The sequence below is a fragment of the Oncorhynchus clarkii genome, chromosome 4, assembly GCF_045791955.1.
Source record: "Oncorhynchus clarkii lewisi isolate Uvic-CL-2024 chromosome 4, UVic_Ocla_1.0, whole genome shotgun sequence".
NCBI classification, from domain to species: Eukaryota; Metazoa; Chordata; class Actinopteri; order Salmoniformes; family Salmonidae; genus Oncorhynchus; species Oncorhynchus clarkii.
In genome coordinates, this window is record NC_092150.1 from 77,559,725 (window position 1) to 77,703,903 (window position 144,179).

Consider the following 144,179-nt stretch of genomic DNA (forward strand, 5'->3'; position numbering starts at 1 on the left):
GACCCAAGACAGGTAAGAGGATTTTAGAGGATTTCATTCACTTGTTCATTCACACACATACACTTACAGAGTGAAGCGCGCACGCACACACACACGCACACACACTCTTCCTTTTCAGACTCAGCGGGTGGCAAGTAAAAGTCATATTTGCAGCTCCCTCTCTTCCTGCCCCTCTCCCCTTCTCCCTCCTTCCCCCGCTCCCTCCTTGCATCCCTCCCTCCACTCCAGCCTCTATCACATCGGCCAGGGTCTACTTAGAGCAGTGCGCCACCACAGAGAATAGGTAGAGAATGGGTATTATGACAGTGGGTAGAGAAAGAGAGGGAGAGACAGAGAAAGAGAAAAGAAAGGCAGACAGGGTATTATGAGAGAGAGGGATGAGAGCAGTGAAGGCATTTGGAGTCTTTATTCTCGGTTCTAAGCTGCAGGTTCTGCTCTGCAATCCAATTGGTCGATACAGCCAGGCATGTAAATGAAATGCAAAGCAGAGTGAGGCTGACTTTTCCTTCGCCAATTTGTGGCCCCCTTCTTCTTTCTCTCTTAAAGAGAAAAGGGGAGAGTTTAAATATGTGTATCACTCTCTTTCTTTCCATTTCTGTGTATCACTCTCTTTCTCTCTGTTTCTCTCTCTGTCTCCCCCTCCGCTGTTCTATTTGTCGTTGTTCTCCCCCTCCGTATCCTTCTGTCTCCCTCAACATCTGTCGCTCTCTCCCTCCTTTACTTGCTCTCTCCCTCCTTTACTTGCTCTCTAACGCTCTCTCTAGCTCTTTCTCTCTCTCTCTGAGGAAATATAATCATTTGCCTTTTCAGTGGGAGCTGAACTGTGCACTTCTCTAATGTTCTGCTCTGAGGGTTTTAATCCACAGAGGCTTTTTGAGTTCCTGGGAGACTCCAGTGGTGATTAAGCACATGCACTAGATTTCTCTCACTCTCCCTCTCTCTCTCCCCCTCTTTCTCTCTCTCTCTCTTTTTGTGTGTGTGTGCTTGTAAGTGTGTAAATATGAGCCCTTTGTTTCGACTGTACTTTTACTGCTGTGTATGTGACAGTGAAGTCAAGCTGCTCTGCCAGGCCAGTGTTTGTTCAACTCTCTGTCTGCATGATTTTCTGTCCAAGCATTCCAATGTGGCCAACTGTATTTGGCTATCACCATCCAGAAACAGAAAGGTAGATATGATGCAGTGTGCCACATCACGTGGCTGGCCTAGGGTTTTGGCTATACCCTAAGAGGGTACTGTGCGCTCCGAACACTCACCAGGGGGTAGAGTGGTGTTAATGGGGTGTCTGGCTGACCATAAAGCCCCCAGTTTAAAAAAAAAGCCTGATCAGCCCTAGCAGTGTTTAGTGCACTAACAGGACTAGGCTGGGGCAAGGCACACACACACACAACAGACACACACACCACACACACACAGGGGGTAGTCAGTGGGACTGTTTTTAAGTGCAGATACACACAGACAAGGACAGTCTGTGACAGATTAAATACTAGCACCACTGTAATCCCTGGCCTGTCCCTCAGCCAAAATATAAGCTTTCCTTTACCCCTCGGAGAGAAAGAGAGAGAGAAGGGAGAGAGAGAGAGTCAGAGAGAGAGGAAAATCAAAGACACAGACATGCAGATATATAGACAAAAATAAAGAGGGGTAGAGGGGGATTAGTCAGAAAGAGAGAGAGAGAGAGAGAGAGAGAGAGAGAGAGAGAGAGAGAGAGAGAAAGAGAGACGAGATGTGTTCTCAACTCAACTCAAATGCCTCTGTTACTTTTCATTTAATTCCCATGTTCATTCTCAACTAACCCATCAACCCCTCCAGGACATATTCACCCCCACATGCATGCACCCCAAACTGTAATCCCTGTGTGGTAGTGTGGTTGTCTTGGTTCAGTGGGGTCCTCTGGTTGCAGTGGAGAGTTCTCCAAGCAGATACTGCCCTCTGCAGGACACTGGTATATGGCCTATAGGGTTGGTCCAAGTTGACCTCAAGAGTATATAATCCTAACAACACTAAAGTATGATCCTGTTTCCTTATTTAGTCTTTTCATGTCACACACAGGGTGAGTTTCCCAAAGCCTTTGTTGTTTGTTTTGCGTGGCTGCGTGCAGTGTGTTTGAATGTTGTGACTGTCTATGCTGTGTGTGCCAGAGAACTCTCTCTCTCTCTATTGTGTGATGAAGCTTAGAGAGCTCTCTGCAGACTATCAGTTCACTGACAGACATGGAGGAGAGGAGAGAAGGCCTGCTCTATTCTATTCACACTCTGGGCCAAAACAACACTTGTGCCAGCTCCCTCATGACCCCACAATATACTCCTCTCTTCAACCCCTCTCCATCTCCTCCTCAGCCACCATCTCCTCCCCCATCTCCTGAATTTCACTCCTCCTGCTCTTCACCTTCCCTTTCTTTCAGTCTCCTATTCTTCCTCTCCCTCCTGTCATCTTCTTCTTACTTCAACCCCTCTCCCTCTCCTCCTCAGTCCTCATCTCCTCCCCCCATCTCCTAGCTTTCTTTCCTTCTCCCTTTCCTAGCCCCCCACAGCCCACCAAGCTGACAGCTCCAAGCTCCGTGGCAAATGAGTCTCGCTCGCATTACAATCGCCCGGGACAGATTCCATTAGCGCTATCTGAAATTGAGTGTGAGGAGCAGGCAGGCGGCAGCGCAAGAGGCCGGTTATCAGAGAGGGAAAGAGAGCGCTGGAGTTGTAACCGACGACCTCATTAATCTGGCGGGTGGGATGGAAGAACGCACACAACGAAATCGAACAACCTCGCGTTTCCCGCTCTTGTTGCGACAAAAGGAGCCGTGTTGAGACTGAGACATTAAGGGAGAGAAAATGTTGAGAACAAATGCCATATGAAGGAAATTGTGATGAAACTGAGTAAAATATCAACTCTTTCTCTCTTTTACACACACACTCCATTTGTCTCTTATTTCTTACAACCCTCTTGTCAGGGGATTTGTAATGTGTTAGTCAAGAGGTTGGGAGTCTCCCTCTCCCTCTCTTTCACACACACCACTTGAACCCTCCCTCCTCCCCAATATACTCATCCTTATAGTTATTAACCCTTGACACGTAATCCAAGGGTATGCGGTATGCGATATTAGGTATGGGGGTGGGGTCATCTTTTATGTAGAGAGCTCTTTCACACAAGATCACTCAATTTAAATAGACCACCACTTTGATGTCTCTCCTCCCTTCTGTCTCTTGAACACACTCTCATTTCCATCTTGTAGCCCTCCAGTGCTGCTACGATAAGGAGTAATGAGAAATGTTTTCAAATTACTCATAGGCATAGGATGCCGACCTGTCTAATAGGCTAATTAAACCTGTAACTGATGCCCAACCTCACTGCTGGCTACTTCATATCAAGAGTGCCAATGTCTACTCTGGGGACTCCACTATATTACACCCTATTCTGGAGCCAGGATCAACAAGGAAGGAGAGTTAAAGAGAAGAGTTGAAATATTCAACACAAGTGGAGAAAATCTTGGCCTGTGGGCAAGTAAAGTAGCCTAAATTGTGGTGGATGAGGCGTACACACACACACTGTAATAAGGAAATAAAACATGTTCATTAGGCATCATTTACAGTGTATTATGGTGTGGTCCCTGAGGGCTGTATCGTTCCCACTGTACCACGCTGACAGTTGAGACGTTGGGGAAGAAAAGATGGCTGTTCTTATGCTTGTATCCACCATCTTCATTTGTCCTCTATTTTGAGTATAATCTCACATAGTCTTATAATTGTTACCAAGCTTGAGAGAGCGGTGTTCAAGTGGTTATGTCGATACTCAATTCTGTATTATTGAAAGTAATATGTGGACAACTGTTTAGTCCTACTGTAGTCATGGTATGAAAATAAAATAAAACAGACCTGTGCCCAGTTAGACATGAACAGTCTGGTCTGAACAGTCAGTTAGGTCTACAAAGGATAGGACACAGATATTTTCTTAAAGGCCAAGTGCAGTCAAAAATCATGATTTCCCTATGTTTTATACATATATTTCCACACTCTAAGGTTGGAATAATACTGTGAAATTGTGAAAAGATGTCCTTTTAGTGTAAGAACTGTTTGAAAATACCACCTTAAATTTCAGCCTGTTTAGGTGGGATGGAGTGACATCACCAGGTGGCAAATTAGTTAACGGGCCAATAAGAAAGAGAGTTCCAAACCTCTTTGCCAATAGCTGCTAGTTTTCAGTTTTTCCTTCCCCACTCAGACCACTCCCATACCGTCCTGGCAAAATTCTTGCTTGAGAAATTGCTCTTTGCTAAGAAGGTATGTGTTTCTTTTTGACTATTTTAATGGAAAAATATCACAATAAGGTATTTGATAATGATATTGAGATAAAAACGGCTGCATTGGACCTGTAAAAGGAAAAGCACACAGACACCGGCAACAGGCTGGGTTTTTAAAGAGACCACTCAGAGCGATGGGAGACACTCAGGATTACCACAACACCACCTCCCTAATAGGATAACACAGCATAATAAACTCCTTTCAATAACCAAACTTATAACTGCTAACCCTATTTAATACATTATTCTCCGGCTTACACATACACACACTGGTTGTTCTACCCACATAAGAGGATATTATTATAGCGAAGACTATGCACGGGACAGCTTGTGAAGCCTTACTATTGACTTTAATTGGATTTGTAAATTGTGTGGCTAAATTAGTGCATTCTGTAGCATCCCTGACTTAGCAAACGAAGTGTACAGGAAAGAAAAGAGGAAGTCAAGTCTTAAAGTGAATTAATTGCGGCAGGCCCCAAGCTTAATTCAAGTTGTAGTGTGTTAATGAGTGAATTGATTGAACAATAGAGAAGATGGCCTCTGCTGCTCTGATCATCGCTCCATAGGGACACACAGAGGAAGAGATGATTATAGAACCCAGTGATTACCACTGAGACACACACAAGACGAACGAACACACACAAACAAGTCCCCTTCAAACTTCCCTGTCACAAATACCCAGTTGTGCCATTGAGGGCTCCAAGTTAATTAGCCAAGATCAAAACCTAGAAATCCCTCCTCATAGAATTGAAACTGTTTGACTAAACCCTGCCTCCATCTCCATCACGCCTGATTTTCTGACACACACACACCCACACACACACCCACGAGTTACTGACATGAACACACATACCCAGTCACACACACACAGTCTGGCCATCAGTATTGCACATGAAAATAAAGGTAATTACTGTTCAATTATATATGTTACTGTTATACAATAAAATAATTGAGTTCAGCTTGTATCTGCACTGTATTATAGAACAGTATTAAGGTTTCTGCTCTCTCAGATCAGTTCTAATGAAAACAGTTTGCTGACACAGTGACAAGAGAAGAGGGTCCCCTCCTGAAGAATTTTGGCAAACCAGTTCATATTTGGAATATACACTGAGTGTATAAAACATTTAGAACACCTTCCTAATAATGAATATTAATGTGTACTCATAGTCAATATGAATGTGTACTCAAGCTGCTTCCCAGGAAATGACCCACCAACAAACTCTGAACAGCTAGCTCTTTGGATCTCACAGAAACTATCTTTCTCTCTCCTCTCCCTCCTCTTTCTCTCTCTCTATGGAGGATGAGGTGAAATACTCTGTGTCACTAAGATACCCATGAAATAGGCTTCATAATCTTTTTAAGGGGGGAAAAAACAGTCTCCTCTTCAGTTGAAAAGTGAAATAATTTCTGAACAAACTTTTACGTAACAGTCAGCAGGTTCTTTCTGAGTTTTCGGGCATCCAAAGAACAAACTGTCTCATCTCTTCCTAAACCTTTATCTTCATATCGAGGTAGTTCTATTATTACGAGTAAAGTAGCATAGCGTCTTATCTGGGTTAGGGTTGTATACTTAAGGCAGTCAGAATGACTCATTCTAATCAGTGAGATGAGTTGAAGAGGTGATGCAACACAAGAGCAACCCTTATATGATGGAGATTGTGGATGCATTCCTCTACCCAAGCGTTGCTGACGCCTGTCAGATCTTACAATGCCTGGATAGGTATTTTACATATCAGCTAACCACATCATATGTTATGGCAATTTGTCAGTCAATGACACGGCATGCAGCCATTGGTTGATGCATACGCCGCTAAGCAGATGAACCCAACCGATGAGCTGATGGCCTCAGTCGGAGTTAACAGAGGCTGCCCCCTGGTGGTCTGGGTGGAAAACACATATAGGGTCACCATTTGATGTCTCAGGCACAAACTTCAGTCAAGTCATCCTCAAATATTTTCTTAATAGTCAACTCATACAGGTATATTCTCTAGATATCCCATTTCCACTATTAATATAATTAGTGCAGACAAAGACAGTCACACTCACCAGAATCTGGGAGCTCCAGCCCATGTGATAGAAGGGTAAAATAATGATATTCAAATGAAAATGTTTATTTAAAAACATTTTTTATTTCACCTTTATTTAACCAGGTAGGCTAGTTGAGAACAAGTTCTCATTTACAACTGCGACCTGGCCAAGATAAAGCAAAGCAGTGTGACACAGACAACAAGAGTTACACATGGAATGACATGGAATAAGCAATAAACAAGCCAATAATACAGTAAACAAGTCAATGACACAGTAGAAAAAAAGAAAGTCTATATACAGTGTGTGCAAAAGGCATGAGGTAGGCAATAAATAGGCCATAGTAGCGAAGAATTACAATTTAGCAGATGAACACTGGAGTGATAAATGAGCAGATGATGATGTACAAGTAGAGATACTGGTGTGCAAAAGAGCAGAAAAGTAAATAAAAACAGTATGGGGATGGGGTAGGTAGATTGGCTGGGCTATTTACAGATGGACTGTGTACAGCTGCGGCGATCGGTTAGCTGCTCAGATAGCTGATGTTTAAAGTTGGTGAAGGAAATATAATTCTCCAGCTTCAGCGATTTTTGCAATTCGTTCCAGTCACTGGCAGCAGAGAACTGGAAGGAAAGGCGGCCAAATGGGGTGTTGGCTTTGGGGATGATCAATGAGATATACCTGCTGGAACATGTGCTACGGGTGGGTGTTGTTATCGTGACCAGTGAGCTGAGATAAGGCAGAGCTTTACCTAGCATAGACCTATAGATGACCCAAGCCAGTGGGTCTGGCGACGAATATGTAGCGAGGGCCAGCTGACTAGAGCATACAGGTCGCAGTGGTGGGTGGTATAAGGTGATTTGGTAACAAAACGGATGGCACTGTGATAGACTGCATCCAGTTTGCTGAGTAGAGTATTGGAAGCTATTTTGAAGATGAAATCACTGAAGTCGAGAATCGGTAGGATAGTCGGTTTTACTAGGGTAAGTTTGGTGGCATGAGTGAAGGAGGCTTTGATTTTGGATCGGAGATGTTTAATATGAGTCTGGAAGGAAAGCTTACAGTCTAGCCAGACAACCTAGGTATTTATAGCTGTCCACATATTCTAGGTCGAACCGCCCAGGGTGGTGATGCTAGTCGGGCGGGCGGGTGCGGGCAGCGAATGGTTGAAAAGCATGCATTTGGTTTTACTAGTGTTTAAGAGCCGTTAGAGGCCACGAAAGGAGTGTTGTATGGCATTGAAGTTCGTTTGGAGGTTAGTTAGCACTGTGTCTAAGGAAGGGCCAGAAGTAGACAGAATGGTGTTGTCTGCGTAGAGGTGGATCAGGGAATCACCCGCAGCAAGAGCGACATCATTGATATATACAGAGAAAAGAGTCGGCCCGAGAATTTAACCCTGTGGTATCCCCATAGAGACTGCCAGAGGTCTGGACAACTGCCCTCCAATTTGACACACTGAACTCTGCCTGCAAAGTAGTTGGTGAACCAGGCGAGGCAGTCATTAGACAAACCAAGGCTGTTTAGTCTGCCGATAAGAATACGGTGATTGACAGAGTCGAAAGCCTTGGCCAGGTCGATGAAGACGGCTGCACAGTACTGTCTCTTATCGATGGCGGTTATGATATCGTTTAGGACCTTGAGCGTGGCTGAGGTGCACCCGTGACCGGCTCGGAAACTGGATTGCACAGCGGAGAAGGTACGGTGGGATTCGAAATGGTCTGTGATCTGTTTATTAACTTGGCTTTCGAAGACTTTAGAGAGGCAGGGTAGGATAGATATACATATATAGCAGTTTGGGTCTAGAGCGTCACCCTCTTTGAAGAGGGGGATAACCGCAGCAGCTTTCCAATCTTAAGAGATCTTGGACGATACGAAAGAGAGGTTGAACAGGCTGGTAAAAGGGGTTGCAACAATGGAGGTGGATAGTTTTAGAAATAGAGGATCCAGATTGTCTAGCCCAGCTGATTTGTACAGGTTCAGATTTTAAAGCTATTTCAGAACATCTGCTATCTGGATTTGAGTGAAGGGGAATCTGGGGAGGCTCGGGCGAGTAGCTGCGGGAGGGGGGGGGGGGGGGGTGGAGCTGTTACTCGCGGTTGGCGTAGCCAGGAGGAAGGCATGGCCAGCCGTAGAGAACTGCTTATTGAAATGTTTGATTATCATGGATTTATCGGTGGTGACCGTGTTACCTAACCTCAGTGCAGTGGGCAGCTGGGAGGAGGTGCTCTTGTTCTCCATGGACTTTACAGTGTCCCAAAACTTTTTGGAGGTAGAGCTACAGGATGCAAATTTCTGCTTGAAAAAGCTAGCCTTTGCTTTCCTGACTGACTGCGTGTATTGGTCCCTGACGTCCCTGAACAGTTGCATATCGCGGGGACTATTCGATGCTATTGCAGTCCGCCACATGATGTTTTTGTGCTGGTCAAGGGCAGTCAGGTCTGGAGTGAACCAATGGCTATATCTGTTCTTAGTTCTGCATTTTTTTGAAAGGGGCATGCTTATCTAAGATGAGGAAATTACTTTTAAACAACGACTAGGCATCCTCGACTGACGGGATGAGGTCAATATCCTTCCAGGATACCCAGGCCAGGTCGATAAGAAAGGCCTGTTCGCAGAAGTGTTCTAGGGAGCGTTTGACAGTGATGAGGGGTGGTCGTTTGACTGCGGACCCATAGAGGATACAGGCAGTGATCCCTGAGATCCTGATTGAAAACAGCAGAGGTGTATATGGATGGCAAGGTGGTCAGGATAATGTCATGAGGGTGCCCATGTTTACGGATTTAGGGTTGTACCTGGTGGGTTCCTTGATGATTTGTGTGAGATTGAGGGCATCTAGCTTAGATTGTAGGACTGCCGGGGTGTTAAGCATATCCCAGTTTAGGTCACCTAACAGAACAAACTCTGAAGCTAGATTGGGGGCGATCAATTCACATATGGTGTCCAGGGCACAACTGGGAACAGAGGGTGGGGGGTCGATAACAGGCAGCAACAGTGAGAGACTTATTTCTGGAGAGATTCATTTTTTAAATTAGAAGTTCGAACTGTTTGGGCATAGACCTAAAAAGAATGACAGAACTTTGCAGGCTATCTCTGCGGTAGATTGAAACTCCTCCCCCTTTGGCAGTTCTATGTTGACAGAAAATGTTGTAGTTGGGTATGGAAATCTCAGAATTTTTGGTGGCCTTCCTAAGCCAGGATTCAGACACGACAAGGACATCAGGGTTGGCGGAGTGTGCTAAAGCAGTGAGTAAAACAAACTTACGGAGGAGGCTTCTGATGTTAAGGGGAGAACAGCTATTCCTTTTGACATTCATGACCCCCAAACCTTAATCTCATCCCCTTCCAGTCAGTAAACAGACAGACAGTCTAGTTTTAAAACAGGTTTATTGACGTGTGTACAGTGATTGTCTGTGCACCCCAGGATTACAGTGAAGTAAGAGGCAAAGCACTTCATAAGCATTTAGAGTTTTGGTCGCTCCAGAGTAATAGTTGTGAGGTTAACAGGACCTTACAAATCAAAGGTAATCTGCGAGGTGGGGATAAACAGATAGAAAAATGGTTTAATGTTGGTTTAATAAATTCCTCTTAACAGATCTAGGATCAGATTATGCTCACCCCAATTCCAGAATGAAGCATTAGAGGGACTGAAACGATATCTGACCATGGACCCGTCGTTAGGAGTGACTTATACAGACTCTGGGGCGCAATGGGAGAATAAATCAGAAGAGAAAAAACAAATGGATAAAATAACCCAGAACAAAAAGGATATAAAACAATAAAATATGACAAAAGTCTGGGCAAACATTATTTCATTCACCTGCTATATCATAATAATAGGCCTACATTTAAGAATTGGCACGTTCAATAGCAGAATATCCCGTGGACTGGGGCAAATGGAGATTTTGGCTATTTTAACGGGGTAGGTAACAGAAATGTAACTGACTTTAAAAAAAATCCTGACTTAAAAAAAAATCCTTGTTCCACCACAACCCCTGAGGGACTGGGTAACTGTATTATTACCCGGATATGGAAGTCATCAGACTGATCTCAGACCAGGTCTGAGATCACCCACCCCTGTACTAAGGTCTTGAGAAATATTGAAAGGTGCAGTAAATGGGGCCTATTAAAAGAGGTAATAATGTTTTACCGAATGTTGCAAACAGAAATGGACTTTACCGAATGACATGACTCACCATTCATGTATTTCTAAACAATGTATTCTTATCGGAATGTTCTCTAACGTTGCAACTCTTTCAATGTGGCCATGAAATAAATGACCATCCAAAATCTTGTCTACTACTAGCTTACTGTAGCAGAGTGTCCTGTGCTGCCCCGTGGGCAAACTCTGGGTATTCTAAACCTGAGCTAATAGACAATCGGTTTGGTGAAAACACTGGCACTGAGGAAGAGAAGGTTGTTCTTTTAACAACTGAACTCGGAAGACGTCCTGATTGGTTGTAACATCCTGAAGTGCTTCTATCTTTACCCATTGGTAATATTACCCAATACACACTACACTACCAAAAGTATGTGGACACCTGCTCATCGAACAACTCATTCCAAAAACATGGGCATTAATATGGAGTTGGTCCCTCCTTTGTGGCTATAACAGCCTCCACTCTTCTGGGAAGGCATTCCACAAGATGTTGGAACATTGCTGCAGGGACTTCCATTCAGCCACAAGAGCATTAGTGAGGTCAGGCACTAATGTTAGGCGATTAGGCCAGGCTCGCAGTCGGCGTTCCAATTCATCACAAAGGTGTTCGATGGGGTTGAGGTCAGGGCTCTGTGCAGGCCAGTCAAGTTCTTCCACACCTATCTCAACAAACCATTTCTGCATGGACCTCTCTTTTTCATGCTAAAACAGGAAAGGGCCTTCCCAAACTATTGCAGCAAGGTTGGAAGCACATATTCATCTAGAATGTCATTGTATGCGGTAGCGTTCAAATTCCCCTTCACTGGAACTAAGGGGCATAGCCCAAACCATGAAAAACAGCCCCAGACTATTATTACTCCTCCACCAAACTTTACAGTTGGCATGATGCATTCGGGCAGGTAGCGTTTTCCTGGCATCCGCCAAACGCAGATTCATCCATCAGACTGCCAGATGCTCCAGAGAATGCGTTTCCACTGCTCCAGAGTCCAATGGTGGCAAGCTTTACACCACTCCAGCCAACGCTTGGCATTGCGCATGGTGATCTTAGGCTTGTGTGCGGCTGCTTGGCCATGGAAACCTATTTCATGAAGCTCCCGACGAAGACAGTTCTTGTGCTGACATTGCTTCCAGAGGCAGTTTGGCAATCGGTAGTGAGTGTTGCAACCGAGGACAGTTGATTTTTACGCACTTCAGCGGCCCCCAAATCCACTAATTTCAAGGTGTGTCCACATATTTTTGTATATACAGTGTATATCAAATACAGCATGGTAGTGTGCGGAGGACTGACGGCTGTAAACCTGAAAAAGTTAATACATCATAGAAAGGTAATATAGAGCTGACACGATTATCTCTATTCTAGATAACTACATCATGTCGGTTCTGCTGCATGTTCTCTGTCCCTGAATAGCAGCTGAGTAGGCGTGTACATTTCTTATATGGGAAAGAACATGTTTAAATTATAGATTCCTGTTGGACTGCTCACTTCGCCAGCATTTCTTTTCACTTGAGGCATTTAGTACCGTGTATAATTAACATGTAACACTGTGTACAATTTAGCATAAATGCAAGGTTTGGCAATCCACAGTGCAAGATGTGTGTGTGTGTGTGTTCATGCAAGATAAACGAGAAGTAGTGTAGGTATGTTATTTAACGGGTTCATCTTCTTGAAGCAATTTGAAATGTTCCAGCTATATCACAATGTTTAGATAAAAAAATAGTAGCATAATATAGAACCATTCAATACGAGCACATTGGAAGGCTAAGCTAGTATAGCCTGAGTATTTGGCTACATTCATTGTCTGGGCAATTTTTTATGGTTGTGTGACACAGTGTTGGCAATTTTCTCACACTCACAAGCTCTCCCAGTTTCATCGAACACACATAATAATAATCATCATACACATATAGAAAACACTTACATTGACAAATCACATTTAACTAAAAACAATACTCAAGATAAAAAAATAGTTGTATCTTAACATCTAAATAAAATCCTAACCCATCCCAAACATCCCCAATTGTAATAAAATAGTTACATTTTAATTGAAAAACTGTTGTCTTATGAGGTTACCTTCGGTCACAGCCTTTGATCTTTCTGCTATATTGTCACATGGCAAAGACCTTGTCTGTCTGACTGGTTCCCAACCTGAGGTGTGGTCAAACTGCAGAATGTTCACAAACATCACTTATCTTTGCTACTATAGAGTAAGTTATTGGTAATTGCGAGGTGAACCGCTTCACAATATTACAATGTTTTGTTTTCAGAAAGATTCAAATTTTGTCAAATGGAATATTCAATCAAAAACTTTGAAAGCATCATTACATTGTTGGTTCAAAATTAGGCTGAGAGGGAAACCATTAACCATTATTTTCAGGAAACCATTAAATATGAACATCCAGTGACTTCAACATACCCCAGGTTTAGCCCTTGAGCTGCAGACAACATTCAGCCATGTCTGAAGAGACAACTGGAAACATGGATGACTAACGGAACAACTAGCTTATCTATGAGTGTAATGCTTTGCTATAGTGGAGTTCTTATTGCTTTTGAAGTGAGGTTCTGTTATGGACAAAATCTTACCTTGAGAGAAACGTGAGTCTAACTTAAACTTCCACACAGATCCTAAACTGACATCAACGCATGATTTACAAAGATGTTTAAGTTACACGCACTTGTCTAAAATCATACATCAAGGATGCAGTGTAAATGGAAGAAATATTCACGTTAGTTCTGCACTATTATCTCAAGTTAGGATTGGGCCCTTGGCTTAGTGACATGGTTGGTTCCACGTTTGCGTAGTAGTTGTGGTCTCCATTCCCGGGGGCCCGAGCTAGTCGATAGGGCCCTGGAAGATGAGGCGTGTCCAGCCCTGTGGGGTGCTGCTGAGAGGAGCAGAACAGAAGGGACAGGTGGGCCGGAAGGCGTGTGTCCCATGAGGCAGTGGGGTATCCGCCCAATACTTGGCTGTCCTCTCCGAACAAACGTGGCCGCAGGGTACAAACGCATATGTGGGAGCTCCAGCATCCACGTACACGGCGGGCTCACACCCCAGCCACAGGGGCACGTAGGGCCCTACGCTCCTGCATAGAGGGCACTCCCGGCGGACCGTTGTGATCCCTTCCTCCCCCTCTTCTCCTCCCTCCTCCCGGCGCTCCGGACGCTGGCCCCAGTCATGGTGGCCATGCACATGTCCACAGGTGAGGTAGACCCAGGGCTGGCGCTCCTCCAGACTGGGGGGAAATGACAACAACTTGGTTTTAGCTTTTATCAAACTCAAAGCATCATTTTTATTTGTTTTTGGTAGTAGTTATATTATATTGCAAAATAGCTATAAATAGATTACATGGGATAAAATCAGATTTGGAATTGGGTCATGTTGTGTCATGCTCAAGGTTGAATTTGCACCTGATCACTGTAACAGTAGATAGGGGCAACTTATGAATAGGTATAGCTCCTAGTGTACCACTGTTTAGTAGCTACCCATCTGTGGCTGCTTACTGAGGCCTACGGGCCAGGAAGTGTTGAGCTACTAGTGTAGCAGTGTGTAGTAATAATAATAGTAATTGTGGGTGCTTATATTTGTCCTATTTCACACAAGTACAAGGGTTTCTTAATACGCATTTGTGACTTAGATATATATTTTTGCATATCCCCTTGGAGTGGGGTATCTGCCATTATTAACGGAGACCAAGGCGCAATTAGGGTTAAGTGCCTTGCTCAAGGGCACATACACAGATTGTTCACCTTGTCGGCTCAGGGATTCAAACCTTTCGGTTACAGGCCCAACACTTTGACCGATAGGCTATAACCCCTGTGTGTTTGTGTGTGGGTGTTGTAATGTAGTGGTAAAAAAAAAAAAAAGTAGGTGGGTTAACTCTGATCACCGTACAGAGTGAATCAACTAACACTCCCTATACTTGGTGATGATATTTATTAACAATAATTTTGATCCAATTGAGCAAACTGTACAAAACAGATCCGAAAGGTAGAAGGATTCTTTTAAATATGTTATTGGACCATAAACAGATTTGGCTCATTAATCTATACAGTCCAAATAATGATGATCGAAGCTTCTTAAAAATTAATTTATCAAGCCTACATGCAATGCCTGTTATTATGGTGGGAGACTATAATACGGTTTTAAATACTTTAATGGGCTGTAAAGGAAATCACACTACAAACGATTACCCTCATGTACTTAAGGAAATCACAAAATACCATGGATATATAGGAACTAGTGGATATATGGAGGCTTTAATATCCTGACCTACACTACCAGTCAAAAGTTGACACACTTACTCATTCAAGGATTTTCTTTATTTTTTACTATTTTCTACACTGTAGAATAATAGCGAAGACATCAAAAGTATGAAATAACACATGTAGTAACCAAAAGTGTTAAACAAATCTAAATAGATTTTATATTTGAGATTTTATTTGTCTTGTAGGAGTTCCCACATATGCTGAGCACTTGTTGGCTGCTTTTCCTTCATTCTGCAATCCAACTCATCGCAGACCATCTCAATTGGGTTGAGGTCAGGTGATTGTGGAGGCCAGGTCATCTGATGCACCACTCAATTACTCTCCTTCTTAGTCAAATAGGCCTTACACAGCCTGGAGGTGTGTTTTGGGTCATTGTCCTGTTTTTAAAAAAATGACAGCCCCACTAAGATGGGATGGCGTATCGCTGCAAAATGCTGCGGTATCCATGCTGGTTAAGTGAATTCTAAATATATCACTGACAGTGTCACCATCACACCTCTTCCTCCATGCTCCACGGTGGGAACCACACATGCAGAGATCATCCGTTCACCTACTCTGCGTCTCACAAAGACACGGCGGTTGGAACCAAAAATATCAAATTTGGACTCATCAGACCAAAGGACAGATTTCCTCCACCGGTCTAATGTCCATTGCTCGTGTTTTTTGGCCCAAGAAAGTCTCTTCTTCTTATTGGTGTTATTTAGTAGTGGTTTCTTTGCAGCAATTGGACCATGATGGCCTGATTCACGCATTCTCCTCTGAACAGTTGATGTTGATGTGTCTGTTATTTGAACTCTGTGAAGCTTTTATTTGACTGACCTTCATGTTTTAAAGCAATGATGGACTGTTGTTTCTCTTTGCTTGTTTGAGCTGTTCTTGCCATATTATGGACTTGGTATTTAACCAAATAGGGCTATCTTCTGTACACCACCTTGTGGATAACTTATTTGTATTGCTTTTAATCTTTTTAAATGAATATCTTTTTAACACTTTGTTCTGGCTAGCTATTTGTGTAGGTAGCTATCAAGTAAACCCAATGATAGCACAACTGATTGGCTCAAACGCATTAAGGAAAAAAATTCCACAAATTAACTTTTAAATAGGCACACGTATTAATTTAAATGCATTCCAGGTGACTTACCTCATGAAGCTGGCTGAGAAAATGCCAAGAGTATACAAAGCTGTCATCTAGGCAAAGGGTGGCTACTTTGAATAATCTAAAATATATTTTAATTTGTTTAACACTTTCTTGGTTACTACATGATTCCATATGTGTTATTTCAAAGTTTTGATGTCTTCACTATTATTCTACAATGTAGAAAATAGTAAAAAGAAAGAAAAACCCTTGAACGAGTGAGTAGGTGTGACCAAACTTTTTACTGGAACTCTATATACAAAATAAAATATTTGGGGGAATTGGAAATGATGCAGGCAATTACATTGATAGAAGCCACAATCTATCTGCAATATTAAAGATAATCTACCCACTAAATTGAAATAAATAAACACTCCCTATACTTTCAATGTATTTTTCCACAAATGGTGGGTAAACCCCTGCGCCAAAAAAAGGTGTGTGAACTCCATTTACCCTCCACTACATCACTGTGCATATTACTAACCTATGGCTGCGTGGCAAGCTGGGGAAGGCCAGGGTACTGAGGCCTACAGGACACTGTGGCCGGGCAGCGTTGAGCTCCTGTCGCAGTGCCTCCAGGTGGCGGAGGGTGGGAGCGCGGAGCAGGCCCTCTCCAGTACGCCACAGCAGAGTGGCTCCACACAGGTCCACCAGAGAACCATCACGAAGGGCACTGCTTTCTCCCTCCGCCTGAGGGAAAATACCTGTTATTTAGCTAGGCAAGTCAGTTAAGAACACATTCTTATTTTCAATGACTGCCTAGGAACTGTGGGTTAACTGCCTTGTTCAGGGGCAGAATGACAAATTTTCACCTTGTCAGCCCAGGGGTCCAATCTTGCAAACGCACAGTTAACTAGTCCAACGCTCTAACCATTGCACTCCACAGGTAGCCTGCCTGTTACGCAAATGCAGTAGAAGCCAAGGTAAATTGCTAGCTAGCATTAAACTTATCTTATAAAAAACAAGCCATCATAATCACTAGTTATAACTACTGATCCAGTTTAGTAGGCAATATTAACCAGGTGAAATTGTGTCACTTCTCTTGCGTTCATTGCACGCAGAGTCAGGGTATTTGCAACAGTTTGGGCTGCCTGGCTCATTGCGAACTAATTTGCCAGAATTATACATAATTATGACATACATTGAAGGTTGTGCAATGTAACAAGAATATTTATATAGGGATGCCTTCCGTTAGATAAAATACCGAACGGTTCCGTATTTCACTGAAATAATAGACGTTTTGTTTTCGAAATGATAGTTTCCGGATTCGATCATATTAATGACCAAAGGCTTGTATTTCTGTGTGTTATTATGTTATAATTAAGTCTGATTTGATAGAGCAGTCTGACTGAGCAGCAGCAGGCCCGTAATCATTCATTCAAACAGCACTTTCGTGCGTTTTGCCAGCAGCTCTTCGCAAGCACAGCGCTGTTTATGACTTCAAGCCTATCAGCCTAATGGCTGGTGTAACCAATGTGAAATGGCTAGCTAGTTAGCTGGGTGTGCGCTAATACTGTTTCAAACGTCACTCGCTTTTAGATTTGGAGTAGTTATTCCCCTTGCGCTGCAAGGGCCGCGGCTTTTGTGGAGCGATAGGTAACGATACTTCGAGTGTGGCTGTTGTCTATGTGCCCAGGTAGGGGTGGGGGGAAGCGGAAGCTATACTGTTACACTGGCAATACTATAGTGCCTATAAGAACATCCAATAGTCAAAGGTATATGAAATACAAATAGTATAGAGAGAAATAGTCCTATAAATACTATATTAACTACAACCTAAAACCTCTTACCTTGGAATATTGAAGTCTCATGTTAAAAGGAACCACCAACTTTCATATGTTCTCATGTTCTGAGCAAGGAACTTAAACGTTAGCTTTTTTACATGGCACATATTGCACTTTTACTTTCTTCTCCAACACTTTGTTTTTGCATTATTTAAACCAAATTGAACATGTTTCATTATTTATTTGAGGCTAAATTGATTTTATTGATGTTTTATATTAAGTTAAAATAAGTGTTAATTCAGTATTGTTGTAATTGTCATTATTACAAATATATATATATTTTTTGTGGAAATCGGCCAATTAATCGGTATCGTTTCTTTTGGTCCTCCAATAAATCGGTATCGGCTTTGAAAAATCATAATCGGTCGACCTCTAGTTCAGAGCTTGCGGTAGTCACCTCATACAAGTACTCGGGAGTATGGCTAGATAGTACACTGTCCTTCTCTCAGCACATATCAAAGCTGTAGGTTTAAGTTAATTCGAGACTTGGTTTCCTCTATCGTAATCGCTCCTCTTTCACCCCAGATGCCAAACTAACCCTGATTCAGATGACCATTCTACCTATGCTAGATTACGGATACATAATTTATAGATTGGAAGGTAAGGGTGCTCTCGAGCGGCTAGATGTTCTAAACCATTCGGCCATCAGATTTACCACCAATGCTCCTTATAGGACACATCACTGCACTCTATACTCTTCTGTAAACTGGTAATCTCTGTATACCCGTCGCAAGACCTACTGGTTGATGCCTATTTCTAAAACCCTCTTAGGCCTCACTACCCACATCTGAAATTTCTACTGCAGCCCTCATCCTCCACATAGAACACCTGTTCTGCCAGTCACATTCTGTTAAAGGTCTCCAAAGCACACATCCCTGGGTCGCTCCTCTTTTCAGTTCGCTGCAGCTAGCAACTGTAACGAGCTGCAACAAACACTCAAACTGGACAGTATTGTCTCAATCTCTTCATTCAAAGAATCAATCATGGACACCCTTACTGACAGTTCTATTGTTGTCTCTACCTTCTGCCCTTTGTGCTATTGTCTGTGCCCAATAATGTTTGTACCATGTTTTATGCTGCTACCATGTTGTGTTGCTACCATGTTGTTGTTATGTTGTGTTGCTACCTTGCTATGTTGTCGTCTTAGGTCTCTCTTTATGTAGTGTTGTCTCTCTTGTCGTAATGTGTGTTTTGTCCTATATTTATATTGTATTTTTTATTATCCCAGGCCCCCGTCCACACAGGAGGCCTTTTGCCTTTTGCTAGGCCATCATTGTAAATAAGAATTTGTTCTTAACTGACTTGCCTAGTTAAATAAAGGTTAAATATTTTTTTTTTAAAGAGTCTACCTTTTCAGATATTTCAACTTTCAAATTTTGTCAGAAAGTCGAACCTGGTAGGTTAGCTACCTGCAGATTCATGCAGGGTAGTAATGTCACGAGTTGGGATTATGGTCCATTGTTTAGCTATCTAGCTACATGTCTAAAAACTCCACTTTGCAAGTAACTATTTTCCATAGAATGTTTATGATGTCACTGAGACAATTGTCGATAGACGTAGCTGGTAAATTTGTTCTGGCCATCTACTCCGATTTCAGAACACTCTCGTCTGAGTGTGCCAGAGTGCAGAATAACTGCTGAATTTACGAATGCCCAACACCCGTTGAATATGGCCGGTGTCAGTAAACGTTGGCAAAAAAAAAAGCGTAAGTAAATTGTTGCCAGCAGCACAGTTGCAGTCACCAACACTCTGGATAAGATAAAAACAGCCTAACCAGCTCTGCTAGTGCAAGTAAAATGGTCAGAGATGGGTGTGGCTAAAGCTTAAGAGTGTGTTAACGATGCTAAATGGGTGTAGACAAAGAAGAGCTCGCCAGTAGGTACCAAAACAATCAAGGGCCATTTTCTCAAAAGTGAGGTTACAAGTTTATCAACTTTCAAAGCAGAATTACTTTCCCATTGTTTCTCAACTGTAGTGTATGATATACCATTTTGTAGCTCTAAATCTCTATTTTTATCCAATGTAAAAAACACAATTTCAAATTTCGCTACATGAGACCGAATCGAGCCGGTGGGTCACATATATGGAATAGGGTGCCATTTAGGGCAGAGTTCTGGTTGTGCCTCTTGTAGCTTAAGTACTGACCAGTTTTCCTCGGCTGGGTCCGGAGCGTGTCTCTCGGAGGGCGTAGACGTCCCCACATACAGAGATCTCCCTCCATAGACCCTGTCTGCTGTCCTCAGGGAAGCCCTCAGGGTGCATCACCAGCACCCCGTTGGTAGTCAAACCATCCATGTGGCCATCCGGGTTCTTCCACTTAGTGGCTTTCTCCTGAAGGAGGAGGAGATGATGAATAAGAAGAAGAAAAGGAAGAAAATCGAGAGAGAACAGAAGCTTGGTTATTTGAATCTATTGCATTCAGTAGGCACCCAGAGGGAGAAAACGTAGGTAGGTACTGCCGGCACCTGTCCACTAGGAACACACTCGTTTGTGCCTATTGAATTTGGCCATAACGAAGTGTGATTCTTCTCCAACTTATTTTCAACTGACATCCAACTGTCTGGTCCAGCGATGGTGGGTTTGTGCCCATACATCTCTCCATTTGGTCTCTCTACCGAGCCTGTGCTACACACTAACCCCTAGGAAGATGTTTTTGGAGGAGTCGAAGCCAGCGGCATAGATGCGTGCGGTGTAGGGGGGGTTGCGTTCACACACCACCCTGCAGGCGAAGCGGGAGATGGTGCTGGGGGCCACCGAGGGGTCCTCACCCTCCTTCCCCTCTCCTGAAGTGTCCGTCACAACAAAGTCTATTGGACTTTCTGTGGAGCGCCCAATCTGCAGGGAAACGAGTGAGACGGAGAGAAACATTACATGGGATCTTTATTGTGTTCAGAACAGGGTTCGATTGGAAAGCAATTTTAAGGCCCTTTGCTCTACTAGTAGCTAAAAGTAATATTTTATGTGAAGACATGATTTTCGTTTTATTGAAGATTTGAGCTTTTCTTTAGCTTGTTAATTAGGACTTAAAGGATCCTGTTGTGCGTATGACTTACCAATACTTTATCTTTCACAGAAAAATAGCAGTAACATCCAGCAACATTTATTTTCAAGCTGTGTGTAGTTACTCATATTAAATTAACCACCTGTGATAAAACACTTAAGATACAAGTACATGTATTTATAGTTCTACACCCCTCTCCATGCTTTGAATGTATCTGGGTCCCTGTTCTCAGCTGGTCACCAACAGACATCTTTTCAGAACTGAATCTTCATCACGTTCCCCTGCGGTTGTAATGTGTGATGTGGTTCTTTCAGTACAGTAAGGGGTTTGGTGTGGGATTTCCAAGCCCATTGATGGTTCAGAGTATACCCAGCTTCCGAGTCCAAATTAAGCATCCAATAAAAACTCTGGAGGACGTGGTATACACATAGCAGAAGCAATAAATAATAACCAAGTCATTCAATTATCTATTCAAAAAGGGAAAGTGGTAGCAACACCTCTTTCTGTTCTTCCTGGTTATGGAAGACAAATAACTCAGTGTTCTCTAGATAAGCTGGCATCATTCTGGTATTTAGCCTAAATAAAACCCTTGTTGTGGTGTTTACCTGGAACATGTCAGTGTCGTTGTCGTGGCAGTACTCCACCACCACTGTCTGGTTGCGGGACAGAGTGAAGGAAATGCTGTGCTGCCCTCTGCTGTGGACTGCCTGCAATCACACACGGACACAGACACAGCAACAATCCTTTTACCCTTTCCACTCTTACTGTAGGTTACCATGAGGACAGAATTTCCCACCTTAGGAAGACTATGGTAACATCACACACACACCTTGCTGTCATGTGTTGTGTTGAGGATGTGAACAGTGCTGGGTTTGACTCCGTTGGCCTTGGTCCTCCGGTACAGAGCGAAGCGGCTCTTCCTCCTCCCCCTGTCCCCACTGGGCAGAGAACCATTGTACCTACAGAGAACACAAAAACAAGTACACAGAGAGGCTACATAATTAGCGAAAGGGAATACCGCATGTATCCCATTCACCTCATGTGATCATTGAAGACAGTTGATATCGCAAATCAATACTGATCATTAGGCTCTTTTGTTTTGGCAGTTGGATGCCTGTAGGCATACTTTGCCACATAATTAAACATCCCTTTTATTATGCTAGCCTATCACACCCACCACTCATTCCTCACAGACAACTAATGTATTGTACAACTGCCTGCTCATCCATTGGTAAGTACAACATGAGCCCAATTCACTGACAGGCCGCTTAGAATAGTGCGGTTACTGTGTGAACCCTCTTTACACAGAAATATCAATTAAACTGTATTCAGTGTGTGTGTGTGTGTGTGTGTGTGTGTGTGTGTAAGCAAGCAAGAGATGGAAAGAGAAAGAGTGGATGAGTAAGCGTTAGCCTAAGTGGAACAGTGCTGTCATCTCTGCTGATTGTTCAAACCTAAACTCTTTGTGTATCGTCTCTAGCTTCCTGGGCAACAGAGTGGAGCTGCGCTGTCATGCTAGGAGTTCACAGACAGGGCCGCATGCTGGTTTTAGCTTTCAGCTAATCAGCGGTATTGTACCTATTAAAGACTATTCGGATGATGCCCAGTGGGCACAAAGCCCTTTGTGAGGGGACATCAACTCTGCTTCCAAATCAACTCTCCCGCTCTCTCTCCCTCCATCCCTAAGCTGTAGCTACTCTTCCTGGACGATTAGAATAATTTAAGTTCTAAACCAGACCTGACTAGAAAAGCCAAGATCGTTCCCTTTCCCAGTGTTAGACCAGACCAGACAAACCAATATCTTTCCATTTCCCAGTGTTAGAATAGGGCGGCCCTGTCATGAGATCTGAAGAGAGGAAAGCTGAAGGGAACACACTGCTACCTGTACAATTACCCTGTGTCACATTAGGACAGAGCTGAGGGAGAAGGGAGAGGAGGAAGAAGGCAGGGAGAGGGCAGAAAGAGGATAAATATACCAGAATGAGAGAGCAGGAAGAGAGGGCAGAGAAATACAGGGAGAGAGGGCAGAGAGAAAGGGGGTGGACATGAGGGAGAGAGGGGGGCGGCAGAAGGAGAACAGGGCAAAGGTCATGAAGAGGGATACAGAAAGACTGCGGTCCAAACACTTAAAAAGACACACCCTCGTCCACTTACCCTTGCCTTATGCCCTTGGGGGAATCCCCGTCACCATCTTGGAGGGCGGTCCAAATGACTAGCCAAGCAAGGGATGTTTTCAACGTAAGCCCATCAGTCCTCGTTTTTAGTCGGCTTTGCGAGTGCACAATAATGTTCACTCCGGGGCCTGAAACTCCCCATAATTCAATTTGCGACGATTGTACATCTGCTAAGAAAAGTCAGTGAAAACTTAAAAACAACATGAATGGAGAAGTCAACATACTAGTGTCATGACGTTGGTCTGTGGGTAAGGTTTATGACCCCCCTCCATAAATACCTTTCTCCCTTCCCTCTCTCTGACTCTACTGAGGGACTCTTGAATAGCCTTTGTTAAACATAGAGAGTCTGGGAACATCAAACAAGTGGAAGGAAAGGAACCATATTTCGGTAATAGAACCAGTTGAAAATATGCGTTGGTACTTAATAAATATGATGTCAGTTCGGTTGTCATCTGAGACATTATGACTGATGACAGGATGACAAACTGTATCTGGGAAAGTCTACACATTATAGTTATCAGATTCACATGGAATTGTTGTGCAATTTAAATGCAATTTAAATAAAACTATTTGTGAAAAGATTAAATGTAATTTTAGCTTCCAAATGAGAGAATTGGGTTTTCATAAGATTAGAGCTCTGCTCAATCAGTGGCCCGCCCCTGTGAAGAGACATGGGTTATAAACTATGAAACGCACCCTTCTCTCCCTCCACTATATAAGCCCTTGATGAAAATGTAACCTTCAGTTCCGGGTACATTAGGACGACGGTCCGATGTCAGAAGGATTCAGATAATAACTACAGAACAAAGCAAACCTCAGCGTGAGCTTTGGTTGCGAATGGTATGAACTTTGAACTCTTATTCGCTTCAGAAGTGATACCTCCTAGCCGTTGAGTTCGCAGCGGCCGCTGTAAACGTGGGCTAGGAAAGGACGGACAGAGTATTCCATCTACCACACAACGACGACACTACAACGTATCCCGTTCACCACCAGAGACACTCTTCAAAGGACAAAGGACTCTGTTGGGCAACACGGCCTTCCATCTACCACCAACCTATTGAAGCGCAGCTCAGAGTAAATATTTATCGCATTTTCCTTTTCCAAATGGGCGGTGATTTAGAATGCATAAGATTTTGTATTTACGATAGAGTAGCTACCTATGGCCCGATAGAGACATAGCTTCTCCCTTTGTTCCTCAAGTCTACCCGCTCTTTCACTCAAACCTAATCCCCTTTTCTTTGTGTAACCAGCGGTCATATCTGTTCCGTCCGCTAGGGACGTTTTCCTTCATGACATAATTTGTAATCAAGGTATGATTCATTCTGTGCGATTAGTTAGGTATTTAGTAAATAAATAATTAAACCCAATTTTGTATTGCTGATTCAACTTGTTAGCCAGGGTTCGTGAAGATAACCAAGAATTTACAACTCTCAGATCAGACTGAAATAAGGTGACGATTAATATTGACTGCTATTGGTGTAAAATATTACTAGATCTTTAAGAGTTTCTTCGGAAGATAAATATTATTTTGTGGTACCCTGACTTTCTAGTTAATTACATTTACATGATTAGCTCAATCAGGTAATATTAATTACAGAGAAAGGATTTTATAGAATAGCATGTCATATCACTTAATCCGGCATAGCCAAAGACACAACACTAGTGTAATGTAAAAACGAACGTAAATAAGATAGATATGGTGCTACTAAATGCACATGACGGCACAAACATGTCTCGGAAAAGGTAAATATGTTTTTGTTTGGAAAATGTGGAAATAAAACATTTTCCTTCTTTTCCAGCTAGGCAGGCTAACGTTAGTTAGCTAATTAACTTGATAGCTATCGTACAGTAGGCGTATATTAATAATTACATATTTAATACAAGTAGACATGCACTCATAATTGACTGTTGTGCATATAAAGCACCCACAAGCTACCGGTGGCTGAAAACACAATCATCGCAGGATGAACCAGTGACGAATTTCCGACTAAGGGTGGTCAATATAAAAATCATTCCTTCCTCCCTCGCCCCTTGCCCTGCAAGTGTAAACTCGTCAAATGTAATGATACATCATCATCATTAAGTGTCCACTTAATTTGAGGCTGAAGGGATAGGGTGGCTTTTAAGTGTTTGGACCGCAGCCAAAAAGATGAGAGGGTTGAGATGCGATGAGATACATTTGACCTGGCCAGTTGTGGTCCGACCGCGTCACGCATATGCACCTCGGCAGCACATTGTACACAATATGAAATATTCACTCCCTCTGCTGAGAGAAAGGCAAGCGATAGCAGCAAAGTCTTGTATGGTAATACTTAGAGAAGTTAAATGAGAAGAAAATGCTAACTTAACGAGATGAGATTGAGGTACAGTAATGGTAGTACAGGTGCAATGCTTAACCATCCAGAAGGGACGCCAGTGAGACTCAAACCTTTAAGTGTGAGAGAGAAAGAGAAGACACAGGCTAGCACACAGAGCCCACTCAGCCCAGTGTAACTAAGGTAATGAAGGAGAGATAGCAGACAGACAGGGACTCACTGCAGAACAGACATCACATCACCTCACATGTCCTGCACTGAGATATGCTCTGCAGTCTCTGCCTGTCTGTGATCCTTAAGGTGTACCTGGCAAATCATGCCATCGCAGCAGGATATAATCAAATCAATATTTATTTATACAGCACATTTCAAAACATGGAATGCAACGCAATGTGCTTTACAGGAAAACAAAAACAAAAAAACGAAAAGAAAAGCTGAAATATTTACTACAGAGAAAACATAATATAAAAAAATTAACTATGACAAATTGAACAACTAAAAAGCACACTAAGGAAAAGCATAGCTAAGAAAATGTGTCCACAGTTTCAGCCCCCCTCCGCTTCTCTGGCAGGCAATTCCAGAACCTGGGGGCATAATAACTAAAGGCCGTCTCTCCATGCCTCTTGGTCCTAGGCTATAGGATAGTTAAAAGGCCAGTGCCAGAGAGAGGACCTGGAGGGACCTATGTCTAACATTTATTGGGGTGCACATTCATGGATTGATTTAAGAAACCAATAGAATCATCTTTAATTAATTTGAAAACTCACTGGCAGCCAGTGCAGAGACCTTAAAACCACACCGTGACTGGGACGGGGAAAAGGGTTCGAAGCCGAGTCACGACAGACCAGAAAAATGCGAGTCCAATTCAAGACCATGATTGTAATTTTGTCAAATCAGCACCACAAGAGTTGAAAATGTAAAGTATTTCAGAACATATAGATTCTTTAGACATTCAAAATAGTGCAAAAGGGCATGCTGAAGGAAAATAGAGCCGCTCTAGAAATTATTAATAACCCAAACACAGTGGTAAACAATGGACCTTCTACGCCTTCAGAGAAGGGCTAAGGATTTAAAAAATAATGATTATAATAATATATATTAAAGATAATAATTATGGTATTTTCAAAGTTGTTCTGATTTAATCTCAGGGGTTAACACTGAAGAGAAAGAGAAAAAGAGGAAGAGAAAAAAAAGGTCAAATCAGCAGTTCTTTGCTGGTCTCTCTGGAGATAAATCTAAACTCAGCAAAAAAGGAAACATCTCACTGTCAACTGTGTTTATTTTCAGCAAACTTATCATGTGCAAATATTTGTATGAACATAAGATTCAACAGACATAAACTGAACAAGTTCCAAGGAGATGTGTCGAACAGAAATGGAATAATGTGTCCCTGAACAAAGGGAGGGAGGGGGTCAAAATCAAAAGTAACAGTCAGTATCTGGTGTGGCCACCAGCTGCATTAAGTACTGCAGTGCATCTCCTCCTCATGGACTCCACCAGATTTGCCAGTTCTTGCTTTGAGATGTTACCCCACTCTTCCACCAAGGCACCTGCAAGTTCCCGGATATTTCTGGGGGAATTGACCCTAACCCCCTCCCTCCGATCCAACAGATGTGCTCAATAGGATTGAGATCCGGGCTCTTCGCTGGCCATGGCACAACACTGACATTCCTGTCCTGCAGGAAGGGTACAGAACGAGCAGTACGGCTGGTGGCATTGTCATGCTGGAGGGTCATGTCAGGATGAGCCTGCAGGAAGGGTACCACATGAGGGAGGAGGATGTCTTCCCTGTAACGCACAGCATTGAGATCGTCAGCAATGACAACAAGCTCAGTCCGGTGATACACCGCCCCAGACCATGACGGATCCTCCACCTCCAAATCGACCCCGCTCCAGAGTACAGGCCTCGGTGTAACGCTCATTCCAACGACAATAAACACAAATTTGACCATCACCCCTGGTGAGACAAAACCGCGACTCGTCAGTGGCACTTTTTGCCAGTCCTGTCTGGTCCAGCGATGGTGGGTTTGTGCCCATAGGTGACATTGTTGCCGGTGATGTCTGGTGAGAACCTGCCTTACAACAGGCCTACAAGCCGTCAGTCCAGCCTCTCTCAGACTATTGTGCATTCCTGGTGTAACTCGGACAGTTGTTGATGCCATCCTATACCTGTACCTGTCCCACCCACACGTGTTGTTACACGTGGTCTGCCACTGCAAGGACGATCAGCTGTTTGTCCTGTCTCCCTTTGGTGCTGTCTTAGGCGTCTCACAGTACGGACATTGCAATTTATTGTCCTGGCCACATCTGCAGTCCTCATGCCTCCTTGAAGCATGCCTAAGGCACATTCACGCAGGGACCCTGGGCATCTTTCTTTTGGTGTTTTTCAGAGTCAGTAGAAAGGTCTCTTTAGTGTCCTACATTTTCATAACTGTGACCTTAACTTCTTGACGCTACCCATCCCTGTTGCGGGATCATTTTCGTCAGCAACCGCTGAATAGCATAGCGCCACAGTCAAATAATATTACTAAAAAATATTCATATTCATGAAATCACAAGTGCAATATTGCAAAACACAGCTTAACCCTTTGTTAATCTACCTGTCGTCTCAGATTTTGAAATTATGCTTTACAGCGAAAGCAATCCAAGCGTTTGTGTAAGTTTATCGATAGCCTAGCATAGCATTATGTACACTTAGCATCAGGAAGCTTGGTCACGAAAATCAGAAAAGCAATCAAATTAACCATTTACCTTTGATGATCTTCGGATGTTTTCACTCACAAGACTCCCAGTTACACAACAAATGTTCCTTTTGTTCCATAAAGATAATTTTTATACCCAAAATACCTCCGTTTGTTTGTCGCGTTATGTTCAGAAATCCACAGGAAAGAGCGGTCACGACAACGCAGACGAAAAATCCAAATAGTCTCCATAATGTCCACAGAAACATGTCAAACTTTTTTTATAATCATTCCTCAGGTTGTTTTTAAAATATATATTCGATAATATATCAACCGAGTGTGTAGGTTTTTCAATAACATTGGGTGGAACAATGGCTGCTTTACTCTATAGCGCAAAACTCACTCTGAGAGCCCCCACCGATCCACTTCCGCAATGTGATCTTTCACGCTCATTTTTCAAAACAAAAGCCTGAAACTATGTCTAAAGACTGTTGACACCTTAGGGAAGCCATAGAAAAAGGAATCTGGTTGATATCCCTTTAAATGGAGGATAGGCATGCATAGGAACAGAAGGGTTTCAAAATAAGAGGCACTTCCTGATTGGATTTTCCTCAGGTTTTCGCCTGCAATATCAGTTCTGTTATACTCACAGACAATATTTTTATAGTTTTGGGAACTGTAGAATGTTTTCTATGCTAAACTGACAACTGACAACTGAATATATGCATATTCTAGTTTCTGGGGCTGAGAAATAGGCCATTTCAAATGGGTACGTTTTTTAGCCAAAAACGAAAATACTGCCCCCTACACGCAAAAGGTTAATTGCCTACAGTCTGTAAACTGTTAGTGTCTTAACGGCCGTTCCACAGGTGCATGTTCATTAATTGTTCATGGTTCATTGAACAAGCATGGGAAACAGTGTTTAAACCTTTTACAATGAAGATCAGTGAAGTTATTTGGATTTTTATGAATTATCTTTGAAAGACAGGGTCCTGAAAAGGGGACGTTTATTTTTCTGCTGACTTTAGATATCCAAGTCAGCCATTGGCTAGGCCATCATAAGCTAGATAAAGCCATCTGCCATTCAACTGTATCAGGGCAAAATTTTGGCGTGACATTAGAATCAACCAATCACATTTTGACTGAATGGGTGGAACCGTTAACAAAAACCTATGGAAACCTCTGAATTCTTGAAGGCCAACAGATCACGACGGCAAAAGCGAGCAGTAGTTTTCCCACTATCTAGCTAGCTAGCTTTTGTTGTCGGCTAGTTTGCAGGGGCTGCAGCAGGTGTTATTGAAGATGTTGTTGCTCATTTTTTTTTTACTTCTTAATTTTCAAGAATAACGTTCAACAAGAAGTTACGTTTCAAATGATAGTCACCTGGTGAGTGGAACGGTGTTTTTTTATTGCAGCGTGCTTGCCGTTACTCATCTGTTTGAAAATAACTCGTGTGTGAAACATTGTTGCATTTAAAGTGGAACTGACAGCATTTTAGCAACATGACATCTTATTAATATCTGTTCATATACACTTCCAGGAAGAATATGGCACTTCTTAAAAACATTATCTGACAAGCGACCACTTAGATATGGTCATTTTCACGATTTCATAAATTCTTAGAATGTTTGTTAAAATTCTTTAACAATATAGAGTGGGAAAGCGTCCGTGCGTTTGGACAATTAATAGACACTGCAGTAAATAAATCAGAATAAAAACATCTGTCTTGTCCAGGACCGGAGTCTACACAGACTGGCGCGCTATTGCCAATCAGAGCAACAGTAGGCCTTTATACAAACAAGCCATTTGCCACATGGGCCTGCTAACATTCACTTTGAACTGGTCTTTACAGGAAGTTGCAACAGCGCAACTTTAGATCATTAGAACGCATTCGCCAAAAGCCACCTGAATGAATTTCTGCAAATATGTAAACACCACGGGAGTCCTCTTACATTTTGAAACTTATTCTGCAGCTTGCCTGCCAATGCATGCTTGTCCCAACCAAGCACCCAAGCTAACTGGCTAAAGTTGGCTAGCTTTCTAGCTAGCTAGCTAGCCAACTACTTCCAGACACAAATGAGAGAACCTTATTTTACTCGCCGTAGCAGAGCTGGTTAGCCTGTTAACATGTTTCTAGAGCATTCCTGACTCACTATTACTTTTTTTTGTCTACGTTTACACCGGTCACATTCAGCTGCTGTTGCACATTCGTAAATTCTTCAGTTGTTCTGTGCACTGACACAGTCAGATGAGAGTGCTCTGAATCGGATTAGATAGCATATCTTTTGCATTTGCAAATTCATTCTGGCTAACTGGATAACAATGATTTAAGTTCTTGCTAGCTAACCAAATGACACCTGCATCTCTAGCTGTGTATAGCTACCGAAAAACGATATGAGGGGAAAAAGTCAGTCACTAACCCACTTCTCCAATGGCATGGCATCCTCCTAGCAGTTAGCTAGCATTAGGCTCTGTGTTTTTATCTTGCTACATAAATAGATAGATATCTATAGATAAATAGATACCCTAGCCTCTATTAGCCACATTATGACTGATCATTGCCCTTGCTAGTTTGATTATATTGACATTCCCAGCCTTAGTTACATTCGTCCGTTTTTGCCCAGAATATTGAGTAAGTGCAACCCGAATGGAGGCAGCAAACAATGTACCAGCCCAGCTGTGATTTACAACCTCATAGCAATATTTTTAGGACTACCATGAAATGTATTGGTGAATTATATTAATCATGCATTGAACTGCATCCATCTATTCTGCCAACAATGCTTAGTTTATGTCATGGAACGTTGAGTCTAATATAACCTGTTTTTAAAACCTCTTATAAAGTTGGTTTTGTAGCATAAACTGGGAATTGTATATTTTTTACTGATATGATTGTCTGTTTGTTTCATATCTGCAAAGTAGTTAAAACGCTCTCACTTCCACTTTAAACTTTAGGTCACCGGTTACTTTTTTTTTTGTTGCAATGGGAAGTAATAGTTGTACATTTCGATTGGGAAATGCTCAACGGTTGTGTTTTTGTATTCTTATGATTGGCACCTAGTGGCTTATTATGTCCGAGGTTATGGACCGCCTATCCTTTAACATCATGTTGTATGTTACTGCTGTCTTTCCATTGGCCCTATGCAGTGGTGTAGGGAAAGGGGGATACCTAGTCAGTTGTACAACTGAATGCATTCACCTGCAATGTGTCTTCCGCTTTTAACCCAACCCCTCTGAATCAGAGGCGCGGAGAGCTGCCTCTCTGGGATATGTGGGACGGTAGCGTCCCACCTGACCAACATCCAGTGAAAATGCAGAGTGCCAAATTCAAATAAATTACTATAAAAAATAAACTTTGATGAAATCACACATTCAATATACCAAATTAAAGCTACACTTGTTGTGAATCCAGCCAACGTGTCATGGTGAAAGCAAACGATGCTATTATCTGAGGATAGTACCCAGGTAAACAAAGAGAGAAAAGCATATTTCAACCCTGCAGGCGCGACACAAAACGCAGAAATAAAAATATAATTTATGCCTTACCTTTGACGAGCTTCTTCTGTTGGCACTCCAATATGTCCCATAAACATCACAAATGGTCCTTTTGTTCGATTAATTCCATCCATATATATCCAAAATGTCCATTTATTTGGCGCGTTTGATCCAGAAAAACACCGGTTCCAACTTGCGCAACGTGACTACAAAATATCTCAAAAGTTACCTGTAAGCATTGTCTAAACATTTCAAACTACTTTTGTAATACAACTTTAGGTATTTTTTAAACGTAAATAATCAATAAAATTGAAGACGGGATATACTGTGTTTAATACCGGAGGAAAACAAAGTGGAGAGTGCTTTCAGGTCATGCGCCTCTAACAAAGAGTACACTTCCCTAATCGACAGCTACGTCGTCAGCACCCGGAGAACATTGGGTTAACTGCCTTGCTCAGGGGCAGAATGACAGATTTTTTACCTTGTCATTAAGTAACCTTTTGGTTACTGGCCCAACGCGCCAACCTGCCAGGCTGGAGAAGTGGGCATACACAGATTTTGCCAAAAAGTTCCCAATTGGCCTGCCCAGCGAAGGAAAGGCACCCTGTGTGAGTTTTTCCAGATTATTTTTTTAATGCAAAAATTTGATGGTCCACAACAATGCTTAAATCACATCAATTTGATTTGGTGGGCCTGTTAGTGCCTGGCTCCCCAGTGGATGGGCCTCTGTCCACCGAGGCCCATCCATGTCTACACCCCTGATGCAAACAGTGCATGATGACAATTGCACATCACAAATAGCCTACTTACCAACACTTTGGACTAAACTTTTTAAATACCTGGTTTGCATACCCATTGTTGCCTTAGTTAACATTTACTGGTAGATATCTTAAATTGTAAATGTCTTTCTGACCCCACCAGCTACCAATGTCATTCTTCTGTGAGTTGCTCCATGCCAAAACCAGTTGAGCGCTGCACTTTCTTGCTGCCTGCAGATGATATTCTGCTGAAACTAGGCTGTGTGCGGCGTGCATGTGAATATATTTCACGTGCTTTGCGATTGTGTAGACTACGTTGGGCATGACTACTCTACTGTACTACATACTTGATAAGTAGTATACCTCCACTACACTACTTTGTTACGCATCAGTAGGGATTAATAAGTGAGTATACACAATGCCCATTGAAAACAAAGTGGGTATACGGCTCCACTACACCACTGGCCCTTTGTGTTTTACAAAAAGTACACTGTCCTACATGAGTGCGCTGGTATTATGGTTGCTGTCCTTTCAGAATCACCAACCTGTCACACACTGAAGGCCTATTAGGTTCGCCACTGACCAAACATATATATTATAGACATTAAGGCTGTTAAGAGACTGTATTAATGTTACAAGAAAGGAGTGTATATATTTGGCCTGGCGAAGCGGTTTTAAGCGCTAACGGAATGGAAGCTAATAAGAGTTTTTTTACTCTGCTGGTCTCGGGAAGAAATTAGTACAAATGTATTCAAATCATATCTAATTTTATTAGTCACATGCGCCGAGGTGTAGACCATACAGTGAAATGCTTACTTACGAGTCCCTAACCAACACTGCAGTTAAAAAAATATGAATAAGAAATAAAAGCAACAAGTAATTAAAGAGCAGCAGTAAAATAATAGCGAGACTTTATACGGGGGGTACGGGTAGAGTCAATGTGCGGGGACACCGGTTAGTTGAGGTAATATGTACATGTAGGTAGAGTTATTAAAGTGACTATGCATAGATGATAATAACAGAGAGTAGCAGCGGTGTAAAAGAGGGGGGAGGGGGCAATGCAAATAGTCTGGGTGGCCTTTTGATTACATGTTCAGGAGTCTTATGGCTTGGGGTAGAAGCCTCTTGGATCTAGACTACCACTTGCCTTGCGGTAGCAGATAGAACAGTCTATGACTAGGGTGGCTTGAGTCCTTGATAATTTTTAGGGCCTTCCCCTGACACTGCCTGCTATAGAGGTCCTGGATGGCAGGAAGCTTGGCCCCAGTGATGCTCTGGGCCGTAAGCACTACCCTCTGTAGTGCCTTGTGCGCGGAGGCCGAGCAGTTGCCATACCAGGCATTGATGCAACCAGCTCTCAACGGTGCAGGTGTAGAACCTTTTGAGGATCTGAGGACCCATGCCAAATATTTTCAGTCTCCTGAGGGGGAATATGTTTTGTCATACCCTCTTCACGACTGTCTTGATGCTTGGACCATGTTAGTTTGTTGGTGATGTGGACACCAAGGAACTTGAACCTGCTCCACTACAGCCCCGTCAATGAAAACGGGGGCGTGCTCTGTCCTCTTTTTCCCGTATTCCACAATCATCTCCTTTGTCTTGATCATGGTGAGGGTGAGGTTGTTGTCCTAGCACCACACGGCCAGGTCTTTGACCTCCTCCCTACAGACTGTTTCGTCGTTGTCGGTGATCAGGCCTACCACTGTTGTGTCATCGGCAAACTTAATGATGGTGTTGGAGTCGTGCCTGGCCGTGCAGTCATGAGTGAACAGGGAGTACAGGAGGGACTGAACACACACCCCTGAGGGGCCCCTGTGTTGAGGATCAGCGTGGCAGATGTGTTGTTACCTACCCTTACCACCTGGGGGCGTCCCGTCAGGAAGTTCAGGATCCAGTTGCAGAGGGAGGTGTTTAGTCCCAGGGTCCTTAGCTTATTGATGAGCTTTGAGGGCAATATAGTGTTGAACGCTGAGCTGTAGTCAATGAATAGCATTGTCACATAGATGTTCTTTTTGTCCAGGTGGAAAAGGGCAGTGTGGAGTGCAATAGAGATTGCATCATCTGTGGATCTGTTAGGGCTGTATGCAGATTGGAGTAGTTCTAGGGTTTCTGGGATAATGGTGTTGATATGAGCCATGACCAGCCTTTCAAAGCACTTCATGGCTACTGACATGAGTGCTATGGGTCGGTCGTCATTTAGACAGGTTACCTAACCCTATTACAGGGGCTGAGTCACTGGCTTACTGGTGCTCTTCCATGCCGTCCCTGGGAGGGGTGCGTCACTTGAGTGGGTTGAGTCACTGACGTGTCCTTCCTGTCTGGGTTGGCGCCCCCCCCTTGGGTTGTGCCATGGCGGAGATCTTTGTGGGCTATCCTCGGCCTTGTCTCAGGATGGTAAGTTGGTGGTTGAAGATATCCCTCTAGTGGTGTGGGGGCTGTGCTTTGGCAAAGTGGGTGGGGTTATATCCTGCCTGTTTTGCCTGTCCGGGGGTATCATCGGATGGGGCCACAGTGTCTCCTGACCCCTCCTGTCCATAGGCAATTTGTATAGGCTCAGTGACGGCTAGATATCAGCCTGTGACTAGAAACATGATGGTATGTACTGGTGAAGAGAGAGGAGTTTTAGACCCACAGCTCTGCTTCCAGTTCTCAACTACATTCTAACTGCTCGGCTCACACACAAAAAAAGGCATAAATACAATATAACATAACCATGGAAGGGATCCACCATATGGTGCAGCTTTCTGGGACAGGTTATTCTTGTAATTGTTGATGAAGATTCAATCAAAATGTTTATTTCTGCATCTCTTTCAGTCATGTTTCTTTGCATGTTTGGCCCTGTCCGGGGGTATAATCGGATGGGGCCACAGTGTCTCCTGACCCCTCCTGTCTCAGCCTCCAGTATTTATGCTGCATTAGTTTGTGTCGGGGGGCTAGGGTCAGTCTGTTATATCTGGAGTATTTCTCCTGTCTTATCCGGTGTCCTGTGTTAATTTAAGTATGCTCTCTCTAATTCTCTCTTTCTTTCTTTCTTTCTTTCTCTCGGAGGACCTGAGCCCTAGAACCATGCTTCAGGACTACCTGGCATGATGACTCCTTGCTGTCCCCAGTCCACCTGGACGTGCTGCTGCTCCAGTTTAAACTGTTCTGCCTGCGGCTATGGAACCCTGACCCGTCCACCGGACGTGCGACCTGTCCCAGACCTGCTGTTTTCAACTCTCTAGAGACAGCAGGAGCGGTAGAGATACTCTCGGCTATGAAAAGCCAACTGACATTTACTCCTGAGGTGCTGACTTGTTGCACCCTCGACAACTGCTGTGATTATTATTATTTGACCATGCTGGTCATTCATGAACATTTGAACATCTTGGCCATGTTCTGTTATAATCTCTTCCCGGCACAGCCAGAAGAGGACTGGCCACCCATCATAGCCTGGTTCCTCTCTAGGTTTCTTCCTAGGTTTTGGCCTTTCTAGGGAGTTTTTCCTAGCCACAGTGCTTCTACACCTGCATTGCTTGCTGTTTGGGGTTTAGGCTGGGTTTCTGTACAGCACTTTGATATATCAGCTGATGTAAGAAAGGCTATATAAATACATTTTATTTGATTTGATTAGTGTTCTTGGACACTAATGGTGGTCTGCTTAAAACATGTTGGTATTACAGACTCAGACAGGGAGAGGTTGAAAATGTCAGTGAAGACACTTGCCAATTGGTCAGCGCATGCTCGCAGTACACGTCCTGGTAATCCGTCTGGCCCTGCGGCCTTGTGAATGTTGACCTGTTTAAAGGTCTAAATCACATCGGCTGCGGAGAGCGTGATCACACAGTCGTCCGGAACAGCTGGTGCTCTCATGCTTGTTTCAGTGTTTTTTGCCTCGAAGCGAGCAATTAGTACTTTAGCTAGTCTGGTAGGCTCGTGTCACTGGGCAGCTCCAGGCAGTGCTTCCCTTTGTAGTCTGTAATGGTTTGCAAGCCCTGCCACATCCGACGAGCGTCGGAGCCGGTGTAGTATGATTCGATCTTAGCTCTGTATTGACGCTTTGCCTGTTTGATGGTTCGTCGGAGGGCATAGAGGAATTTCTTATAAGCTTCCGGGTTAGAGCCCCGCTCCTTGAAAGCGGCAACTCTAGCCTTTAGCTCAGTGCGGATGTTGCCTGTAATCCATGGCTTCTGGTTGGGGTATGTACGTACGGTCACTGTGGGGACCACGTCGTCGATAACACTTATTGATGAAGCCAATGACTGATGTGGTGTACTCCTCAATGTCATTGAAGGAATCCCGGAACATATTCCAGTCTGTGCTAGCAAAACAGTCCTGTAGCTTAGCATCAGCTTCATCTGACCACTTTTTTTTATTGATCGAGTCACTGGTGCTTCCTGCTTTAATTTTTGCTTGTAAGCAGGAATCAGGAGGATAGAATTATGGTCAGATTTGCCAAATGGAGGGTGAGGGAGAACTTTGTATGCATCTCTGTGTGTGAAGTAAAGGTGGTTCAGAGTGTTTTCCCTCTGGTTTCACATTTAACATGCTGATAGAAATTTGGTAAGAAAGATTTAAGTTTCCCTGCGTTAAAGTCCCCGGCTACTAGGAGCAAAAAAGAGGAATCTGACAGTCAGTGGTGAGTAATAGCAGTTCTTATGTCCAGAAGTTATTTTCGGTCATAAGAGACAGTAGCAGCAACATTATGTACAATAAGTTAAAAAAACAAGTTACACACAATGCAAAGAAATGAACAAAAAACACAATTGGTTAGGAATACATAAAACGTCAGCCTTGTTCTCCATAGCCCTCTTGTCGACACTGAGACAAGACCGGGACACCCAATATGTGGTCTTGAGACCGGACTCGAGACGTTACTACTTAACAGCTTAAAACCAGTGTAATGTGTGATCTCTGTCTGGTCTTGGTCAGTACCTGTGCTGTTGCATTCTGTATGTTTTGTAGTTTATCAATGGCTTTCTTGGGTAGACCAGACAGGAGAGCATTACAGTAGTCAAGCTTGGTTGTAATAAAAGCATGGATGTGTCTCTCTGTTATCAGTTTGAGAGAGAAACGGACGCACCTAGGCTAGTGAAAATGTACACATGATGTCTGATAGCGACGAGGAGAGGGTTCTCTCAAGATTATACTGCAGCTAGTTATCCAATATAGAGAACAGAGAAGAACATTCAGCATTTCATAGAACATCATTGGGTCTGGGGTGTGTGACGAATATTGCAAGAGTGTTGGGTCAGTAACCAAACGGTTACTGGATCAAATCCCCGAGCCAGCAAGGTGGAAAAATCTGCCGTTCTGCCATTGAACAAGATAGTTAAACCCCAACAACAACTGCTCCCTGGACGGCGATGTCCCTTGCACCTCTCTGATTCAGAGGGGTTGGGTTAAACGCATAAGACACATTTCGGTTTGAATGCATTAAGTTTTGCAACTGACTAGGTATCCCCTTTCCCTCGCCCTAAATCATTACAGTGTAATTACAGGCCTATTCTCACTACAAAAGAGAGGAGTATTCTGATAGTCTTCTGCAGAAATGCTGAGTACCTTGTGTCAGCCATGGCTGTTTTCTCTCTGTCACGGTCTGTCCTTTAGCTACATCCAGTTAATCATTATTCAAGTGCCCATGATAGTCAGCAGCATATGTATGGATAGCATTGTCACGGGGGCTAGGTGGAGATTTGACCATAACACTAACACTTATCTACAATTACTAGACAATCTACAATTACTAGAGCTAGTAGTCAGTTTATTTTATTTTCAAATGAGTGGAACTGCCATCTCCTTACATATTTTTTGCACTTTTTTGAGACAGTACTGAAACGAGAGGGAAAGACAGTCCAGTGTGAGAAGGGAGGATGTAAGGGTTGAACCCCGGTCTCTGGAGGGGGAAAGCATAATGTGGTTACAGCCGGGAGCGTTAGTTAACACAAGACTGTATCAACCCCTAGCCCCTACCCTTATGTTGTGTTATCTGTGTAGGTCTGAGAGCATTGGAGAGGTACATGCAATATGCCAGAAGTTCCACCCTGGCCTATCAGAAGACAAGTGGTAGGCTAGATATATTAATCTAACGTAGCATGTGTAAAAAGACGCCTGAACGGAGTCCCCACACTCATTTTTCAAGGGAAACGGAAGTTAGGTTGAAAATAATGTATCCCTGAGAAACAGAAACATCTGCTTTCTGACACCCCACGGAGAGTGAGCTGTATTAACCATACTGTTTACACCTATCCAATCCTTTCAGATCTGTGCCAGGGTCAGGGCAAGGGGTTGATTTTGGATTGGGCAATGGTCTAGTCCAAGAGGGCTGCAGAGGGGAAGAGAGGGGCATTATGGGGTCACCACATCTCATAAGAGAGCACATGAGAGAGTAGTTAACCCACTGATCCTCTGGACTATAGACTGGGCAGAGATGGAAACGCTGAATGTCTGTCTCTCTCTTATGCACATCCTGTCTTGTATGTGTTGGGATAATATGTTTTCAGCCTACATGCAGGAGCCATTTTTGAATGCTCCAATAGGCCAATATGTGTCTGTTGATTTAATTCCCCTATGTGAAACACGAAAGTGAGCTATATATATACACACACATCAATGGTGGTGGCATATGTTAGGCTGAGTTTAATCGGTTGGTTTGGTTTCATCCAGTGTCCCACATTCTGCGATCTTCACAGATCCAGAATAGTATGACATCAGAGATTTTCAGCCTAAGCAATCGAGTGCTGATTTTACACCCAATCAGACATCCATTGAAGAAAAAAGGCTACATCCTTCTTTCTAATTTCAGTATGGGCTTATGATGATACAATGTAACGTTAGTAGGCTACTTATTATAACAATTATCTCCAGGCGCTGTTACAAAGTAACCCAGGCTATTGTGCTCAGCGCCTTTGGGCGAAAGTGTATATTAGTTCCAAAGTAACAATATGTTGTTGATGTAACCACCAGTGTATCAAATCTGTCCTAAAGTGTTACAAAGTTACTGTAACGTGTCCTTAGCGCTCGTTCTCCTGAAACTTCACAATAATTCTCCCACAATGTGTGGGGTAAATATGTTACAAAATAACAATACGTTTTCTGTACAGCACAGTAAATGACAACGTTTTTCTGTGTAGACCTAAACCAACCGAACTCAACTGCCTCGCACGTCATCCTTTCCATTTTTTAGTAGTAGGCTAACATAGTAGACTGGTAGCCTAAGTGCCCTACTACGACTATTAGCTCAGTTTCGAGACAGTGATATGAACTACAATTTATCCGTATAGCCTACCGTTACTCACCCCAATATGACCAACTCTCCGTATTTTACCGGGTCTTTAACGGGCACATCATCTTCGTCCTGGTTTGGCGAATTCATCCGACTGGCGCGAGCTTGCTCTTGTAAACCTTCGAGAGCAATAGTAGTGAAAAAAAGAAATAGGCTACACCTTTCAAACTATGAGGAAGTTACTTGAATGTTAGTATATCCGAGTTTGGATAGAGGCAATTGTTCTTGTTCTTCGTTTTATTGTTTTAATTCTGTGAGCTACCATCTTTTGGAAAGATTGTTGCAAAGCTATCGATTAAAGGCCCGCGCGACACGAATCTGTTCTGTTGCAGAGTACAAAAACATCTCGCGGCAGGGAGTCGACTGACCCATTTTTTTTTTTTACAGGGAAGGACAATAAACATCTCTATATAATAAATATATATAATACAGTCCCTATACGACCACAATATTTTTTATTTTTCATATGTATTATTATAAATAAGAAATACTGTGTGGGAATAATACTGAAATACAATTTTGTGTTTTATGAAAATTATTCAGTTACCACAATCTCCCTTTGAAACCATTCAGAGTGATGAGGTCTTGATGATACGCTTGCTACTAACTGTTATGTAAAATAAAAAGGCGGTTTCAAATTCTGGAGGAAAAACACTCGCTTTGTAGCCTAAGCCAATTTACACCATGGGACATTCTTGTTTTCAAATGTAAAAAAATGTACAGAAAAGCGTGAAGAATTGTTCAATGTGCCAGTCATTATAAAGTACCATGTAATGAAACAGTTTGCCTGCTTCTCTAATTTACTATTTCGATTTTGTTTGGATTTCATTTACATTTGAGTCATTTAGCAGATGCTCTAATCCAGAGCGATTTAGAGTTAGTGTATTCATCTTAAAATAGCTAGGTGGGACAACCACATATCACAGGCAAAGAAAGTACATTTTGCCTCAATAAAGTAGGGGGGTGTCGAGGTGAGGAGGAGGATGGATTATTTAAAATACTGTTTGAAGAGGTATGTTTTCACAAGATTGGCAGGGACTGCTGTCCTAGCTTCAGGGGGATGCTGATTCCACCATTGGGGTACCAGGACAAGGAATTGCTTGGACTGGGCTAAACGGGAGGGCCAAGAAACCTGATGTGGCAGAATGGAGTGCTCTGGTTGGGATGTAGGGTTTGAGCAAAGCCTGAAGGTAGGGAGGGGCAGTTCCTCTTGCTGCTCCATAGGTAAGCACCATGGTTTTGTAGTGGATGCGAGCTTCGACTGGAAGCCAGTGGAGTGTGCGGAAGAGCGGGGTGACATGAGAGAACTTGGGAAGGTTGAAAACCAGGCGGGCTGCATCATTCTAGATAAGTTGCAGGGGTTTGATGGCACAGGCGGGGAACCCAGCCAACAGCGAGTTGCAGTAGTCCAGACAGGAGAGGACAAGTGCCTGGATTAGGACCTGCACCGCTTACTGTGTAATGTAGGATCATACTCTATGGATGTTGTACAGCATGAACCTGCAGGAGCGAGTCACTGCTTTGATGTTTGCAGAGAATGACAGGGTGTAGTCCAGGGTTACGCCAAGGTTCTTTGCACTCTGGGAGGGCGACACTGTGGAGGTGTCAACCGTGATGGAGAGGTCTTTGAATGGGCAGGCCTTCCCCGGGGGGAAGAGCAGCTCCATCTTGTCGAGGTTGAGCTTGAGGTGGTGGGCCGACATCCAAGTTGATATATCTGCCAGGCACGCAGAGATACGTGTCGCCACCTGGGTGTCAGAAGGGGGGAAGGAGAAAAGTAGTATCCTCCGCATAGCAATGATAGGAGAGACCATGTAGAGCCGAGTGACTTGGTGTGTAGAGAGAAGAGGAGAGGGTCTAGAACCGAGCCCTGGCGGACATCAGTACTGAGAGTACGTGGTGCAGAGTCTGATCGTCTCCACGTCTCCTGGTAGGAGCGGCCTGCCAGGTAGGATACAACCAAGAGTGTACAGAGCCTGAGATGTCCAGCCCTGAGAGGGTGGAGAGGAGGATCTGATAATTGTCAAAGGCTTTGATAAGTGCCTTTGATAAGTGTCAAAGGCAGTGGATAGATTAAAGAGGAGGAGAACAAAGGAGAGAGAGTCAGCTTTGGCAGTGTGGAGAGCCTCTGCGACACAGACAAGAGCAGTCTCGGTTGAGTGACCCATATTGAAGCCTGACTAGTTAGGGTCAAGAAGATCGTTCTGAGAGAGATAACGGGAAAGTTGATCAGAGACAGCACGCTCAAGTGTTTTGGAAAGAAAAGAAAGAAGGGATACAGGTCTATAGTTTTTGACGTCAGATGAGTCGAGTGTTGGTTTCTTGAGGAGGGGAGCAACTCGGGCCATTTTAAAGTCAGAGGCAACACAGCCAGTGGTCAGGGATGAATTGATTAGGAAAGTGAGGAGTGGGAAAAGGTCTCCAGGTCTGGAGCTCTGGAGAAGAGAGGAAGGAATGGGGTTGAGCAGGTAGGTTGTCAGGCAGCCAGACCTCACCAGTTGCAGGATGTCATCTTGGATGCGGTCTAGTCAGCCATTCTTTAATTACAGGTAACCTAAAGCCAATTCCAGCATATTGCTCCAATTCACTCAGGATGGCAGGCAGCATGCATTGGACATGTAATATATTTCTGATTAAAATTCAAGTAATCAAAGAAGTAATACATTTTGTTGGTCAGTTCCACCATCTATATTTTACAAAAAAATGAAGGCCTACCTTTTACTTTTTGTGAAATATTTGTAAGTGCTCACTCATTTCTGTAATGTCTGAATCTTAGTCACATTGGGTCAATACAATTGTGTTTACTTTAGCTGACTACTGCTAACTACTAGACAAACTTCCTCCCTCTTGCCCTCGCTGTTTGTGTGTGTGCGTGCGTGCGTGCGTGCGTGTGTGTGTGAGTGAGTGCGAGCGCAGGTGCATTGTGTGAGAGAGAGACAGAGAGGGAGAGAGAGAGAGACATTGAAATTCACTGATAGCTTCAACTCAGGGACTGTTCCCCTTCGGCAGAGAAATGTCTGCTTCCTGCCACAGGAGGTCAGTGCTATTCACAAAGTTCCTGTAGTTTTCAAATACAAGTGAGGAAATTAAAATGGTATCTATTTATCACCATAAATGACTGTGTTGACAATCACTATACACCTCACTGTGGTTAGAGCGTTGGACTTGTAACCGAAAGGTTGCAAGATTGAATCCCCGAGCTAACAAGGTAATAATCTGTCGTTCTGCCTCTGAACAAGGCAGTTAACCCACTGTTCCTAGGCCATCATTGAAAATAAGAATTTGTTCTTAACTGACTTGCCTAGTTAAATAAAGGTAAAAACCGGGCCATGGTGTGCCACTATGTCTGTAAGGGTGTATGTTTGGCCTCCACAAGGTCAGAGAGTGGCTATGCTAGGGTTAGGTTGGGTTGCCAACTGGGATCAAACTCCTTCTGGTATGTCATCAAAGTCCTTCAGGTGTGTCATCAAAGTCCTTCTGGTATGTCATCAAAGTCCTTCAGGTGTGTCATCAAACTCCTTCTGGTATGTCATCAAACTCCTTCTGGTATGTCATCAAAGTCCTTCAGGTATGTCATCAAACTCCTTCTGGTATGTCATCAAAGTCCTTCTGGTATGTCATCAAAGTCCTTCTGGTATGTCATCAAACTCCTTCTGGTATGTCATCAAAGTCCTTCTGGTATGTCATCAAAGTCCTTCTGGTATGTCATCAAGCTCCTTCTGGTATGTCATAAAAGTAATTCTGGTATGTCATAAAAGTAATTCTGGTATGTCATAAAAGTCCTTCAGGCTTTAACACTGTGTACATTTGACAGTATTCCTTTCAGTCTGGCTTTCAGAATAGCTCCACTGCTCCCTGGGAGGTAAAGGGGTAAATGTCATTTCCAGGAGACTTGGAAACCCTATTCAGAGTGAAACGTCTAAATCTGCTGGTTTACAAGGGCCAGCCTGAGTCAAGGTGCTGGTCAGATGATCTGATCTACAAATCACTTAAACTTCTAAACAACTGGGGGTTGACTGGTCCTTATTATGGAAAGATTAGCTAATCTCAACAACGCTTACCTCTAGCATACCTTAAAGAACAAGCAGTCTGATTTATGAATTAACTTGACTCTTTGTAACCCTAACCACATCCTCATTTAGTGAAGTAGTAGTACACCATGTCTATAGTAAGCCTAATAAAAGGCTGGAGTCACTGAAAAGGTTCTTGTGGTTTCACTTTGTGGCTGCAAAAACAACCAGTTTACTTTATTTATCTACAAGTCGCTGTCACAGCGAGAGACTGTCTATAGGAACCATATTTGGTATGCTGATTTGAGATCTGACTGTGTGCCTTATTATTGTGATAGTGCGGAATGCATTACTCTCTGCTATCACTGTGCAGCCAGCCGTTGATGCAGATTTATTTCAGTGCTAGAACAAGAGCACAGAACAGCCAGTACAGAGTTTGTTTTTGGAAACACACATTTATATACACAGATATACAGGCAGATACATGCACATACACAAAGCATACACTCACTACTACTAAATGTTTGAACAACCAGTCATACATTCCATAAGCACACCTTCGCCTTATTCCCACTCTCACTGAAACATACTTTCTTTCATACTCTCTCTCCCTCTCTCTTACATACACACACAAGCACATGGCGCACACACACGCAGGCCCGCACACACACACAGTAATTATGTCATGACTCTGGAGAGAGGGGTGAAGTATTTTGGCTGCTGATCATGCTCCACATGCAGCATCAAGATGTTTCCTGATTGTGGTTAAGTTATCGGCTGCTAAGTCTGAGCTCAATGATGAATGGGACTTAATTTGGCAGACTATGGGAGAACACTCTCAATTTATAGTGGTCGCCACTGACACAACTGCCAACAAAGCAAAGGTATTTAACAGTGCAGTGATCTAACCTCCTGTGTCTGTGTGCTCACTACTCTAGTTATGCTTTGGATGCTTTCAGCATTGTCTAAGGTAAAAAAGGTGAAGGAGTGTGTGTTCCTTCACACTTTACATGATATGATATGCTAGGCAGTGCTTGACTGACTGAAATAGGTGGGGATAATCATTTTGAGTGATGGTACTCTCTATATTTAGGTGCAGGAACTCCACAACACTTTTGAGCTAAGAGGTGCAGAGAACATTTAAGGTGCTGGTAGAACATTTGAGGCGCTGGTACTTTTGTTCTGGTGAGTTCCTGCCTGGGTCAAGCACTGGTTATATGTGTGTCAGTAGTTCAGTTGATATGATAGAGGGTTATATTTGTCAGTAGTTCAGTTGATATGATATAGAGGGTTATATGTGTCAGTAGTTCAGTTGATATAGAGGGTTATATGTGTGTCAGTAGTTCAGTTGATATAGAGGGTTATATGTGTCAGTAGATCAGTTGATATGATATAGAGGGTTATATTTGTCAGTAGTTCAGTTGCTATGATAGAGGGTTTTATGTGTCAGTAGTTCAGTTGAAATGATATAGAGGGTCATATGTGTGTCAGTAGTTCAGTTGATATAGAGGGTTATATGTGTCAGTAGATCAGTTGATATGATATAGAGGGTTATATGTGTCAGTAGTTCAGTTGATATAGAGGGTTATATATGATATGATATAGAATGTTATAGGTGTGTCAGTAGTTCAGTTGATATGATAGAGGGTTATATTTGTCAGTAGTTCAGTTGATATGATATAGAATGTTATAGGTGTGTCAGTAGTTCAGTTGATATGATATAGAGGGTTATATTTATTTTACCTTTATTTAACTAGGCAAGTCAGTTAAGAACAAATTCTTTTTTCAATGACGGCCTAGGAACTGCTTTGTTCAGGGGCAGAACGACTGATTTTTATCTTGTCAGCTCAGGGTTTCGATCTAGCAACCTTTCAGTTTGTAGTCCAACGCTCTAACCACTAGGCTACCTGCCACCCCATATGTGTGTCAGTAGTTCAGTTGATGTTATATGGAGGGTTATACTTACAGTACCAGTCAACAGTTTGGACACCTACTCATTCCAAGGTTTTTCTTTATTTTTACTATTTTCTAAATTGTAGAATAATAGTGAAGACATCAACACTATGAAATAACACATATGGAATCATGTAGTAACCAAAAAAGTGTTAAACAAACCCAAATATATTTGAGATTCTTCAAAGTAGCCACACTTTGCCTTGATGACAGCTTTTAACACTCTTGGAATCCTTGGAAGGTGTGTGTGTGTCCAGCAAGTGTACATAGCAGGTGTTTGAGCTCTTGGGAGGGAGGTTATTTAAGGATAACGTGTCTTGTTGAGAGAGAGTGAAGTGGCAGGCTATTTAAGGATGCAGTGTTAATGTGAGGGTCTGTCTGCGGCAGGTGTGTGTGTGTGTGTGTGTGTGTGTGTGTGTGTGTGTGTGTGTGTGTGTGTGTGTGTGTGTGTGTGTGTGTGTGTGTGTGTGGAGGATATGAGTCAGCTGATTACGCCGTTCCACATGGTCTTGCTGACCTTGCAGAATTCCTCTTAAATTCAATCCAGATAATTGCAGTCGCTTTGCCAATTAACAAACAAACAACAGGATTGATATCTTGGATCAGAATCAAGTAATGTGTCTTTGATTGTTTTATTTTCGGATGTACTCAAGTGGGTTAGAGAATGTCTGTGTGCTGTAGTAGAAGGGTTATTATCCCAGTAGGCCGGTGGGAGGAGTTATAGGAGAACTGGCTGGAATAGAATGGAGTCAAACGTGTGGTTTCTATATGTTTGATACTGTTCAATTTATTCCATTCCAGCCATTACAATGAGCCCGTCCTCCTATAGCTCCCCCCACCAGCCTCCTCTGCCTGAGTATAACCATCTGTCTCTGGACCTCAGAGCAGCCTTTTTCACTCATTCTGTCGTTAGCATTGGATTGGTACAATGCTTTATACTGTATCCTATAGGTGGAGGGAACAACTGCAGACATCAGGAAGGAGGAGACTCAAGATTGGAATCTGCATAGAGGAACTTAAAACATATAATTCCTTTTATATTTGGGACCTGTTACAGCACTTTTCAAAAACACATCCATTCTTCCTCCCATCCCTGGAAGTAATCACTAAGCAATCAGCATGATTGGATAAGCCTTGCTTTTACCTAACCAATCGTGATCAGTGACTCCAAGTAATCTAGAAAGGAAGGATGCATAAAAAATGAACAGGGCTCGATTCCACTCATATTTATTTAGGTCTAGCAGCTCACATCCTGTTAAAGAGGGTATCAACACGCATCCCTCCCACAAATCCCTGCCACCAGAAGCACTAGGCCCTCAAGGCACTATAGAAGTGTTAGCATGTGGAAAAAAGCAGAAGGAAAAGCTCTCTGTGACATTTTCTAAAGAGGCTGGTTGCAGCCTCAAGGCTGAGCGACACTGTTGAAGCACAGCATGGCTGTTTTATAGAGCAGTGTAAAGCATCCACAGCTGACCAGACAGTGTGTGTATGTGTGTGTGTGTGTGTGTCTCATTAGACCAAAGTGGTTTCCTCTCCCATCAGCATTCATATGAAGGCACACTGGGTATATGTGAAATCTTTCATCTCCATCTTGACTATATTGTAAGATTCCATTCTCAAGGGTAAGGATAAATGAAAGGAGATAGGAAGCTATTTTGAGTATTGAGATGCATCCTGAGTGATGTCACACCTGAACAGGATGGCAGGTGAGTAGAAGGGGCAGATAATTACTACTAATTGATCAGAATACCTGAAAGTTCTACAGCTGCGCCATCAATTGGAAAGTTGCCGCGGTCATCCCCCTCTTCAAAAGGGGAGACATTCTAGACCCAAACTGCTACAGACCTATATCTATCCTACCCTGCCTTTCTAAGGTCTTTGAAAGCCAAGTTAACAAACAGATCACCGACCATTTCGAATCCCACCGTACCTTCTCCGCTATGCAATCTGGTTTCTGAGCTGGTCATGGGTGCACCTCAGCCACGCTCAAGGTCCTAAACGATATCATAACCGCCATCAATAAGAGACAATACCGTGCATCCGTATTCATCGACCTGGTCAAGGCTTTTGACTCTGTCAATCACCACATTCTTATTGGCAGAATCAACAGCCTTGGTTTCTCAAATGACTGCCTCGCCTGGTTCACCAACTACTTCTCAGACAGAGTTCAGTGTGTCAAAAAGGAGGGCCTGTTGTCCGGACCTCTGGTAGTCTCTATGGGGGTAAAAGAGAGCCGCACACTCTTCGAGCTCAGATGCAAAAATGTAATACCAACGTTTCGACAGCCAAGCTGTCTTCATCAGGGTGGCTGCCGAAACAGCTTGGCTGTTGGTATTACATTTTTGCATCTGAGCTCCAAGAGTGTGCGGCTCTCTTTTATTTTATTTTCAAGTTTCCACTCCGCTAGCCAGCACCTCGTCTTAATAGGTGTGCGTTTCTTTTTTTTCTTCTAGATAAGTCTCTATGGGGGTGCCACAGGGTTCAATTCTCAGGCCGACTCTTTCTCTGTATACATAAATGATGTCACTTTTACTGCTGGTGATTCTCTGATCCACCTCTACGCAGACGACACCATTCTGTATACTTCTGGCCCTTCTTTGGAAACTGTGTTAACTAACCTCCAGATGAGCTTCAATATGCCATACAACTCTCCTTCCGTGGCCTCCAGCTGCTCTTAAATGCAAGTAAAACTAAATGCATGCTCTTCAACCGATCACTGCCCACACCTGGCCGCCCGTCCAGCATCACTACTCTGGACGGTTCTGACTTAGAATATGTGGACAACTATAAATACCTAGGTGTCTGGTTAGACTGTAAACTCTCCTTCCAGACTCACATTAAGCATCTCCAATCCAAAATTAAATCTAGAATGGAATTAAGTAAAATAATGGAATTAAGAATAATAATAATAAAAAATAATAAAATATATAAATATGAGGACAAGCAATGTCAGTGGCATTGACTAGAATACAGTACAATACAGTATATACATCTGAATTGAGTAAAACGGTATGTAAACATTATTAAAGTGACCAGTGGTTCCATGTCTATGCACATAGGGCAATAGCCTCTAATGTGCAGGATTGAGTAACCGGGTGGTAGCCAGCTAGTGACAGTGACTATGTTCAGGGCAGGGTACTGGGATGGCTATTTCAGTCTGATGGCCTTGAGATTGAAGTTGTTTTTCAGTCTTTCGGTCCCAGCTTTGATGCACCTGTATTGACCTTGCCTTTTGGAAGATAACGGGGTAAACAGGCTGTGACTCGGGTGGTTGATGTCCTTGATTATATTTTTTGCCTTCCTGTGGCATCGGGTGCTGTAGGTGTCCTGGAGGGCACCTCTGGCGATGCAATGGGCAGACCGTACCACCCTCTGGAGAGCCCTGTGGTTGCGGGTGGTGGGGTTGCCGTACCAGGCAGTGATACAGTCCGACAGGATGCTCTCAATGGTGCATGAAAACAGTTATCCTTTCACTGAGTTCAGCATGCCAGTTCCTTATTCTATACAAAGACACAAACTAGAGGTATACAAATACAACCTTGAAGAGGGGTTAGAGATTCAGAAAATAACATATTTTGTATTAACCAGAATTCCGTAGCAGTGTGTCTTGTGGCCTCCAGAGGCGCAGCGGTCTAAGGCACTGCATTTCAGTGCTAGCTGTGCCACTAGAGATTCTGGGTTTGAGTCCAGGCTCTGTTGCAGCCGGCCGTGACCGGGAGACCCATGGTGCGGCGCACAATTGGCCTAGCGTCATCCGGGTTAGGGGAGGGTTTGGCCGGCAGGTATGTCCTTGTCCCATCGCACACTAGTGACTCCTGTGGTGGGCCAGGCGCAGTGCACACTGACACGGTTGCCATGTGGACTGTGTTTCCTCCGACACATTGATGAGGCTGGCTTTCAGGTTAAGTGGGAATTGTGTCAAGAAGCAGTGCGGCTTGGTTGGGTTGTGTTTCGGAGGACGCACGGCTCTCGACCTTTGCCTCTCCTGAGTCCGTACGGGAGTTGCAGCGATGAGACAAGACCAACTACCAGTTGGATACCATGAAATTGGGGAGAAAAAGGGGTAAAATAAATAAATATATAAATACACAATTAAAATAAAAAATAAGGTGTGTCTTGTAACAACTGCTGCTATGTTAATGTTAGTGTTGGAGTTGGGTTAATGTGTGTGTGTGTGTGTGTGTGTGTGTATAGCTGTTTCATAGGTAGGCTTGAATGAAGCTGTCATGTGATGAACATCATTAACACTTTTATTAGTCACCCCAGTGAACACAACAAACATCCCCTTTACCAATATTGTGTGATTGTAAATGTACAGTCCATTAATAACCAAAGTAGCATTGCATTTGGTTGTGGTGTTTATAAATAGTTATGTTTTGTTCAAGAAAGAATTGTTGTTTATGTGTGTGGTTCAATACAGCATTAATAAGATTAAAAGCAGGGAGGGACACCTGAGTAAACTAAATTACAGGGAACTGGCAACAAGGTTTATTAAACATTTTTGGTTTAGTTCACGCCTCCAAAACGAACACAATAGATCGGTCCACCCCCACCCTGCAGCAGACAATGGTCCGGCTGAAGGCTAAATCCACCCAGCAAAACCCAAGCAGGTTCTCTTTGCCTTTCCATGAATCATACTAACTATATGTGCCTCTAATAACTTTCAATTCTAAAACCTTCTGAGTCACTCAAGAAATGAGAGGAAAGTGAGCAATTCAAAAGTAGTTCCCCTAATCTTGATGTAAAAATATTAGAACCAGAAAAGCAGGGAATACAACTTAAATGTGTGTGTATTGCAGACCTACATGTGTCTACTAACTTTAAAAAGAAGTCTTTCAGACAGACCTTCATGATAACGTTCAGAGGCTTTACTGAACACTGCAGAACACAAACTCTTTAACATGTAGCCACAGGTGAGACAGACAGCAGAGGATGTTAGCTATTGTCTATTGTACATCCGGCACAGAGTGCAGTGACAGCTGTAGAAAAGCCTCTGACACGTGTGCTTCTGAGCCTCTCTAATCAAACACTATAGGGCTGAGCCTCAACAGTCTAAAATGGCTTCCTGTCCTTGGGTCCTCTCTTTCGTCTGAACTAATTTGGAGAGAAGTGGACTGGTAAAAGCAAATACCAACACGGTGCTTTCACATCTCATATGTTGTCAGGTTATTGAAGATGAACGATGATAGAGAAGGAGAGGATACAAGGAGAGTAAGCCACAACAGTCGACTGTGACGCAGTCAGAGTTCAACTTCCCGCACCGTGTATTCTGGGATCTCTAGTGTGCATACCAGGCAAATGGAGACGCTGCTTATTCAAACATTCGCCATTCAGCTAGCGAGAGAGGGACAGCAGGGGGAAGTTTTACTTTTGTCTTTCTACAATGTAGTTAAGTTTACAGACAGTTGCAAAAGCATCAGCGGTGAAAGCAGGTTGATTTGGACGAGATAGCAGGTGGCTGCATTTGATCTCCCTGGTGTGGACTTGAACTACACGTCCTTGGTCCAGACAACCTGAGTCACTCAATCCTTTCAACACAGCGACACCCAGGTCAAACTCCAAACCAACAGACGCAGAACAAACAGCACAGCAAACACTGCAGCCATGCCTCCATTTAATAAGGGAAGGGAGTGAGAGACAAGAGCAGGACTGACATTCCTTCACAGACTCAAGGGTGGGCACTTGCTGCCTGATTAATTTGAGTGGGTAATACAAACTGCCACAAACTGTAGAGTAGAATACTATGAATATATCCAATACCCTAAACTGCTCCTTGTTTTTTTCTTTATCACAAAGGTCCCACTGAACCTCATCTAAAAGCAAAAGTGAAGCGTCACACTTGGCTGGCTGGCTGTCTTAGCACTCGTGGACGGCCGGGCCACACCCCAAACAACAATCACACTGACGTGCATGGGAGAATCGCAATTTCATACTCCTCGTCTCCTTCTCAAAACCCATTGGAGTAGGTCGTCAGAGGGGGGACCTCTGGCTTTCTCGTCCAATGGGTTTTCAGATGGAGACGAGGAGAGCCGACACGTGGAATATGCCATTGAGATCTTCCCTCTGTCTTCTTCTAGCATTTTCTGATTTCAGTCGCTGATGTCACACCAATAATTCACCCTGCCTCTCCATCTGTCAAAAGATTAACTTGCCCATAGACACTGATCTAAGATCAGTTTTGCAGTCCCCCACTCTAATGGTTAAGGTTAAGGAGCAGGTAAACTCAAATCAAATCAAACTTTATTTGCCACATGAGCCGAATACAAGTGTAGACTTTGTGAAATGCTTACTTACAAGCCCTTAACGAACTGTGCTTCTTCTTCAAGAAGAAGAAAATATTTACCAAGTAGACTAAAACATAAAGTAATAATAAAAAGTAACACAATAAGAATAAGAATAACTGATACTAGATCAGGGCGAGCTGCCAGCCAGGCTGGTTGGGGCCTTTTGTGTGGTTGACACCCTATTCCCTATACAGGTCACACAAGCATGAAAGATGACATCACTCTCCAGCCCAGTCGCCAAGCAAGTTCTCATTGGTGTGAACTGAAATGCATTACAGTACACTTGCCAACAGATTTGCCAATACAGTAACTTACTTTGAGCAACTATGAGATTGATAAAATGTGACTGACTCCCCCCCACCCCCCCTTGCCTTATGTATTATTTAAATCTGTGGATTTATATAGTTATACAGGTCAACGTACATACTCAAACACACTGAGTTGTTTGTTCTTGAGGACAAAGCCTAGTTTGAATGACCCACATCAATCAGATTATCTATTCGCTATGTACACAAGTGTCAGTCAGTTTCATAGTCGATGTCTTTCAACTGTGGCCATTTGAAGGGAATCGCCTAAGTGGTGGGGTTCAATATATCAATCTTCCAGCAGTCTCCAATGTTCTCAAACCAACACCAACTTTAGGACTCACTTTGCTTAAAACTTCAAGTTTTACTAAGGATGAAGAAACAGAACTCCTTACAAATTCACAAAAGAACACATCCCTAAATGTCCAAAAAGCACTTTGGGTTGAATACACCAGAGACTCCTAGTACAGTATTCTAATGATGGACTAAGAAATACGGTCTTGAGGTAGGCCTGGAAAGTTGGACCTAAGCTACCTACCAATCACTACCCCGAAACCAGAGATCTTATCATCACTTATTCACAGCCGGTGACTCACGAGCACAACGGAAACACACCAAACTGACTTCACACATCAACTTTTTTCCCCCTTCTAACTCTTATAAACGGCCAAATTTCACTTCCTCTTTTGTGACATTTTAAATCCTTTAGGCAAGTACATGCTCATTGATAATGTGAAATGTTGCAGGATTCATATTGAAAACGCTCCACTTCCATGTTGATCTGGATACATATTTTTATTATTTCATCAGCATAGCAAATGGAACAAAAATAATTAAACAAAGCATTTTCATATCTATAACTTATGAACAGAACATGTAGTCTTGTCTGACTGCATGAAGAGCTGTACAACTGATGTGAATGGACTAAACAAACTGAGCAGGAGGCCCCATTTACTGGAGAGCAGAGCACCATGGAAGTGGTGTTGGATTGAAAAGTAAACACTTGCTTACTTGGGCCCAAGAGTCAGTCAGAAAGAGTCAGTGTGCACTTTTAGTCAAGGGGCCCTATAGTATTGTGTTTCCCCCCACCCCCTTGTGGATAGGGTAGTCATTCCCACCCCTAGTGAAGACTTAGCTATGAGGGTGCTTTCCACCACACTGTCTGTCTTTCTGTTGGTGCACCTGTAACTCAGGGCTTCCCAAAAGGCAGCCGGAACTACAAATACTCAACTGGAAATGGAAGCTCTTAGAAGATTAGAGGCAAAACGAGATCAGTGTTAACAGATTCTGACCCAAAACAGAACAAAAATACAATGATATCCATCCATGTCACAGTGTCCATGGTGTCTTCTCAGAAAACCTCCCTAGCAGACATGGGATGGAATCACTGTTTAAGGAATTAAGTACTAAACACATTTTCCTCAATCATCTCCACCATTTTGTACAATCAATCAAAAGTGAAAACAGTACTTCTTCATGAGGTCCTTGCATGTCTGTAATACATATTCTTAACTCTTTAAAAACCATGGTGGCAGTTTGGAACCATGAGAACTGATATGCTGAATCTGTCCCTTGGTTTCCGGCGCAGATATGAGCGGGTAACGTCCACACAGGGGCATTGGCCTTTCCCATCCTTTGGGTGGAAATTGGGTCATGAGAATACTGTATGAAAACTGAATAGAAGGCTGTCTGTAATGGATCTATAACTGAGGGACAAAAAAATAGCACACCCTAACCCTGAACCCTGCCACCGCAGAAATAAATCATACAAGAGAAAAAAAACATTTAATCTGCCTCTTTCAGAGCTTCTGAAAATAATATTTTGTGAATTATTGAGTGATTAGACTGAGTTCAGTATACTAGAGTCAAAGTGAACAAAAAAAAAGAAAGAAAAGCCAGCCCAAAATAATTGCATTTTGTTTATAAAAAACATGGGTTATAGGGGCATCATTCACCATTATCAAAAGAAAAAAAATGGAGGATTATAATCAAACTTCTCTTTTATATAGGCCTACTCATCTGAGAAGTTATGTTATTCATTCATTGACTCATGTTGCCATTTTTTTCCCATCTGTTGTTCATTTCACTTCTTCTCTTTTTGCATTTTTTGCTTGTTATTGTAACTAAACAGTCCAGGTTGAGCATAAAAGTGATGAACATTAAGATTTGTAATTTGAGGTGAGCCAGGTGAGACCCTCGTATAGTCCATCACCAGTGGAAGCACACGAGGGCTGAACGTACCAATTCCTATCTCTGATCCGGGTCAGGCCCAGCTTCTCCTGGATCTCGTGGGGCTTCATGGCGTCAGGCAGGTCCTGCTTATTGGCAAAGATCAGGATGATGGCATCCCGCATCTCCCGGTCATTGATGATCCGGTGGAGCTCCTGGCGGGCCTCGTCTATCCGGTCCCTGTCGGCACAGTCCACCACAAAGATGAGGCCCTGAGTGCCAGTGTAGTAGTGCCTCCACAGCGGCCGGATCTTGTCCTGGCCCCCCACGTCCCACACGTTGAACTTCACGTTCTTGTAGGTGACTGTCTCAACGTTGAAGCCGACTGTTGGGATGGTGGTGACAGACTGGCCCAGCTTCAGTTTGTAGAGGATGGTGGTCTTGCCAGCAGCATCAAGTCCAAGCATCAATATCCTCATCTCCTTGTTGCCAAAGATCTTTGAGAGCATTTTCCCCATCTTGTAGGCTGTGCATAAATATTACTTCCTTGGGGGAAAAAAGGTAAATTACTTCCCTATGATTTCAAGAGAGCAGAAATGGTTCTTAAAAATAAAACAGATGTTTGTTTCTAATACTGTAGCAGGTTGCCCGACAGCATAAATCCACGTGACAGTCTATCAGTGGTGGATTGACAAATATAAATTAAGGTAGCAGTTACAAAAGTTAGTTCCAGATAACGTTTCACTTGTGTCTAGAACGACGGTCAATCTATGGAAAATGATCCACTGAAAGATACAAATATCCCGTTACACTAACAGCTGTCAAAAATAGCTGGGTGCTAGCCTATTCGAGAGGATTCAAAGGGAAATTTAAGTGCTCGAAAATTGGGCGTCTCAGTGCACGGGAGAGGGTGGGGAAATATTTTCATAATCTACAACACTCCGATTCAAACACTTTCTCTTTGATTAAAACGATTAGCGCAACGTCATCTTTAAATCCCAATTTCAGTTCCCGGTGCGTAGGCCTACCTTTGTGTTTTTAATAATGTAGAGAGAGAAATACAAAAATATATACAGCCTAATAGTTGCGTTTATGAAATTAGGCCCTCTCAAAAGCCCGTGGTAAATCCGACTTCCTCCTTGTCTGCCGGCTGTCCACTTGCCCTTATTCCAATCGGCGGATTCAAAAGAACGATTCTATTCAGTAGTTCATTGTAACAGACAGATAAGATCACCCCCGGTCGTATCTTCGCCAGGACATCCAGGTCTAGAATGCTCAAAAGGTCATTGATTCCTCCGACTTTCAGCTCTTCCTCTCTCCCTATAACACAGGAGCGGAGCGCTTCAGAAAAGGGAGGGGTGTCAGACAGACAGAGCACAACTTTAATCGGCTACCGTTCTGTCCAAAGCGCATTATTCTAGGCTGAAAATAGCGCGTAATATAAATCAAAAGCTTTCACAAAAAGAGCCACGTTGGAAAATGTGATAGGTACCTGCAACTGCGGCAACCCCCCGGTCCCCCAGGTTAGTTATCCCTGCTCTTGCCTCTCTACCTCTCTACAGTCGTTCAGTTACAGCGTTGGCAGTGCTGTGTTACCGGAAAAGGTGCGGACCCAGATCACCCGCCACTTCCTCTCGATTGCTCATGCACTGATGCACTACGCCATTTGGCATGCGCACACGGAGACTCAGCAGCAAACCGATCATATGATAGTTGAAATGGACGCCATTTCAGCTCTGTGTCGCTCCGCGTTTTGTCTGTCTCGAAACTAAATTTTAAAAATGCTGTAGTTTTTTTTGGTATTATTAAGGAATATCTCGTGTGTAATGATAGAAAACAACACGTTTTAAATTTGTCTTGTGATTCTCTGTTTCTGTGTTTTACACATCGAGAAACTGATCTCCCTATTGTTTACGTCATTTTCATCGTCTGCTCATTATATGACGTCGTGATTGTTCATTGGCTGTATAACGTGAGAATTTGCAATGCCCAGATTGAGAGAATGCCGGTAATTTTTCCATCTGTAAACTTGTTTTTAAATGCTGTATTTGAGCTCGTCCTTTTGCAACAGCAACGGCATCAATAATAAGGCAACAATAAGCACAATCGTATGCCATATATATCACGGGTGGCTGGTGGCACCTGCATTCACACACACATACTCAGAATTGTACTTAGTGATATGGTGCTGCTAGTGATAGATTAAGAGACAGAATACAGACAGCGGAGGTTAAACAAAGTTTACATACATTATAAACAACTAGCTAGAGTGAGCATAGTGTTATAAGAATTAGCAGATATACAAATATACAGTGGGTATACAGTTGATATACAGTGGATGTACAAATTTACAGTATCAGTATGAATCAGTGGAGGCTGCTGAGGGGAGGATGGCCATTACCATGAGCCCATCCCCCCCAATTAAGGTGCCACCAACCTCCTGTGGTATGAATATATCTAAATGCAGAGAGATTAACAGAGTGCAATTGAAGTATAGCCCGGGGGAAGAAACGTTTCAGGTGGTGGGGGTTTTGGTCATGAGTGACCTGAACCGCCTGCCAGAGGGGAATTTTTGGAGGAGGGGGTGACTGGTGTGGGATGGGCCGGCAGTGATCTTTCCTGCACGCTTCCTTGTCCTGGAGTTGTGCAGGACCTCGATGGAGAGAAGATGGCAGCCGGTGACCCTATCTACAGCTAAAGTCCACAAACAATATCCTTGCATATATACATGCATATATACACCAAAAATATATACTAAGAATGCTATGTACAGCAGCATATATATTACAGTGAGCTATGTCAAGAATCCAGTATTTAAATATGCAATGTGTATAAACAGTGTAACAAAAATGTAATATATTGGAATGAGGTATGTGAAAAATACAGTATACACAGTAAAACTTTTCACTGTAAATGTACCACATTATAGTGGCACCAGAGATGCCAGCTTAATGCTGTCATTTTGCTTTAGTACTATTTTTCTTACTGTAAAAACATATTGTAAATGTACAGTGGTTTACAGTGTGAAGAACAATATAAAGAAACGGTCCAGTGTTTAATGTCTCTGTGTGTGTGTTTGTGAGTATGGGCGTATGCGTGTGTATGACTGCATATGTGAGTACAGGGGTCTGCTTGTGTATGAGGTGTGTGTGTGTGTGTGTGTGTGTGTGTGTGTGTGTGTGTGTGTGTGTGTGTGTGTGTGTGTGTGAGAGAGAGCTTGTGTATCTGTTTTGTGTGAGGGAGTCTATCTTTGTCTCTTACTACAGGAGATTGTGTGATGGCTGTTCAACAGGCTGATGGCCTGGAGATAGAAGCTGTTTTTCAGTCTTTCGGCCCCGGCTTTGATGCACCTGTACCTTCTCTGTCTGCTAGGTGGTAGAAGAGTGAACAGACCGTGACTCGGGTGGCTGAGGTCCTTGATGCTTTTCTTGTCCTTCCTTTGACACTGAGTGCTGTAAATGTCCTGGAAGGCAGGCAGCATGCCCCTGGTGATGCGTTGGGCTGACCGCACCACCCTCTGGAGAGCCATTCATTTGAGGGCGGTGCAGCTGCCATACCAGGTGGTGATGCAGCCAGACAGAATGCTTCCAATCACACATAGGCTATTGATGGATTTATATGTTGCCTACATTTACATTATTCTACACTTCATTGTTAAATTCAATGCTAAATGATGATGTAAAATAGTGTCAAAAAATGTACAGGAATGTTATTCTCCTATCCTCTTATTCTGAATGGCAATGGTAACTTTCACCTTTTGTGTAAATCAGTGACTGCAGCCTCTACTGGCTACAGTTGTTGGATTCATTACAGACAGACACAAGTAGCTGGATATATTTAAGAAATAAGTCCAGAGGGGGTGTGGTATATGGCCAATATACCACGGCTAAAGGCTGTTCTTATGCACGACACAATGCAATGCGGAGTGCCTGGACACAGCCTTTATAGCCAAGGTATATTGGCCATATACCACAAACCCCCAAGGTGCCTTATTGCTTTTATAAACTGGTTACCAACATAAATAGAGCAGTAAAAATACATGTTTTGTCATACCTATGGTATACAGTCTGTAATAAACTGGTGGTTCGAGCCCTAATGCTGATTGGCTGACAGCTGCGGTATATCAGACTGTATACCATGGGTATAACAAAACATGTATTTTTACTGCTCGAATTATGTCGGTAACCAATATATTACGTTGATAAGCCATGGTATATTTAAGCAATAAGGCACCTCGGGGGTTTGTGGTATGTGGCCAATATACCAAGGCTAAGGGCTGTGTCCAAGTAATCCGCGTTGCGTTGTGCTTAAAAACAGCCCTTAGCAGTGGTATATTGTCCATATACCACACTTCCTCGGACCTTATTCTTAAATATACCACAGCTTTCAGCCAACCGGCATTCAGGGCTCGAACCAAGTTTATACCATTCTTGGTTACGTTGTAGTGAACCCACCCGCATGACACTACAGTACGCATGTGCGTCTACTGTGCCTTTCCTCGAAGTTGTCGCTGGAGAATGAGAGTAGAAACGCGGCTACATGTTGTTGGTTAGATTAGTTTGAAGTATATGATATACGCATTTGTCTCATCTAATTTCCATGGAAGATACTGGTAAGTTGTCGCAAACCTCTTTGCGCAAATGTTGTATTTAATTTTGCGAATTTACAAGTTCGGTTGCTGTAACGACGTGAAGATGGTGGACGTGCGCGGTCTGGCTAGCTAGCTAACTAGGCCCAAACCGAGGCAAGGTTGAAGCCTCAACATTAAGACCATTATTTGGGATTAGAATGAAATTGTCGCCTTTCCCTAGTTACAATCTTTATCAAAACACGCAGTAACGTTACTAAAGTTTTATTTTCGAGGATACCTACAGAGTGTGTATCTAGTTTGGTAATTCAAACATCTAACTACGATAGCTAGCTAACGTCATTGAGTGTGTACTGACCAACGATGTAGCTAGCTAGTTAAATGCTGACTGCAGTAAGTTGCTAAACCAATTTTACAACTGTGTGCCGTTCTTGAATGATGACCAAAAGCTCTAGCTAACTATGGCAAAAAATTGTCTAACTAGATAGCTACTGAAATAACTAGCTAACTAGTTGATTGACCGGATTAAATGTTGTTTAACTAGATACATAACGTGCTACTATCACCAGCATGCGCACCTGTAGTCAGCTAGCTAGCATGCTATACAACTCACTGCTCAGTGTATCTCTTAACAAGTCAACAGATGCGGTCAGAGTGAGGATTCTTTGGCTCAAGGTTATTTGAATAATCCCAGTTGTTTGATTTGAATGGTTTAGGTTAATATCTGAAGCACGTATGATAAATACATTTAGCTTAACGTTACCTATCTAGCCATATCTGGATATGTGGGCACATTTGTATCAGCCATACAGATTTTATTGGTTGATAAGGATTTTTTTCGTGCATTAGTAGATATGCCCAAAGCACCCACAATAACCCAGTTATGTCAATATTGTCTGGACCCGCTCCTGATTCTAAAACACTTTACTGTAAGCCAAAGCTAATAATTACCCTCAACCCTTTTTGATGTTGTGTTGTTGATTGATGTGCAACCTGTGTCCCTTTCCAAACCTGCATCTCTCAGACGAGCCCATGACAGGGATGTTGGACACAGACAGCTCTGAGAGTGGGGACTCCCCAGCCATGGAGGGCAACGGAGATGGCTTCCTCCCAGACCTGCCTGTCCTCACGCACCCTGCTGAATGGACCATGGACCAGGTCAGTGGTGAAAATAGACAGGTTTGCTCTGGGAAATTGAGAAATGCCTCTGAGCGTAATCACAAAGACAATGCCCTGTCATCATTACTCTAAACACCACATAGCCAATGTCATGTTTTTTTGCTTGCAGTCCGAGTAAACCACAATGCTTTCAACTTTGAATAAAGTTGTCGTTTCAATCAGTGCCCTTTGTCTACTTCTCTTTCTACCAGGTTCCCCCTGACAACCTCACCACAGTTATCCACGACACTGACTCAGAGTCAGATCAGTCATCATCGGAGGTAATCAAGCAGCACCAGGACCAGCAGTCTGATCTGGGATCAGTTGAACAAGCAGTGCAGCACTTCCAGCTAGCGAGTGCCAAGCTCTTCCAAGAGGAGGATTCAGATGATCAGTTTTGTTCTCCCCAGGTAGAACAACAGAACCAAATGGAAGCTTCGTCAGAAGAAGAAAGCAAGGATGGACAGAACAACCAAGAGGATGCCACAGAGTCTCTAATGCAGAGTGAGAAGATGTCAGAGGCTGTAGAACAGCAACAAGATCCAGCCCAAGCCCAGCCACCAATGGTTGCGGAAGATGGAAGCCCAGCTAACATGGAGCTGGAAGAATCCAAAGAGATGACCGAGCAGGGGGAACCTGTTGAGGTACCAGCTGAGGAACCAGCTGTCCCCACAGAGCCCCTCATCCCTGCTGAATACGAGAAGCTGGCTAAAGGGTGTGAGGAGAACCCTGAAGACTTCAATGGTTGGGTCTACCTGCTGCAGTATGTGGAGCAAGAGGTGAGCGTGGAGAAGTCCTGGAATTTTTATGTGGACCCTTGTATTGTGAATAGGTGTAATCTGCTCTCATAGTCTTCTGTATTGAAAACTACATTTTAAAATCTCAATGCGACTAAACCTGATTGATTAAAGGGTTAGATCAGGGCTCCAACACTGTTCCTGGAGAGCCACTGTTTTTCTTCTTCTCCACCCTTAATCCATCACATCCGATTCTAAAAATCAGCTGGTGTAGTCAGTGTTATCAAGGACTCCTTGGGATGTCCCTACCCTAAACCCTAACTTTAACCCTTACCTAACCCTTTCACCTTTAAACTTCAATGTGGTAGAGACGTCCTACGGATCGCAGATAGCATGGATGCAACAGGAGAGTAGCTCTCCCGGAACAACATTGGAGAGCCTGTGGTTCGATGAACATTTGGCTTGATTTGGTTAAAGTCACATTGATAAAAATTGTCTGGCAGGAAGCAAGTTATAATTGATATGTTTTCCTCAGAATCATCTCGGTGTTGTGAGAAAGGCGTTTGATGCGTTTTTCCTGCACTACCCCTACTGCTACGGCTACTGGAAGAAGTTTGCTGATACTGAGAAGAAGCATGGCAATGTGCAGGTGGCAGAGGAGGTAAGTGTGAAATCAGCATGTCTTTTGCCACAGATGGGCTGATGTTGTCAATAGTGTAAATGGACGTCTCCACCTATCCTCTGTGTTGATCTGAAAGGACTTGCCAGGGTTAGTTTGTTCTGTCTGCTTTGTTCTCTCTACTTTTTGGGTCCTTGCTGTGGCAGTCATTGGCTTTTCAGTCTGTCTCATTCACCAATGTCCTTTTGTCTCCTGTCCCCAGGTGTACCGGCGAGGTGTGCAGGCCATCCCCCTCAGTGTGGATCTGTGGCTTCACTACATGTCCTTCATCAAGGACAACGCTGACCATGAAGACCCAGAGACACCAGGACGCATTAGAGCGTGAGTAAAGATCCTTGTCGTCACTGAAAAGTGAAAGACTGAATCTCACTCACCTCAACACACACTCCTGTAAAAGCTTTGTGCATGGTGACACTTCAACAATCAAAACGACATGTGTTGACATTGTATTTATTCCATGATCTTTTCAGGTCATAGACTACATGATTAACAATGTCCTATGTTCTTTCCCACAGTGCGTATGAGCATGCTGTGTTGGCAGCAGGGACAGACTTCCGCTCTGACCGTCTATGGGAGGCCTACATCAACTGGGAGATGGAGCAGGAGAAACTGGCTAATGTCACGGCCATCTACGACCGCATCCTGGGCATCCCCACCCAGCTCTACTCACAGCACCTCCAGAGGTACGAGGGGTCAGCTCATTCACAATGGGTTTTGATAAATCATCCATGAGGGTTATGGTTATAGAATTAATACAAAGTGCTTGGAGACACTAACCCTGGCAATTCAATTTGTAAACTCACAGCTGCCTGGTATTATGATGCAATAATTTCCCTGGTCATTTGGGATGCTCTCTACTGATGCTGGATTGTCATGGAAATGTATAATGATGCTAACTGATCTGGCTCATGGACTGTATTTGTTTTAACGTCAGTTGAGTTGACTCAACCAGTCACAGCACAGATTGAAGGGTCTATGCAAACTCTGCATCCTTGTGACTCCCCCCTATTGAAGTTGACATTTTTAAAATGTTATAGATAGTACTTTCTGGGATCCTTGGGACCGCCCTGACTTAGATTTAAGGGTATACCTCCTTTTACTTTCTGTCAATGGTACTCTCAAAATGGCTGCCAGTCCACCCATTATGCCATCATTGACTTGAATGGGGACGTCCGTTCTATTCATTCTATTTCTGTTATGGTCAACATCTTGAGTAGTGGGTAGCTAAGAGAAATCAAATACTTAACACTGGCAATAGTTGTACACTTGTCAGCCACACTCACTTTCGGGCATGCTATGGCAACTGCTTAGCTTTCAATGGCAAGGTGCTACAGAGGGTAGTTCGTACGGCCCAGTACATGACTGGGGCCGAGTTCCCTGCCGTCCAGGACCTCTATACCAGGCGGTGTTAGAGGAAGGCTGTAAAAAAAATCAGCCCCCAGCAACCCAGGTCATAGACTGTTCTCTCTGTTACCGCATGGCAGGTTTCTGAACCGCTTCTATCCCCAAGCCATAAGAATGCCGAATAGTTATCCAAATGCCTACCCGGACTATCTGCATTGACCCTTTATGCACTAACTATTTCGACTCATCACATACTCTGCTTTTACTGTTTATGTAACCTTTTGCATAGTCACTTTACCTCTACCTATATGTATATATCTACTTCAGTGACCTACCCCTGCATATTGACTCTACTGGTACCCTGTGTGTATATAACCAAGTTATCGTTACTCATTGTGTATTTATTCCTTGTTATTTTTAATATTTTTCTATCTACATTGTTGGTAAGAGTCCGTAAGTAAACCTTTCACTGTTAGTCTACTCCTGTTTAAGAAGCATGTGACAAATACAATTTGATTTGGACTTCTCTGGTAGTAGTTTTGTGATGTATTGAATGTCTCTTCGCAGGTTCAAAGAGCATGTGCAGAACAACAACCCCAAACACTTCCTGTCAGAGGAGGAGTTTGTCCAACTGAGGGTGGAGCTAGCCAAAGCCAACGTAGCAGCTGCAGCCAATGGGGAAGGAGAGGAAACAACACCTGCCGACGAGCTCCCGCCAGGCACCGAAGACCTCCCAGATCCTGCAAAGGTACGACTCCACCTCCTCACCCTCGAGGAGGGGTTGATATGCCACAACATGCCAGAGAGTTAGGAAAGAGGCCCTCGCCTCATCATCATCCTTGGAGAGAAACACAAATCTGTGCAGGTTTGAAGAGGTGTCTTTCCGTCAGCAGCCAAGCCAATGAGTACGTGGGGGATTCAAGTTGGCTTCATCCAGTCAGGGACTCGACTTAAAGTGGGTCAAGAATGGATGGATCGTGGGCCGGCTGGCCAAGTCGAGTGACCCCTCGTCCTTTCCAGCCCCCAGCACCAGGGCTGGCCTACAGGCAGGGTGCATACGGTACATACCCTGCCCCGGGTCGGGCCTCGGTCCCTGGGTCGGCCCCCTCGCCTTCGACAGGCAGGGCCCCTGCTAGTCTCTGGCTCTCTCGGCCTCATGGTGATGTAAATAATCTTGGCAGCTGGACATGCAGTTTGCACATCAGTGGAGAATGAGATTGTTACGAGATTGTTTTAAAGTGAAGTGAGAAGGTTAACATTGAGTGTCTTGTGTTCTGTGTAGAGAGTGACGGAGATTGAGAACATGCGACACAAGGTGATCGAGTCACGCCAGGAGGTGTTCAACCAAAACGAGCAGGAGGTCAGCAAACGCTGGGCCTTCGAGGAAGGGGTGAGTACTGACACTTTTTAATGATCAGAATATTATCCAATTATATTTCATATTGCTAAAAGGAATAGTTTGCATACCTCTAAAGTGGGCTTTGTCAAGCTGGGTTGAAATTGAGTGGGATGATGCCACTCTTTCCCGTTTATTTGGGATTGAGGACTCCAGATGTCTACAAAGTAGATGGAATGTATAAAAATATCGGACAACTGTTGATTTTGGGGTGAACTATCCCTAATTCTCCAAAGTGGTTATTTTTTGTCCTTGCACCATTTTGAATGCTCTGTTTCTCCTCTCCCCCTGTAGATAAAACGCCCCTACTTCCATGTCAAAGCCCTGGAGAAGACCCAGCTCAGCAATTGGAAGGAGTACCTGGACTATGAGATCGAAAACGGCACTCCCGAACGTGTGGTCGTTCTGTTCGAACGCTGCCTCATCGCCTGTGCTCTTTACGAGGACTTCTGGACAAAGGTAACGCAACCCTTAACCGTTGACACCTCAAAAATAATGAACCCCCCCGCACTTCCCCTATTAACGATTTCATCACTTCCTGACAACAGTAAATCGTCCTGCACATCTCTTCTTTGCGTGTATCGTTGATCTGTGACTCACTGTATCTGTTGTATTAGGGGATGGCCAGCTTTGCCACACAAGATTTGACTCCAGCATTTGCCAACTACTACGTTGCATCTTCTCCGTCTCCCACTACCTTACAGAAACTTATCTTATTGGTTCCATGAAGGTGCTGATGGGTTTACAAAGAACATTTCTAAAAACACGATCTTGTCAATGAAGAAATTCACTGGTTGAGTAAATTGGAAATGGGTGTTTAAAATGTTGTCGTCCCCACCCCCTCCTCGTCTTCTCTTCCCACCTTCTTTCCATCCACCCCGTCCCCCTATTCCTCCAACCCTCCTCTCTTGCTTCTCTGAAGTATGCAAAATATATAGAAGGCTACAGCATTGATGGAGTAAGACATGTGTACAAGAAGGCGTGTACCATCCACCTGACCAAGAAGCCCAACATTCACCTGCTGTGGGCTGCGTTCGAGGAGCAACAGGGTGAGTGGTGTTTCTAGATCCCTCTTGACATCACATTCACATGTCATTAGACCTTTAGCAGATGCTCTTGTCTGAAGTGATTTACAAACAGGTACATTCAAATGAGGCTGAGCCAATCACGTAATACATGTTCAAAAGGATTGGTAGCCTCTGTCTACAAAACTAGTTAGAAACATTCAACCCAGAAGTGGAACTGAGTTTCTGTCATTTGTTTCCTTGCAGGGAACATAGCGGAGGCGCGCCGTATCCTGAAGGCTCTGGAGGCTACGGTACCAGCCCTAGCTATGGTGCGTCTGCGGCGGGTCAGCCTGGAGCGGCGCCACGGCAACCTGGAGGAGGCGGAGGCCCTGCTGAGGGAGGCGATTGCGGCGGGGAAGAACACCAGTGAGACGTCGTTCTACGCCGTGAAGCTGGCCCGGCAGCTGCTGAAGGTGCAGAGAAGCCTCGCCAAGGCCCGCAAGGTGCTGCTGGACGCCATAGAAAATGACCAGGTAAGAGCACAAAACTAGATGTGGAATGGAGTCACTTGGTACAGGATCTTGATATTGAGATGTGTTATTGAGACGCATGGTGCCAAAGGGAGTTTGATTTGGAGAAACCATTTGAGTTCATCATTAATCTGCTTTGTGTGTGCGCCTCTCCCAGGCCAGTGCTAAACTGTATCTGAACCTGCTGGAATTGGAGTACAGTGGGGACGTGCAGCAGAACGAAGCGGACATCTTGGCCTGCTTCGACCGTGCACTGAGCAGCCCGCTGCCCCTCGACTCCCGTCTCACCTTCTCTCAGCGCAAGGTTGAGTTCCTCCAGGACTTTGGCAGCGACATCAACAAGTCAGTTCACCTGCAGTACCTACTTTCAAATACAATGAATGAATGTTTCATGACCAGTGTTCAAATTAGTCTGAAAGACTTCCCTTTCCACTTGGAGCTACAATATGCACTTTTCTGGGCGACCCAACCAAATTCACATTGATCTGTGATTTATAGATCTGTCATTCTCATTGAAAGCAAGTTTAAGCAGCGGTAGATCTGTTGCACTTGCTATGCTTCCTGTTAAGTTTTTGTGTCGTGTTACTTTCGGTTTAGTACACCAGCTGAAAACTTTATTTTTGGTTATGGAAAAGATATTTCACAGCGGTTTTGGATAGTGCAATGATTCTCTACGCCACGCGTCACTCATTCCACGGAGGGCAGTGTCTGCGGGTTTTCGCTCCTCCCTTGTACTTAATTGATGAATTAAAATCACTAATTAGTAAGGAACTACCTTCACCTGGTTGTCTAGGTCTTAATTGAAAGGGAAAAAACAAAAACCAGCAGACACTAGGCCATCATGGAATGAGTTTGAAACCCCTAGTCTACACTATACTTGTTTTGTCACAAACTGAAATTAGGTGAATTAGAATTCTTGCAACCAGGAAATGGCAGAGCGATTTCTGCATAGTGAGTCATTTTAATCTCAACCATGTATTATTTTTAACCCTCACAGGTTAGTGACTGCGTACGATGAACACCAGAAGCTTCTGAAAGAAAACGAGTCGGCAAAGAGGAAAGCAGAGAATGGGTAAGATTTCAGTTTGTTTACTTCCCTCAGCTTAACATTGACGTCATTGAGTACAAATCAATAGGATTGCTAGGACACTTCATAGCAGGTTGTGAATCACCATGCTTGACTTGGTTATTTGGGTGCTCTTGATTGACCTGAACCTGTTCCTTTGTGTCCCTGCAGCTCACAGGAAACCGAATCGAAGAGACAGCGTACAGACGAGCACTCAGGCTCAGGGCACATGATGCAGGGAGATGTGCAGGGTAACAACTCTGCCTACAACTACAACTGGTACCAGGTGAGTCCTATGACCTACTGTTTTACACCCAATTAATGTTGCAGTGAGCGATATACCCAGTTTATTAGGTACACCACCCCATTCATGAAAATGGTTCGTTCTGGCAGACAGTCATGTTGCCATGGCTTGCTATATAAAGCAGGTAGACGGGCATCAAGGCATTCAGTTACTGTTTGATTTTAAATGGGCAAAACGAGTGACCTAAGCAACTGAGCGTGGTATGATTGTCAGTGCCAAGCACACCTGTTCCAGTAAATCCGAAAAGGGCCGGCCTCCTGGGCTTTTCACACACGTGTCTAGGGTTTCCTGTGAAAACCTTCCCATCAGCAGCAGTCATGTGGGAGAAAACAGCTTGTTGATAAGTGAGGTCGAAGGAGAAAGGCATGAATCGTGCAAGCTAGCAGGCAGGCCACAAACAGGCAAATAACGGAGCAGTACAACAGTGGTGTGCAGAACGGCATCTCGGAACGCACAACTCGTCGATCATCGTCACGGATGGGCTATTGCAGCAAGCAGACGTCCCCACCGGGTTCCACTCCTATCAGCTAAAAACAAGGACATTTGAGGAATGTAAAACCATTGCCTCGTCCGATGAATCCCGGTTCCTGTTGGGTCAGTTTGACGGCAGAGTCAGGATTTGGCTTAAGCAGAAGGAGTCCATGGCACCATCCTGCCTGGTGTCAACAGTATAGGCTGTTGGTGTAACAGTGTGGGGAATGTTTTCCTGGCACATGTTTGGTCACTTGATACCAACGTTTGAATGCCACACCTTGTAGAATTCAGACTGTTCTGGAGTGGGGCTGACCTGGTACTAGATGGGTGGATCTAATTAACGGGCATTTTCACCATACTATGCCTAGGTGACAAATGTCATACTGTCTCTGACACAAGACTCGAGGCAATTTCTTCTCAATGAGTAAAAAATGGGAGTGTGATAGTGTTGCACTATTCTCTTCATCACCTAACGCTAGAATGAGATGTTTCTAAGTATTTGAAGGAATGCCAACTAATCCTGTCTGTCTTTTGCTTTCCTTCTATAGCAACAGTACAACAACTGGGGACAGAACTCCTGGGGACAGTACAACCAGTATTCCCAGCAGTATAACCAGTACTACCCCCCTCCACCCACATAAGGTCTTGCAGACAGAAAGGGAGATAAGAGGAAGCATCTTTCTACCCAGCCCAATTGCTCATCTCAGCTAGCCCCGCCTCCTGTGTGACGTAATTTGTTTCAATTGGCCATTAGATTGGCACATTTACTGTCATCACCATTGTCATTCATTCATTGGCCGGCTGCTTTTTGTGTTGCTTGTGCATGTGTTGATGCAGACTTCATTTTCTCAGTTGAAAAAAGCAACGATGTTTTCAATTTTTTGATTGACTGCATAATTTGGTTCCTTTTCGATATCTCAGTGGGGGGAATCTAGTTATGTTTGATACAGATTATATATTTGTATGGAGGTAGTGGTACCAGCTATGCTCCTCCCTGAGCCTCTTCTCTGCTTTCCTAAAATGTGAGATTTTTAAGATTAAGGTTTTTGTTTCCTGGGACAAAAACAGAAATGAATGGAAATGTTTGTTTATTTCATAATAAAGAGATGAATATCATATTTCATGTTTTGTTATTCCCTGAATTAACCCATATTTGTACGATATTAACGTCACCGCAATTGCGTCTAAATTAAACCAAACGGGAACATATTGAAGAGTTCATATGTAACCAATCATGTAGATACTCATGGCTCGGTATAAAGTGTGGCCCAGAGCTAAAAAGCTGATTGTTTACTGTCTACATCCAGCAGTTGAAACAGCAGGATGTATCATATGACATGTTTCTGTATGACAGGCAAACATTTACAATGATATTTGTATACAAAATCATAGGAAAGTATTTTATTCATGAATACGATTCCATAGGCTTTAAAAAAATAAAAAAAATAATGGTAGTGCCCTCAGCCTTATCTACGTCACACGTTGACACATGCGCACCGCCTACGCTCCGAAAGCCCTTTTTTGCATAGTGTTGAACTGCTAGCATCAACCGAGGTAAGGCCTGTGCAAATTTATTTAAAATATTGCATATTATACCCATTCGAGACTATATATAAGCTCGGAATAAGTACTTCACCATCCACGACGAATAATTATTTATTATATTGCCTTCTATTTAGCAAATCTTATATCGTTTTTCCGGAACCGCGTGCACCATGTGGCTAGCAAGTTTAGTTATGTGGTTGACTAGCTAATCAAACGACCATGGATGCGTAGCTATTCGTTAAGGTCGTAACTATAATACATCATCGTGTTGCTGATTTGCAAATATATTGCCTGCCTAGGTATGTCTAAATGCAACTTTAGCTAGCTAGTCAACTTCCAAACCTTACAGCTATGCTCTGTCTTTGCAGTGAAGTGGTAGTTATTGGTTCCTAAATTGCCTATTTCTATTGATATCTTAACAGATGTGCCACCTAGGCAGACTATATCAATGCGTAGTCATCCCTAGCGCAGTCGTAGTTACTTTTTTAGAGCGGATTCAAGTCACATGTGGACCAATGACACCCAGTTTGCTGCCAACTGTTCTCATACTAAAAGCTAACGAACCATCTCTTCCTATCCACAGCATCAAGATGCAGCTCTTCTTGCGTGCCCAGAACACTCACACCCTTGAGGTGACCGGAAAGGAGACCGTCAGAGAAATAAAGGTGAGAGGCTAAGCTTGGATAAAGCAATGATCATTGTGGTGTAATTGGTGTACTGTCTTGAGTCTACAGTTCCACCTGGTCTTGTTACATTGTCTGGATTTGTCACATGCATGTAAATTGTTTGGATGTATCCATGTCTGGAGCAAACCAGTAAGTAAGTGTGTCTGTTGGGTTGTTTCAGCTCCATGTCCAGACTCTGGAGGGTCTCCTAGTGGAGGACCAGGTACTATTGCTGGACAGTTCCCCCTTGGAGGACTCTTCCTCTCTGGTGGACTGTGGCATCTCTGAGTACTGCACCTTGGAAGTGGCTGGCCGACTTCTGGGAGGTCAGTACTCGGGCAGCAGGTATCCTAGTGGTTAAGAGCACTGGGCCAGTAACCATAAGGTTGCTGGTTCAAATCCCTAAGCTGTCTAAGTGAAATCTGCCGACGTGCCCTTGAGCAAGGCACGTAGCCCCAATTGCTCTTGTAAGTGGCTTTGGATAAGACTAAAATGATGGAGAACCAAATACAGCTTGCTACAATGGTTTATGAGGTCCTGTACATGATCTCAATATGTGTCCTGATTTGAATACTTTGAAAATGTATCCTTCCTCCATTGAATAAAATCACAGCTATGAGAGGATTGGATTTTTGAAAGAAATAGGGTTGGAACCCTTGACCTTTTTCATATTTTGTTATGTCACAGCCTTATTCTGAAATGGATTAAATACATTTTTCCTCTATCTACGCACAGTACCCTATAATGACAGAGCAAAAACTAGTTTTTAGACATTTTTAAATAATAAAAACATGTCTACTTTACATAAGTATACAGACACTTTGCTATGATACTTGAAATTGGGCACAGGTGCATCCTGTTTCCATTGATCATCCTTGAGATGTTTCTACAACTTGATTGGAGTGCACCTGTGATAAATTCAATTGATTTGGAAAGGCACACACCGGTCAAAATAAAGTCCCACAGTTGACAGTGCATGTCAGAGCAAAAACCAAGCCATGAGGTCAAAGGAATTGTCCATAGAGCTCTAAGACAGGATTGTGTCTGGGGAAGGGTACTGAAACATTTCTGCAGCATTGAAGGTCCCCAAGAACACAGTGGCCTCCATCATTCTTAAATGGAAGAAGTTTGGAATCACCAAGACTCTTCTTAGAGCTGGCTGCCCGGCCAAACTGAGCATTCGGGGGAGAAGGGTGTTGGTCAGGGAGCTGACCAAAAACCTGATGGTCACACTGACAAAGCTCCAGAGTTACTCTGTGGAGATGGGAGAATCTTCCAGAAGGACAACCATCTCTGCAACACTCCACCAATCACGTCTTTTATGGTAGAGTGGCCAGGCAGAAGCCACTCCTTAGCAAAGGACAGCCTGCTTGGAGTTTGCCAAAAGGCACCTAAGGACTCACCATGAGAAACAATATTAGCTGGTCTGATGACACCTAGATTTAACTCTTTGGTCTGAATGCCAAGCGTCACGTCTGGAGGAAACCTGGCACCATACCTACGGTGAAGCATGGTGGTGGCAGCATCATGCTAAGGAGATGTTTTTCAGCGGCAGGGACTGGAAGACTAGTCAGGATTGAGGGAAAGATGGACAGAGTGAAGTGCAGAGAGATCCTTGATGAAAACCTGTTCCAGAGCACTCAGGACCTCAGACTGGGACAAAGGTTCACCTTCCAACAGGACAATGACCCTAAGCACACAGCCAAGACAACGCAGGAGTGGCTTCAGGACAAGTCTCTGAATGTCCTTGAGGGGCCCAGACAGAGCCCGGACTTGAACCTGACCGAACATGGGTCCGAACAGGGTCTGAATACTTAAATAAATGTGATATTAAATTGGTTTTATTTTTAATACCTTGGCAAACATTTCTGAAAACCTGTTTTTGCTTTGTCATTATGGGGTATTGTGTGTAGGGGGGGGGGGTGTAACAATGTGGAAAAGTCAAGGGGTCTAAATACAGTGCCTTGCGAAAGTATTCGGCCCCCTTGAACTTTGCGACCTTTTGCCACATTTCAGGCTTCAAACATAAAGATATAAAACTGTATTTTTTTGTGAAGAATCAACAACAAGTGGGACACAATCATGAAGTGGAACGACATTTATTGGATATTTTTAACTTTTTTAACAAATCAAAATATGAAAAATTGGGTGTGAAATTATTCAGCCCCCTTAAGTTAATACTTTGTAGCGCCACCTTTTGCTGCGATTACAGCTGTAAGTCGCTTGGGGTATGTCTCTATCAGTTTTGCACATCGAGAGACTGAAATTTTTTCCCATTCCTCCTTGCAAAACAGCTTGAGCTCAGTGAGGTTGGATGGAGAGCATTTGTGAACAGCAGTTTTCAGTTCTTTCCACAGATTCTCGATTGGATTCAGGTCTGGACTTTGACTTGGCCATTCTAACACCTGGATATGTTTATTTTTGAACCATTCCATTGTAGATTTTGCTTTATGTTTTGGATCATTGTCTTGTTGGAAGACAAATCTCCGTCCCAGTCTCAGGTCTTTTGCAGACTCCATCAGGTTTTCTTCCAGAATGGTCCTGTATTTGGCTCCATCCATCTTCCCATCAATTTTAACCATCTTCCCTGTCCCTGCTGAAGAAAAGCAGGCCCAAACCATGATGCTGCCACCACCATGTTTGACAGTGGGGATGGTGTGTTCAGCTGTGTTGCTTTTACGCCAAACATAACGTTTTGCATTGTTGCCAAAAAGTTCAATTTTAGTTTCATCTGACCAGAGCACCTTCTTCCACATGTTTGGTGTGTCTCCCAGGTGGCTTGTGGCAAACTTTAAACAACACTTTTTATGGATATCTTTAAGAAATAGCTTTCTTCTTGCCACTCTTCCATAAAGGCCAGATTTGTGCAATATACGACTGATTGTTGTCCTATGGACAGATTCTCCCACCTCAGCTGTAGATCTCTGCAGTTCATCCAGAGTGATCATGGGCCTCTTGGCTGCATCTTTGATCAGTCTTCTCCTTGTATGAGCTGAAAGTTTAGAGGGACGGCCAGGTCTTGGTAGATTTGCAGTGGTCTGATACTCCTTCCATTTCAATATTATCGCTTGCACAGTGCTCCTTGGGATGTTTAAAGCTTGGGAAATCTTTTTGTATCCAAATCCGGCTTTAAACTTCTTCACAACAGTATCTCGGACCTGCCTGGTGTGTTCCTTGTTCTTCATGATGCTCTCTGCGCTTTTAACGGACCTCTGAGACTATCACAGTGCAGGTGCATTTATACGGAGACTTGATTACACACAGGTGGATTGTATTTATCATTAGTCATTTAGGTCAACATTGGATCATTCAGAGATCCTCACTGAACTTCTGGAGAGAGTTTGCTGCACTGAAAGTAAAGGGGCTGAATAATTTTGCACGCCCAATTTTTGATTGATGATGATGATTGTGTCCCACTTGTTGTTGATTCTTCACAAAAAAATACAGTTTTATATCTTTATGTTTGAAGCCTGAAATGTGGCAGACGGTCGCAAAGTTCAAGGGGGCCGAATACTTTCGCAAGGCACTGTAATTTCTGAATGCACTGTGCAACTCCATTCAAGATCAGCAGTTAACTAATGAATGCTCTGTGAAGGTCTCTTATTGTCATTTCCATTGCTGTATGTTCACTTGGGATAATCTCTTTGCTTTCTCTCCCCACCAGGAAAGGTCCACGGCTCCCTGGCCCGTGCCGGTAAAGTGCGGGGACAGACACCGAAGGTCAGCAGATACTTTCTGATATTTTTTAAACATACTCTTTATGACACTATGGTAGTTGGTTTTGTGGCAGTTGTTTCAAACTTTTTATAGTGCCTGGATTAGTGTCTGCTAAATAATGTATTTCTGCATAGTATGGACCATAGCACTGTCCCTCTATCACTCCAGGTTGACAAGCAGGAGAAGAAGAAGAAGAAGACTGGTCGTGCCAAGCGTCGCATCCAGTACAACAGGCGCTTCGTCAATGTTGTGCCCACTTTCGGCAAGAAGAAGGGCCCCAACGCCAACTCCTAAGAACCCCCCCTCCCCCCCTTCAAGAGAACGCTGAAAGGTTTTCCTCCTGTACAGAATAAAGATTTGCCTTGGACTAAATAAAGATCTCATGTCTTGGGTGTTTCTGAATTTGAGATAAGTTAATTATATTATTAAAATGCCTATTAGAAACTATTGTTTGGACAACATATTGACAAATTATTTGATACTTTCTTGTTCAGGGGATTTTGAATCTGAGCCTGCAGTTCTGCTGGTTTTCTGTTCTACCTGATAATGGCTATAAATAGTCACACACTCCATATATAAATTCCCAGTGATTTATTGGGTCAATCACCAGCAGTGATGCTGACCAACGTGTCAGCATCACTACCTTCAAGGTAATGTCTTGAATACAATGTAGACAATTTGTGCAACCAATGACAATAGTGAAGGGTGTGTCATTAAGTTAATTATTAATGAGTGAAGCTGTTAAACAATAGTTTATGGCATGTTGAATATATTAGGTTATGTGGAAACATTGAATATTGTACATAATATTAGCGTCACCATTGTTTAATTCAATTTCACATTTGTTTCATATTTCTCAGGTTAAACTATGTACCCTGTGTAACAGGTTGAACATATTGGATGTACACTGATAAGCTGTAGAAAGAGTATAATGTATAATACTTGTTCATAAAAGAGAGAATTGTTCATAAGGGCCTGGGATCAAAGTCAATATTAAAACCACATGCTCAATGCCTGTGTATTTGAGGGAGGAGATTGGATGGTTAGCTTTAACAAAGTGAGCTGCTACTGGATAGTCAATGTACTTACACCTGATTGAGCTGCGGTGTTCAGCTATGCGTTTTTTTAATTGTATTTTTGTTTGTCCTACGTAGGCTTTCCCACATGAACAGGTGATGAGATAGATTTCACCCTTGATCTTGCATGAGATGATAATCCTAACGGATTTTTCGACCTGTATGTGGGTGTCTGAAGAAGGATGTTTTTATAGTGCTATTGCACTGCGCATGAGCCACATTTGTAATTTCCGTTTGGAATGGGTTTCAAGAGTGGCTCAGGGGGCATGTCAGATCTCACCAAGCTATGTCCAATATTGCGACCACACTTATAGACCAGCAGTGGGGGTTCCTTGAAGAGGTGTGCGATTTTTTTTGTCTGATTGCAGAATATGCCAGTGCTTTTTCAGGATCGCTTTCATTTTCTCTGTGTTCAGAGAACAGTTTCACTCAATTTATTCTAATTAACTTTGACGCACCCCTCACTATTATCATTGGTTGCACTGTTGTCTACATAACCTGGTTCAAGCATTCATGACATTTCCCTGAAGGCAGTGATGCCGAAACATTGATTTACCCAATAAATCAATGGGAGTTTATGGAGTGAGCGACTATTTTTTTTATAGCTTATTCGCCGTTAGTCAGCACCTCTACATCAAATAATTATCTGGGTGTGTGCCAGCTCATGTTTTTTTATTCGACTATCCGATAATGGCACTCACCTCGAGTGCGTTGACAGGCAGCCCAATTCATGTTTTCACTAACTGGTATTTTGACCAATGTAGATCAGCTCTGAAAAATATCTGTGATTGGTGAAGACCAATTGGTGGAACAAAATGTCAGAATAAGTTGGTCCTTGATTTGAGGGGAAAGAAATGGAACTGACTTAAAGGTTGTCTAATGGCGTTTGGAAATTAATAAGGGATGTGGTCAAAACTGGTAATACCAACACCATATATTAAGAGTTCTGACAGCTGTCTAAAGTTTAAGTATACATGAACTGGGCTGGTTCAACACAACCGGTGCAGTTTGTGTTGTACTACACACCTTCAGGTGGGTGTTTAGAACCCCTTTTAGATGGCTGGGAGGACTGGTTCTGATTAGAACAGACATGCATGTCTGATTTCAAGAGCAGGAACTTACTTCCAAACCATTCACTACTGCCCACAGTTTTCTGGACCATTCAAACACTGAAAGCACCCAATAAACAAGACCTGATGTACGTGTCAATTTAGTCTCCAAAATTGGTTTATTAATCTTTAAAAAAAGGACATGCATGCAAAATAACAAGAATTAAACAGGAAGGCTTTCCTCTGCGGTGTGTAACTGTCAGGCAGGATGCCCCATCTGTACAGTGTTGTCCGGTCATCACTATCTTGCCATGCTGGAAAGGACAGAAGCATGGCACCTTCTCAACTCACCACAAATAACCCTGGTCTGTTCCTGCTTCAGACAAAATGCCAAAACAATGATAAAAGGACTTGACTTAAGCAGAAAAAGACAAAACAACCAGACTAACCTTAAGAAGGGTTACTTTGGGATTCTGGCAATGAATCAGATGAACTGGTGGATACCACTTTTATGACTCAGTGTCCAGTCATCCTACCATTCCAGTGTTTAATTGCTATATTGTAATTACTTTGCCGCCATGGCCTATTTATTGCCTTACCTCTTATCCTACCTCATTTGCAGATGCTGTATATAGATTTTTCTACTGTATTATTGATTGAATGTTTGTTTATGCCATGTCTAACGCTGTTGTTGTGTCGAACTGCTTTGCTTTATCTTGGCCAGGTCGCAGTTGCAAATGAGAACTTGTTCTCAACTAGCCTACCTGGTTACATAAAGGTGAAATAAAAAATAAATGAAAGTTATGTAGTTTCATGAGCCAATGCTAACTAGTGTTAAACACATTCTAGTAGATGCTTATAGAATTCCAGTCATTGTGCCAAAACTAGTTAGTTTCTCGAGCCACTGCTATATTTAACTTCCTTCATACTGACAAAAACAAAAAAAGTATCCAAAAGTTAATCTGACTCTGGGGAAGTAGATAAATGGCCTTATTGCCAAAATCCCAAAGCATCCCATTAAATGTAAATTAAGACATATCACAGACTCCTTCAATGTTCTGACAATGTTACAACCACTTCTGTCCTTTCGAGCATAGCCATCTAGTGACTACCATGTTTTCCCCGTCCACGGAGAGAAGGGCATGCTGGGTAGGTTTCTGCTATTAATCGACGGCGACCAGCTCGACCTCGAAGATCAGCTTTGCGTTTGGTGGGATTCTGGTGGTGGGAGAGTTAAAGGGAAGCACACAGGAAACGTTTGCATATCGATTCAATGAGAGACATTCAACTGTTAAAACTAAGAGTAAGTAGTTATAAATCTGGCTCAAATTCAATGAGTACCAACAAGGCTATGCTAGAGCCATTGTACAGGAGACGACAATGCTGAGGATTGGCAATCTTCCTGACCACCATTGGTGGTGTAAAACATACCATTAAAGCCAAGAGGGGTCACTTTCTGCCATCTCCTAATTAAAAATTAGCTCATGGTTCACATGATGTTAAAATGTAAAGGATACTTTGAATCAGGAAGTCCTTTCTTCCCGTAGGCCCATTCTGGTTCAATCTCCAGTTTGGCTGTCTCGCCTTTGCTCATCGTTAAGATACCTTCATCCCACTGTGGAAACAACCATTTCTCATGAGACAGTGAAAACTGTTGCTTTCCATTTAACTTGGATTCTTCAAAACCCACAAGGAAATCAGAATTATTGCTAAATTGATGAAAGAGCACCGTTAGCCATATAAATCAATATGTTACTAATATAATACAGTATCTCTATGTCTTACCCCTTTGATGACCCGGCCCAGGCCAACTTTGAAGCTAAGTGGCTTGCTCTGTTTCTTCTTTCTGGCAGCTGCAGAGGGGAGGACAGAGGAAACAGTAGAATCACTATAGGTATTACTGAGAGAAAGGTAATTGAGATAAAGTGACAGTGACAATACGTGTGTGAGAGAGACCAAGAGGATGAAGTTGTGTATCAGATAGTAAGAGAGAATGCATGCGTTTGAGTGAGTGCGACAGAAGTATGAGAAGAAAACATACTTGCAGGGATGTTGGTGTCAAACACTGTGCCATCCTCCAGGGAGCCAGTGTACCAACAGCTCACATTGTCTCCCTTCTTAGGGAAGTTAGTCTTGTCACCTTTCTTCAGCACAGACTTGAAGAACTTAGGAGGACCCTGGGAATTGCAATACATAAGTGACCATTAGAGAGTACAATTCTGACAAACTGAATATAGTGGAGCAGTAAATTGTAGACTTGTTAAACTTAAATGCAAAATACAGGACTTTTATCCTGATGCTTATTTCAGTGGAAAGTGCTTATTCATACGTTTTTCAAACATGGGTTGTGTACATACCTCATCAACGACTTCCACAACTTCTTTTGGCTTGTCGTCGATCTTCACATTTTTCACATGCTCCGTCACATCTTCAATGGGTTCTGAACCTAAAAATCTCTGTTGGTTGGACAAACAAAATACATTACAGGTATTCATTATTTAAATTTGAAACCTTGTGTCATTTGCTTTTGAAAATAGATATCACATTGAATCCATTCACGTGGTCCACCCTACCTTGCTCTCAAACAAATCGTTGTATGCAATAATTAGTTGCTCCTTCTTTGCCGTTTTTGCAACATTCTTGATATTTCCCATCAGCTTGTGTTCTGCAAGAAACTGGAAGAGAGAAGTCACTACGTCAGAAGAGAGTAGTAGTTTTGCCATGAACGGAATGAATGACAACTTAAGTAATTTTGTGCACCTGCATTATTTCCAAAATCTGGCAACAAACACTTTCATGCGTAGCTGCCCCCCCGTTGCCACAAAAATATATACTTCACATAGGCCCAAAGGCTGGAAAATGTTTTACTTAAAATATTTAGCCTTATCCATGTGAACTTGACACGGCATGATAAGCACAATGAATGATACTAGCTAGTAAAGACCTGCCATACAACGCTGAACTACTACATGCTAGGCTAACAAGCTAGCGTCAAGCTAAATTGGAAGCGGTTCGCCAATGCGGAGGTAAACTGATCTCACCATGCGTGCGCTCTAAAAGTAAGCAATGGCATTTCAGTGAGCGCTGTCACACCAATGGATGGATGGATGAAACATAAAACATACCGAATGGGTAGCATTGTCCTGAATGAACTTAATAATGTCTTTTTTGGGTAGATCATCACTTTTTAGCTGTTCATCGCTCCACTCTCTGGTCAATTCAGCCGCCATTTTACAAGGCGCACTGCTGAACTTTCACCTCCGCTATGTAAGGATTGGGGAGGCGCAATGCCTTTACCGTTTTTCCTTGCCTTGGTCAGAGAGGAAGGGGAGAGCTGGGCCCAAAATCAATCTTCTCCAACAGGTGGCGTTTTTCTCTCATCAAGTGAGAAGTTCTTGTATGGAGGTCAATGACAGTGTCGAATTTGGTTTAACAAAAAAATGTAATGACTTATTTGCTAGGTGTGGCTTATTTGATCGAATATAAGTTTCGTAATACTTAGGTTGTTACGAGTGTACTGGTAACGACATCCCGGTAACTTAGAGAAATATACACTTTATATCAGAGATGTGCCTGTCGTTCACATGTCTATCTGCCCTCTAAATCTACTAGAATGGTCCCACCAGATCTGGCCTCCTCCTGATTTTTTAAGACATTTCTAATTTCTTCCACCCTAGCCAAATTTCCTCATCTGCTTGCCATTGTGCCTCCCTTATATCAGTGTTTTGGTACTTCTCTTACTATGTTTTTCCACTCGACGTAAATTGAGTATATGGTATGCGTATTGGTCATAGTATGGATAGAGTTAGTATGCCCAAAGTTCCAGAATGTCGTACTAAATTCGCCAAATTCCGAAGTATAAAAGCAGTGGACACGATTTCCGTGCTTTTAGGGCCCATAAATGAAATTCTGCAGAAAATGGGCGTGGCTTCACAACGTTTTCAGATTTGAAGTAAACGGCGTAAAATATTGCTTTAACTAATTATGACAAATGTTGAGCAATGTAATAAAGTTATGACATTTCAAATAAGTTATGTTGGCTGACAATTTGTTAGCTACACTATCCTTACGAACTGCATAGAACTACAGTAGTATTTTTGTTAGTTGGCTACTAATACATCGAACTTGCCAGGCAGTAACGTAACTATAATATAAGTAATTACCCAACATTTATTTTCTTAATTATTCACGTCATTCTTAGCTAAGTGGTGTAGTGGTTGTGAGTTCTCAATGGACTCCAATTTCAGAGCACTCTCGTCTGTTTGCCAGAGCGCAGAATAATTGATGGGTTTACGAACGCTCAACACCCGTTGAATATGTGAACGTCCGTAAAAAAATAAATAAAAAAACGTCATTAAATTGTTGCCAGCTGTACAGTTACAGTCACTAACGCTCTGGATAACATGAAAACTGCCTAACCAGCTCTGATAGGGCGAGTAAAATTGTCAGAGTGAGGTGTTCTCTAATTTATGTCTGGAAATAGTTAGCCAACTTTAGCCAGTTGGCTTGACCGCGGCTGTGAGGCCAGAACGCTCGGAACAACCCTCCTCCTTCGAGGGTGGCTGTCGATATGTGCAGAGGGTCCCTGGTTCGAGGCGAGGAGAGGGACGGAGGCTAGACTGTTACACTCTGAACACGCAGAGAGCGAAACGCTTTGCATTTAGGAATGGCCAATCTGACAAAACTCTGGATTTACGAACACCCAGAGCATAGTTTTGCGTGCTCTGGCACTCCAGATTGAATTTACAACACATCCGAAATCGTAAAATGTCTAGCTATTCATTTGTTACGCTAACAAGCTAACTAGAGGTTGCATATCAACAGCATCAATTTACGGTAGACAGACACCACGGTAGTATGCTCAAATGAAAGCATACTGTTCGTTTACAGTATGCTAAAATTAACTAATATTATGTAGTATGTTAGTATGGGTATTTTAACACAGCTTGTATCCTGCCCTCTATCCACCATTCTTAGTGACCTCACAATTGGTAGGTGAATCGTTTGTCTAGATCTGCAATAGGCTAGCAATCATACCACACATTAAATCTTTCAAAGCTGCATGAGTTTTTAATAGGAATCCACAAAAACAAATAGGAATAGCTGATATGCAGCGGAGAGGCCAGGTGCATCATTGCGCATATATTGGACTCGCTAAATGTACAGTAGCCCTTATCCAGCTATCCAGTTAGCTAATCACTCATTCAAATAACCCCGTGGGAAGCAGGGTTCCGTTTTGGAAGTTTACGTGAATCACAGTGTGAAACTGCAACAAACACAAAAATACATGTTTTCAGTTACAGTAGTATAGAGCACAGAATGTCTTCCACAATAACTGCACTAAATGTATGAAATAAGGAATAAGAGTACTCAATTTGGAGCCAAATATAAAATAAAGTTACTAGAACACAACCTTATGCTTGATATTACTCAGATAGGTATCCCTAGGGAGAAATAGTATTGAAGCTAATGCAAAGTAGCTAAATCAATTATTCATATTTTACATTTATCTTGTGTTAATAACACAATAACACAGACATTGCGTCATACAAAGCTAATAAAGGATGTTGAAGGATTGTAACTACTCTGTCACACTTGCACATCTTACACATTGCTTCACTTCTGAACCTGCTTCCATGACACAAACAGGTAAATTCTAGACTCCCGAACTTAAACTTCCACTAGGGGGTGCTAAACTACTAACAGGTCCAGAACACTCCCCGCCTGGGGTCTTTAACGATCCCACATAAACCTAACTGTGACCACTGAGGTCTTCCAAAGAACGAAGGAGAACCACTTCGGAAATAGGCAGAGAGAATACCTTCATAGTTGCCTCCTTGACAATTCTTACATTGACTTTCCTCACCATCCCATCCCGGCTGGGAAGGGTCTTTACAACGATGGCCATAGGTCATTTATTTTCTGTCCTTCATTAAGACAACATCCCCTTCTTTAAGATCTGGCCTCTTGTCCTGCCACTTGCGTCGGCTCTGCAGCGTGCAGAGATACTCCTTCCCCCACCTGTTCCAAAAGGTGTCCGCTAGACTTTGTACCTGCTTCCACTCTTGCTTGTAGAGTTCTACTTCCCCGAACTTGCCTGGTGGAGGAGGGGGGACGCAAGTCTTCTGGGTCAAGAGCATAGCTGGAGTGGGGATGAGGGGTGATTCAGACATTGCGTCATACAAAGCTTATAAATAAGGATGTTGAAGGATTGTAACTACTCTGTCACACTTGCACATCTTACACATTGCTTCCCTTCTGAAACGGCTTCCTGTCACATGACACAAGCAGGTAAATCATAGGCTGCTTAAATTCAACTGCCACTAGGGGGTGCTAAACAACTAACAGGTCCAGAACAGCACATGAAAGAACAGTGAAGACATGAGACATCCACCTCAAAAAGCTCCCCTATTGATTGTGTCTTCATGCAATGAATACTTGCATTATTGTTTACAAGTGAGTACAACATTCTACTCTAGGCTGCAGTGAAAATGTAATTTGAATAACAACGAAAAGCCTTGTGATTTGAATGTTTAATTCCATTTGGATCAGTTGTAAGTCTACTCTCTGCAGTTTATAAGGTCTACAAAGGTACAGTAGCAGCCCAGTCTGGCTGTATTTTTACTTCTCATCCTGAGATATACTGTCTGTTACAGATCATCCTTCTCCCAAGTCGTTCTATAATAATGTGGCCACATGTTCTGTGGCCGCTATTCCTTGTGCACCTTGAACCTAACGCTTCAATAGCCTTTAGCCTAAATATTTAGAATTGAACATCTAAACTGTATTACCTTTTATATGTGGCATAAACACAACCAGTCACAATGTTTTAATCTGATAAGGTTACTTAGGTTAAAAGTCTCCTGTAGGCTTGTACACATTTGTCCAAATTATAATTCCAGCCGCCTACTTGCTGTATTTCTGTATTTTGATAGTTATATATCTTGAAAACTTGATTGCGAACATGCAAAACATGTTGGGACTATATCAACAATTGACTAATGAAATAAATGCCAAAACATCGTTTTTGGATGGAGTTTTCCTTTAACCAGGTTTCCATCCAACCTTTTTATGTGAGTAAAGTACATGTTGGATAAAAAATGTCAACACATTATGGGAATGCATGCAGTTTATTAGGCTACAGATGAAATAATTGATGATGAACTTCACAAGGTGGTGAATGTGCATGGTAATGAGCTTGATGGTCCTTTCAGTAAATATCTAGGGTATTTTTCTGGTGACATTATGATAGATGCTTAGCGGCCATTTGACAAATTAAAATAATCTCGCACTTTTGTCCATAATAATCTCATCATGTAGGCTTTACCAGCACTATATCAGCGAGCTGTTGACTAAAATGCAAGTGACAATACCAGAGTGAGCATCAGTAGGCCTAGAGTTAAAAATGGGATGGAAACCTATTTAACTCATTTTTATTTGTTCAGCAAAAGTCATTTTTATGTACGCTATCTATAGGCTACACAATATCACACTCAATTCGTGCAAATATGTGTCACGTCTGCTCCCGCTCTTCTCCCCCTGGCGCTGCCCTGATCACGCACTCCTACCATCTAATACGCACACCTGCCTTCCCTCATCACGCGCATCAGCAATATTGGACTCACCTTGACTCATTCATCACATGTTTATTTCCTCCCCTATATTTGTCAGTTCCCTTGCTCTGTTCCCTGCTGCTGCATTCATTGTTTTTGTCTGTATTACCCGTGTGCTGTCGCTGTTACTGTCTCGTTCCATGTCTGTTCTATATGAAATGTTTTACTCCCCGTACCTGCTTCGTCTCTCCAGCGTCATGTTATGTGACAATATGCATTTATAATAAGTATTTAATCAGATTTTGTGCGTTTTTGTGTGGCTTAATTTGTAGGAAAAGTCACACATTCTTGTGCGACTTCATTCACAGAAAAAATACACGTTTTGTGGGAAAACTTCGGAACAATCTTTTGAAAGTTATTGGAACAATGCATTTTAGGCAATGGTGTTCTACACGGCCTTTTTTTATGTCCCACATTTAGTTTAATAAAAAAACAATATTAATCAACCATTAATCAACCAGGTTGTCACCGAAAGACTTGTAATATAATAGTAGCCTTACGTTTTTATTTTTATTAATGACAATGGTTGTTTTTCGTTTATACTTTGGCATACTTGTGCTATCTCATATTTTTTGAGGGTTTCCAGATTCTAGTAATACATCTATATTCTTCTGTTTTTTTTGTGTGGTATCGATTAAGGTATTTGATTTGGGAATGGGGATACACTTTCATGATGGGAAATTAATTAATCAATAAATGTGGGGAAACAGAAGACCTGCAAAAAAAAATCTGTTTTGTTTAAATTCCCATGGTGCAACTGCATGGAACTTGCAACTACAACGAGTCTGGACTATGATCAATTAAACCATATCAATGCAGTTAATGTAAAATAATGAATTAGGTTGTCTGGCACTTATTTACTTAGGCCATTGTAACAAAGCATATGCCAGCATTGTAGACCTACTGCCTCTGGTCAGAGGCCTACTAGGCTTTCATGTCGCTGTTAGAGTTCACTTTGCAAGGTATGAGCCCTGGTTGAGAGTCCCTGTTGCAGCTTTCACTTTCTTCCGCTACATTGGTGGCAGCGTTGGGATCACGTCCAGCTCACGTCTAGTTATGTAATCTAGTGGTGGGAAGCATTATGTTTCTCAACATTTAGTTGGGTGTAATTACATTGATATAGCTAGTGAACAATGGATAAGCAACAATGGGCGTGACGGATAGAAGTGATCACTACAGGTGTGATCAAGCCTTACATCAAAGTTGCCTGAAGCTGAATGGAAAGTGCTATTCCCTGACCAGTTATTCAGTACAAAAATCCTCTGTGAATGTCCAATTTACATAAATTAATTTACCAGTGTGGACACAAAACAAACTTATTTATCACCATTTTATAACAGGTAGTGCCAATTTATTTACAGTAGTGTGTTGATTAATTATTGCTTTCTTCAGTGGAGATACAGAATATGTATAAAAATGACAAATATGTCAAAAGCTAAATCAAGCAGAGATTTACGACTATTTAATCAAGTTAATCATTACTAAAACATGCAAACTACAAACATTTAACCAGGTAAAGATAATGAATACATGACACCTAGATACAAATAATTCATACAAAAGTCAAGATTTGGATATAACATCAGTACAAACAAAGTCAGTGTGTGTATATGTGTGTGTTTGTGTGCGTGTGTATTATGTGGTGTATTATAATTTCCCATCAAAAAAATTTGTCCCCATTACCCAATCAAATACCTTCATCGATACCAATACAAACAACAACAAATCTGTATTTTTCTCCAATCTGGCAACCCCCGTAAAATTCAAAATAGCCTTGTATAAAATTCATTTTGACGAAAATTGTGTAATGTGTAATGCTCACAAAGAATATGGAATGCGTTATGAAGAAAATCGTGTAGGCCTATTGTTACTTACAGGGAAAAGGGGCCTTTCTGACATCAAGTGCACCAGTATCCCAAAGTATCAAGCAAAAACAAGCATAGAAAACAGTATTTGCATTAATAAAATAAAAAACTACGCAAAGGTACTATTATATTATAATTACTTCGGTGACAACTTGGTTGATTAACAATATTGGGTTGTAACACGTCTAAAAAAACTAGACATAAATAAATGGGGCGGCAAGTAGCCTAGAGGTTAGAGTGTTGGGCCAGTAACCGAAAGGTTGCTATATCAACTCCCCGAGCTGACAAGGTAAAAATCTGTCGTTCTGCCCCTGAACAAGGCACTGTTCCCCGGTAGGTTGTCGTTGTAAATAAGAATTAGTTCTTATCTGACCTGCCTAGTTAAATAAAATAAAAAACGTGGGACACAAAAAAAGGCAACGTTGAATAAACAAATAACTTTAAAAATATTGTTCAGAAGTTTTCCCAACAAAACTTATTTTCCTACAAATAAAGTCGCACAACAACGTACAGAAACGCACAAAATCTGGTGAAATACTAGAATAGAACATTCTTTTTTTCTTTTTTTCTGCCTGAGTGTGGCGCAGTTTACCATAATCTTCGGGATTATGTTGGGACCAGAACAAAACTACTTATTTTACTCAACTAGAGATTTAAATGAATAGTGTTTCTTTAAAAATATGGGCCTGGCTGATGTAACAGTATAACTTTAGACCGTCCCCTCGCCCATACCCGGGCGCGCTAGCCGATTCACATCCGTTACACTGACATGGACTGTTTCCTCACCTTATTATTCTTGTGGCTATCCATGGTTGATAGTTATTTACGAGGTAACAAGATGTGAAAACAAGGTTTGAAGCAATAGACACCTTATTTTACTCAACTGAAGATTTAAATAAATGGTGTTTCTTTGAAAACTTGGACCTGGCTGGCATGAAAAATAAATTAAGGGGAAAGGATATACAGACACAGAGGCTGATCATCTTTCTGCACATCTCTCTATTTACAGTGCTGGCTGCCATGGTTTACACAAACACAGGACATTGAATGCAACCTGAATTGACTCAGAAAAGTAACATAAGTAGGTTTACAGTATCACAATGAGGTGTGTGTGTTAGTCAGATTATCCAGTGTCCACAGCAACACTATTGATTATTCTCTACCCCCAGTGCATGTGGTGTACTATGGTCTTAGCTATGCTCTCACTAACCCTCCTCATCTTTTCTCTTTCTCTGTCTCCCTTTCCGGGGGGACTGAGGACACCCTGGCCTGACACCTGGAAGTGCCTGGCCCAATCTTACCTGGCTCACCTCTACCTGCTACCCGACTGTTACTTGAAAGTCCACAATGAACCTGTACAGCTCTAGATCCATTGTCTTACCTACTACTGCAACAACTTGTGTCAATTATAATTGATCTTTCATCTCTCAGTGTTTCATAATTTTCCTTCAATTCGCAAGAGGCTGAATGTATCTCACCGGAGAAAGCATCCAAGCAAGCGAAGCAGCGCCCCTCTCTCTGTTTATGTGTAGGCCATTTATCTGATGCTGCCTGGTCCAAAAGAGCAAAAACATTGTTGCTGCCCATAGCATTGAATGCAAGCGAAGCCAGCAGCATTTGGCCTCCCTAGATAGTAAACATAATAGCCAATCAGCGTTGAGCTAAACTGAGAGAGCTCAACTATGAATGGTCCTGGCGCACCAAAAAAAAGTGTCAAGGTAAAGCAGTTTAGATTTGGCATCACTCTAATCACTTCACATCAAGAGCATACGTTATTGGCAGAAACTCACTGTACATCTCGTTGGGTTGTTGTCCTCCGGTGGCTAGCTAGCTAAAATGGGCCCTTTCCTAAATTAGCCATGGATGGAGAGAGGGATTTGGACTTGTGGTTTTACTTAATTATACATACTGGCCAATGATTATAACAGCTATTCTGATCCAACCATACATTCATATATTGTGCCCCTGGCCTGAGAGGATAGATGTTCAATATGTAGCCACACGCACACGAACACACACACACACACACACACACACACACACACACACACACACACACACACACACACACACACACACACACACACACACACACACACACACACACACACACACACACACACACACAAATCAGAACAATGGACAGCCACATCATTAGTTTATGTTGATTGTTGAAGTAGTTTTTGGTATATTTTAGTTGTCACTGTCTAAGACTAAGCATAGGTGATTTGATTATGTTGAAATGTTTAAGTTGAAATGGTGCTGGAATAGTGGAGGCAGCTCCTGTTTTCTTTGCGACTTGCTGTAACTCTCTGTGGTTCTAAATCAATAGTTGTTTAGTGGTCTGAAATGTAAAAAGCATGAACTTTGCTTGACATGTCATGTACAGTAACTGTTTGTTATATGCAATATGCTTTGTGGACTTCACAGGACAGAGGTTGCTCTCTGGTTTTATACTGCAACTGCCTTCTTATTGCCTCGGCTTTAGACCTATATATCACGGTGGCAAGGGATATGAACTAACAGGTTATAGAGCAAACAACACAATTATCACAACACATACAGTAGGTTGTAATATGGCTATGTGTTTCTGGCTTGGCTTCCACAGTGATTTTACCCACGCACCGCTACTGATTTGCTATTTAATGCAACAGTTTTTGTGACAAAACTTTCGGTAGAGTTGAAAATGCGATGGAAACACAATGAACTTTAGATTTTTATTTGGTACATGAAAACTTAATCGAAAAATGACATTTTGTGTGCAATATGTCATCATGCACTGGTTTTTAATCAGCAACGAGATTTTAGAATATTCGCATGAAAATCTGTCACCAATTGGATGGAAACCTAGCTACTGGTTGTAACCAGATAATCCCAATAATGTAGGTAGTAAATGATACCCACCTCTAGTATGCCCCTCTCTGGTATGCAACGTTGTTGTTTCCTTGTTTACTACTCGAAGATAATTTACTGATTAAGTCAAAAACGAAATTATCTCAAATATATTAGCATAACTGGGCTACACAGAACCATGGCGGACCTATACTAAAATTAGATGCTTTCCCTCATATTAAAACACGTCCCAGTGCAACATGCCTAGCTCTGCCCACTGGGACGTGGCTCTCTGGAATAAACGCTAGTATCGCCGTATTCCAAAGGATCGAGTTCTCTCTCCACGCTGGTCTAGCAATGGTTCTATACTGCTGCTGCTCATTTCATGGCAAAGTTTGCAAATAACAAATAGTAGATACAAATAATATACTTACTCATGATATACTACTACCAGGTAATCCAACTTTGCAGTTTACATTTAATTGAGAAGGTTTTCAACCCACAACGTTTATCACATCAACTGGCTACACATGGAGTCATAGATTAATGTGCGCACCACACAGATAGGTGCAATATTACTGGATATTAATTAGAAAACATTGAGTTAGGTTTGGCTTTTGAAGCCAATAGTGGCTAACCAGGGGAGGGATAATGTCAATGTTGCGTTGATTATGTAGACACCCCTTCAAATGAGTGGATTTGGCTATTTCAGCCACACTTTGCTAGAGCTGCCTGGTCAACTGTAAGTGCTGTTATTGTGAACTGGAAAAGTCCAGGAGCAACAACAGCGCAGCTGCGAAGTGGTAGGCCACACAAGTTTACAGAACAGGACAGCCGAGTGCTGAAGCGTGTAAAAACTGCCTGTCCTCGGTTGCAACACTCACTGCAGAGTTCCAAACTGACTCTGGAAGCAACGTCAGTACAATAACTGTTTGTTGGGAGCTTCATGAAATGGGTTTCCATGGCCGAGCAGCCGCACACAAGTCTAAGATCGTCATGAGAATGCCAAGCGTCGGCTGGAGTGGTGTAAAGCTCGCCGCCATTGGACTCTGGAGCAGTGGAAACGCGTTCTCTGGAGTGATGAATCACACTTCACTATGGCAGTCCAAATGACGAATCTGGGTTTAGCGGATGCCAGGAGAACACTATCTGCCCCAATGCATAGTGCCAACTGTAAAATTTGGTGGAGGAGGAATAATGGTCTGGGGCTGTTTTTCATGGTTGGGGCTAGGCCCCTTAGTTCCAGTGAAGGGAAATCTTAACGCTACAGCATAAAAAAACATTCTAGACGATTCTGTGTGTCCAACTTTGTGGCAACAGTTTGGGGAAGGTCCTTTCCTGTTTCAGCACAAAGCAAGATTGGTGTGGAAGAACTTGACTGGCCTGCACAGAGTCCTGACCTCAACCCCATCGAACACCTTTGGGATGAATTGGAATGCCGACTGTGCGCCAGGCGTAATCGCGCAACATCAGGACCCGACCTCACTATTTCTCTTGTGGCTGAAAAGGAAACAAGTCCCCGCATCTAGTGGAAAGCCTTCCCAGAAGAGTGGAGGCTGTTATAGCAGCAAAGGGGGGACCAACTCCATATTAATGACTATGATTTTGAAATGAGATGTTCGACTAGCAGGTATCCACATACTTTTGGTCATGTAGTGTTTCTGCTGGGATGGTGTAAATAAAACTAGGCTGCATTACACACTGCAATGGATATTCCAACCCTGAGCCCGGCCTGCTCAACTCTCGCTGATCAAAAACGTTTTTGTGTGCTGCCTAACCAATGGTGGTGCTGTGTAGGCCTACAGTGGCAGTTCAGGAGGAGAGTCAAAGGCTTCATCCTGAATTTTTTTGTTGATTAGGCCTAGTCTTGCGTGCGGACTAGCCTAACCTATGTTTGTTCAGTTTGAGGAGAGCGCAAAGATGAGGAGGAGGATCAGAGGTCAACTTTGAAAGCTTGCAACTACTATAATAGATTTGATTAAAAACAATATGTTTCTTGCCCATGATTTAGGGCCTATTTATCAGAGTTATTGACCTCAAAATAAGCCAGATTAAAGTAACTCACATTGTGGTGCTGACACTTGAAGCAGCAGCCGCGGCACAATCAATCGGAAATGGACAGCTCATGGTGCTGAACGTAGGCAAATTCGAGGGACTACCTGTTTGACAGACAAACTTAGGCTATAGGATCCTATATCCATAGATTTGTCAGCCATTTCCCTCACCCACCATGCACTCTCAGAGGTGGAAAAAGTACTAAATTGTCATGCATGAGTAAAAGTAAAGATACCTTAATATAAAATAACTCAAGTAAAAATGAAAGTAACCCAGTAAAATACTACTTGAGTAAAAGTCTAAAAGTATCATATTTAAAAAGTCCTTAAGTACAGTGGTGGAATAAGTATTCAAATGTCATACTTGAGTAAAAGTACAAAGTAAAAGTAAATGCTATACATCAAATTCCTTATATTTAGCAAACCAGATGGCAACATTTCCTTTTTTATTATTTTTTAAATTTATTTTTACATTCAGGGGCACACTCTAACACTCAGACATAATTTACAAAGGAAGCATTTTTGTTTAGTGGGTCCACCAGATCAGAGGCAGTAGGGATGACCAGGGTCGTTCTCTTGATAAGTGTGTGAAATTGACCTTTGTCCTGTACTGCTATGCATTTAAATTGTAACTTGTGTACTTGTGGGTGTCAGGGAAAATGTATGGAGTAGAAGTACATCATTTTCTTTAGGAATGTAGTGAAGTAAAAGTTGTCAAAAATATAAATAGTAAAGTAAAGTACAGATATCCCAAAAAACTACTTAAGTTGTACTCAAAATTATTTTTACTTAAGTACTTTATACCACTCTTTAAATAGCCAACCTCCGTGTCAGTGAAGGTGTTAAGTTAAAACCAAGACTCGTATTAAGCGGGTATGAGATGGTATGCCATAGGCCTAGTTCTTTTTTTAAGAAGAAATTGGCTAAAGTCACAGGCCTACCCCTTGTTAGCTTAAGATTTAGAAGAAAATAAAACGGATCCGATTATATAAAGCAGTGGTCACCAACCTTTTCTGTGTCAAGATCACTTTCTTTGTCAAAAAGCAAGTCTAGATCTACCATTCATATTTTAAAAATATGATTATAAAACGTAAGCCTTTGCAACATTAACCAATTAGAAACAGTTCTGTAGCATTGAGGTTTCTGCAGTAAGCTATAGGCCCAATACATTATCACCGCATACTGGCTTTGCTTGAATTACTCTGAAGATGTTGTTCTTCTCGACCATTTTGAAATTATATTTGAAAAAAAAAATGGTATATGATCACAATGGTAATAGATAATATGTTGTATTACTTGTGAGGCCCAGCTGAGTGAACATAATACTTTTTTTTACTGGACTGATGGCCTGTATGTGATGGTCAGTCTGAGGGAGGGGGCAGAGATGAGACTGCCTCTCAACTCACCGTCCCTCCTCTCTCACTCCCTCCGCTGAGAAACGAGAACACAACTAATGGCGAAAGTCGCACTGAATTATTTCTATATTTCTATATATATATATATATATATATATATATATATATATATATATATAAAAAGCAGCTAATATAACAACGCAAGTTGTTCCCACTTTGCTATACTCATTCATTGCAGCTGCAGTCCTGGAATAGGCGCATTTTATGGATTATAAAAGTGTTGACAGCGCTGAATAACAATTTAAACATGAATTTACTCCTAAAAACAGCGCCCTTTGCTGTATTCGTTGAGTCTCTCTATAGTCATAGTTTTAAAAGTTTTGAATTCTCACAGTATCAACTTTGCTGTGCGTTCGAGGCTTATTTTTACTGTCTTTGTCTCGAGGAAACTCCAGACACTGTGATCTGATCTATCTGATTGGCCAGCGGTAGAACTTAAGATGCACTTGATTTGCTCTCTAGGCCTGCCGGGTAGGCAGTTAGGAGTTCCAACTTCAGACACATGAAATTGTTCAAAATGGGAACACTTTGCCAGGGCTGATGAATCAAGTCCACCTACAATCAACTTCGCGAAAGAATACAAACATAAGAACGCAAGGCTTAGGTTATGCCATGGAAGGAGGGTACCCATCAGTTAAAGGTGCACTATGCATAAATTGCTATGCCATTTCCTGGTTGCAAAAATTCTAATAGTTTTCCTAATTTCAGTTTATGTGACATAACAAACAGTCATTGTGGAGAGAATCCCTGTGAAATATATTTTCCATAACCAGAAATATTGTATTTTCAGCTGTTTGAAGCTGGTGTGCAAAACTGAAAGTAAAAGACGCAAAATGAAATGTAAGCACAGGAACCATAGAAATAGCCACCTATAACAGATCTACCGCTTCTTAGACTTGCTTTCAATGAGAAGGACATACTGTATCTATAACCCACATTTCTATGTGAATTTGGTCGGGTCGCCCAAAAAGTTACATATTGTAGCTTTAAAGCTTACATTTCTCTGAGTAGGTAGGTCTAACTTTTGAAAGTACCATGCTCAGATTTCTAATGACATTTCAGATTTAATTATTTGCAAACATCGACATTTTCATTGCAAACAAGGACACACTGATTTGGCATTGGAGAAATATGATAAGATGAACCCATAGGCCCATCTCCCTGTCCATTCTGAGCCTGTAATTTCGGTAATTTGTGTGGTAATAAAAAAATATTCTGCTAATATGTAAAATGACGTAGAATTGCATGAAATGTTTATAACAGGCAATTTTTTTCTTAGACCTGCAAATACAATGATAGATTCATGCATGCAATGATTTTATTATAAAAGGGATCTCTCCACCCCTACTCTTGTCTACGATGGTCTGCGAACCCACAACCTTCTGGCCCACAACCCTGTGTGCTATCAAAATTCCTGCATTGCCACTTACAGATCCAAGAGCAGTTTCTAAAACTGTTTCCAGCATTCCAGGCAAAGAGGATGAGGTAAATCCCGCTTCTAGGTCATAGGGCATTACGTTTTTGATATGGTCTCGATGATTGGCTGATGCAAGGCATCATTTACTGTGAGGACTGTAACACTTACTTGTCACGGTCATCCTTCGGTTTCATAGATCCATAGTTAGGTACATAACTTATGTTCTCTGCTAAGTCGGTCTCAAGTAGCTACTAAACTGATTGATGGGAAATCTGTCAAGCAAGACCACTGGTCCGCAAGATGACTTTTGGCACCAAAAACAAAGGCAGGATAGAGACTTATGCAGCGGAGCCTGCAGAGGCACGCAGAGGCCAAATTGAGCTCCGTACTGCATCGTTGTGCTCCTCTCAAATTCTGTAACAATGCAGATGGCTCCGTATAGCACCGCAGTGACATGATTGGTTGACAGTAGGTGAGGGCGGGAGGTCCTGTATAAACACGAAATCACTTCCTTGAAAACGTCTTGCTCCACAAAGCGCAAAAAGTATGAATGCCCTGACTTCTCCAGAGGTCGTATCACTGTAAATGCTGCAGTGCCAATGCAGACATTGGATTGACCATGCAGCGCCTTTTCAGTGACAGAGGGACCATCAATGTGTGGGCTAAACTGAAGCCTTTTATCATCTGATTCTCATCCCGCTCTTCTCACCAGATCCCCTCTTAGACATCCCTGTTTTCCTCAGCCCCATTGTGTATTTGATGGAAGCACATTTTAGTTTGTATAATCAATGAATCCCTTTCAAAACTATTTGCAACATTTGGGTGCTGATCCTCCGTATTGCAGTGCATAAATCATTGTATTCAGTGAAAAAGAGGCACAGATAAATAAATAAAAAGTTGTCTATCTTTTGCAATAATTAAAATAGACACGTTACAGTGTCCACTTTTGCATTGGTTCCTTGTAGCTGAAATCTATACAGCTTGTAGCTGAAATAGTCAAGAAATACATATAACAGAACACATTAATTGAGGTTATAAACACCTGGTTTAGGCCCAAATGATATAGCGTGACTCTACTGATGAAAATATAAAACACTTTGAAAACAGGAATTAGAACTAAACTTTGAGCATCAGAGTAAAACCATAACTCAACTGACAACTAGCTGTGTGTCTGTCTGGGGGGCGGGGGGGAAATGATAAATCATATTGTCAGATCATATAATGATTGCATTTAAACACACATTGGAACACAATGTAATGAGGAAAGTATTACAGGTACACATTGTGACGTTTTGACAGGACACTCAGGAAACCTCATGTTCCTCCTGTCAGAAGACTCACATATTAAAATGAACAAGACTTGGCCAAATGAACGCTTACAGTAGGTTGAGAACTACAGACTGTTTAAGGCAGTGCTTGACTTGGACTGGAATAAGTGCCGGTACTCATTTTGGATGCCTGTACTGTTTAAATGTAGGTGCAGGAGCTCCACAATACTTTTGAGCTAATATTCTATAAGAGGATCAGGAGCTCAAGCAGTAGAACATTTGAGGTGCCGGTACCCAGCTCCGGTGAGCTCCTGCCCAAGTCAAGCACTGGTTTAAGGCAAGAAAACTATAATAATGACAACCAGGGATATAATGAATGAAATGTGAAGACTTCTTTAAAATGAAGATCAATCAAATATATGGCCAACAACCAAGTGACAAATATAAGGTTATATAATTCTGTTAGTCTTCGTATGGCTACCCAGTTATTCCATTTATTATAGAAAATATAGATGTATCTTTCACCAACATCCACATCACAACTGCATTGAGAACGACACCCCAGACCACCAAGGGTTATTTTTCTATCAGATAAAACCATTATATAGAACCTGATGAGGTTCTAAAATCCTGCCCATTCAACCGGAGTAAACATTTAATCTCAAAACATACATATTTAAAATGAATCAAATCAGATGTATCAGTCTTTACGCATAACTTCACTGTCAGTTCATATAGTAGAGTGAAAATAATGAATTGTTGAATAATAAACCAGATATGTATACAAACGGTAGATACTGTGTGTGTGTGTACACACACAAATTTGTTGGTACACCTCCACAAAAAACAACGAATGCACAATCTCCTCTGTAATAACTTGAAACTGACAAAAGTAATTGGCATCCACCATTGTTTATTCCATATTTAATAGAAATCAGACTTTGCTTTGCATTTTCTATTCAACATAATATTGTAAGTAATAACACAAATGAAAATGGCATGGACAAAAATGATGGGACCCATAACCTTATATTTTGTTGCACAACCTTTAGAGGCAATCACTGCAATCAAACATTTTCTGTATCTCTCAATGGGACTTCTGCACCTGTTAACAGGTAGTTTGGCCCACTCTTCCTGAGCAAACTTCTCCAGCTGTCTCAGGTTTGATGGGTGCCTTCTCCAAACTGCAAGTTTCCGTTCTTTCCATAGATGTTCGATAGGATTCAGATCAGGACTCATAGAAGGCCACTTCAGAATAGTCCAATGTTTTGTTCTTCTCCATTCTTGGGTGCTATTAGCTGTGTTTTGGGTCATTATCCTGTTGGAGGACCCATAACCTGCGACTAAAACAGAGCTTTCTGACACTGGGCAGTACATTTTGCTCCAGAATACCTCCAGATTTCACTGTGCCCTGCACAGATTCAAGGCACCCTGTGCCAGGCGCAGTGATGCAGCCCCAGAACTGAGTCATGTTTCACTGTAGGCATGGTGTTCTTTTCTTTGAAAGCTTTTCTATGAAAAGAGCTGATTGATGTGACTTGCCAAAAAGCTTGTTTTGACTCATCTGTCCAAAGGACATTCTCCCAGAAGGATTGTGGCTTGTCAATATGCATTTTAGCAAATTCTAGTCTGGCTTTATGTTTTTCTTTCAGAAGTGGAGTCCTCTTGGGTCTTCTTCCATGGAGCCCATTTTCGTTCAAAAAGTGACGGCTGGTGCGATCAGAAACTGACATACCTTCACCTTGGAGTTCAGCTAGCATCTTTTTGGCAGTTATCCTTGGTTCTTTTTCTACCATTTGCACTATCCTTCTGTTCAATCTGGGGTTGATGTTCCTCTTGCGCCCGCTCCCAGGGAGGTTGGCTATAGTTCCACGGACCTTAAACCTCTTAATAATATTTGCAACTGTTGTCACAGGAACATCAAGCTGCTTGGAGATGGTCTTGTAGCCTTTACATTTACCATGCTTGTCTATTATTTTCTTTCTGATCTCCTCAGACAAATCTCTCCTTTGCTTTACTCTGGTCCATGTTCAGTATGGTGCACACAATGATACCAAACAGCACAGTGACTACTTTACTCTGGTCCATGTTCAGTGGGGTGCACACAATGATACCAAACAGCACAGTGACTACTTTACTCTGGTCCATGTTCAGTATGGTGACCACAATGATACCAAACAGCACAGTGACTACTTTACTCTGGTCCATGTTCAGTGGGGTGCACACAATGATACCAAACAGCACAGTGACTACTTTACTCTGGTCCATGTTCAGTGGGGTGCACACAATGATACCAAACAGCACAGTGACTACTTTACTCTGGTCCATGTTCAGTGTGGTGCACACAATGATACCAAACAGCACAGTGACTACTTTACTCTGGTCCATGTTCAGTATGGTGCACACAATGATACCAAACAGCACAGTGACTACTTTACTCTGGTCCATGTTCAGTGTGGTGCACACAATGATACCAAACAGCACAGTGACTACTTTACTCTGGTCCATGTTCAGTATGGTGACCACAATGATACCAAACAGCACAGTGACTACTTTACTCTGGTCCATGTTCAGTGTGGTAATGATACCAAACAGCTCAGTGACTACTTTACTCTGGTCCATGTTCAGTGTGGTGACCACAATGATACCAAACAGCACAGTGACTACTTTACTCTGGTCCATGTTCAGTGGGGTGCACACAATGATACCAAACAGCACAGTGACTACTTTACTCTGGTCCATGTTCAGTGTGGTGCACACAATGATACCAAACAGCACAGTGACTACTTTACTCTGGTCCATGTTCAGTATGGTGACCACAATGATACCAAACAGCACAGTGACTACTTTACTCTGGTCCATGTTCAGTATGGTGCACACCATGATACCAAACAGCACAGTGACTACTTTACTCTGGTCCATGTTCAGTATGGTGCACACCATGATACCAAACAACACAGTGACTACTTTACTCTGGTCCATGTTCAGTGGGGTGCACACAATGATACCAAACAGCACAGTGACTACTTTACTCTGGTCCATGTTCAGTATGGTGCACACCATGATACCAAACAGCACAGTGACTACTTTACTCTGGTCCATGTTCAGTGGGGTGCACACAATGATACCAAACAACACAGTGACTACTTTACTCTGGTCCATGTTCAGTGGGGTGCACACAATGATACCAAACAGCACAGTGACTACTTTACTCTGGTCCATGTTCAGTGGGGTGCACACAATGATACCAAACAGCACAGTGACTACTTTACTCTGGTCCATGTTCAGTGGGGTGAACACAATGATACCAAACAGCACAGTGACTACTTTACTCTGGTCCATGTTCAGTGGGGTGAACACAATGATACCAAACAGCACAGTGACTACTTTACTCTGGTCCATGTTCAGTGGGGTGTACACCATGATACCAAACAGCACAGTGACTACTTTTCTCCATTTAAATAGGCTGAATGACTGATTACAAGATAGGAGACATGTGATACTAATTAAATAAATAAATTAGTTTGAAATATCAATAAAATCCAATTATTTATCTTTTCTAAGGGGTACCAAAAAATGTGTCCAGGCCATTTTAGAATATCTTTGTAGAATAAGCAATAATGAATCTCTTTTCACAGCTTCTTTGCTTTATTCTATGACATACCAAAGGGATGCAAGTGTTCATGATAAAATAGCTTTTAATTTCATCACTTTTCAGGAGGAATTAAGCATGATTTCAATGAGCTGTAAGGCTACCAACAAATTTGAGCACATCTGTCTGTCATATACATTACATTACATTACATTACATACATACATGCATACATACACACAAAAGTGGACATACCTACCCTATTTTTTATAATATAATAATAGTGAGGACATCAAAACTATAAAATAACACATATGGAGTCATGTAGTAACCAAAAAAAGTGTTAAACAAATCAAAATATATTTGAGATTTGAGATGATTCAAAGTAGCCACCCTATGCCTTGACAGCTTCGCACTCGCTTGCCATTCTCTCGACCAGCTTCATGAGGTAGTCACCTGGAATGCATTTCAATTAACAAGTGTGCCTTGTTAATAGTGAATGAGGAATTTCTTTCCTTAATGCGTTTGAGCCAATCAGTTGTGTTGTGACAAGGTAGGGTTGGTATGCAGAAGATGGTCTTTTACCAAATAGGGCTAAGTCCATATTATGGCAAGAAAAGCTCAAACAAGCAAAGAGAAACAACAGTCCATCATTACTTTCAAACAAGAAGGTCAGTCAAATAAAAGCATCAGAATTCAAGTAACAGACACAGCAACTGTTCAGAGGAGACTGGGTGAATCAGGCCTTCATAGTCAAATTGCTGCAAAGAAACCACTACTAAAGAACACCAATAATAATAAGAGAATTGCTTTGGCCAAGAAACACAAGCAATGGACATTAGACCAGTGGAAATCTGTCTTTAGGTCCAAATTTGAAATTTTTGGTTCCAACCGCCGTGTCTTGGTGAGATGCAGAGTAGGTGAACGGATGATCTCTGCATGTGTGGTTCCCACCGTGAAGCATGGAGGAGGTGTGATGTTGTGGGGGTGCTTTGCTGGTGACGCTTTCTGTGATTTATTTAGAATTCAAGGCAGACTTAACCAGCATGGCTAACCACAGCATTCTGCAGCGATACACCACCCCATCTGGTTTGCGCTTAGTGGGACTATCATTAGTTTTTCAACAGGACAATGACCCAACACACCTCCAGGCTGTTTTAAGGGTTATTTGATCAAGAAGGAGAGTGATGGAGTGTTGCATCGGATGACCTGGCCTTCACAATCACCTGACCTCAACCCAATTGAGATGGTTTGGGATGAGTCGGACTGCAGAGTGAAGGAAAAGCAGCCAACAAGTGTTCAGCATGTGGGAACTCCTTCAAGACTGTTGGAAAAGCATTCTTCATGAAGCTGGTTGAGTGTGCAAAGCTGTCATCTAGGCATACTTTGAAGATTCTAAAATATATTTTGTTTTGTTTAACACTTGGTTACTACATGATTCCAAATGTGTTATTTTCTAGTTTTTACATTTTCACTATTATTCTACAATGTATAAAATAGTAAAAAATAAAGAAAAAACCTTGAATGAGTAGGTGTCCAAACTTTGGACTGGTACTGTGTGTGTGTGTCTTTCTCTCTCTCTATATATACTACTGTTCACAAGTTTGGGGTCACAAAGAAATGTCCTTGGTTTTGAAAGAAAAGCAATTTTTGTTGTCCTTTAAAATAACATCAAATTGAACAGAAATACAGTATAGACATTGTTAATGTTGTAAATGACTATTGTAGCTGGAAATGGCTGATTGTTTTTATAGAACATCTACATAGGTATACAGAGGCCCATTATCAGCAACCATCACTCCTGTGTTCAAATGGCACGTTGTGTTATTCAATCCAAGTTTAGCATTTTAAAAAGGCTAATTGATAATTAGAAAACCCTTTTGCAATTATGTTAGCACAGCCTGTTTGCGCTGTTCTGTGAAGGGAGTAGTACACAGCCTTGTACGAAATCTTCAGTTTATTGGCAATTTCTCGCATGGAATAACCTTCAATTATCAGAACAAGAATTGACTGACGAGTTTCAGAAGAAAGACCTTTGTTTCTGGACATTTTGAGCCTGTAATCGAACCCACAAATGCTGATGCTCCAGATTCTCAAATAGTCTAAAGGCCAGTTTTATTGCTTCTGTAATCAGCACAACAGTTTTCAGCTGTGCTAACATAATTGCAAAAGGGCTTCCTAATGATCAATTAGCCTTTTAAAATGCTAATCTTGAATTAGCTAACACAGGAGGGATGGTTGCTGATAATGGGCCTCTACGCCTATGTAGATATTCTATTAAAAAAAAATCAGCCGTTTCTAGCTACAATAGTCATTTACAACATTAGCAATGTCTACACTGTATTTCTGATCAATTTGATGTTATTTTAAATTGACATTTCTAAGTGACCCCAAACTTTGAACGGTATATATATATATATATATATATATATATATATATATATCAAAATATATCTCCTATGATTTCATCATATATAGATTGATACAAATGGCAAAGTGAATATGACGTGCTGAAATGACATCTTTCCAAAGTTTTTACTGTGCTCTCCTCCACATGCAAAACCCTGTGTCTCATGGGAATATCTTCTACGTCACACACTGAACTGTCTTGAACACAGCCATTCTGATTTCCATGTGAATTTGCCTTCATTTAGTAATTAAAACTTCTTTGGGATAGGGGGCAGCATTTTCACTTTTGGATAAATAGCGTGCCCAAATTCAACTTCCTGCTACTCCACCAGAATATAAGATATGCATATTACTAGTATATATGGATAGAAAACACTGAAGTTTCTAAAACTGTTTGAATCATGTCTGTGAGTATAACAGAACTTATGTAGCAGGAAAAACCCAGAGGACAAACCATTCAGATTATATATATTTTCTTTTGAGGTCACCGTCTATTCAATGAGCTTTCATTGAGAAACTAGATTTCTAAGGGACTTGTTTGCAGTTCCTACCGCTTCCACTGGATGTCACCAGTCTTTAGAAATTGGTTGAGGTTATTTCTTTGTGTAATGAAGAAGTACGGCCATCTTGAAGAAGTGTCACGTTATGTGTATTGTTTGATAGTTGAGCAAGACTAGAAAGCATGCTTGAGTTTGTTGTCTTCCTGTATTGAAAACAGACCCGTATTCAATTTGATCGATTATTAACGTTTAAAAATACCTAAAGTTGTATTACAAAAGTAGTTTGAAATGTTTTGGCAAAGTTTACAGGTAACTTTTGAGATATTTTGTAGTGATGTTGCGCAAATTGGAAGCTGTGTTTTTCTGGATCAAACGCGCCAAATAAATGGACATTTTGGATATATATGGACGGAATTAATCGAACAAAAGGACCATTTGTGATGTTTATGGGACATATTGGAGTGCCAACAAAATAAGCTTGTCAAAGGTAAGGCATGAATTATATTTTTATTTCTGTGTTTTGTGTCGCGCCTGCAGGGTTGAAATATGCTACTCTCTCTGTTTACGGTTGTGCTATCATCAGATAATAGCATCGCTTTTGCCGAAAAGCCTTTTTGAAATCTGACATGTTGGCTGGATTCACGAGTGTAGCTTTAATTTGGTATCTTACAAGTTTGATTTGTATATTATTATTTCATTTGAATTTGGGGCTCTGCATTTTCCCTGGCTATTGGCCAAGTGGGACGCAAGCGTCCCGCCTATCCCAGAGAGGTTACAATGATGAAAGCACCATATTCCATCCACACAGCATAGTAGGTACGCTATGTACAACCACTCCTGTATCTAACAACTGAAAACTGTTGCCTTGCCCAACAATATGGCCGACACACAGTAACAGACTGGCACCAAGCTGATGAACACCCACTGACAATAGCCTGAAATGCAACATCCTTAGAAACCATGAGCTCCTGAGCTGAACTCTTGTGAAATACCTCGGTCTTAACGATACTACACTCTCCGTCTGTCTGCTTGTCATACGTTTCCTTGTCCTGTTGTACTCTGTGCTGCATGTGCTCATTGTTTGCTTGTCATACGTTTCCTTGTCCTGTTGTACTCTGTGCTGCATGTGCTCATTGTTTGCTTGTCATACGTTTCCTTGTCCTGTTGTACTCTGTGCTGCATGTGCTCATTGTTTGCTTGTCATACGTTTCCTTGTCCTGTTGTACTCTGTGCTGCGCTGCATGTGCTCATTGTGTGCTTGTCATCTTAAATTGTGTTTAATATCCTTCCCAGGGACTGCAGTTAAATTAGCCGGCCGGCTAAAAACAGGCACTTAATGTGAACTGTCCCTGTAAAACTAAATGTAATACAGTAAAGTAAATTGACATACTGATGTGATGAGAAAGCTGTAGATCAGGGGTGTCAAACTCAAATACCCAGTGGGCCAAAATGTAAAACCTGAACAAAGTCACGGGCCAACATTGAACAAATTAACCTTTTAATATGGACCCAAACAAGTTTTGCTTTAACATTGAATATGGAACAAGCATCGCTTATTACCATACAATATCATTTAATAGTGGAGACTTGCAAAATCGAATTTCAAATGAAAAAAACACATCAATGGCATTCATTTATTAAATAAATAACATTTAAATAAAAATTGTATGCCTCTTTTCTATTTGCAGCCTTCTGATTTAAATACCAAAATAAACTTTTTCCACTGGCTAATAATTTTACAAATAAAATGATAATAAAATCAACCAACCATTCAAGCCCATGCCTTGTAGCAAGAAAAAGTGCATAAAGAAAACGTTAATTATTGCACACTCATCTAATCTGATGTGCCCAAGCCAGATACCTGGCATCTCTTCTTGGATGCTAGTTCATCAATGTCTGGGCTCAAGCTCTGAGCTGAAGAAATCCTCAGTATCGAGCGAAGATGTTCATCAGTCAGACGTCTCCTGTGAGTTGTTTTGATCATCTTCATCGAGGAGAAAAGTTGCTCGCATAGATAAGTGCTGCCGAACATGGAGAGCATCTGAGCAGCTTGGGTGCGGAGCTGAGGCATTGTGTCAGGGATGAACCGTGGAAACTGTGCGGCGCCCACAGCATCATACTTTGACTTCAGCGTGTCGTTGCACTGGAGTTCAATCAGCTCCATTTGGATGTTGGTTGGTGCATTTTCCACATCAACTGCGAAGGGATTACTAAGCAGTTCAAACTTGCATTTCTGGGCATCGAAGTCGGCAAATCGCCGGCTAAACTCAGCGGCGAGAACACTGAGTTTTTCAGCAAACTGTGCGCATGGGAACACGGCGGTAGAGATCTGAGCTTTTATGGATTGGCAGCAGGGAAAATGGCAAGGGTTTCCTTGCAGCATCTGATTCTCCCACAGGCACAGTTTAGTTTTGAAGGCCCTCACTGCAGCGTACATGTCTGTGATGATGCGCCCCCGCCCCTGAAGCTGCAGGTTCAGCGCATCGAGATGGCTCGAGATGTCACAGAGAAAGGCCAGCTCACACAGGAACTTTTGCTCCCGGAGCTCTGCTGTATCCTTCCCTTTGGTTTCCAGGAATTGACATATTTCCTCACGCAGCTCGAAACATCTGTTCAGTACTTTTCCTCTGCTTAGCCATCTCACCTCTGTGTGATACGGCACGTCTGCGTATTCCGAACCACACTCCTCCAGAAAAGATTTAAACTGGCGGTGATTTAGACCTTTGGCTCTTATAAAGTTAACTACCTGTGTTACTGTGGTCATAACATGTTCCATCTTTAGGGCTTTGGCACACAGTGCTTCCTGATGTATGATGCAGTGGTAAACAGTTAGCTCACCTGCACAGTTCTCTTCCCGCATCTTCTCCCGAACCATGCCCACCAGTCCACTCTTTTTACCGCACATCGCTGGCGCACCATCTGTCGTTAATCCAACGAGTTTATCCCACGGCAGCTTTATTTCAGTTACACATTTGGAAACCTCCTCAAAGATTTCCTTTCCTGTGGTTGTGCCATGCATTGATTTGAATCCTAATAGCTCCTCCGTAACACACAGATTTGAGTCCACTCCACGGATGAAGACTGACAGCTGAGCAGTATCAGATGCGTCGCAGCTCTCATCCACAGCGAGGGAGAACGCAACAAAATCTTTTCCCTTTTCCATCAGCTGGTCATACAGATTGGTGGCAAGATCACATGTGCGATCAGCTACTGTGTTCCTGCTCAGGCTCACGTTTGAAAATGCTTGTTTTTTCTCTGGGCATACGAGGTCACAAACCTTCATCATGCACTTTTTCATGAACTCTCCCTCATTAAAGGGCCGGGCTGATTTTGCGATCTCTGCTGCCACTATATAACTAGCCTTTACAGCAGCCTCGCTTTGTGATGTGGCTTTTTTAAACATATTCTGTTGTGAAACCAAACTTCTTTTCATCTCCTCTACTTTCTGGCTCCTTTGAGTCATGTCCAGGTCCTTGTATTTGTCATGGTGTTTCGTTTCATAGTGTCGTCTAATGTTGTACTCCTTACTTACAGCCACGTTGACTCCACAAACAAGACAAACAGGTTTGTCTTTTACATATGTAAACAGATATTCTGCCTCCCACTTGTCCAGAAAGCTCCTGTTTTCTGCCTTTCTTTTCGCCATTTTTGGGAAGGGTTAGCTCGCTGACAGTTGTAGCGTCTATGTTGCTATGACTACTGTCACAGAAGAGAGAGCGTTTCTGGGTCCTGTCCTGATTGGCGCGCGAAAACAGCAGAGCATTATGGGATTCGTAGTATTAGTGGTGAATGCGCTGTATAATACCGGCGGGCCAGCTCTAGTAGTAATTTGGTATTGTCTCGCGGGCCAAATATAATTACCCCGCGGGCCAAATTTGGCCCACGGGCCAGAGTTTGACACCCATGCTGTAGATATTTGGAGAGACACATATTGCAGTCCTGTGTAGCTCAGTCAGTAGAGCAAGGGGCTTACAACACCAAGGGTCATGGATAAAAGCATCTGCTAAATGGCAAATAGTATTATATATTAGTTTGTTGCAATCCCTTTGGCACTAATTTCAGAACCTTGATGTCATTTTTCAAAACTCTAGACAACTCACAACCGATAATCAAAATGCACATTTTTAAATCTAACACTTTTTCCAATTGCTTGGATACAATACAAAGCTAAGATAATTTGTTCATTGAACTAAAATCACCTGTTCAAAATGACAACTTAAAGTACTACCATTTCAAAATGCAATTCACACATTACATCTGAGATGACTGCCTATTCATTTCATTTCAATGATCTAACTATCAATTGATACAACTACTCAAAATTAGTTTTATGGAAACTGACAAACAATATTACATGTTTAGATCATGAAAGTTTCAGGATAACGAGATCCATTGACACCAATTACCGTGGAACATGAACCAATTGGACTACATTATCTATGGATGTAATATTTCATCATCACTCTTTATCAGACACAGTCTCTATGGTCCCATGTACCACTTTTCCAGACCATGTTTTTAGATTGGTGTTTTTTTTCCCACTGAACTGCCGCTCACTGAATGTGTTTTGTTTATCGCACCATTCTCTGTAAACTCCAGAGACTGTAGTGCGTAAAAATCCCAGGAGGGCAGCTGTTTCTGAGATGCTGGAATCACCATGTGGCACCAACAATCATACCACGGCCAAAGTTGCTTAGATTACACATCTTGCCCGTTCTAATGTTTGGTCGAACAACAACTAAAGCTCTCTACTCTATACACACTATATACTAAGTTGCAGGCAGCCACATGATTCACTGTTCGGAGGAGCAGGTGATTTGCGTTAACACACAGGTGTACCTAATAAAGTGTCCGGTGAGTATGTATGCAGGCTCTTGTAATTGCTTTTCCAATACTGATGATTCATTTCACATTGTGGTACGGGTATATAGTGAAATGAATGGTATCCACCTACAACAACAGAGAACATGGAGCTGGCAGGTGATCCAGGTCACAATAGAGGTCAAGCAGTGGGAGGAAGAAGACGAGGAAGACGTGGTCAAAGGAATGGCAGGGGACCACTACTCAGAAGGTGTGCTTGTCGTGGGCCTCGTTTGAGGAGGTGTGGGGGAAACGTGGTAGAGGACAAGGACACGGACCAAGACAGTGGCAACAACAGCAAAGTGTCCAATGAAATCCGAGCAATAGTTCTAGACCATGACGTAAATCATGGCAGGACAATGACTGAGGCAGCTACAATGACTCAACCAAACCTCAGAAGATCAACCGTGGCCTCAATCATCAGAACTTTCTGCAATTAGAACCAGTAAGTTTTCAGCATGCACTAAACATTAGGCTACTCTCAATTGTCAAATGACTGTATACTGCATGCCAATGTGTACCACAGAGTATGTGATGTGACCATCTCTACTTGCACATCATCACCTGCACATCTATCACTCCAGTGTTAGACGCAAAATAATTACAATTTAGCATTATGGCCTATTTATTGCCTTACCTCCCTACTCTTCTACATTTGCACACACTGTACATAGATTTTTCTATTGTGTTATTGACTGTACGTTTGTTTATGTGTAACTCCGTTGTTTTTTGTCGCACTGCTTTGCTTTATCTTGGCCAGGTCGCAGTTGTAAATGAGAACTTGTTCTCAACTGGCCTACCTGTCTTACTGTAATGTCTTACTGTAACGTTCCCTGCAGAATTGAGACTAGGCCAAATAGGGGAGGCAGAAGCAAAATTCTGACTGACCAATAAGAGCGGGCTGTGGTCAATTTGGTTCTGGACAGAAATGATATTCGTCTTACAGAAATCAGCAGCACATCTTGGACAATGTTCAACAATGTGGAAGCCATAAGTTGAAAAGTGTGGAAGCCGCATGCTGAAAAGGCACCAGGTGTCTCTAAACCAGCTATACCATGTGCCTTTTGAAAAAAATGCAGACAGAGTGAAGCAACTGAGGACCGAGTATGTTCAGTTTCAAGATGCCTGTTGTGAAAAATACCCCCCAAAAATCTACATCATTGTAATCAGTAATTATCTTTCCAAAATTACTTTTTAGAGGGTGATGGTTTTTGTTAGCATCCAGCTCCATCACAAATTCCTCGTTTTGGATGAGGCAGGCTTCAACCTGGCCAAGACAAGGAGGAGAGGTCAGAATTTCATTGGCCAGTGGGCAACCATCCAAGTACCTGGACAACATGGGGCCAACGTCACCATGTGTGCTGCTATATCAGAAGATGGTGTGGTGGGACACAGACCTCGTATTGGATCATATAATGCAGCTCTCCTTGTAACCTTTCTTTATGAGCTAAATCAGGTCTGTAGAGCTGATGGCATGACCTATGTCATTGTGTTGGATAATGTCAGGTTCCACTATGCTCAAATGGTGCAAGCATGGTTTCAGGCCCAACCACAATTTACCACCCTGTACTTACCCCCATTCTCTCCTTAACCCAATTGAGGAATTTTTCTCCACATGGTGGTGGAAGGTATAGGATAGGCACCCTCACGAACAAGCCACCCTTCTCCAGGCCATGGATGACATGCTATGACATCATGGCAGACCAGTGTCAGGCCTGGATTCGCCCGAAGATTCTTCCCAAGATGTTTGGCTAATGAAAACATCCATTGTGATGTGGATGAGAACCTGTGGCCAAACCCACAAGACAGGTTTGATGGAAATATAGAAGTACAGTAATCAATCCTTTGTTTAGCTTTTTACAGTAAGCCAGGTGAGGAACACTGCAGTTGATGTTTTACTGTAGTTTCCTATTTTTGTTGTAGCTAATTATTTTTGCTTTGATTCAAAGAAACCTGTTGTGACTATTGTAGTTCATCAATAAATGTCTCATTTTGTTCAATGATTCCACTGTCTGTAGTATTCGCTCTACTAGTTATTTTAGTGATGTATTTACATGTTTCATTATGGTACATGTATCACATATTTTGTACTACAATATATAATGTTGTGATCTAAATTAATGTTCCTATGGTATTTCATGATAAATTTGTTATTTTGAAATAATGATTTTGCAAGTGCAAGATTTAATTAAATATATGAATGCACAATGTAATGTTTTGAACATGGGACAGCCTGTGTTACAAGTGATGACCGTTTTGAGTTTTGGTTCTGAAATTGTGCCAAAGTGATCGTAAAAAAATGTATTATATATTATCTGCCTGAGACCACAGCCCAATTAAAATACTTGTGTACTCGTTTCCTTGACGTAAACTGTATCCAATTTTATGAAATTCTGCTATTTTTGGTTTGTGTGAGGCTTTCGATTTGGTTCGCTGTAATGACTGTTTATCATTTGTTTACTTTGTGTTAATAATGTAGTGCTACATAGCCACTTCAGCAGCGCTCCAGGAACCAGACTTCGTTGTGTCGGTGTGCGGCTGCGGGGCTGGTATAGCCGGCCACGATGAAGGACTCACTCACACACAGCTGTGGAGAGTCCAGCACCACGCCCAGAGCATGGATCTCCCCTAGGATAGAGGTCTCAGTAGTGGGTCCACTGAACGACCTGACAGGGGTAGAGAGAAAGAGATGGATGAAAGGTTACACAGTTACTCTAAATCATTACATCATCACGTAGCAATAATAATAATAATGTGTATCCATGTATTATAATAGAAACATTACTTTTGTAAATATACACCGAGTGTACAAAACATTAAGGACAACTGCTCTTTCCATGACAAACTGACCAGGTGATCCCTTATTGATGTCACTTGTTAAATCCACTTCAAAAATCAGTGTAGATTAAAGGGGAGGACAGGTTAACCTGTCTAGGAACGGGGTTCCACTAGCAATGAAATCGCAGGGCGCCAAATTCAAATCAACAGAAATCTCATAATTCAAATTTCTCAAACATACAAGTATTAGACACCATTTTAAAAGAAAATTCTCCTTAATCCAACCACAGTGTCCGATTTCAAAAAAGCTTTTGGGCGAAAGCAGAACCTATGTTAGGTCAGCAACTAGTCACAGAAAGCATACAGCGATTTTACAACCAAAGAGAGCAGTCACAAAAAGCAGAAATAGGGAAAATGAATCACTAACCTTTGATATTCTTCATCAGATGACACTCATAGGACTTCATGTTACACAACACATGTATGTTTTGTTCGATCAAGTTCATATTTATATCCAAAAGATCCCTTTACCTCCAAAACATCCCGTGAATTTGCACAGAGCCACATCAATTTACAGAAATACTCATAATTGATAAATGATACAAGTGTTATTCACAGAATTAAAGATACACATCTCCTTAATGCAACCACTGTCAGATTTGTAAAAAAAAAATACGGAAAAAGCAAACCATGCAATAATCTGAGTACGGCGCTCAGAGACCAACACAACCCAAGAAGATATCCGCCATGTTGAAGTCAACAGAAGTCAGAAATAGCATTATAAATATTCACTTCCCTTTGATCTTCATCAGAATGCACTCCCAGGAATCCCAGTTCCACAATAAATGTTTGATTTGTTCCATAAAGTCCATCATTTATGTCCAAATAACTCCTTTTGGTTTGCGCGTTCAGTACACAATCTAAACTCAGAACGCGCAGGCAGGTCCAGGCAAAAGTTCAGACGAAAAGTCATATTACAGTTCGTAGAAACATGTCAAACGATGTATAGAATCAATCTTTAGGATGTTTTTATCATAAATCTTCAATAATGTTCCAACTGGAGAATTCCTTTGTCTGTAGAAAAGCAATGGAACGCGAGGCAACTTCCACATGAGTGCGCGTCACGAGCTCGTGGCTCTCTGCCAGACCTCGGACTCATTCCCCTCTCATTCGGCCCCACTTCACAGTAGAAGCATCAAACAAGGTTCTAAAGAGACTGTTGACATCTAGTGGAAGCCTTAGGAAGTGCAAAATGACCCCACAGACACTGTGTATTCGATAGGCCAAGAGTTGTTAAAACTAAAAACCTTAGATCTCCCACTTCCTGGTTGGATTTTTTCTCAGGTTTTTGCCTGCCATATGAGTTCTGTTATACCCACAGACATCATTCAAACAGTTTTAGAAACTCCAGAGTTGTTTCTATCAAAATCTACTAATAATATGCATATATTAGCAACTGGGACTGAGTAGCAGGCAGTTTACTCTGGGCACGCTTTTCATCCAAACGTGAAAATGCTGCCCCCTAGCCCAAACAGGTTTTAAGGAAGGATTTTTAAACCTTGAAACATGGATTGTGTATGTGTGCCATTCAGAGGGTGAATGGGCAAGACACAAGATGTAAGTGTCTTTGAATGGGGTATGGTAGTAGGTGCCAGACGCACCAGTTTGTGTCAAGAACTGCAACGCTGCTGGGTTTTTCATGCTCAACAGTTTCCCGTGTGTATCAAGAATGGTCCACCACCCAAAGGATATCCAGCCAACTGTGGGAAGTATTGGAGTCAACATGGGCCAACATCCCTGTGGAACACTTGACACCTTGTAGAGTCCATGCCTCAACGAATTGAGGCTGTTCTGAGGGCAAAAGGGGGTTCAATTCAGTATTAGGAAGGTGTTCTTAATGTGTTGTACATTAAGTGTACACTACATGATCAAAAGTATATGGACATGTGCTAGTCAAACATTCATTCCAAAATCAAGAACATTAATATGGAGCCTGGCTTGCAATTTGTTTGATGGAGTTGAGGTCAGGGCTCTGTGCAGGCCAGTCAAGTTATTCCACGTCTTCCACAAACGGATCTCGACAATCCGTTTCTATAAGGACCTCGCTTTGTGCATTGTCATGATGAAACAGGAAAGGGCCTTCCCAAAACTGTTCTCACAAAGTTGGAAGCACATAATTGTCTAGAATGTCATTGTATGCTGTAGCATTAAGATTTCCCTTCACTGGAACTAAGGGGCCTAGCCTGAACCAAGAAAAACAGCCACAGACCATGGAAACCCATTTCATGAAGCTCCTGATAAACAGTTATTGTGCTGAAGTTGCTTCCAGAGGCAGTTTGGAACTTGGTAGTGAGTGTTGCAAAAGAGGACAGACGCACTTCTATTCTGTGAGTTTGTGTGGCCTACCACTTCGCAGATGAGCTGTTGTTGCTCCTACAAGTTTCAGCTTCACAATAACTGTACTTACCGTTGACCGGGGCAGCTCTAGCAGGGCAGAGATTTTATGAACTGACTTGTTGGAAAGGTGGCATCCTATGACGGTGGCACGTTGAAAGTCACTGAGCTCTTCAGTAAGGCCATTCTACTGCCAATGTTTGTCTATGGATATTGCATGGCTGTGTGGTCGATTTTATACACCAGTCAACAACCCCCCTCACCTGCTGTAGATTACGGTGGCAGGCCATGTCTCCATGGTGATGTCAGGGTCAAAGGGCGTGGGGGGTTGGTCCTGGTGTTGGGATGGTAAGTAGTAGGCCACCGTCACATCTCTGGATAGGCTGGAGCGGGAGTCATCAGTTCTCACCACTGTCACAATGGGAAGGGTCATACCCAGGTAGTTACCTGGCACACACAGAGGGATGAGGAGGACCCAAACAGAAGTTAAAGGGATACTTTATTTTGGGATTTTGGCAATAAGGCCCTTTATTTACTTCTCCAGAGTCCAAGAAACTTGTGGATACCATTTGTCTCTGCATGCAGTTTGAAGGAAGTTACTAACTAGCGTTACCCATAGACTTCCAGACATTGTGCAAACGCAAGTTGGCTTGCAAAACTACTTCGAACTTCTTTCTTACTGAACACAAAGACATACAAATAGGGCTGTCCCAACAAAAATAAATATTGGTTGACCAAGAGTAGTCTGTTCATTTGACCATTCGATTGGTCAAAATGTTAACTTGTATTTTTGAACATACATACAGTGAAGTTGAAAGTTTACATACACTTAGGTTGGAGTCACTAAAACTCCAAGCCTATCAGAAGCTTCTAAAGCTATGATATAATTTTCTGGATTTTTCCAAGCCGTTTAAAAGGCAGTCAACTTAGTGTATTTTAACTTCTGACCCACTGGAATTGTGATACAGTAAATTATAAGTGAAATAATCTGTCTGTTAACAATTGTCGAAAAAATGACTTGTGTCATGCACAAAGTAGATGTCCTAACCAACTTGACAAAACTATAGTTTGTTCAAAAGAAATGTGGTGTGGATGAAAAAAATAGTTTTAATGACTCCAACATAAGTGTACGTAAACTTCAACTGTACATGGATCCTTATCTGCTACGCTCACTCACCTGAGGTATTCTGCTGGCAGATATATCTCATGAGCTTCATGAAGCCGGCACATATGCTCTGCTCGTACGTGTCCTCTCGCACAGTGATACATGCCCAGCTGGCTTGGTTGTAGACTCTCTTCTCATACTGCACAGGACAATGCATAGGGCAGAACAATGGACAAAACGGTACGAGTGGCAGAGAGAGGGAAAGAATGAGAGAGAGCATGAGAGAAAGAGAGAAATGACAGACAGGGCTAGAAGTGCAGGGATAGATTAAAGGTTGCCCTTTTGCCTGGCTCAAGTGAACTGAGCAGTCGTGCTAGTTGAGCCTGTTCCCGAAGTTGCCCCATTGGGCAGATGATTTAAAAAGGTCCAATGCAGCAGTTTTTACCTATATATTAAATCATTTCTGGGTAATAATTAAGTACCTTACTGCGATTGCATTTAATTAAAATGGTCAAAAAGAAACAAAAACAACTTCTTAGCTAAGAGCAATTTCTCAAGCAATAATTTTTCTAGGACTGTCTGGGAGTTGTCTTAGTGGGGAGGGAACTCTCTTATTGGTTTAACAAATTTAACGCCTGTTGATGTCACCAGGCAGGCCGAAACTCCATCCCACCAAAACAGGCTGAAGTGTTCTGTCAGGTGTTCTTCTCAAACAGCTCTTACAAAAAGGGCATGGTCATCATTTTTACAGTATTATTCCAACCTTGGTGTGGAAATATATATAAAAACAGAAAAAGCTAATTTTTGACTGCACTGAGGCTTGTTTTTAAAACAACCAAACTGCAAAGAATGCCAATAGCCCAAAGCTGATCTTTCTGGTTCCTCCCCATTTTTTTAAATGAAAGACAGCAAATGTATGGCATTTATGCCAGTCGGGCAAGTTGAGCCCCCCTATGTGTAGATGAAAGGAAGGCAATACTTTATATGACATTTCTGCATGTAAATACGGTGCATTCAGAAAGTATTCAGACCCCTTCCCCTTTTCCACATTTTCTTATGTTACAGCCTTATTCTAAAATGGAGTAAATAAAAATTTTTCCTCAATCTACACACACAACCCCATAATGACAAAGCGAAAACAGGTTTTTCAATTTTTTTGCAAATGTATTAAAAATAAAACAGAACAACCTTATTTACTAAGTATTCAGACCCTTTGCTATGAGACTCGAAATTAAGCTCAGGTGCATCCTGTTTCCATTGATCATTCTTGAGATGTTTCAACAACTTGGAGTCCACCTGTGGTAAATTAAATTGATTGGATATGATTTGAAAAAGCACACACCGGTCTATATAAAAAGATCCCACATTTGACAGTGCATGACAAAGCAAAAACCAAGCCATGAGGTCGAAGGAATTATCCGTAGAGCTCCGAGACAGGATTGTTTTGAGGTACAGATCTGGGAAAGGGTACCAAAACATTTCTGCAGCATTGAAGGTCCGCAAGAACACAGTGGCCTCAATCATTCTTAAATGGAAGAAGTTTGGAACCACCAAGAGCTGGCCGCCCGTTCCAAACTGACCTTTCAGGGGAGGTGACCAAGAACCCGATGGTCACTCTGACATAGCTCCAGAGTTCCTCTGGAGAACCTTCCAAAAGGACAAACATCTCGGCAGCACTCCACCAATCAAGCCTTTATGGTCAGACGGAAGACACTTCTCAGTAAAAGTCACATGACAGCCCGCTTTGAATTTGCCAAAAGGCACCTAAAAGATTCTCAGACCATGAGAAACAAGAGACTCTCTGGCACTATCCCTACAGTGAGGCATGGTGGTGCCAGCATCATGCTGTGGGGATGTTTTTCAGCGGCAGGGACTGGGAGACCAGTCAGGATCGAGGAAAAGATGAACGGAGCAAAGTAGAGAGAGATCCTTGATGAAAATCTGCTCCAGAGCACTCAGGTCCTCAGACTGGGGCGAAGGTTCACCTTCCAACAGGACAATAACACTAAGCACACAGCCAAGCCAACACAGGACTGGCTTGGGGAGAAGTCTCTGAATGTCCTTGAGTGACCCAGCCAGAGCCCGGACTTGAACCCGATCAAACATCTCTGGAGAGACCTGAAAATAGCTGCGCAGCGACGCTCCCCATCCATAATAATTTAAGTACATTTCAAACATTATCCCCCAAAAACTTTTTGTTTTCTCATTATGGGATATTGTGTGTACATTGATGAGGGGGGGAAAAAACATTTAAATAAATTTTAGAATAAGGCTGTAATGTAACACATTTTGGAAAAAGTCAAGGGGTCTGAATCATTTCCGATTGCACTGTAGCTAATTGCAGGTAACCCCCCCCAAAAAAATACTTCTGACTTGCCTGACGGGCAATTACCTTTCACACCTAATGTCAATCCCTGGAATTGATTGATAAAGAAAGCAATAGAGAGCTATATAAAAAGAGTGGTAGATATTGATTTATTCATATGCATCTTCTTTAACTCAAATGAAAATGCTCAAAGGCTTGCATCAATACTGTTAATTACAATGCTCCCTGTTAACTCAAACTCAATGAAATCAAGCTGAGAATATAAGATAGGCTAGATAAAGCCTGTCCGCCAGTCCATCTTTCCCTACTGGGTGATGGGGACAGAGGGAGCAATGAATGAGTACAAAGGGGGCTAGACTAGCTTACATTCTCTTTGCATGTGATCAGTGTGAAGGGGACTTTCTCCCTGTCCGTCGTGCTCTCTGTGTCTGAGGTGAGCTGTTGGATGGGCTGGGCCATGTCTGGAAGGAAAGAGAGAGAGGGGTTAGAGACTGGCGTCACACAATGCCACCTACAAGATAAACGACCACACAAGATAGTGATCGGTTTCTCTTCCTCAGATGGCATACAGCACAATAATAATTATCCTCCTGAATGAGGAGAGATTACTAGAAACAAACTCAGTTTACCCTTTTGTCTGTGGATTAATTGTCAGAGTAGAGGACATTGTGCATTTCAGGTAAAATAACAACCAAATGTTTATATCCCAGGACAAATTAGCTAGCAACAGCAAGCTAACTAGCTAAATTGCCATAGACGTTTAATGCTTTTCGACCTGTCCAAATTAATATAGTTGGTTCAGAGTTCGTTTTGATAGTTAAACCTTCGTGTCCTGATCGCGTCTGGTGTGGGTGGACAAATATAAACATGCGCACGCGTGCGAGTGGTCTGGTCAGCATGTAAAATACTCATGTTGTACCCATCTGCACTAGAACCAAAATAACCTAGGCCCATTCAGCTGTTTAGCTCTGAGCTGTGGCTACAAAACACACTCACTCAAATCTGATTATAACCTGCCATTTTGTGACTATGAAAGGGCAAACAGGCTTTTGCATATATAAAATATTTATCTAAAACTACCTAGCCTGTAGGCCTAGGTCTATTCCACTAAATAACATCTAAAGGTGTAGGTGTTATTCTCCATCTTACAACAGGTTGAATAGTGCAGGCCAGTTTCAGTCACGGTTTCTCTCACAGCTAACCATTTACTTTGATGGTCTATTTTCTTCCTTCAAAAGCTGATTCTGAAAGGGTGACTTGTCCCCTTTCCCTAATGTTGTGAACAAAGTTCAGACCTGTACAATTAACCTACATTGTCCATAACGACATTCCATTCCAACGACACAGTCCATTATACTACATAATAACATGTGCCAATAGAAATGTGTACTTAGTATGCTTGATGAGAAATTGTGTTCATCTTGTGTTGCTGGTCCAAGTCATCTTCTGCCATAATGGGCCAGAAATGATTTAAAATCAAAATGGTTTACATGTAAATACAGACTTCACTTACGGCGTTTTCCCCACTTACACATCACGCTGTAAAGGATAGTGGTTCAAGTAGCGTTCGAATAAACCAGGCGTTTGTCAGTCTGCGAGGGGAGCAAGGAGTGATTCAAACGTTTCTGGTGCAGGACAATGTGTGCATGCTTGCATTTCGACCCTAGCGCAACTATCCCCCCCCCCCCCTCTTACCCTGGGGAATTTGAACATGATGCTCTCTGCCAATGTCCTGCCAGTAGTTTAACAGGCGATCCTGACCCTCTTCTTCCATAGCATCGTTTACCCCATCCGCCCCCCCGCTTCTGCAGAGGTCTGAATCGAAGTCATCCTCGTTGAAGGCATCCAAGTCCTCTAGCGTGATAGTGGGTCTTGATCCAGATTCACCCCCGCGACTGTCACCTCCTTCGCCACTCATGTGACAGCCTCCTCCATTCATGGTTATTTTGACAGAAGTGCCCAAAAACTACTTGCAACAGTCGCAGATCTCCAGCGGGGGGGAAGATTGTTGAAGCGATAACAGCAGGCTACAATGTTGCCGACCTAGTGAGCTTGATAGCTGGCCAGCAAGTCCAGAAAACTTTACAAACGAAACGAAGGAATCATGACAACCACGGCATTAGGTCGACAGTGCCTGTCAAATACGTACGACTGATGTACAAAGTATAACATAGTTAGTAAAACCACCGGGTTCTTGTGCACATAAAGCAACTTCGAATGTCTCTTTCCCCGTGCGGTGATGACTTGTATTTTAATTTCAAGGCTCTCTCTGGTCACATGGCATACAATGGGTCGTCACTAGTTACCACAGCTACAAATGGCTAAACACCGCCCATTTCTGAATGTTATCTTCTTCAAATCAAATCCTCTTCAAATGTAAACTTAACCACACTGCTAACCTTAAATGTAGACCAAAAAGCGAGTTGTATTTTTCAGGATTTTGACTTTGTGGTTGTGTAACTACTGACATCTCATGCGGAGGAAGGAGAACAGTATGTGGGTGTGATCAAAGACGTAGTTCACTGATAGGTGAAGAAAACATCTAAATGTATAAAACATATACATGACTAACTTTGACATTACCTTGGTGTAAATATATTTGCGATTTTTTTTTTTAAGTGTGCAAATTCAAGGGGAAAATAGTGTTCCTTCTGTTCAAAAAGTGTGTAAAGAGACTTCTCATTTATGAAGGATTCAGGTAGGAAAATAATCCAGATTGTTTTAGTTTATGACAGTTGAAAATACAAGTAAATTGCTCAGAGTGTATTTTATAAATCCACTCTGTCAATCAATGGATCAATCAAATCATATTTCCCCTTTTTAGCTCATTCATTAATGTCCGGGCACATTTTGACTTCCCTGAGCACCAGATAAACCGCCAGTATGATCTATTTTAATTGGGTCAGGGGTCTTCAGTACATGGCCATGAGGACGGTTACATCAGAGATGATGGAAACTCATTCCTGCCACATTTTCTTTTCTTTTAATGTAGATACTATCTCCAAATCTTGAGATACAAAAATTATCATTTAGAGATACCGTTTAAAAAAATGGTGGCGGAATGGGCTTCCATAGAGATACCTTTTTGTGGGTTACACAAACAAATGGATGTGGAAGTGACCCACAGGTTGTTCTGGCAACTAATATATACAGTTGAATACCTATTCAACCTGTTTGGATTTCTTCAGATTTTGTGTTTCAAAGTGGGATTAAAATGCATTTGATTGTCATGTTTTGTCAATGATCTACACAAAATAATGTAAGTAATGTAAGTAATGTCAGTGAAAGAAAAAATAATTTTTTTTTCAAGATGAAAGAAAAATGAAATATGAATATGCCTTGATTAGATAAGTAAGTATTCACCCCCCTGAAACAATACATGTTAGAAACACCTTTGGCAGAAATTACAGCTGGGAGTCTTCTTGGGTAAGTCTCTTAGAGCTTTGCACACCTGGATTGTGCAATATTTTCCCATTGTTATGAAAACAATTCTTCAAGGTCTTGGTGATAATGGCCAGAGAGCAATTTCCAAGTCTTACCATAGATTTTCAAGCAGATTTAAGTCAAAAATGTAACTTGGCCACTCAGGAGTATTCACTGTCTTCTTGGTAAGCAACTACGGTGTAGATTTGGCTGTGTGTTGTAGGTTATTGTCCTGCTGAAAGGTGAATTACTCTCCCACTGTCTGGTGTAAAGCAGACTAAAGTAGGTTTTCTTCTAGGATTTTGCCTGTGCTTAGCTCCATCCTGTTTCTTTTCATCCTGAAAAACTCCCCAGTCTTTGTTAACGTCAAGCATATGCATAACATGATGCAGCCACCACCGTGCTTGAAAAAAAGGAGGCACTTACTCAGTAATGTCTTCTGTTGGATTTGCCCCAAACATAAGGCTTTGCATTCAGGCTAAGGTCATTATTATGGAGGCCGTTGAACTCTGTAGCTGTTTGTAAATCACCAATGGCCTCATGGTGACATCCCTGGGCTGTTTCCAACCTGTCCTGCGGCTCAGTTAAAAAGGATGACTGCATCTTTGATGTGACTGGGAGCTTTATTACAATAATTATTCACTTGACCATGCTTAAACAGATATTCAATGTTTGATTTGTTATTGTTACCCATCTACCAATCACTGCCCTTCTTTATGAGGCCTTTGAAAAGCTCCCTGGTCTTTGTAGTTGAGTCTGTGCTTGAAATTGAATATTTGACTGAGGGACCTTACAAACGTTGTATGTATGGGGGACAGAGGAATGGGTAATCATTCAGAAATCAAGTTTCCCTCTATTATTTCATACAGAATGAGTCCATGTAACTTACTATGCGATTTGTTAAGCAAAATTTTACTCCTGAACTAATTTAGACTGGCCTAAATGAAGGGGGTGAATACTTTTGCAACCAGGGCCGACTAGCCTTTTGGGGGCCCTAAGCGAGTTTTGTAACAAACTTTATAAAACATTTCATGCGATTCTACTCATTACATTTTTGCAGTTTTAAAGCAAAACCTACAGTTATACACATTTTGCCATCGGGCAGAGAGAAAATCGGGCAGCAATTTTATTAAAAAAACAATTCATGCAATTCTACCCATTTTTTTTCCAATTGGGTAGAAGGAAATATTTGCAGTTTTAAATCTTATTTCCAGCAATTGTACTAATTTTGCCATGACTCATGCCATGTTAATGATAGTGGAGTGAGAGTGACTAACATATCAATGTGGGTCCCCTGGAGGTCAGGGCGTCTAGGTGCGTGCCCGTTCTGTATTCTGTCATTATTACTACAAGCTTATATAACTGGCTAGACTAACATAACAATCTAATAATTGTTGCACAACCAAATTTTGAATTTGCACCTTATTCATTATACACTGAACAAAAATATAAACACAACATGTAAAGTGCTGGTCTCATGTTTCATGAGCTGAAATAAAAGATCCCAGAAAATGTCCCTATGCACAAAAACATTTTCAGCATCTCCACTTTGGCAAAAAAAACATTGTTGTACAATAACAGTATCTTGTAGGATTCAATAGTTGGAATTTTAAGTTGTTGCCCTGTCCCTTCCTCTGTGATGTTATTCTAATGGAATCCAGATAGAACAAAACCCTGCCCTCAAACATTTACATCAAAAGGTGAAAAACATCCACATCAAATTTGAAATATTGTTCTTTATCAAATAACACGAAAGTAACTACTTTTTGAAGTATTACCATCCTCACAAACCACTTTTACATTAGTGTATTGTACATAGGCTGGTCATCTAGGGTTGTACCTGTGGAGTTCCCATCATCATGAAGACAATTCATAATACAGTAATTGAGTACATTGAGAAATCAAGTGGTATGTGATGCTGTGATGTGGTGATGTGGCTCAATTGGTAGGGAATGGTGCTAGGGTTGTGGGTTCGATTCCCATGGTGGACTAGTATGAAAATGTATGCTCTGGATAAGAGCGTCTACTGAAAAGCAATGAATGGATCATTTCAGTTTTCACATAGAAATCAGTTATATTTGCAAAGTATTTCAAGAAACTAGAATTATTTTCATATTCCACAAGTAATATCAAATTAACTGTTTTGTACAGATAATTATCAGACTCAAGTTACAAATGCTGTTGCCAGATAATTTTATGTTAATTTCTTTACCATAAGCTTTCTCCAATGTCGTTTTAGAGAAATTGGCAATACGTCCAACCGGCTTCACAACAGACCACGTGTAACCACACCAGCCCAGGACCTGCACATCTGGCTTTTTCACCTGAGACCAGCCATCCGGACAGCTGATGAAACTGTGGGTTTGCACAACCAAAGAATGTCTGCACAGACTGTCAGAAAACATCTCAGGGAAGCTCATCGTCCTCACCAGGGTCTTGACCTGACTGCAGTTCGGCGTCCTAACCAACTTCAGTGGGCAAATGCTCACCTTCTATGGCCACTGGCACTCTGGAGAAGTGTGCTCTTCACGGATGAATCCTGGTTTCAACTGTACCGGGCAGATGGCAGGCAGTGTGTATGGCGTCGTGTGGGCGAGAAGGTTTTCTGATGTCAACTTTGTGAACAGAGTGCCCCATGGTGGCGGTGGGGTCATGGTATGGGCAGGCATAAGCTATGGAAAACAAACACCATTGTATTTGATCAATGTCAGTTTGAATGCACATAAATACCATGAGGAGATCCTTAGGCCCGTTATCGTGCCATCTGCCACCATCAAATCACATTTTATTGGTCACATACACATGATTAGCAGATGTTAATGCGAGTGTAGCGAAATGCTTGTGCTTCTAGTTCCGACAGTGCAGTAATATCTAACAAGTAATCTAACAATTCCACAAGAACTACCTAATACACACAAATCTAAGTAAAGAGATGGAATAAGAATATAAACATATATAAATATTAATGTGCGATGACCGAGCGACATAGGCAAGATGGTATAAAATAAAAATCAAATCAAATTTTATTAGTCACATGCCTCCCGGGTGGCGCAGTGGTCTAGGGCACTGCATCACAGTGCTAGCTGTGCCACCCGGTCGCAGCCGGCCATGACCGGGAGGTCCATGGGGTGACGCACAATTGGCCAAGCGTCGTCCGGGTTATGGAGGTAGGGATATCCTTGTCTCATCACGCATTAGCGACTCCTGTGGCGGGCCGGGCACAGTGCATGCTAACCAGGTCGCCAGGTGCACGGTGTTTCCTCCGACACATTGGTGGCTTCCGGTTTTGATGCGAGCTGTGTTAAGAAGCAGTGCGGCTTGGTTGGGTTGTGTTTCGGAGGACGCATGGCTTTCGACCTTCGTCTCTCCCGAGCCTGTACGGGAGTTGTAGCGATGAGACAAGATAGTAACTACTAACAATTGGATACCACGAAATTGGGGAGAAAAGGGGGTAAAATTCAAAAACAGATAAAAGTAACAAATAATTAAAGAGCATGTCACTGCTGTTCAAAGGAGAGGACCAAGGTGCAGCGTTGTGAGCGTACATTTTCTTTATTAATCCAAATGACGCCAAACAAAACAATAAACACTACAAAAAAAAAGCAAAGTGCTCTTAACAAAGTCAACCTCCCACAAACACAGGTGAGAAAAAAGGGTACCTAAGTATGGTTCGCAATCAGAGACAACAAAAGACAGCTGTCCCTGATTGAGAACCATACCCGGCCAAACACAAAGAAATAGAAAACATAGAACACAAAACATAGAATGCCCACCCCAACTCACACCCTGACCAAACCAAAATAGAGACATAAAAATAATCTCTAAGGTCAGGGCGTGACAGAGCAGCAGTAAAATAATGAGACTATATACAGGGGGGTACTGATACAGAGTCAATGTGCTGGGGCACCGATTAGTTGAGGTAGTATGTACATGTAGGCAGAGTTTATACATACTGTATGAGATGAGTAATGCAAGATATGTTAACATTATTAAAGTGACTAGTGATCCATTTATTAAAGTGGCCAATGATTTCAAGTCTGTATGTAGGCAGCAGCCTCACTGTGCTAGTGATGGCTGATTAACAGTCTGATGGCCTTGAGATAGAAACTGTTTTTCAGTCTCTCGGTCCCAGCTTTGATGTGCCTATACTGACCTCGCCTTCTGGATTGTAGCGGTGTGAGCAGGCAGTGGCTCAGGTGGTTGTTGTCCTTGTGTTGTCCTTGATGATATTTTGGCCTTCCTGTGACATCGGGTGCTGTAGCTGTCCTGGAGGGCGGGAAGTTATCCCCCGGTGATGCATTGTGCAGACCGCACCACCCTCTGGAGAGCCTTGCGGTTGCGGGTGGTGCAGTTGCCGTACCAGGCGGTGATACAGCCTGACAGGATGCTCTCAATTGTGCATCTGTACAAGTTTGTGAGGGTTTTAGGTGACACTCCAAATTTCTTCAGCCTCCTGAGGTTGAAGAGGTCCATCCACTGTCTGTGTGGGTGGACCATTTCAGTTTGTCTGAACTTAAAACTTTCCACCTTCTCCACTGCAGTCCCGTCAATGTGGATAGGGGGTGCTCCCTCTGCTGTTTCCTGAAGTCCACGATCATCTCCTTTGTTTTGTTGACATTGAGTGAGAGGTTGTTTTCCTGACGCCACGCTCCGAGGGCCCTCACCTCCACCTTATAGGCTAGCTCGTTGTTGTTGGTGATCAAGCCTACTACTGTTGTGTCGCCTGCAAACTTAATGATTGAGTTGGAGGCGTGCATGGTCACGCAGTCATGGGTGAACAGGGAGTACAGAAGGGGGCTCAGCACGCACCCTTGTGGTGCCCCAGTGTTGAAGATCACCTCATATTTCAGCATTAAAATGCAAGGCCCCTTGTCCCAAGGATCTATACACAATGCCAGGAAGCTGAAATATCAAGTTCTTCCATGGCCTGCATACTCATTGAGCCTGTTTGAGATGCTCTGGATTGCCGCATACGACAGCGTGTTCCAGTTTGCCAATATCCAGGGACTTTGCATCGCCATTTAAAGAGGAGTGAAACAATATTCCACAGGCCACAATCAACAGACTGATCAACTCTATGTGAAGGAGATGTGTCATGCTGCATCAGGCAAATGGTGGGCACACCAGATACTGACTGGTTTTCTTTTTTTAAAGGTATCTGTGACCAACAGATGCATATCTTTGTTCCCAGTCATGTGAAATCCATAGATTGGGGCCTAATGAATTGATTTCAATTGACTGATTTCATTAACTCAGTAACATTTTTGAAGATGTTGCATGTTGTGTTTTTGTTCAGTGTACTACTGTAACCCTCAACAGTAAGTTGAGACCCCGACTTCCTAAAAAAAAAAAATACTCTGGGGGCCCTAAGTTGTCACTTATGTCGCTAATGCTATGGAGCCGGTCCTGTCTGCAATATTTTAGCTATTTAATGAAATGTGTAGAATTTTCTTATCACATTGACATTATAGAGTATTTTGTGTAGATCGATGACAAAAAATCACTATTAAATGGTAATCGGACACGATTGAAAGCATGTGCTTTACTGAAATAGCTCTCTGATTTTGTTGATTGGTATGTGATACTTTCATCTGACCCTTACAGACTGAAGGAACACTTCTTGGCAACTCACCTTCAAGCCTTAATAAATACTCAGCTGGCCATTTTGGCGTTCAACGGAAGGGCTCTCATACCCAGCCAGGTCACCCGTGGTACAGTACAGGTCAGTATTCAACGTCCATCCATATCTTATACAAGTCAAAGGTTTGGACACACCTACTCATTCAAGGGTTTTCTTTAGTTTGACTATTTTCTACATTGTAGAATAATAGTGAAGACATCAAAACTATGAAATTACACACATGGAATCATGTAGTAACAATAAAAAAAAAAATCTAAAATCTAAAATATGTTATATTTTGGTTCCTCTTGCAGCCAAATATGTTTTTGCCTGCCATAGCCTGAGAGACACTGACTAATAACATCTGTACAGTAAACAGTAACTTACTTATTATTAGTATTATTGTTATTATTATTGTTATGACTGTTATTATTGTTGTTGTGATTATCATTCCAAATAGTAGGGGTGATGGAAGTGATAGTAGTTTAGTGATGGTTGTGGTGGTAGTAGTAATGATGATGGTAGTTGTAGTACTGATGTAATGGTGAAGATGGCAGTTATTTAGTTATAAGTTAGTTATAGTTTCATTTTCCATGTTTAGCTTTTTATATTTGTTACATTTCTACTATATTGTTGTTATTTTTGTATTTAATTTGGTATTATTTACTACAATTTTTTACAATTATTATTAATATTTGTTATTGTTTAAATGTTTTGTACAATGTATATTGTACACATTGTTGCTTTGGCAATATTGACACAATGTTTTTCATGCCAATAAAGCAGCTTGAATTTGAATTGTTTTGAGATAGAGAAGGGCACACAGACGGACAGACAGAGGGACACACAGAGAGAGGGAGAGACACAGAGAGAGAGGGAGAAAGAGGGAGACAGAGGGAGAGACACACACACACAGGGAGAGGGGACAAGAGAGCGGGAGAGAGGGAGAGAGACAGAGAGAGAGAGGGAGAGACACACACAGAGAGAGGGAGAGACACAGAGAGAGGGAGAGACACACACACACGGGGAGAGGGGACAAGAGAGGGGGAGAGAGGGAGAGAGACAGAGAGAGAGAGGGAGAGACACACAAACAGAGAGAGGGAGAGACGCACAGAGAGAGGGTGAGACACACACACAGAGGGAGAGAGACACACACACACAGGGAGAGAGGGGGAGAGGGAGAGACACACAGAGAGAGGGAGCGACAAACACAGAGAGAGAGGGAGAGAGGGGTTGAGAGAGAGAGAGAGAGAGAGGGAGAGATACACAGAGAGAGAGGGAACGACACAGAGAGAGGGAGAGACACACACACACAGAGAGAGAGAGCGAGAGAGAGAGGGGGAGACCCAGAGAGAGAGGGGAGGGAAACACACAGAGAAAGAGACACACAGAGAGAGAGATACAGAGGGAGGGAGAGATACACAAAGAGAGAGAGACAGAGAGAGGGGAGAGAGGGGAGAGAGAGACACACAGAGAGAAGATAGAGGGAGACAGAGGGAGAGACACAGAGAGAGGGAGAGACACACACACACACGGGGAGAGGGGACAAGAGAGAGGGAGAGAGACACACTGGATTCTCCAATTACATTGAATGATCCTCAATGAAATGATCAAATATACAGACAACAAATTCCAATTGGCTATACTAAAACTCTTTAACATCATACTTAGCTCTGGCATCTTCCCCAATATTTGGAACCAAGGACTGATCACCCCAATCCACAAAAGTGGAAACAAATTTGACCCCAATAACTACCGTGGAATATGTGTCAACAGTAACCTTGGGAAAATCCTCTGCATTATCATTAACAGCAGACTCGTACATTTCCTCAATGAAAACAATGTACTGAGCAAATGTCAAATTGGCTTTTTACCAAATTACCGTACAACAGACCATGTATTCACCCTGCACACCCTAATTGACAACCAAACAAACCAAAACAAAGACAAAGTCTTCTCATGCTTTGTTGATTTCAAAAAAGCCTTCGACTCAATTTGGCATGAGGGTCTGCTATACAAACTGGTGGAAAGTGGTGTTGGGGGTAAAACATACGACATTATAAAATCCATGTACACAAACAACAAGTGTGCGGTTAAAATTGGCAAAAAAACACACACATTTCTCCACACAGAGTCGTGGGGTTAGACAGGGATGCAGCTTAAGCCCCACCCTCTTCAACATATATATCAACGAATTGGCGCGGGCACTAGAAAAGTCTGCAGCACCCGGCCTCCCCCTGCTAGAATCCGAAATCAAATGTCTGCTGTTTGCTGATGATCTGGTGCTTCTGTCACCAACCAAGGAGGGCCTACAGCAGCACCTAGATCTTATGCACAGATTCTGTCAGACCTGGGCCCTGACAGTAAATCTCAGTAAGACCAAAATAATGGTGTTCCAAAAAAGGTCCAGTCACCAGGACCACAAATACAAATTCCATCTAGACACTGTTGCCCTAGAGCACACAAAAAACTATACATACCTTGGCCTAAACATCAGCGCCACAGGTAACTTCCACAAAGCTGTGAACGATCTGAGGGACAAGGCAAGAAGGGCATTCTATGCCATCAAAAGGAACATAAATTTCAACATACCAATTAGGATTTGGCTAAAAATACTTGAATCAGTCATAGAGCCCATTACCCTTTATGGTTGTGAGGTCTGGGGTCCGCTCACCAACCAAGACTTCACAAAATGGGACAAACACCAAATTGAGACTCTGCACGCAGAATTCTGCAAAAATATCCTCCGTGTACAACGTAGAAAACCAAATAATGCATGCAGAGCAGAATTAGGCCGATACCCACTAATTATCAAAATCCAGAAAAGAGACGTTAAATTCTATAACCACCTAAAAGGAAGCGATTCCCAAACCTTCCATAACAAAGCCATCACCTACAGAGAGATGAACCTGGAGAAGAGTCCCCTAAGCAAGCTGGTCCTGGGGCTCTGTTCACAAACACGCCCCTCCTTCCCACCCCTGCAAAGAGGGCCTCAACATGGAAGTCACACATACGCCCAGGCCGTGAGTAAGCAAATAGGCCCAACCCCCACTCTTACACTAGCCCAAGCAAATGGCATGTACCAGATGCTCAGCAGGCTCTGCTCACACTTACTGGCCTGAGGTCAAACCACACAACCAACAACAAAGGACATTTGATGGAACACAAAGCCTTCACTATATCTTCCTGGAATATCCAAGGCCTGAGGTCATCTGAGGTCAACGTACTTAACGGCATCTGCCTGAAAACCGCTAGCAAACTTACCAAAACGACTCAGCTCTTTCCTGATTTGATCATCTTTAATAAACTGAGGCAAATTTGCAACTACCACCCTTTTCGAAATAGGCACCAACACACCCCTTACAAATATTCCACTAGCAATTAGCCTACCAACCAAATTTGCTATTTTCATGAACACAACCACAGCTTTGTTCATTCTGGAGGCGGAATTATCCCCCTAATTATCCCCAGAAAGGTGTCAAAATATAGTTGACGATTGTAAATCTGGCACATTAAAATACTTTTCTAACTAAAATCTTTCTGTATCCATGCAGACATCAGACTGTATGCATAATCTGCACATATCATTCAAAAAGATGGAACAAAACAGCATCAATCAACCAAAGACCCTTTGACCCCATGCAGTTGTCACAAAGTAGCATCATCGCCACAGATCTCCCCCCAAACATAACAGTGTCTAGTATTCAAAGGAACAGTGTCTATGAATTTGTAATTGGTATGAGTTACCATTCTCGCTGGTTGTCCTATCAGTTTTGCCCTTCCTCAATCTTTTGTCCAGAGTTTAGTAAAGCTGCCCTAGCATAGTGGTGGTGCCTGCTAGCTCTAAATCTAACAATGTAGAAGAATAACTTACCTTATTGATACAGTCAGTATGAGCACAGGTGGCTGGACTGGTTATGATGAGATAGCATTGACAAAATAATGAAAGTAATACACTCAATAGCACTCCCAGGTATTTATTGAATTACTGATCCTAGTGGCCTGATGTTTCGGCACACAGGACTTAGATATCAGGGAGTATCATAGCTAAGATTTTAACTCCAACTGTTTACAATGTAATGTCAATGGAGTTGTTTTTATGACATCCATCAGAGTGATGCACTAAATACATGTAGGGCACTATCAGTCGACATGCTTTCCATGTACCTTATATGTTTGTCCTGTGTAACGGCACTCTTTTTTGTGTGGCGTAAATCCATACTTTTTAATGAAACTTGTATCAAATACGACCAACTCCCTTTTCCTTGTTTCTGATGTTCAAAAATGTCTCTCAGATTACGTTGGCCTACTTTTTCAAATTCTCATCATCCAATCAATTTTTTTCAACCTAAAAGATGCTATGTTGACCAATTCATTTTCAGACAAAATTGCAGGTATAAAAACAAACAATACGGTTATCGTTATGTTAGGAGTATGTTCTCAAATTAACCGTCGGTAATTTATTTCAGCTTCCTACTTCATTTTGAGCTTTGCTTCTTTAAACAAATAGCATAACATTTGCTGTGCAGGAAATGCTACTGTCCTGTACCAGCTAACATTCAGCTCTCAGGGCTAGAGGGCTATTTTATTTTTATTTGATTATTACAAAACCACAACCATGAGGACAGGACAAAGAGGACTCGTATGTACATCTCTGAGAGGAATCCTCAATGAAGTGTTTTCAGCAGAAAATGAAGAATACTTTTTTTTCCTTGACCTCAAACAGACCTTTTGTACTCTGCTCAGTGCTTGACGTCCTAATGTCATGTGGTTAATGTTGTTCTGAATCTTGTCTTCTTGGACAGAGACTGCATTGAGTTGACTGGGAGGAGATAAGTTGGCCACGACCAGTAGAGTTTTGACAGACTGGGACATAATTCACTGACCTTTCTTTCTTCATCTGTTAGTAAGGGCAGCATGTAACTCTGAAGTAGGATCCCAGATATCATAGAACCATAGAAGATACCTTTTAACATTGTGGTAATGTGAAGCTAGTGTTGCTTATATCCGAACTTTGCAGGTGTTGGCATTAAAAACAGATTGACCAATGCAATGTTACAAAATATAAAGACCATGTTGCATCCCCCCAAAACATAATATCTGTCACAGCAACAGGGTCATGTTCTGTATGAACCACCTCCCAAAGAAAACGTTATGAAAATGGAAGTGATACTTAACACTATGGGCAGGACTACCCTCTCTGTATCATAACATTCAGCTCAGAAAGCCCAGTAGGGTCCAGGACACTTCAGAGACATGTGTGGAGATCACACGCTTCTCACCTCCGTCCGGAAGAGGCCCCCCTAAAGAGAGCAAACTCTCCATTACATGCACACATACGCACTTTACGGTAGTCCTTCGTCTCCGATGATGACTTCCACTTCTGAGTAAAGGGTGAATTCTTTGGTGACTGTAGAGTCCATTCCGAGATCCACAAACATTATTGCAGGTGGGGCATATGCAGTCTGTGTTGGCGGGGGCATGATTGTATGTCTCCTGAGCTTTTTTTTGCGGTTTCTTTGTGCTCCTCTCCTCCTCCCACCTCTGTACATCGCTCTGGCAGAGCTGCCGCCAGGTGGAATGGTCAGCAGCAGCATCCTCCAGGTCTGTGGGTTTGATGTTGCACTTCTTCAGCGACGTTTTCAGCTGGTCCTTGTAGGGCTTCATCTGCCTCCCTGCAGACTGCCAGCCAAGATGTAGTTGCCCCCCTCTTCAGCCTGCCGGCCAAGATGTAGCTGGCCATACAGAATCTTCCAAGGCAAGCGCTCCTGAGACATTCTAATGACATGCCCAAGCCAGCGCAGTCAGTGTTGGGTGACCATGGCCTCCTTACTTACTCTTGCAGTTGGTCTTAACAAGTATTTCTGTATGGGACACACTGTCGCCCCAGGTTATTCCCAGGATGCGCTGCAGGAATCTTATGTGGAATCGCTCAAGCTGCTTGTTGTGGCGACTGTAAGTGACCCAGGCTTCACAGCTGTAAAGAAGTGTGGTGATGCAGACGGCTTGATAGACGGTGACTTTGGTGTGGAGGTGGAGATCCCTGTTTTGGAAGACCCTGCTTCTGAATTTCCCGAAGGCAGCTGATGCTTCATCCTATTTTGAATCCCGAGGTCGATGCTGCAGTCCTCTGAGAGGATGCTGCCAGGTATTTCAAGGATGGGACTATTGACAATGATTTGTGTTCAATGGTGAAGACCGGCATGGTGGGTGGAGGGCTAGATCTCCATTGGCAGACCACCTCTGCCTTGGTGATGCTAATAAACAGTCTCATCCTGCTATAGACCCTCACAGCCGCTACAAGGATGGACTGAAGGTCTTCCGAAGTGTGGACCGAAAGAGCACAGTCATCAGCATACTGCAGCTCTGGACAGCTCTGGACAGACAAATTTGAGTAGAATTCCCCCACACTGCTCACAGTGCCGAAAGCCTTGGAGAGGTCGACAAAGCGTTGGGCCAGTAACCGAATCCCCGAACTGACAAGGTAAAAATCTGTCGTTCTGACCCTGAGCAAGGCAGTTAACCCACAGTTCCCTGGGCGCCGATTATGTGGATGTCGATTAAGGCAGCCCCCCACACCTCTTTGATTCAGAGGAAAAATGCGGAAGACACATTTCCTTTTTAAGGCATTCAGTTGTACAACTGACTAGATATTCCCCTTTCTCTTTCCCAAAGACCATGAAAAGGTCCTGATGTTGTTCACAGCACTTCTCCTAGAGTTGCTGTGCAGTGAATATCATGTCGACCATATTCCTGTTCTTTCTGAAACCGCATTGTGACTCTGGCAGCAGTTCCTCTATGATGTTGTTCACCAGCCTGTGTAGCATCACCAGGACATTGCCGGCAACAGCCAGAAGGGATATCCCCTGGCAGTTGCTGCAGATGGACTTGTCACCCTTGTTCTTATAAACGATGACAATGTTTGCATCCCACAACTGTTGAGGGACAATCTCCCGGTCCCAAACCTCAGTAATATAATGGTGAAGCGTTCTGGTGCAGAAGTAACCTCCCTTCTTAAGTAGCTCTGATGTTTTGGTCCTTCAAGTGAGTCAGACCATCAGCTGTTTTCAGGGGGGTGATGGAGCGACTTCTAGGGCCATAGATAGCTTTAGTTGAGTTGTAAAAATTGTGCATGTTGTTTTTGTCCACAATTCGTTCTGCAGAGCATGCATTGTTGTTTGCACTTCCTTGCTTGATGGGTAGCAGATGTGGGGCTCTTGAGAGTAGCCCTGTGAGCTTTGTGCATATTGTCAAGTAAGGTTGTGATTGTGTCAGAGTTCTCTTCGAACCATGCCGGATATTTCCTACATCTGTAGCCAATGGAGTGGGCCGCTGCCTGATAGAGCACTGAGCTGATAGATGCCCACTTCTGGTACATGGGGTCCTCAGACGCTCAGTGGCACTTGTGGCACTTGTCAGCAGGACGTAATTTGTGTCAAAACGTCTCACAACGATGTGGTCGATCAGGTGCCGGTGTTTAGAGTGTGGGTGCATCCATGATGTTTAATATTTGTTATTCTGCTGGAACAAGGTGTTAGTGACAAGGAGATTGCTCGGCACATAGAATTAGCAGTCTCATGCCGTTTTCATTGACCTGGCCAACACCATGCCTACAAAGCACTCTGATCCATATTGTGTTGCTCTGTCCCACCTTACCATTGAAGTCACCCAGCAGAAGGAGCTTGTCATTCCTGGGGATGCGGTGAAGGGCCTCATCTAGTGACTGGTAGAAGCAGTCCTTTGCCTCATTTTCAGATGGTAACGTTGGTATGTATGCACTGAGAAGAGTAACATAACCCTTCTTGGCTAGGGGGATACGGTGTTTTGGTGAGGCTGGGTAAAAGTCTGTTCTTAATTGCCAGTCCCACACCGTGTCGATGTTGTCCAGGGTAACCTTTCCAGAAGAAGATGTAGCCTTCTCCCTCCTCTTTCAGGGAACCTTCATCCAGGAACCTAGTCTCACTCAAGGCAGCAATGTCAATGTTGTAGCTCTTTAGTTCTGCAGCAATCAAAGCTGTTCTCTGATGGGGTCTATCGCTATTATAATCAGTGTCCAAAAGAGTTCTGATGTTCCATGTCGGCAGCTTCAGGGAAATTATTTTCTTAAGCATTTTTCGACCGCTGAGCGGAATTCCTGATAGGTGCGGTAGCCTATCCAGGATGGAGTGAGTGGGCAATTTTTAGACCAACTTTTCTAGGCCTCTCCCCAGCAGGGGTGAGCAGTTGTGGCTCCGAAGTAGGGCTGCTCAGTCACACGGGTCTGCCGAGAGCAGATGCCATGCCGCTGGCATGCAGGGGTCTGAAAAGGGCTCCCGGTGCATTCACTCCTGCCTTCGTCACCAGACACCACAACGCCGCCAGACTCCAGTCTGGTTTCCTGTTGATGGGCTTCACCAAGGTCAGAAGTGGATACTTGCGCAAAGGAAGTTAATTAAAGTGTCACTGAGGGTGCACAATCCCCAATAGCATTACTTCACTGTAGGAATGTGAATTCCAGTGGCAAGGGGGGAAACCCAGGATGACCAGTGTCTTCCACAGCTGCAGGAGGCTGCCGGATCCCCAGTCTGTCGGCATCCGCCTACCGCACGCTGCTAGCATGCCATCACGCTGCTTTTCTCTCAGGGTGTGCTCCCCTAGCCTTTGTCGTACCAGACAAACCCACAAGGCACACGCACACACGCACACACGCACACACACACACACACACACACACACACACACACACACACACACACACACACACACACACACACACACACACGCACGCACGCATGCACGCATGCACGCACACACACACAAGCACACACACACACACACACACACACACACAGTCTGAGTGTTAGTTCATGGAGCACAGGCTTTTCCCTGTTCCTGTGCAGAGTGGTAGAACTACAATGTAATTTGTTCAGATGCTCTATTAAAAATATTGATTACGGTACCCTTTATGTTTCGTTGTCTGTCCATGAGAGATTAGGAAACAGAAGGCCAACTCTATCCGAAAAATTATGCTCTAGTATATACTGTATAGCAGCCGGACCCAGAACAGGGTCAATACAGACTGGAGAGCCCAAATTAGTTTTTGTTGAGGAACTTACTGCTATTAGGAGTTGTAATAATAGAATGCACAAGGGGAAATTTAGAAATTTGTTAGTGCATGGGAAGTTTTCCTCTTGTTATGTCATTCATTGACAGCTATTAATAACCTGACAAATGTCCAGTTGATCAATAATAATAATGTGAACACACAAGTTATGGCTAAATGTATAGAATTGCAGTAAATTTTCAGTGGAGGCATTCAACCACTTCCACTGTCCTGCATGGTTCTGGTACCGGTTCCAACAGTAAATTGATATGTGACAACTTCGATCGAAATGGCTTGCATTGAGCTGTAGCTCTGATTCTCACGGGTATTTACCTAATGCATGTATGAAGCAGGATGTGAAATCAGACACCACTTGAAGCTGGGATGTCCCTCCTACCATTTCATTAGTTCTTCCGACTGCCCATCAACTCCTGGCTGAACCCTATGTCACAGCTACTAACAGCAGGAGAGAGTGGTCTCGTCGCTGTAACACATTCAGAGATCGATTTATAGCAAGTAATCTAAAATAACATAATATATTTTAAACAAAAAACAATTTCTGTTTGTTATAGACGGACAAGATTAATATGAGATGAAAGGTGAGTTCCTAATGAGTTTAGGAAGCCAAGCTAAAGCTCTGTGAGACATTCACAGCGATGGGGGGGGGCAGACATTTTGATCAAGAGAGAATCTTTAATAATATCCACATATTCTCTAACACTAATATATAAATATGTATTTTACAGTTATAAGGTGAAATCTTATAGTTAGTTGTTTTATAAATAGTACTATATATTTAAAAAGATAATTTACAATGCTAAGCCGACGCTTGGCATTGCTCATGGTAGTCTTAGGCTTGTGTGCGGCTGCTCGGCCATGGAAACCCATTTCATGAAGCTCATGACAAAGAGTTTATTGTGCTGACGTTGCAGTTTGGAACTCGGTAGTGAGTGTTGCAACCGAGGACAGACGATTTTTACACGCTAAGGGCTTCAGCACTCAGCGGTCCCGTTCTGTGAGCTTGTGTGGCCTACCGCTTTGTGGCTGAGCCATTGTTGCTCCTAGATGTTTCCACTTCACAATAACAGCACTTACAGTTGACCGGGGTAACTCTAGCAGGGCAGAAATGTGACGAACTGACTTGTTGGTAAAGTGACATCCTATGATGGTGCCACGTTGAAAGTCACTGAGCTTTTCAGGCCATTCTACTGCCAGTTTTTGTCTATGGAGATTGCATTGCTGCGTGCTCGATTTGCTGCGTGCTGCGTGCTCGCAACGGTTGTGGCTGAAATAGCCAAATCCACAAATGTACTTTTGGCCATGTAGTATATGTTCCAACACTCCCTCCATCTTGTGCCAATATCAGTTATTCTTAAGTCTTGGTTCCAATAGTTTATATTTTTTCTAAGAGATTGTCAGTTGGATAGTCTCTCTGTAAATGTTTGTGTATCTTACCTATCATTTGAATATCCTTTTCTGACACAAATAGGATTCCCTAAAGATTTTTCTGATGTCCAAAAGATTTCAAATCAACATTTCTTGATAAGAAACTTTTTTATTATTAGAAAATATCTACATTGGTCAGTTCAAAATGTTTTTTAAAATTCTATCACGGAAATAAATGTAGGCTTATAATTTATCGATGAATTCTGAAAAGCTATCCAAGGATTATTCCATAGGACTGTGTTTATTTTTGTGATATTGGTTCATGTAGAATACGTAAACATTTCTTCCAGATTGTTATAGTGTTCTTAACTATGAAGTTGTCAATGCTCTTAGCTTTACCCTTTGAAAATAGACATGTGAAAAGATTCTGGGGATGAGCATTCCATCTTCAATATGGACCCATTGTTCCTCTTTAGTGGGGCATAGCTAATTGAATGCTGCACGCCATTTGAAGTGCCGCTCAGAGTGGGAGCAGAGGGGTGAGACCGCTTGGGGGGGCAGCTAACAATGAGGAGGGGACAAATCAAAGGGTGGACATCATGAAATGAATCTATCACTAATCTGTGTGTGGTGTGTGCCTTATCTGATTCCACAGTGATGTACAGTACCAGTCAAAAGTTTGGACACACCTACTCATTCCATGGTTTTCCTTTATTCTTACTATTTTCTACATTGTAGAATAATAGTGAAGACATCCAAACTATGAAATAACACATGGAACCAAAAAATATTTGAGTTTCTTCAAAGTAGCCACCCTTTGCCTTGATGACAGGTTTGCACACCCTTGGCATTCTCTCACCCAGCTTCATGAGGTAGTCACCTGGAATGCATTTCAATTAACAGGGGTGCCTTGTTAAAAGTTAATTTGTGAAATTTATTTCCTTCTTAATGCTATTCAAAATGGCGTAGCAGTCAGACGTCGTTGTCCTTCGTCTTGTCGTGTCACATATAGAGTGGGGCAAAAAAGTATTTAGTCAGCCACCAATTGTGCAAGTTCACCCACTTAAAAATATGTAATTTTCATCATAGGTACACTTAAACTATGACAGACAAACTGAGAAAAAAAATCCAGAAAATCACATTGTAGGATTTTTAATGAATTTATTAGCAAATTATGGTGGAAAATAAGGATTTGGTCACCTACAATAAAGCAAGATTTCTGGCTCTCACAGACCTGTAATTTCTTCTTTAAGAGGCTCCTCTGTCCTCCACTCGTTACCTGTATTAATGGCACCAGTTTGAACTTGTTATCAGTATAAAAGACACTTGTCCACAACCTCAAACAGTCACACTCCAAACTCCACTATGGCCAATACCAAAGAGCTGTCAAAGGACACCAGAAACAAAATTGTAGACCTGCACCAGGCTGGGAAGACTGAATCTGCAATAGGTAAGCAGCTTTGTTTGAAGAAATCAACTGTGGGAGCAATTATTAGGAAATGGAAGACATACAAGACCACTGATAATCTCCCTCGATCTGGGGCTCCACGCAAGATCTCACCCCGTGGGTGAACGGTGAGCAAAAATCCCAGAACCACACGGGGGGACCTAGTGAATGACCTGCAGAGACCTGGGATCAAAGTAACAAAGCCTACCATCAGTAACACACTACGCCGCCAGGGACTCAAATCCTGCAGTGCCAGACGTGTCCCCCTGCTTAAGCCAGTACATGTCCAGGCCCGTCTGAAGTTTGCTAGAGAGCATTTGGATGATCCAGAAGAAGATTGGGAGAATGTCAGATGAAACCAAAATATAACTTTTTGGTAAAAACTCAACTCGTCGTGTTTGGAGGACAAAGAATGCTGAGTTGCACCTAAAGAACACCATACCTACTGTGAAGCATGGGGGTATTAAGGTATTTTATTTAACCTCTGAATCAGAATCCCCCAACAGAAGCTAGCCAGCTAACTAGCTACTAGCTAGTAGTCAGCTAACCACTGCTAGCGGTCATCATCTACCTTTAGCTCGGACAGCTTTCGCTAGTTTGTACAACGCGATTCAAACCAGAGCATACTTGACCTATTTTCTTTCCATATCCCCGGATTCCTACCGCAAGCTCTGAACCTTCTCACCCGGATCATCACAGCTAGCTAGCTGCAATCCGAGTGACTACTCCTGGCCAATGTCTCTGTCCCGTAGCAAGCACCAATTAGCCTGGAGCTGGCACATGCTAGGCCCATCTCCCGGCTAGCTGAAGAGGTCCATCAGACACTTCTGGACCCCTTTTACTGCCGGTACGGGGGTACAGAACCCCGCCGATTCTTCACGACTGGACTACCAACGTAATCTGCTCGAGGGGGTTATGCAACTGTCACGACATCCCCTGAATGCCCATCTGCTAGCCTGCTAGCCGTGGCCCGCTAGCTGTCTAGAGCATATCAGACTGTTAGCTAATAGGTCCATCGGCCAATTTCTCATGCCACTATTCCTATTTTCGCAGCGTCCATCTAAGGCCCTTCTGATAGCTTGCTAGCCCCGGCCTGCTAGCTGTCTGAATCGCCGTGTCTCCAGCCAGCCCAATCATTCACTGGACCATTATGATCACTCCACTCCGCATGCCTCTCCCTAATGTCAATATGCCTTGTCCGGTACTGTTCTGGTTAGTAATTATTGTTTTATTTCACTATAGAGCCTCTAACCCTCCTCAACATGCCTTAACATTTTAGGGATAGGGGGCAGCATTTTCACTTTGGATGAATTGCGTGCCCATAGTGAACTGCCTCCTACTCTGTCCCAGATGCTAATATATGCATATTATTATTACTATTGGATAGAAAAGACTCTGAAGTTTCTAAAACTGTTTGAATTATGTATGTGAGTATAACATAACTCAAATGGCAGGCAAACTTCCAAACAGGAAGTGGAAATTCTGGGGCTGGTTGATTTTCAACTCATCTATTCACATCCCAGTAAGATATGGATCTGTTCGCACTTCCTACGCCTTCCACTAGATGTCAACAGTCAGTAGAACGTGGAATGAAGCCTCTAGTGTTATGTGGGAACAGATGGCAGCTATTTGAGTCAGTGGTCTGGCAGAATGCCAGTTCCTGGTCAGGCGCATTTCTCATGATATCGCCATGCGTTCCATTACTCTGTAGAAAAAAATGAATGCTCCGGTTGGAACGTTATTGGATATATATGATAACAACATCCTGAAGATTGAATCTCTACTTAATTTGACCAGTTTATTCGACCTGGAATATAATTTTGGAATATAAATTTTAGTCCGAGTTCCCCTGGACTGTCTGCAGCGTTTGGACATGTGAACTAAACGTGCTAGCAAAAGTAGCTAATTGGATACTAGTAATGGACATTATCGAACAAAACAACGATTTATTGCGGAACTAGGATTCCTGGCACTGCATTCTGATGAAAGATCATCAAAGGTAAGGGAATATTTATGATGTAATTTCGTATTTCTGTTGACTCCAACATGTCGGAGAAATATTGTGTACCCCTGAGCGCCGTCTCAGATTATTGCATGGTATGCTTTTTCCGTAAAGTAAAAAAAAAATCTGACACAGCGGTTGCATTAAGAACAAGTGTATCTTTAATCATATGTAAAACATGTATCTTTCATCAAAGTTTATGATGAGTATTTCTGTTATATGACGTGGCTCTCTGTAATTACTCCGGATATTTTGGATGCATTTCTGAACATGGCGCCAATGTAAACCGAGATTTGTGGATATAAATATGCACATTATCGAATAAAACATAAATGTATTGTGTAACATGATGTCCTATGAGTGTCATCTGATGAAGATTATTAAAGGTTAGTGATTAATTTGATCTCTATATCTGCTTTTGTGACTCTATCTTTGGTTGGGAAAAATGTCTGTGTGTTTTTTTGGATTTGGTGGTGATCTAACATAAATATATGTTGTGTTTTCGCTGTAAAACATTTAAAAAATCGGAAATAATGGGTAGATTAACAAGATGTTTATCTTTCATTTGCTGTATTTCAAAAAATATTTTTGAATATCCCGCGCTGCCTTTTCAGCGGAATGATGTGTCCTAGACAGGTTAACCAGCCATTTAGTTCCACCTCCCACATATGCGATGGTTTAAATGTTTCTAGAGACAATATCTCTCTCATCATCACACAATGCCTAGGTTTACCTCCAATGTACTCACATCCTACCATACCTTTGTCTGTTCATTATGCCTTGAATCTATTCTATCGCGCCCAGAAACCTATCCCTTTACTCTCTGTTCCAAACATACTAGACGACCAGTTCTTATACCCTTTAGCCGTAACCTTATCCTACTCCTCCTCAGTTGATGTAGAGGTGAATCCTGGACCTGCAGTGCCTAGCTCCACTCCTATTCCCCAGGTGCTCTCATTTGTTGACTTCTGCAACCGTAAAAGCCTTGGTTTCATGCATGTTAACATGAGAAGCCTCCACCCTAAGTTTGTTTTATTCACTGCTTTTGCACTCTCTGCCAACAATTTAGCCTTGTCTAAATCCTGGCTTAGGAAGACCACCAAAACCATGAAATTTCCATCCCTAACTATAACATTTTCCGCCAAGCTAGAACTGCCAAAGGGGGCGGAGTTGCAATCTACTGCAGAGATAGCCTGCAGAGTTCTGTCTTACTATCCAGGTCTGTACCCAAACAATTCGAGCTTCTACTTTTAAAAATCCCCCTTTCCAGAAACAAGTCTCTCACCGTTTCCGCTTGCTATAGACCACCCTCTGCCCCCAGCTGTGCCCTGGACATCAAATGTGAACTGATTGCCCCCCATCTATCGTCAGAGCTCGTGCTGCTAGGTGACCTAAACTGGGACATGCTTAACACCACGGACATCCTACAATCTAAGCTTGATGCCCTCAATCTCACACAAATTATCAATGGACCTACCAGGTACAACCCCAAATCTGTAAACACGGGCACACTCATAGATATCATCCTAACCAACCTGCTCTCCAAATACACCTCTGCTGTTATCAACCAAGATCTCAGCGATCACTGCCTCATTGCCTGCATCCGTAATGGTCAAACGACCACCCCTCATCACTGTTAAACGATCCAAAAAACACTTCAGCAAGCAGGATTTTCTAATACACCTGGCCGGGGTATCCTGGAATGATATTGTCCTCATGCCGTCAGTAGAGGATTCCTGGTTATTCTTTAAAAGTGCCTTCCTCACCATCTTAAAGCCGTATTCATCGACCTGGTCAAGGCTTTCGACTCTGTCAATCACCACATTCTTATCGGCAGACTAAACAGCCTTGGTTTCTCAAATGACTGCCTCGCCTGGTTCACCAACTACTTCTCAGACAGAGTTCACTGTGTCAAATGGGAGTACCTGTTGTCTGGACCTCTGGCAGTCTCTATGGGGGTGCCACAGGGTTCAATTTTCGGGCCGACTCTCTTCTCAGCTCTTGCTGCTGGTGATTCTCTGATCCACCTCTACGCAGAGATGAGCTTCCATGCCATACAACTCTCCTTCCGTTGCCTCCAACTGCTCTTAAATGCAAATAAAACTAAATTCATGCTCTTCAACCGATCGCTGCCCACACCATCCTGCCGGTCCAGCTTCACTACTCTAGACGGTTCGGATTTAGAATACGTGGACAACTACAAATACCTAGGTGCCTGGTTAGACTGTAAACTCTCCTTCCAGATTCACATGAACTTCTTATGGTATAGGGGACGCTTGCGTCCCACTTGGCCAAAACCCAGTGAAAATGCAACGCGGCAAATTCAAATAAATTTATATAAAAATCAAACTTTCATTAAATCACACATGTAAGATACTCAATTAAAGCTACACTCGTTGTGAATCCAGCCAACATGTGAGATTTTAAAAAGGCTTTTCGGCGAAAGCATAAGAAGCTATCTGATGATAGCAGAACAGTAAACAAAGAGGGTAGCATATTTCAACCCTGCAGGAGCTACACAAAACGCAGAAATAAAATATAAAACATGCCTTACCTTTGACGAGCTTCTTTTGTTGGCACTCCAATATGTCCCATAAACATCACAATTTGTCCTTTTGTTTGATTAATTCCGTCCATATATATCCAAAATGTCAATTTATTTGGCCCGTTTGATCCAGAAAAAAAAACAGCTTCCAAAATGCGCAACGTCACTACAAAATATTTCAAAAGTTGCCTATAAACTTTGCCAAAATATTTCAAAATACTTTTATAATACAACTTTAGGTATTTTTAAACGTTAATAATCGATCATATAGAAGACGGGTCTATCTGTGTTCAATACAGGAACACAACAAACCAAGCTACGTTTCAAGTCTTGCGCAACTCTCAACAGTGTTACCCAGTTCCTAGTTGGCCCTACTTCTTCATTGCACAAATTAATAACCTCAACCAAATTCCAAAGACTGGTGACATACAGTGGAAGTGGTAGGAACTGAAAACAAGTTCCTAAGAAATACCGTTTGCCAATGAGAACTAGTGAACAGACAGAGACCTCAAAAAAGAAATTCTGAGCGGTTAGTCCACAGGGTTTTGCCTGCTACATAAGTTCTGTTATATTCACAGACATGATTCCAACAGTTTTAGAAACTTCAGAGTGTCTTCAATCCAAATCTACTAATAATATGCATATCTTATATTCTTGGCATGAGTATCAGGAAGTTTACATTTTTCACGCTATTTATCCAAAAGTGAAAATGCTGCCCCCTATACCTTAAGCATCTCCCATCCAAAAACAAATCATCTTTCACTCATGCTGCCAAACATACCCTCGTAAAACTGACCATCCTACCGATCTTTGACTTCGGCGATGACATTTACAATATAGCCTCCAAGACTTTACTCAACAAATTGGATGCAGTCTATCACAGTGCCATCTGTTTTGTCACCAAAGCCTCATGTACTACCCACCACTGCGACCTGTATGCTCTCATTGGCTGGCCCTCGCTTCATACTCATCGCCAAACCCACTGGCTCCAGGTCATCTATAAGTCTTTGCTAGGTAAATCCCTGCCTTATCTCAGCTCACTGGTCACCATAGCAGCACCCACCCATAGCACGCGCTCCAGCAGGTAAATCTCACTAGTCACCCCCAAAGCCAATTCCTACTTTGGCCTCCTTTCCTTCCAGTTCTCTGCTGCCAATGACTGGATCGAACTGCAAAAATCACTGAAGCTGGAGACTCATATCTCCCTCACTAGATTTAAGCACCATCTGTCAGAGCAGCTCACAGATCACTGCACTTGTACATAGCCCATCACTGCACCTGTACATAGCCCATCTGTAATATATTGCTCCTTTGCACCCCAGTATCTCTACTTGCACATTCATCTTCTGCACATCATTTACTCCAGTGTTTAATTGGTATATTGTAATTACTTCGCCACCATGGCCTATTTATTGCCTTACCTCCTTTATCTTACCTCATTTGCACACAATGTATATATACTTTTTCTACTGTATTATTGAATGTATGTTTGTTTATTCCATGTGTATTTCTGTGTTGTTGTATGTGTCAAACTGCTTTACTTTATTCTTGGCCAGGTCGCAGTTGTTAATGAGAACTTGTTCTCAACTAGCCTACCTGGTTAAATAAAGGTGAAATAAATCAAATAAGAATTGTGTTTGAGTCAATCAGTTGTGTTTTGACAAGGTAGGGATGGTATACAGCCCTATTTGGTAAAAGACCAAGTCCATATTATGGCAAGAGCAGCTCAAATAAGCAAAGAGAAATGACAGTTCATCATCAAATAATTTAAGACCTGAAGGTCAGTCAATCCAGTTAATTTGTGCAGTAGCAAACCCATCAAGTGCTATGTTGAAACTGGCTCTCATGAGGACCAACACATGGAAAACCCAGTTACCTCGATTCCAACCACTGTGTCTTTGTGAGACGCGGAGTAGGTGAACGGATGATCGCCACGTGTGGTTACCACTGTGACGCGTGGAGGAGGAGGAGTGATGTTGTGGGGGTGCTTTGCTGGTAACACTGTGGGCAATTTATTTAGAATTCAAGGCACACTAAGCAGCATGGCTACCACAGCATTCTACAGCGATACACCATCCCATCTAATTTGTGTTTAGTGGCACTATCATTTGTTTTTCAACAGGACAATGACCCAACACACCTCCAGGCTGTGTAACGGCTGTTTGACCTAGAAGGAGAGTGAAACATCAGACGACCTGGCCTCCACAATAACCCGACCTCAACCCAATTGAGATGGTTTGGGATGAGTTGGACCACAGAGTGAAGGAAAATCAGCCAACAAGTGCTCAGCATGTGTGGGAGCTCCTTCAATACTGTTGGAAAAGCATTCCAGATTAAGCTGGTTGAGAAAATGCCAAGAGTGTGCAAAGCTGTCATCAAAGCAAAGGGAGGCTACTTTGAAGAATCTAAAATCTAAAATAAATTTTGATTTGTTTAACACTTTTTTGGTTACAACATGATTCCATGTGTTATTTGATAATGTTGATGTTTTCACTATTATTCTAAATAGTAAAAATAAAGAAAAACCCCTGAATGAGTAGGTGTCCAAACTTGTGACTGGTACCGTGTGTGTGTGTGTGTGTGTGTGTGTGTGTGTGTGTGTGTGTGTGTGTGTGTGTGCATGCATATACTCTGAGTATACCAACCATTAGGAACACCTTCCTTTTGTCTTGCCCATTAACACTCTGAATGGCACACATACACAATCCATGTCTAAATTGTCTCAAGGCTTAAAAATCCTTCTTTAACCTGTTTCCTCCCCTTCATCCGCAATGACTGAAGCAGATTTAACAAGTGACATCAATAAGGGATCATAGATTTTTTGCCTAGATTCTCCTGGTCAGTCTGTTATGAAAGAGCAGGTCTTCTTAATATTTTCTATACTCAGTGTATGTTGCAAGTAAAAGTCCTGGGTGGCGAGTTGATACAATTCTAAGTCTGGAAGGTTAAAACCACCCTCAGGTTTAGGAAGATGTAAAACCTTCCTTTTAAATCTATGAGTTTCATTTGTCCATATAAAGCATGTTATGATATACGTAGTATAAATAAGGTATTATGATGGGGCAAATGGTATTACAGAGAATACATATAAGAACGTTAGAAGCCATGCCATTCTGAATAGGTTTAAGATTTATGGTACGATTGTTCCATTTAGTTATATATTTGTGGTTTGTTGTCACTTATTAAGCATCCTAAGTATTTGATATTTTGTATGGTCCACTTAAACGATTTCTGTATAGTGACACTATTTTGTCTATCAGTAAACGGCAGTTACTCTATATGGCCACACAGAGGTAGTATTCCCCCACCACTGATCATCTGTGCTCAGCTTCCTGTCACTATGGAGACATCATGAATCACTGCAGATGGATACTTCCATTAAACAAGGCTGACTGGGGTGCCTCAATACTGCTGGGCCAAAATGACAATGTTTACCCAAAGCAAGACAAATGATGCCATGAGAACCCTCTGGTGCACTCAATATAGAGCCAGTAGGTTATAAGTAAGGACTATCATATGAGCCCATGATTGAAGATCTACAGTGGAAATGTTGAGTTTAGAATGCATGCATCCATTGGTAGCATCAACACTACATCTTGACCTTCTTGTACTCTCAGGGTTGGGAAGCTGAAATAAAATATATATATATATTTTTATATAGAACACTAAGCAGTTCAAGAACTGCTCATGCTTTCACCTGTGTGATAGTCAATGTCAAGGAATTCCTTCTCATTCAAGGTACAGGTGTAGTATCTTAATTGGATCACTCTGTTGTTGCTTAGAATTTTCCTTCGCTGCAATAAATTCAAATGAGTATTGTGATTTACATAAATTCACTGAAGACCTGCAGCAGACAGAATAAATGTCCTACTACTGAGACATTCAAGTGTACAACAATTTCTCTGAAGTGCAACCCTACACAGCTCCACTACGACATACAAGTGTATCCAAAATGAAGCCGTAGGCTACACCTAAACAGTAGCCTACTATACCCTGTCAAAACTAATTTACCATTAGAAATTATCACCTTTGGGGGGGAATAACCAAATCATCATGCTGCATGATTATTTAACTCCACTGTACGAAACTGGTCAAATTAAGACCCAACATCTGTATGCCCTAACATTCAGTCTTATTTCCTGTGTATGTTCTGCGCCAATGTAGAAGACTGTACGCAGTTCAGGGACTGGTAATGCTTTCAACTGTGTGCAGCAGACCTACATAATATCACAATACCTGTGTCTAGCTTTATACGACTGTTTCCTTTATTTATTAAAAGGCATCTCAAACCAGACGTCAGTGCATGAGAAAACCATAAGCAGTTGAAGGTCTGGGCATGCTTTGCCTGTGTGCAGTCTGTTGTTTCCCTTGCTTATAGCAACATTAGAGGTACTTTAGTGTATGGAGGTGTGACAGTGTACAGATTCTTTCCACCTTTGGCCACCAGAAAGCAGTGCCTTACACCTTGAAAGAGAGAAAAGACACACACGCGCACGCACGCACACACACACACACACACACACACACACACACACACACACACACACACACACACACACACACACACACACACACACACACACACACACACACACACACTCTCACACACAAGTCAGTCACAGTCACAGGTTTGAGTTCTGTTCTGATGATCTGTATGTAATTGCTAGGGCTTGTTTCTTGCCCAATCAAGACCCATTCAAACTCTTTTCTCATCAAATTACCACACAATAACTGTCAGGTTTCATTGTGGTAACATACAATAGTGTTTTAATCTGACTCACTCTGTATTTGAAGTTTCAGGCTTCCATCATTAGATCTCAAGTATCTGAGGGAATAATATAAAAAAT

At 42.4% G+C, this 144,179-nt stretch overlaps 6 protein-coding genes and 1 pseudogene across 11 annotated transcripts; 2 read left to right on the forward strand and 5 right to left on the reverse strand.

Annotated features, from left to right (window-relative positions):
- Window positions 1–9,683: 9,683 nt before the first annotated feature.
- On the reverse strand, window positions 9,684–39,668 carry LOC139407307 (E3 ubiquitin-protein ligase pellino homolog 2-like). Its single transcript, XM_071150981.1, has 7 exons — window positions 39,357–39,668; window positions 21,486–21,615; window positions 21,262–21,363; window positions 20,293–20,490; window positions 19,801–19,986; window positions 16,356–16,561; window positions 9,684–13,703 (listed from the first exon to the last, which is right to left on the reverse strand). Exons 1-7 carry the CDS (start codon window positions 39,431–39,433, stop codon window positions 13,304–13,306), a joined length of 1,299 nt encoding a protein of 432 aa, XP_071007082.1. The 5' UTR covers window positions 39,434–39,668; the 3' UTR covers window positions 9,684–13,303.
- Window positions 39,669–40,331: 663 nt separating this feature from the next.
- Window positions 40,332–43,413, reverse strand: LOC139408054 (uncharacterized; annotated as a pseudogene).
- Window positions 43,414–52,671: 9,258 nt separating this feature from the next.
- Window positions 52,672–55,935, reverse strand: LOC139407308 (ADP-ribosylation factor 6-like). Of its 4 annotated transcripts, none has more exons than XM_071150982.1 (3): window positions 55,557–55,935; window positions 55,093–55,384; window positions 52,672–54,610 (listed from the first exon to the last, which is right to left on the reverse strand). In XM_071150982.1, exon 3 carries the CDS (start codon window positions 54,580–54,582, stop codon window positions 54,055–54,057), a length of 528 nt encoding a protein of 175 aa, XP_071007083.1. In that variant the 5' UTR covers window positions 54,583–54,610; window positions 55,093–55,384; window positions 55,557–55,935; the 3' UTR covers window positions 52,672–54,054. The 4 variants fall into 4 exon arrangements, with proteins under 4 accessions (XP_071007083.1, XP_071007085.1, XP_071007086.1 ...); XM_071150984.1 differs by having other exon boundaries at window positions 52,672–54,606; window positions 55,557–55,725; XM_071150985.1 differs by having other exon boundaries at window positions 55,299–55,384; window positions 55,557–55,670.
- Window positions 55,936–58,520: 2,585 nt separating this feature from the next.
- On the forward strand, window positions 58,521–68,465 carry LOC139407309 (pre-mRNA-processing factor 39-like). Of its 2 annotated transcripts, XM_071150988.1 has the most exons (16): window positions 58,521–58,676; window positions 59,677–59,810; window positions 60,023–60,091; window positions 60,221–60,589; window positions 61,083–61,208; window positions 61,429–61,547; window positions 61,742–61,909; window positions 63,138–63,318; window positions 63,853–63,960; window positions 64,261–64,425; window positions 64,889–65,015; window positions 65,238–65,506; window positions 65,661–65,845; window positions 66,501–66,575; window positions 66,741–66,855; window positions 67,896–68,465. In XM_071150988.1, exons 1-16 carry the CDS (start codon window positions 58,664–58,666, stop codon window positions 67,986–67,988), a joined length of 2,316 nt encoding a protein of 771 aa, XP_071007089.1. In that variant the 5' UTR covers window positions 58,521–58,663; the 3' UTR covers window positions 67,989–68,465. The 2 variants fall into 2 exon arrangements, with proteins under 2 accessions (XP_071007089.1, XP_071007088.1); XM_071150987.1 differs by having other exon boundaries at window positions 58,528–58,676; window positions 60,023–60,589.
- Window positions 68,466–68,838: 373 nt separating this feature from the next.
- Window positions 68,839–73,650, forward strand: LOC139407311 (ubiquitin-like FUBI-ribosomal protein eS30 fusion protein). Its single transcript, XM_071150990.1, has 5 exons — window positions 68,839–68,901; window positions 69,476–69,557; window positions 69,739–69,883; window positions 73,222–73,277; window positions 73,443–73,650. The coding sequence occupies exons 2-5, from the start codon at window positions 69,483–69,485 to the stop codon at window positions 73,566–73,568; spliced, it is 402 nt and encodes a 133-aa protein (XP_071007091.1). The 5' UTR covers window positions 68,839–68,901; window positions 69,476–69,482; the 3' UTR covers window positions 73,569–73,650.
- A 1,899-nt stretch (window positions 73,651–75,549) lies between these two features.
- Window positions 75,550–78,747, reverse strand: LOC139407310 (peptidyl-prolyl cis-trans isomerase FKBP3-like). Of its 2 annotated transcripts, XR_011634088.1 has the most exons (8): window positions 78,525–78,656; window positions 77,973–78,074; window positions 77,757–77,855; window positions 77,441–77,576; window positions 77,185–77,252; window positions 76,917–77,014; window positions 76,512–76,617; window positions 75,550–75,713 (listed from the first exon to the last, which is right to left on the reverse strand). XR_011634088.1 is itself a non-coding variant. In XM_071150989.1 (7 exons), exons 1-7 carry the CDS (start codon window positions 78,627–78,629, stop codon window positions 76,563–76,565), a joined length of 663 nt encoding a protein of 220 aa, XP_071007090.1. In that variant the 5' UTR covers window positions 78,630–78,747; the 3' UTR covers window positions 75,550–76,562. The 2 variants fall into 2 exon arrangements, 1 of the variants encoding a protein (XP_071007090.1); XM_071150989.1 differs by having other exon boundaries at window positions 75,550–76,617; window positions 78,525–78,747.
- A 28,971-nt stretch (window positions 78,748–107,718) lies between these two features.
- LOC139407847 (heme-binding protein 1-like) lies at window positions 107,719–116,018 on the reverse strand. Its single transcript, XM_071151718.1, has 5 exons — window positions 115,523–116,018; window positions 114,194–114,288; window positions 111,574–111,700; window positions 110,660–110,843; window positions 107,719–107,890 (listed from the first exon to the last, which is right to left on the reverse strand). The coding sequence occupies exons 1-5, from the start codon at window positions 115,764–115,766 to the stop codon at window positions 107,719–107,721; spliced, it is 822 nt and encodes a 273-aa protein (XP_071007819.1). The 5' UTR covers window positions 115,767–116,018.
- Window positions 116,019–144,179: the final 28,161 nt, after the last annotated feature.

Excerpts from the sequence above, each read along its gene's own strand:
- LOC139407847 (XM_071151718.1), bottom strand. The coding sequence starts at position 115,766 with ATGAATGGAGGAGGCTGTCACATGAGTGGCGAAGGAGGTGACAGTCGC. Across the intron at positions 114,289-115,522 it reads TCATGTTCAAATTCCCCAGG|ACATGGCCCAGCCCATCCAA; the intron begins GTAAGAGGGGGG and ends CTTTCCTTCCAG. Across the intron at positions 107,891-110,659 it reads GCCACCGTAATCTACAGCAG|GTCGTTCAGTGGACCCACTA; the intron begins GTGAGGGGGGTT and ends TACCCCTGTCAG.
- LOC139407311 (XM_071150990.1), top strand. The coding sequence starts at position 69,483 with ATGCAGCTCTTCTTGCGTGCCCAGAACACTCACACCCTTGAGGTGACC. Across the intron at positions 69,558-69,738 it reads AGACCGTCAGAGAAATAAAG|CTCCATGTCCAGACTCTGGA; the intron begins GTGAGAGGCTAA and ends GGGTTGTTTCAG. Across the intron at positions 69,884-73,221 it reads GGCTGGCCGACTTCTGGGAG|GAAAGGTCCACGGCTCCCTG; the intron begins GTCAGTACTCGG and ends TCTCCCCACCAG.
- LOC139407309 (XM_071150987.1), top strand. Across the intron at positions 61,548-61,741 it reads ACACCAGGACGCATTAGAGC|TGCGTATGAGCATGCTGTGT; the intron begins GTGAGTAAAGAT and ends TCTTTCCCACAG. Across the intron at positions 65,507-65,660 it reads ACGCCATAGAAAATGACCAG|GCCAGTGCTAAACTGTATCT; the intron begins GTAAGAGCACAA and ends CGCCTCTCCCAG.
- LOC139407310 (XM_071150989.1), bottom strand. The coding sequence starts at position 78,629 with ATGGCGGCTGAATTGACCAGAGAGTGGAGCGATGAACAGCTAAAAAGT. Across the intron at positions 77,253-77,440 it reads TGACACCAACATCCCTGCAA|CTGCCAGAAAGAAGAAACAG; the intron begins GTATGTTTTCTT and ends TCCCCTCTGCAG. Across the intron at positions 77,015-77,184 it reads TGGGCCGGGTCATCAAAGGG|TGGGATGAAGGTATCTTAAC; the intron begins GTAAGACATAGA and ends TTGTTTCCACAG.
- LOC139407307 (XM_071150981.1), bottom strand. The coding sequence starts at position 39,433 with ATGAATTCGCCAAACCAGGACGAAGATGATGTGCCCGTTAAAGACCCG. Across the intron at positions 21,364-21,485 it reads ACACAACACATGACAGCAAG|GCAGTCCACAGCAGAGGGCA; the intron begins GTGTGTGTGTGA and ends GTGTGATTGCAG. Across the intron at positions 20,491-21,261 it reads ACGACACTGACATGTTCCAG|ATTGGGCGCTCCACAGAAAG; the intron begins GTAAACACCACA and ends GTTTCCCTGCAG.
- LOC139407308 (XM_071150982.1), bottom strand. The coding sequence starts at position 54,582 with ATGGGGAAAATGCTCTCAAAGATCTTTGGCAACAAGGAGATGAGGATA.